Consider the following 119031-nt stretch of genomic DNA (forward strand, 5'->3'; position numbering starts at 1 on the left):
AATTCTGCCCCATGTTACCCTGATTGCAAAAACTTCCTGTTCCCAGGACTTCTTTAAAGCACTGCTCCCAGTACCTCTTTAGGACACTGATCAGTACCTCTTTAGCGCACTGAGCTTGTATCCGCTGCCAGCAGACTCATCCCAGCGTCCCCGTTTGTCTTGTCAATTTCAGTTCCTCTGCTCCAGCAGACCTTCATTCACATCCTCGAGGTCCCTGTGTTCGGATACCACTTGTGGAGCACCCGATTCTGTCACTGTTCAGGGCGCCACTATGTAACCTGCCACGATCCTTGGTGGACTGAATAAAGCGGGGCAAACACAGGCATAAAGGACAGGAGACAAAAGCGTATATTTGGTAGAAGGGGTCAGGGGGCACCTTGCCTCTAGTGGACAAGGGCCCTGAGCTTTACACAGCCCTCCGTATTTATTAGGCAAAAGGGATAGTGAGAAGCGGGGTGGAAGAAGGGGTCAGCTGCTCAGTCCAGAGTGGGCTTGCAAGACTGCATTCCTCGAACAACAGGCTCTAGATGTCACAGTAGATAACCTCGGCACCAGGGAGTGATTGCCTCCAGCAAACCTTCTGTTGGCAGGAGTAGTGGTGAGTTTGCTCACATCCTGCATTCATGATAAACAGTTTGCTGTTTGATCATACAGCCTCTAGTGGAATGCTGAGCTGGTCACACCCCACAGGCCTTCGGCTCCCTGCAGCTTCCAGTGGGCACTTTCCTTTCCTTTTTGGACTGTGAGCCTGGCCTCTAGGAATCATCACTTCAGCCCCTGATTGGTCCTGGGCCAAGGTCCCGGGCTAAGCTGAGTTACACATTCTCCAAGACAGCCACAAACTAAGCACATTCCTTCCCCTCTCCAGTCCATAAGAACCCTGGACCCCAGCCTCACAGGTGGCACCCCATTCAGGCTCCCCTCTCTGCTGGCAAAGAGCTTTCTTCTTTTGCTTATTAAACTTTCGCTCCAGCTGGGTGTGGTGGCTCACTCCTGTAATTCCAGCATTTTGGGAGGCCGAGGTGGGCGGATCACGAGGTCAGGAGTTTGAGACCAGCCTGACCAACATGGTGAAACCCCATCTCTACTAGAAACACAAAAAAATTAGCCAAGCACTGTGGCACGCGCCTGTAATCTCAGCTACTCAGGAGGCTGAGGCAGGAGAATGGCTTGAGCCTGGGAGACAGAGGTTACAGTGAGCCAAGATCACACCATTGATGGGACAGAGTGAGACTGTCTCAAAAACAGAAAAAAAAAAATGTGCATCCAGTCATGTGATCATGCCCTCCCTCCTTCCCCTCCAACCCACTTACCCTCTTTAAATTTAAGAGCCCTCAAAATCACCTTTGGAAAACAGTATGGACCACAGATTGTTCCTGTGGATTTTATGATCCTTTTCTCTGGCCATGTCCTTAACTTTGGCAAAAATAAACTTTTAAATTGAGTGAGACCTGTCTCAGATACTTTTTGGTTTACAGTCATGAATCAATAATAAACAGAAGGAAAAACCCGAATGACCTATAAATGTATAAAATAATACTCAGGCCAGGTGCAGTGGCTCATGCCTATAATCTGGGTACATAGGATGGTGCACCCAGAGAGGCCATGGAACCTTTGCACCCCTTCCCGCATGTCTTACCCCATGCATCTCTTTGTTTGTATCCTTTAAAATAGCCTTTGTAATAAACTGGTAAGTGTAAGTAAGTGTTTCCCTGAGTTCTGTGAGCTGCCCTAGCAAATTAACCAAACCCAATGAGGAGGTCCTGGGAACCCCAGTTTATACACAGCTAATCAGAAACACAAATAAAACAACCTGAAGCTGGCAATTCACATCAGAAGTTGGGGAGAATCTTGTGCAACTGAGCCCTCAACCTGTGGGATCTGACATTATCTCCAGTTAGTGTCAAAATTGAACAGAATGAGAGGACACACAGCTGATGGCTGCTGCAGAACTGATGAATTAGTAGTTGGTGGGGACAAATCTCCATACATCTCTTGGTGAGCAGAGGTCACAGAAGACGTTTTGTTGATTATTGTTGAATGAAAGAATAGAAAAGGCACTTTGTTTTTTATTCCTACAGTCTCAGAGGAATATAGCTTAAAATGTGTTTACAGAGAAATATATAGTATTAGCTTATATTAGAAAAGGCCGGGCGTGGTGGCTCACGCTTGTAATCTCAAAAAAAAAAAAAAAAGAAAAGAAGACATGTCTCAAATCAATGATCTAAGCTTTTACCTCAAGGAGCTAGGGGAGCCAGGTTTTCAGCAATTGGCCAGAAAAGAAAAAAAAAAAGAAGGAGGAGGAAGCATATGAAAACCAAAACAAGCAAAGAAAGAAAATGTAATAAAGATAGAAGAAGTAATAAATAAAGTAGAAAAAGAAAAAATCAATCAATCTAAAGCTGGTTCTTTGAGAAGATCAATAAAATTGATAAACCTCTAGCCCAGGGGGTCAGCAGGGACCCAAGTAATAAATATGTTAGGCCTCGCCTGCCAGGAGGCCACACAATCTGCCACTGCAGCACAAAAGCAGCCATAGACAATACAAAAATAAATGAGAATAGCTGTATTCATGGGTCTTGTAAGACAGGCAGTGGGCCCAATTTGGACTTGTTTGGATCTGTGTCCCATGTTTGGGCCCCAAATTGGGGCTTAGCCCATGAAAGAATTCAAGGGTGAGCCTGTGATGAGAGAAGGCAACTTTTTTGAACCAGTACTCCTCCTTGCAGAGCAGGACTAACCCATAGGCAGCAGGCTGAGTTGGCAACATATGGGCTGTTGGCAGCTGTACTTATACCCACTTTTAATTATATGCTAATTAAGAGATGGGTTATTCAGAACTTTCTGGAAAAGGGTGGAGAGTTTCCAGAACCATCTAAGGTAACTTCCAGGCCATTACCATGGCCTATTGCAATGCTATTTGTAAACTGTCATGGCACTGGTGGGAGTGTCTTATGCTAATGAGCAGTGAGGGCAAATAGAGATCACTTCCATCACCATCTGCTAGTTTCGGCTGGCTTCTTCACTGCATACTGTTCTGACCACATCCTGCTCCGATCAACATGATCAACAGGGCTGCAACCAGAAAGCAAGTCCTGCCAGCCTCCTACCTCGCTACCATAGTAGGTTAGTGGAGGGGGAACATTTCCTTGTCCCAAATTCCAGCCAGAGTCTTTCCCAACATCTAATTACTGAATGCTGCCATGGCTTCAAATAAATTTGCAATGAAAAAATATATTTTTAAATGGCTTTTTATTTTGCTGCAGGAAAGGAAAACAAAATCTCAGGACCCAAACTCACTAAGCCAAAGGGAAAATTCAAGCTAGGAACTGGGTCACCCAAACTTGCCTCCCATTTTGTTCCTAAATAGATAGCTACAGAAATAAAAAGCTATATAACTTGCTCACAATTTGCTCACAAGGGAATTCTTTGTGAGCCCCAAGATCTTCACCCTAAAACAGTTCTGCTGAATGACACCCTGATGATGTAAACTGACAGCTTATCATCACAGGTATGGGACAAAGGACAGAACTATAAGTCATCCCTCCGTTCACCTGAGACAAATGCATATTTGACTGCTTATATAAAAATGCAGATGCACTGAGCACGAAATGAATGCATAATTAACTATTCCTCTACCCTCTCCTTTCACGTGTAAAATGCAGATTCAGTGAATGCTGATCAAAGACTCAAAGGAATGCAACCACTTGCCTCTTTTATCTACCCTCCCTTGTTTTCCCTTTTCTCTTTCCCCTAATGCCCACACTTTTCCCTTTAAATAAGGATGTCCCCAGACGCACTTTGGAAAAACCACGAATCACAGATGTTTCCTATGGTTTTCTGTTCCTTTTTTCCTGGATGTGTCCTTAACCTTAGCTAAATAAATCTCTAAATTTTTGACTGAGAGCTGTCTCAAATACTTTTTGGGTTACAGCAGCTATTGCATCTAGATATACAATATAAATTAATGTAAAATACCATATGCTTGCAATTTCATAAATGCTAGAGGGATCATCCCAATCAGGGAAAGCTGCAAGAAGAAAGTGTTGGTGGTGAAGCACAACTTCCTAGATTTTTGCTGTCAGTGGGCTGGTTGGAATTTAAATTCTTTGAGTATTAAAAACAAATCAGTCTTCATAACTGATTATTTCTGCTATTATTGTTACCTGTTGGAGCCTCTAGGGAAAAAAAGAGGCAATAGAGAAAGACAGACAGTCTCCAGATGGAGATATGCTTCTGGAATTTTTCAAAGAAGGTTTTAGGTTGCTAATGTGCTCTTGTGGGATTAGATGTCTGATCCTTAGGAGAAGATCATCCATCCTGATATGGGTCAGTTTGGACTCCAAGTCTGACAAAGCAGAACAGGCTTCAGAAAGCCTTGCTTGTCACTTGGAATACAGCCGTCACTCCTGCAGCATCTAAGCTTTGGTGCTGCTGAAGAAAGGCCATTGGCTGTTTTGGAATCCTGAATTCACAGACCCCAACTGCCTGGAACTGACTCTAAGCTAAAACCTGACACTATCTACCACAAGCTGTTTCAACCTCAGCACAAGCCGCGATGAACTGGAAGTGTAAGCAGACAGCAAGGGTTTCCAGGGATTATAGGAATTTAATCAACTGAGCAATCAGCCTTTTACAGCCTACCATCCTGCAGCCTGTTTCTTCCTAAACCTTGCATGGAATGCAGTCGTGTGACTGGTTAAAACCAGCTCCTAACAGATCCCAGCAACTTACAGATGAACCTGAGTGAACTTTCCTCATTACCATGCTAAGTAAAGTCTCCACTCCAGAGGAGCTACAGCTTCATTACCATAACATGCAACCTATGTGTTGGCATGATGACTCACTGCATCTATGCAACTGGGACCCCTCCTCTGTATGTGCCGATGCACCCTCTCCCCTCTCCATCACCCATAAAACCCTCCTGTCACTTTCCCTAGGGAAGACTGCTTTGGAGAATCCTCCCACTGTCCTCCTTACTTGTGCCAAGTAATAAAACTCCTATTGATCCACGCCTGTGTTCTCATGAAAAGTTGTTTGTTACTAAGCGAATGATCCCCGGTTTTTTTTGAGTAACAGAAGTGGGCATGTATGGTTTCTTCTGATAGCAACCAAATACATGTCATTTGTCCACATCAATCAATCCTGCAATTCTCCAACACTGACTGCGTGTTCTACAATCTGACTCAATTCCGACGCTAACTATCCAGAGTTAGGCTCAGCCTCCACAGGTAGAGGCTCCAGGCTCAGCAACAAATGGAGTTCCTTGGCTACTCACGTTTCTACCTGGCTGACTACAAATGGTGGAGACCCCCTAAAGCCCCTTTAAATGTGATAATTCCCTAGAACAACTTCCAAAATTTAGAAAACTGCTTTACTTATGATTGTCAGTTTATTATAAAGAACACAACTCAGCAACAGCTACATGGAAGAAACTAATAAGAAACTAATATGGGGGGCAGTGATTGTGCATGGCTTCCTTTGTTAAAGAAAAAATTATCTAATGATACAAGCTTGATATCCACTGCACTGGGATTTTGCAGCAAGAGAGAGGGATGGGGCTCAAACTTGAACACAACACGGGCAAGTGGGAATTCATAGGCAAGGAGAAGCATACAGGTCAGTGGATGCAAAATTACAAAGAGGAAACCTCAGGGGCAAGAGAGATTCTGGTTAAACCACACTAACAGGATTCTTGCTGAAGACAGGCCGGGGTGATCAGACATCACCTGGAGTTCAGTGAGAAGGATGAACCCGGTCAGATATTGAGGGTGGGAAGTTCCTGCTAAACTGGCTTGGCAGGGTCCTTTGCTAAAATTAGATTTTACAAGGAAGTACAGATGTGCCTAGGAAGAGGTTTGGGAACCCGACTAAAATGTGGTCACGCAGAGACTCTTTGCCACCATGCCCTGTCCAGCCAGGCCAGTCTCCCACCACATCTGTGTTCACCCGCCGCAAAGCTCTCCCAACCCCGTCATATAGGGGTTTCTATGGAGGCTTCATAACGTAGACATTACTGATTAAATAATGGTGATCAGTCCCCATCCTGAAGTTATCCAGCTCTCCCTCCGCAACCAAGAGCCACCTCATTAGCATAAACTCAGGTTTGTTTGACACAGACTCCCTCTGAATAACATGACATCGTATCACTCAGGAAATTCCAAGGGTCTTAGGACCTCTGTGTCTGGAACTGGGGTCAAAGACCAAAAATATATATTTTTATCATGCCACATAAGGCATAAATAAAGTTTTATTATGCTACAAGGCATAAATTTATTTAAAAATAAAAACTTTTATTATGCCACAAGGCAAAAACCCAGACTCCAGGATTGTTGAATGCAGACTCTTGTGGGGGCCCCCTTAAAGAGTTTTGTGATCCTAAATATTTCAAAATGGAGTCACTTATGACAAGTGACTCAGCCCACAGTGAAACTGCTGAACCCTCAAAATGATAAACATAGGTATAATGGACTGAGGTAGTGAGATAACATCTGCTGTGGCCAGACACCCCCAAGACGTGACGAGAAACTGAAACCAAAAGGTGGCTGAGATAATGACCGTGGACACTGCTGCAGAGGGCCACAAAAACAGCAAAGAAACTGACCATGGCAAGACACCTACAGAAGCTCTGCCCAAGACAGCTCTGAGGCCTCCTCGTGATATCCACAGAGGTCCCTGGACGCTCTGCCCAAAAACAGCAACATCATTCAACAGTGTTTTGAGGGAAACCCAGAGGCATGCTAACCTAAACAACAGAAATGGGGGTTTTTTGTTTTGTTTTGCTTTGAGACAGGGTCTCACTCCAGTTGCCCAGGCTAGACTGCAGTGGAGCAATCTCAGCTGACTGCAGCCTGACTTCCTGGGCTCAGGCAATCCTCCCATCTCCGCCTCCCAAGTAGCTGAGAGTACAGGCACGTGCCACCATGCCCGGCTAATTTTTTTTTCTGTGTTGTTAGTAGAGACGGGGTCTCGCCATGTTGGCCAGGCTGGTCTTGAACTCCTGGGCTCAAGTGATCCACCTGTCTAGGCCTCTGGTTGGGTGTGAAAATATGGCCCAGTTCTGGCCAATGGGGAAAGGAATAGGTCATCTGGGGGACTGTGGGAAAGACTTTACTCCCTGAAAAAAAGACAAATGATGAGAATCATCTTTCCCTCCATCTTTTGGGCATAGCCAGGTAAAAATGGGCCACTCAAGGCTGCTACAGCCATGGGAGTTCTTGCAGGGCAACAGTGCAGACCCAGGACCAGTGCAATGGAGACAGCCTGCTGAGTCCTTGGTGACCTTGGTGAGCCACTAGACCCAACCTGAGTCACCCTCTTCCTGCCTTTCTGTTACCGAGACAATGGGTGTCCAGGCTGTTGAAGCCCCTTTGAGTTTAGTTCTGCTTCTTGCACCCAAATGCATTTTAATGGGGCCATGAGCTCCTGGGCTCCACATGGTCTAAGGTACTCCTCACCTCCAGGGCATCCCCATGGAATGAAGCACCCCCTCTGGCCTTCCCCCAAGACTTCTGGCCCAATATTTTCTGGGAGTCATTACAAGACAATGTCCTATGGGGTGCACTGGGGATTGACATCTCCCTGCCTCCAAACGCCTCCCCTTCCTGGAGTAGGAAGAGCTGCCCAGGGTTATTTTTAGAAGAGACCTTTATTTTGGCCAGGTGCGGTGGCTCACACCTGTAATCCCAGCACTTTGGGAGACCGATGGGGAGGCAGATCACAAGGTCAAGAGATCAAGACCATCCTGGCCAACGTGGTGAAACCCCGTCTCTACTAAAAATGGAAAAATGAGCCGGGCATGATGGCAGGTGCCTGTAATCCCAGCTACCCGGGAGGCTGAGGCAGGAGAATCGCTTGAACCCGGGAGGCAGAGGTTGCAATGAGCTGAGATCGCACCATTGCACTCCAGTCTGGGCGACAAGAGTGAAACTCTGTCTCAAAAAAACAAAACAAAACAGGAAGAGACCTTTATTTCTCAAGCAAGGGCAGAAATTCAGGGCTCTCCTTTGACTCTGGCTGCTCCCAAGGTGGCTTTAAAGCACCAGTGAGTCCATGGCTTGTGTAAGAAATGATTAGTCCTTCCATCTAGAGAAATAGCTCCTTTTTAAACAGTTGTCTCTCTTAAACAGTGTTTAGTATTTAAGTGAGGTTGAAACAATGTCAAAAGGAAAGTGAAACTGAAATTCTCTCCTTCAGTATAAAAGCTGATCCACAAATAGCAGAGCACCAGACCTCCTCTTGGCTTCGAGATGGCTTCGGTAAGTTTCCCGTGACTTTGCATTACTGACTCTACAGCAGTTAGGCAGCTACCCCTAAGAAAGGCCTCAGTCCGGGCTCCTGGCCTTGGGCACACAGCTCCAGAACTCGTCTTTAGAAGGCTGTCATGGAAAAGTGTATTTGTCTTTTAAAAGTGCATCTGCCCGGCTGGACAGGGAGTCCTCTGGGCAGAGTCCACCTCCTCTGTGTACCTGGCACAGTGCGAGGAGCCCGGGACTCCCGTGTAGTAGAGAGCTGTGGGGTGCCAGGTGTCAAGTCTACCTCAGCCGGAGGAGAAGCCAGAGTGTGGGCAGGTGGGGGACTCTGGGTTGTGGGAAACAAGCAAATCCCAACATCGTCTGCTTCTGCTGTGACTGGGGCTCAGTCCCTTCTCAACCCCAAACGATGCTTTCTCTCTCGTCGTTCCTCTGTGGCATCATCTGGCCTTATAGGGTGCATTCTAATCTCAGCAGCTTTCTGAATACTGAAATTTCTCCTCCTATTAGCCCAGATGTACCGATTGGCAGAAGCTCTAGGGAGAGTAGGCTGAGCTCAGTGGTGTGCGACTGAAAAGGAACAGCGGGGCCAGGCGCGGTGGCTCACACCTGTAATCCCAGCACTTTGGGAGGCCGAGGCGGGTGGATCACGAGGTCAGGAGATCGAGACCACGGTGAAACCCCATCTCTACTAAAAATACAAAAAATTAGCTGGGCGGGGTGGCGGGCGCATGTAGTCCCAGCTACTCGGGAGGCTGAGGCAGGAGAATGGCGTGAACCCGGGAGGCAGAGCTTGCACTGAGCCGAGATCACGCCACTGCACTCCAGCCTGGGCAACAGCAAGACTCCATCTCGAAAAAAAAAAACAAAAAAGAGGAACAGCGGGGATCAGGCTATTACTAGAAACAAAACCATTCCAGGAAGGGGTCCTGCAAATTCTGGAGGGTGGCCCACTACAACAGCACCACCCGATTCTGGGGAAGGACTTTAAAATTTCATATCTCACTGGCCACCAGCTGAGGCTGCCAGTACCTTGACTGTGGTTTTAGACATTCAGCATTGCAGTTAAAAGCCCCTCTCTCTCCCCATATGGAGACCATCTCTGGGTCCTGCGGTGCCCTGACATAACAGAGGAGGAGCTGGGCGGGAGTCCTGGCCCTGTTCCTTTCCCCTCCCTCTTCCTTGTCTATTTCCTTTGCCCCATTCTATGCCAGGCCCTTCACTGGATCCTGGAGGTGCAGGGAGGGAGGAGCATACAGGATCCTGCCTGCCTGGAGCTCACAGCCCAGAGGGGCACAGGCAGGCACAGGGAATTGCAGCTCAACTTGACCCTTGCAGAGAGCAGGAGAGGCCCCCGGGGACCCAGGTCCTGGGAGTGGAGTGGCGGGTCAGCTGAGCCAGGCTGGTGCCATCAGGGCAGCTTCACAGATGAGGGGGTTTGAGGGAGGGGAAGAGGAAGAGAGGCTGCAGGGAAGTGATGGAGGCAGGGAGAACCAGATGTGCAGAGCAGCAGAGGCCAGAGCCAGGGCAGTAGTGAGGGGCTGGGATGTCACTCAGTGGGCCTGTGGGTGCAGAGCCCAGGGAGGCAGAGGAGGGTGAGGAAGGGCCAGTCAGGAAGGGCCTGGGCGCTGCCCACAGGGTGTGTCCTGGGCCCTGAGATCAGAGGAAGTTCATGGCCAGATGTGCCCTTGGGAAGGCCACCATGGGTTCTGAGGGGTTGGATGTGGAGCGGCAGGGACAGGAGGCAGGGGCTGGTCAGGGGGCTGTGGGGGTCACAGAGGCAGGCATGGGGCTGCCTGAACCAAGTCAGTGGATGGGATATTGACAAGCACACCAACCAGGAGAAGCTTCCGGAGTCCACATTGATTGGTTTTAGTGACTGAATATTGGCATGAGGAAGAAGGCAAAGGAGAGCAGACCCCAGGTCTATGATGGGACATCCTGGGATAAGGGAGGAGGAGGCTGTCACCCACTGAGGACAGGTACAGAGAGGGCGAAAATGGAAAAATCCTCCAATCATGAGGCTGCTATGCCCTCGGGCAGGACATGGAGAAGTGGGAAGGAGGTGAGGAAGGGGAAGAAGGTGGCCAAGACAGGAACCAGGGTGAGGGGTGCGCAGGGAAGAACCAGCTCGGCCTCCTTCCAGCTGAGTGTTTCCAGGAAAGCCCTGCCACCTCTCTGATCCTGTTTCCCCATCTGTGCAATGGGATGATCATGCCTTCCCCTGGGGCTGTGGAGATGGTGCAGTTATTGTAGGACGAGTTCCCACAGGGGCCTGTTCTGTGAGTGCAGAGCCCCCTTAGTGCTGAGAGCTGGGGGGCCCCAAAAGACCCCACTCAGGTCCCAGCAGGATGCTGTGAGCTCCTGTCTCCCAGGGCATCATCTCCAAGAGATAGGTGTCCTGAGACTGGATGGGGCAGGGTCTGAGGAGGAGGTGGTTCTTGGGGCCATGGAGAGGCACAGGGCAGGAGGAGTGATGAGGAACTGAGGGTCAGTCTGCAGAGGGTGGAGAGTTCAAGACTCGCCTTCCCAGCCTTGCTCCTGGCCTCAGTAAAGGTGCTGGTTCATGCAGGCTCTTGAGTCAGCCTACTGAGGAGCACATGTACAATGCACCCATGCACACACATCTGCATCCTCAGCATGCACACACACAGCACACACATGTCACACACGCACCCAGACAGTCCTTCTCTCTCCCATCCCACAAGATCATTCTCCAGGCTTCCAGCCCCCAGTGCCCCCACTGAGGAGAGCCTCTGAAAGTGACAGCAGGGCTGAGGATCTCATGGGGGCTAGAAGCTGATGAACATCAGCAAGGCATCTCCAGGATGAGCTGCAGCTCCCCCAGCCAGGGTCTCTGCTCTTGCCTAGAAGGCCGTATACTCCATCTCTGGCTTTTCTGTTGCAGCCACACCAAGAGCCCAAACCTGGAGACCTGATTGAGATTTTCCGCCTTGGCTATGAGCACTGGGCCCTGTATATAGGAGATGGCTACGTGATCCATCTGGCTCCTCCAAGTAAGAACTTATGAATATATAATTTTCAAGATATTTGTTAAAAGGATAATGAGAGGGCCGGGCGCGGTGGCTCACGCCTATAATCCCAGCACTTTGGGAGGCCGAGGCGGGCAGATCACCTGAGGTCAGGAGTTGAAGACCAGACTGACCAACATGGAGAAACCCCGTCTCTACTGAAAATACAAAATTAGCCAGGCGTGGTAGCACATGGCTGTAATCCCAGCTACTCAGGAGGCTGAGGCAGGAGAATCACTTGATCCTGGGAGGCGGAGGTTGCAGTGAGCCGAGATCGTGCCATTGCACTCTAGCCTGGGCAACAAAGCAAAACTTGACCTCAAAAAGTAAAAAAAATAAGATAATGAGAGCCACTGAAAGACAGTTAAGGAAGGGAAACTTGAGTTAGGAGACACATTCTTCTTAGAGGATGCTTGATGAGATTGTACACACATATGTCCCATGAAGTAGACACAGTGCATTCCATAGGTCCTGGCAGAACAGGAGAAGAAACCGTTGCCTCCCGCAGCGAAGCTGGGCTGCTGCAGCATTGGGAGCTCTCTAGCTCAAAGTCAGTTACCTTGGCATGCAGAATCTCATAGGACTTAAACCAGCCAGGTTTCTTAGGTCTTAAAGAAGAAAGTTTCTCAAAAGGAACAGTGTTTCTCCGTGCCAGATCCTTTGCCTCATGTGTTTTTACAGAACGAGGTGTCTTGATATTATATACTCAAGATTCCTTACTGGGAGCAATTCTCACAGGTTTATACATTTTTTTAAAATTCTCATACAAATGCACAGTGAGCAATACCAATTTTTTATTTACCTCATTAATAACAGAAGCAGAAATATGACATACCCAGTTAAAAGCAGAATGAAGGAAACGTATGTATGGATAGCCAATGAAAGGGGAATAAACAAACGCAGAGGCCAGGCACAGTGGCTCACTCCTATAATCCCAGCACTTTGGGAGGCCAAGGCAGGCGGATCACTTGAGGTCAGGAGGTCAAGACCAGCCTGGCCAACATGGTGAAACCCCGTCTCTATTAAAAATACAAAAATTAGCTGGGGGTGGTGGCAGTCATCTGTAATCCCAGCTACTCAGGAGGCTGAGGCAGGAGAATTGCTTGAACCCGGGAGATGGAGGTTGCAGTGAGCCGAGATCCTGAGACAGTGCCACTGAACTCCAGCCTAGGAGACAGAAGAAGACATTGTCTCAAAAAACAACAACAAAAATGCAGAAATGAGACAACAAGACTGCCAAATTAGGCAGGTACAGGCAAGTTCATATCCTCTAGGGCAATGCCACTACATAACTCTTGATGTTCTCTTTTCACCAAGCATTTACATTGTCACTGGACAAAAACCATTCCCATCACTATCAGAGCAAGACATTTGCATCTTATCAGTTTTCTCCAAGCCATCATCTCCCAGGCAGGGTTGTAAAAATGTCTGAATTGATGGAAAATAGTAAATCAAGCCCACTTAATCCAGATGACCCTCAGGGACCTTGTAAGGCAAAGCATGGCAATGAAGACACATGGTCCTTTTTGTGCCTAACTTGCAGGGTGTAAAGAGGCTTTTTTTTTTTTTTTTTAGACAGAGTCTTGCTCTGTCACCGGCATGGAGTACAGTGGCACAATCTCAGCTCACTGCAACCTCCGCCTCCCAAGTTCAAGCGATTCCCCTGCCTCAGCCTCCCGAATAGCTGGGACTACAGGCACAAGCCACCACATGCAGCTAATTATTTATATTTTAGTAGACATGGGGTTTCACCATGTTGGCCAAGATAGTCTCGATCTCCTGACCTTGTGATCTGCCTGCCTCGGCATCCCAAAGTGCTGGGATTATAGGCATGAGCCACCACGCTCAGCTGTAAAGAGGCTTTTTAAGACAATTTTTCTTTCTTTCCTTCTTTTTTTTTTTCCTCTGAGACAGGGTCTTACTCTGTCATCCAGGCTGGTGTGCAGTGATGTGATTAAGGCTCGCTGCAGTCTTTTTTTTTTGTATAAATATTCTGATTTAATAAATGGTATGAATATATATTTTGCATACTTTACAATAAAGAAAATTTTGAAAGAAAATTGATCTAAAACTTTGTTTCCCTCCAATTTACATGGTAAAGTCAACTGCATACAGTTATTTCCATGTATAAGTTTTACATTTGTATTTTCTACAATTAAATAAATCTAAATGTTAAATTTTAGCACATATATTCAATTATGTACACAATTACAATGTCAATTTATAAGTCAAGCTTACTTAAAAATCATAAATTACAAAAAACACATTATGAATAATTTTGTTCTAGAAGTATCATACCAACTCATATGATCTAGGTGAACCCAAAAGTAAAAAACAATGATTATAAATTATGGTAGTGTCTGTAAAACCCTGTTATAAAGGAGGTATTCTTTTAAATATGTACCTTTATATAAAAGCTCCTGACTCCTTTTAAGGACCAAAATTATTTTCAGTTTAACCATTTTCATTAAAATGCTTATTTAAAAAGTATCACCTTATAAAACTGAGTATATAAAATACAATGCAGCCCTTGATAACTAAGAATCTTTATAAATGCCAATTATTTAGTGACCTGTTTATCAAACTATTTCTATGGATGGGGTGATTTTTTTTCTTCCTCTAAATTAAGTGGCCCTAGACTAATATATTTGTATAGTTACTCTGTTTTCTTCCTTACTGTCATTTCACATCTCTATCAGTGAGTTCCTCAGGATTTGCCTTTATTTTACAACTATGAAAGTCTTCAATCCAATTCCCTGCTTCCACACATAGGACACAGAAAGCCTAAACTTTCCTTTTTTCTGGGCTCCAATACGAAGCAGCATTTACGTGTCTGGCTTGGTGGGAGGAAGGTTGTCAACTGGGATATCATGTGTGTTCACCTGCCTATCTTGCCCTATTTATTTAGTTGCTATAAATGTCCTGCTTCTCAAATATCTGGATTTTTGGCTACCTATTTGGCTTCTGTCTTTGTGTTTATATCTGTCTGGTTTTAGCAGGTCTCTCTGATTCCTGACCCACAGCTCCTCTCCTCTAATATTCAAGTGTGCTGCTTGCCTAACTCCTCATTCCTTCTCCTTGAATTTCACTTTACAATTGCACTAGGTTCTATCATCGTTGGCCACAGATTACCACAAAACATAATTTCTTAAATTCTGCAAATTTCTAATCTTGGTTTCCTACAAGATCTAACACTAAGCTTGTGTTATCCTGATTACAGTGTATATAAAACAATGCTTGTGGAAAACTAACCTAGGAGAAAGCTTATAGGGGAAACCTGATAATGAATTTTATTAAATTAATAAGCCTTATAAAAATTTCAAATGTAATAGTATCTGGATTTAAACTTCAATACTTTTCTTAAGTAAAATTCTTTTTTTTTTTCTTTTTTTTTTTTGAGACAGAGTCTCACTCTGTCGCCCAGGCTGGAGTGCAGTGGCGCAATCTCGGCTCACTGCTAGCTCCGCCTCCTGGGTTCACGCCATTCTCCTGCCTCAGCCTCTCTGAGTAGCTGGGACTACAGGCGCCCGCCACCACGCCCGGCTAATTTTTTTGTATTTTTAGTAGAGACGGGGTTTCACCGTGGTCTCGATCTCCTGACCTCGTGATCCGCCCGCCTCGGCCTCCCAAAGTGCTGGGATTACAAGCGTGAGCCACCGCGCCCAGTCAAATAAAATTCTTAACCATGGTAGAAGTTAACGTTTGTTGATGTTCACTCATCTATACCCTCCATATTCTCAGCAAAGTTGGCATAAATCTGACCTGAATAAATAGGGCTATAACATTATCAGGCTTGTAAAATACTTTATCAAATCAATGCATCAGTTAAAGCAGGGGTCCCCAACCCTGGGCTGTGTGTGGCCTATTAGGAATCGGGCCACACAATAGGTGAGCTGAGAGGCAGGTGAGTGGGCATTACTGCCTGAGCTCTGCCTCTTGTCAGATCAGTAGTAGCATTAGATTCTCATAGGAGTGCAAACCCCATTGGGAACTGCACATGCAAGGGATCAGGCTCACTGCAGTCTTGACCTCCCCGAGCTCAGGCCAGGTGATCCTCCCACATCAGCCTTCTGAATAGCTGAGACGACAGGCGTGCGCCACCACGCGCAGCTAATTTTTGTATTCTTTGTAGAGACAGATCTCGCCATGTTGTGCAGGCTGGTCTTGAACTCCTGAGCTCACGTGGTCCACCTGTTCAGGCCTCCCAAAGTGCTGGGATTACAGGCACAAGCCACTGTGCCCAGCCAACAGGATTTTCTTAAGAGGGTTCTAAGTGCAAACATCAGCCTTGAGATTAGAAACGGGGCAAGAGAGGTAACACATAATTATTGTGCGCATTAGGTACTATCCATTTTAATAAAAATAAGATAACACCTGGAGTGACTATATAATGGAATTGGGGCTCCACTGGTTGACAGCTCTTCTGTGTACCTCTCTATGTGCCTAGAACTGTAGCCAGATTGTAGGACAGAAGACACTTTACAAAGGATTCCCTCAGGGTCAGCCCAGTACAGTGGAAGGAGCCTTCCCTTTGGGGCTTAAGAGAAGCAGTTTCACATCCTGATTCTAGGACTTTTCATAGCACAGAAAAGTCTCATGATGTCTCTCTCAGCCCAATATTGGTTTTTAAATTGAGATGATAATATTTTCCTTGAAAGTTAAAAAGGAGATTAAATTAGGAAGTATGTGTAACAGCACAGCATGGTAACTGAAACAGTGGGTACTAAACGAATTGGATCTTTTTCTGAAACACAAGTGTACAAAGCTGAACAGGTAATATATAAGCTTTAACATCATTGTTTATAATGATGAAAATGTTTCCAGTACCTAAATGACTGATAACAGGGGATTGGCCACAGAAGTGATGTACATGCATAGCATGGAATATGGTAGCAGCCACTGGCAATCATGACATTCACTGACTTGGACAAACATTCACACCTTATTTGGTTAAAAAAGGAGAGCAAAATCTATTAACCCGGCCTGGTGGCGGGCGCCTGTAGTCCCAGCTACTCAGGAGGCTGAGGCAGGAGAATGGCGTGAACCCGGGAGACAGAGCTTGCAGTGAGCTGAGATCACACCACTGCACTCCAGCCTGGGCAACAGAGTGAGACTCCGTCAAAATTTAAAAAAGCAAAATCTGTGAATCCTCCAATCACATTTGTGAAAGGATAAACACCAGTAGTTCCCTAGTGGAGATTTCAAGCCCTTCTCTCCCTACTTCACCTTCCCCTGCCAGTGAGAGTGCCTCTGATTGCAGGTGAGTACCCCGGGGCTGGCTCCTCCAGCATCTTCTCAGTCCTGAGCAGCAGTGCAGTGGTAAAACAGGAGCTCCTAGAAGATGTGTTAGGAGGCTGTTGCTATCAGGTCAACAACAGCTTGGACCATAAGTATGAACCACAGCCCGTGGAGGTGATCATCAGTTCTGCGAAGAAGATGGTCGGTCAGAAGATGAAGTACAGTATTGTGAGCGGGAACTGTGAGCACTTTGTCACCCAGCTGAGATATGGCAAGTCCTGCTCTAAACAGGTAAGGACCTCTCTGGATAATCCATCTTCCCCTGCTTGGGGCTGGACTCACTGGGCTGTGCAGCCAGGCGATCACTGTAAATGATGCAAACGCAGCCTCTTAGAGACCCGCTGGCTGAGAGTCAGGACCTCTGAGCTCCAATGCCAGATCTGCTTCTAATCCACAGAGGGTCTTTGGACAGGTCCCTTCCCCTCAAGCCCTCTCCATGTGCAGAGGAGGGGATGGATGGAGGACCTCTGAGGATCCTTCCCCTCTAAAACCTATCCTGAAAATGGCTCCTGAAGTTCTGGGGGTCATCAGGAGAATCTGGGCCAACCCAGGACCATGACAGGTCCCGCAACCCCCCCAAAGAGTACTCAGGCAAGGGACACTCAGGGTCCGTGGACCTGTGTAAGAGCTCAAGGACATTTGTGTGTAAGATCTGGGCACAGCCTCCATCCCTTGTCCCTTCACAGTGTTTCACATTTGTTGCCCCAAAACACAAAATAAGTGGCAGAACCGGGATTCCAACCCCAGTTGTCCCTTTCTAGAGTCTCTGCCTGTGATGCCTACTCTGCAGCAGCTCAGGGCCCCTGGCCTGCGTGACTGAATGGTTGGGGGCCTTTGGTGAGAGGGGGATAATGGCAGGAGTAGAGGCTTTGCGGAGGGAAATCGAGAGTTTGCCGTGGCATGTGATGTCTGAGGTGCCCATTAGAGGCCTTGGTGGAGATAAGGCATGGAGTTGGAGTTTAGGCTGAAGTAGAGCTGGAGATGGAAGTTTCCAGGCTGCAGTTGGGAACAGTACACAGTGACCCCGGGGCACGCATATGGCCATGGCCTCCGTAAGTCTCCCCTCAGCTTCTGCCACAGCCCTCCCTGTGCAAAGGTGTAGCTCAGGGAGGACCCAGACTGCAAAATAGTCCCCAGTCTGGCCCCTGGAGCTCAGACCCTAGGAAGCGAGGCACAAACCTTCTTCCTTGCCCCAAATCAGAACGAATGTCCTCACCTGGAAGCTCTCTCAAAAGGATCTCATGGGCCCATTCTCAGGACAAGCCCAGACAAGTCGAACACCAAGAAGTGGTCACAGCCCAGAAAATGGAGTCCCTGGGGATACAGTCAACGGCTTCTGTCGGAGAGGATTCTGAGCCAGCCAGCTGGGAGAGAAGAAAGGAGATGCCAGGCCATAGGGGAGGCGGGAGAGAGGGGAGAGGGAGAGGAGTTCCAGGCCCTTGGGAGGGAGAAAGTGCCAGCCTGGCTTGCTGTGAACACTCAACAAAAGCTGCTTGCTTTGCAGGTGGAAAAGGCCAAGCTTGAAGTCGGTGTGGCCACGGTGTTTGGAATCCTGAGTATTGTTGGATACTCTTTTGTGACTAGGAGACACCAAAACAAGTGACAGCCTGAAGCAGCCACAAAATCCTGTGTTAGAAGCAGCTGTGGGGGTCCCAGTGGAGATGGGCCGCCCCCATGCCTCCAGCAGCCTGACCCTCGTGCCCTGTCTCAGGCTCTCTCTAGATCCTTTCATCTGTTTTCCTCTCTCGCTGGCAAAAGTATGATCTAATTGAAACAAGACTGAAGAATCAATAAACAGCCATCTGCCCCTTCAGAAAGGACTTCTACCATGTTTTTATAGACTTCTGAATCACAAAGGAGGAAAGTAACATTGAGTGAACACTCACTGGGTAGTTCCAGCAATTTCTAGCTGGGTGACTTTAGAGAAGGCTCTTGATTCTCAGAACCTCAGTTCTTCCATGTCAGGTGATGTCAGGAAGATCACCTAAGATAATGCATACACGACACCCAGCGCTAGGTCTGATACGTAACAGATGTTCAATGAATTGTTATCATCATTCTCCACAGACATAACATCGACATAATTGCATGTCATTAATTTTACTCTCAGGGAGGTGAAAAAAACTAAATTACCTTCCAGTATAGTCTCATGTGGTGCTTAAATCCCCTCACAACACCTACGCATCTACCAGCATCTTCCCAGTTACCTTCCTCAGTTAGCCCTCTTTTTAGAAAGTTTTTTATATTTTTAGCTCAAAGGTCTGAGTTCTCACCCACCTGTGACTACTAGATGGAGTAATATTCTTTCCATGCCCAAATTGCCATGGCTCAAGCTGGTCCTGGGTGGAATGCTGAGAATTAGCTACCTCTAAATCTCCCTCCACTACTTCCAGCATGCCCTGGGTGTGGCTCCAGAAGTGCCCAGGTCCCCATGTTTCTGTGCTTCCTCACTCCAGCCTCTGCCACCAGTAACCCTACTCACTGGCCACTTCCATGGTGGTCACTGCAGCCACCACCACTCTGGCTTCAGGACTGAGGACATCACCCTCCCCTGGGTTGTACTTTTTCATGCGTGAGCAAGCTGGTTGGTACCTTAGTTCCCCAACACAGCGGAGACCAGGCTGTAATGATTAACGAGACTCCGCTGGAAGCTCAGGGCTATTGGAAGGTTGAAGAACAAAGAGAATAACTTATCATTGCTACAACTAGAGGGGGCTCTGCTCAGATTCCTGGCTGAAATACCAGGCTCCATTTGGGGATTGCAGAAGCATCCATGCCTGCCTTGCTCCAGGGCTACCTGCACATCAGAGGGCCCAGCTGCTCTACCCAGAGTGCAGGCCTAAAAAGCAGAAGGCCCAGCAAGAGAAGAAGGCTTTCTCACTTCTTGTGACCTAAGGCTCACCTCCCCAGACTTCATTACCTGTCCAGGATCAGTTGTTCCAGGGTGCTGGACAATGGGAGCATCCAGGCCCTTCCAAGGTGTGCTTTACCTCCATGACTAGGTCAGATCCCAATTAGGAGTCTCAGGTGTCCATGTGTCTGCACTTCATGTGATTCTCACAGTTGCAATGAACACTGATCCATGTGGTTATTTTACTAATGTGCCTTTCCCTGACAGTATTTTGGGGACAGTCCAAGTTTGGTACCATTGGGACTCTAGCATCAAGCACAATGCTTAACTTACTATAACCACTCGATAGATGACGGATTACAAGCATGCACCCGTAATCCCAGCTACTTGGGAGGCTGTGTCAGGAGGATTACTTGAGCCCAAGAGTTTGAGATCAGCTTGGGCAACATAGTGAGACCCCATCTCTCAAAAAGGAAAAAAAGATAGTAGTTTACTTAATTAATAAATGTATTAACTAATAGGTAGAAAAACAGGGCCGGGCACAGGGGCACACACCTGTAATCCCAGTACTTTGGGAGACCAAAGGAGGATCTCTTGAGCCCAGGAGTTTAAGACCAGCCTAGGCAACATAGTAAGACCCTGTCTCTACAAAAAAATAAAAATAAAAAATAAAAAAAGATTAGCCAGGTGTGGTGGTGCATGACAGAGCAGGAGCATCGCCATCTTGGACAAATATCAACATTCTATGTTCCTCTTGATTAAAAACTGCCTAAATCCAGCCCCAGAACATCAGGGCATTTCCCTATGCTGGGAAACCAACGCCCAGCATAACCAGAAACATTCCAACCCTAAGATAAAACCCTTTCCAACCAGAAACATACCAACCCCAAGATAGCCTCCCCTCTGACAAGAGACGTTCTAACCCTACAATAAACCTTCCATCACATAGAAACATTCCAAACCTACAATGATCTTCCCACTTCCTAAACTCTTATATATCCTTAGTCTGTTAGAACACTCCTGACCAAAAATCAACCAGAAGCCCCTCTCAGGTTTATTCTCTAAATAAACCTGTCTTTGACTGTTGAGCCCCTTTTTGTGTTTCTTTCCTCTTTCTTTAATTCTTACAGCGTGTGCCTGTAGTCCCTGCTACTCAGGAGGCTGAGGCAGGAGGATCATTTGAGCCCAGGAGTTCAAGTCTGCAGTGAGCTATGATCAAAAGGAGTACAAGTAAAAAATAAAAATATAAAACATGACCACTCTTCTCAAAAAAATAAAAATAAAAAATAAAAAATATGACCACTCAAAAAAATGTTGTGGCCACCACAGTAAAGGTTAATGCACATCAGAATTATGTTGCTGTGAAGTTGAGAAATACACTGAACCAGTTCCAGACCTCTCTGGACTGACTTCCATGAACTAGATTTCACTAAATGTGGAATATATATATATGTAATATATACACACACACATATAATACATATTTTATATATATTATATATATATGTGTAACAAAAGCATACTTCATTTTTTCATAAGTTCATTAAATGGTTGTACCACCTCTGGACAGTCCTTGGTCTCAGCAAATCTTTTTGCTAAGATTAAAAGTAGCTGAAGCCCAGGCGTGGTGGCTCACACCTGCAATATCAGCACTTTGGGAGGCCCAGGTGGGTGGATCACCTGAGGTCAGGAGTTTGAGACCACCCTGGCCAACATGGCAAAACCCCATCTCTACTAAAAATACAAAAATTAGCCAGACATGGTGGCGGGCGCCTGTAGTCCCAGCTACTCAGGAGGCTGAGATACAAGAATTACTTGCACCTGGTGATGGAGGTTGCAGTGAGCCAAGGTCACGCCACGGCACTCCAGCCTGGACAACAGAGAGAGACGTTGTCTCAAAAAATAAATAAATAAAAGTGGCTGAAGAGAGCATGCACATATTCCTTCCACAGGCTGTTTTTCAGCTCTGGAAATTTTTAAGAAAACTGATTGGTGCTGGAGAAACAGGAATCCTGGGCTGTGTGTGGTAGGACTCGATTGTCCTTTGTCGTTTATGTCACTCTCGAAGACAGCATCCCTTTTCCCACCCAGGAGTGACGGGACAGCTGGCAGGGCACAGAGAAGCCCTAGTGCTGCCCTCCTGCCTCATGGACAACGAAATGTTTTGCTTATGTTCATCCACCAGAAAGTGCTCTGAAGATGGTTGGGAACTGAGACAAGCAGGACACAGGAGGAGCAGGAGCAGGAGAGCTCTCAGTGCCACCTGCCCTATTGTCCTCTTTCCTGGGTGGCTTAAATTCTCCTTTTGGGGTAAGAGAAAATAATTTAAGACATTAGTAGGGAGGGTCTTAGTTCCTGCAAAGATCTACTCAAACCATCAGGAGGTCCCATGGTTGGACTTGGCCCTTCCTGCAGAGCCCTGACCCTTGGCACTCAAGACACAGGAGAAGAAGGAAGCCATCATGAAAGCGCAATGTGGAGGGGCAAGGACCAGGGATAGGGCCCTGGGCTCTGGCTCCAGCTCATCAAAGAAAGGGATGTTAAACACAGCTTCTCCTGCCATCTCTGTTTTGGAAAACATGCCCCAATTGACCACAACAGCTGTTCTGTGTTTACACACTCTGAAGTCAAAATCACTAGCCACATCCTCAGGCCACAGGATCTCCATAGTTCCCGGGAGGTGGGCAGTTTTAATACTGTGTGGACAGAAACTAGACTCAGAGTCTAAGCCACTGACCCAAGGTCGCACAGCCACTAAGTGAAGGCTCTGGATTCCCTTCAAGTCAATTTGACCCAAAAGTCAGTTGTTTGGGCCAGGCCACTGGAATGTTCTCTGATGAGACCTGCATGGGCAGTCTCACTCTCTGCCTTGCTTGATATCCCAGGACAGCTCCTGTCTGCCCGCTGCAGATTTCATAGGCTCAGGCCTTGGAGCAGCAGCACTCAGTGCAAGCTTGAAGCTGTGGGCAGAAAGGTCAGGAGCTGCTCAGCCCCCCATTCTCTCACTTCCTGTGAAGAAATTGGTGTGACCAAAGATGGCGGATGCACCCCAGAAGCATCCTCCAGGGGGAGACCTGTGCTTCCCTGGGGAGGTGGAGGGAGGGAGGGAGTAAGTGCTCAGGGCAGCCACTTGTCAGGGTGACAGCTATGCTGAGAGCACCTGGAGAATCTACCTGGCTTGCAGACAGCCACCTTCTCACTAGGTCCTCATGTGGTGGAGAGAGCGTGAGCTCTGGTCTCTTCCTTTTCTTTTTTTTTTTTTTTCTGAGACAGGGTCTCATTCTGTCGCCCAGGCTGGAGTACAATGGCATGATCTTGGCTCACTGCAACCTCTGCCTCCCGGGTTCAAGCAATTCTCGTGCCTCAGCCTCCCCAGTAGCTGAGATTACAGGCACCTGCCTCCACGCCTGGCCAATTTTTGTATTTTTAGTAGAGATGGAGTTTCACCACATTGGCCAGGCTGGTCTCGAACTACTGACCTCAGGTGATCCTCTCGCCTTGGCCTCCCAAAGTGCTCAGGTTACAGGCATGAGCCACTGTGTCCGGTCTAGTCTCTTCCTTTTCATATAAGAACACTAATTCCATCCTAGAGGCTGTACCCTCACAACCTAATTACCTCCCAGTGACCCCACCTCCGATACCATCCCACAGGTGAGTTAGAGTTCAACATATGAATTTGGGGTGTGAGAGAAACACAAGCATTCAGTCCATAGCAGAGCCCAATTGTGTCTTTAATGGAATTCATACTAAGCTGCATTTCCAAATACATTTTCCTATGCTTTTAACTCCATTAAAATAAAGATTCATGAACACAAAACAGTAAAATCAGTAAACCAAACTCCACTCCTGCTGGCTAAATAATATTCCTCCGTAAGAATTGGTTGTTGTTGGGACAATTTCTTGGATTTATTGCCTTTCCCGCTTGCTTCTGGCCAGCAGGATCCCCACAAGGCCTGCGGCAGCCAGCACGCCTGCTGCCACACCTACTGTCGTGACTGCACCAGTGACCTGCAGCAGAAGAGAAAGGAGAGCACACTCAGCATCAGGGTGGGACCACGATACCTACACCAGGAAACTACAGCTCAGGAAAGACTCATCTGGCCCAGTCCTCTTCATTTGAATCACAGAGGGAACAAATATTGGCTGGGAGAGGGGATGCCAAGAGGTCAGGCCACCCAGGAAAGAGGAGTGGAGATGTCTGGTGGGCACAGAATGAATGGAAGAACGAAGCCATAGGCGTGATATACAGAGTCAAAGGAGGAAAAGCAGATGCAACCTGTGGGTATTAAAAGCATAATAGGTCGGGCGCAGTGGCTCACACCTGCAATCCTCACACCTTGGGAGGCTGAGATGGGCCAATGGCTTGAGCCCAGGAGTTCAAGACCAGCCTAGGCAACATGGTGAGACCCCATCTCTACAAAAAAATACAGAAAAAAAAAAAAATAGCTGAGTCCAGGTGGTGCACACCTGTAGTCCCAGCTACTCAGGAGGCTGAGGCAGGAAGATCACTTGAGCCCAGGAGGCGGAGGTTGCAGTGAACCAAGATTGCACCACTGCATTCCAGCTTGGGTGACAGAGTGGGTCCCTGTCTTAAAAAATAATAATAATAATTTAAGCAAAAAGCATAATAAAACCCCCAGCAAGGACAGAGGGGCAGTGCCCCAATGTTCTAGGTCAGGGCTGGCTGACTGGGGCCCTTGAGGCAGATATAAAGTTGGGAAATCACCCCTGGGAACTCTCACTACACAGGCTTGAGGGCAGGGAGCTCGCCTGGATTGGTCTCAATGTCCCAGGTGCTGATCCCACTGCCAGGCACAGAGTCGGCACTCATAATTCATCTGCGGAACGAATGCTGGCCCGTGAGGAGCATTGAGGGTGTGCTTTAATGAGTAAGATTGTCTCACTTATGTGCTGGCAGGAAATGGTTCTGCGAAAGGAAGAGGATACTCTGAAAAAAAACCACAGAGATGTGAGGCCGACCCCCGAGGGTTGGTGTGCTCGGCACAGCTTTTGGGAGCTAGCGGAGACAGCCTGCTGCGATCCTGTGGGTCTGCCCCTGCCTGGGCCACTGTCTCTGAGAGACCGGCAGTGGAGCGACTAGGGGAAACAACACAGGGTAGGGGGTGGGGGTGAAGACTGTGAGAATGGCTGCTTTCTAGATATCGGCACTGTGCTGGGAACTCTCCAGGCCCAGTATTTTTGTAATCTGCCTGCCAACTCTAGGAGGTAGTGATTCTAATTGCTACTTTCCAGAGGAGAAGACTGAGGATGGACAGTGTAAAGAACTCACGCAAAGGCCGGGTGCAGTGGCTCACGCCTGTAATCCCAGCACTTTGGGAGGCTGTGGTGGGCAGATCATCTGAGGTCAGGAGTTCGAGACCAGCCTGGCCAACATGGTGAGACCCCCGTCTCTACTAAAAAAACAAAAATTAGCCAGGCATGGTGGCGGGTGCCTATAATCCCAGCTACCCGGGAGGCTGAGGCAGGAGAATTGCTTGAACCCTGGAGGCAGAGGTTGCAGTGAGCCAAGATCACGCCACTGCACTCCAGCGTTGGTGACAGAGTGAGACTATGTCTCAAAAAAAAAAAAAAGAAAAAGAAAAGAAAAAAAGAACTCACACAAAGCCACACAGCTGACAAGTGACAAGGCTCAGATCTGCCTGACTTCCCAACAGGGGCACTTAAGCCCTTCACAGACAGGGAAACAAATATTTAAACCAGCGACCAAACAACAGATTTCTGTGGAGTATCAGTGAATTTGAAGCATGTGAGTGACTGGGGAAAAGAAAGGGGAAAAAAGAACCATTTTATTCAAATACACTCAGAATCGTTTCCAAGTGTCAAAGATAAACAAAGCCAGACATAACTTAAAACAGCAAAAACAGATTTGATTCAGTCTCTACTGACAGCAGGGAAAGAGCTGAGCTCCATTCCAATTTGTGCAGAAGTGACTGACATTTTAAAGGGAGACGGGTGAGCGAGGGCTCAGTAGACTCAGGGAGGTGAAATATTACAAAGGGTTAGTCCCTGAATATGCGATGAGGCCAGCTGTGTCTGCTAGCTAGCAATTATCAAAGTTAGGATTCTACCCTCCCACAGAGACTGGGGACAGAGGCTCTATCCTTCCTGATGATTATATTTCAAAGGACTGGCTCTCAGGTCCTTGAGGAAGACACTTCAGAGTGGTAAGAGATATACAGTCAGCCCTCCATATCCATGGATTCCACATCCATGGATCCAATCAATTGTGGATTGAAAACATTTGGAAAAAAAAATTTTTAAAGAACAAAAAAAAAAATACACATTTTAAAAATACAGTGTAACTACTTACATAGCATTTACACTGCATTGAGTATTGTGAGTAATTATGAGTGGCTCATGCCTGTAATCCTAGCAGTTTGGGAGGCCAAGGCAGGTGGATCACTTGAGCCCAGGAGTTTGCAACCCGTCTGGGCAATATGGTGAAACCCCATTGCCACAAAAAAGAAATACAAAAATTAGCTGGGTGTGGTGGCGTGTGCCTGTAGTCCCATCTACTCAGGAAGCTGAGGTGGGAGGATCCCCTGAGCCCAGGAAGGTCGAGGCTGCAATGAGCTGAGATCATATTTCAGTGAAGCACCTCTGCACTCCAGCCTGGGTGACAGAGTGAGATGCCGTCTCTAAAATAAAATAAGTACATGGGAGGATGTGCACAGGTTGTATGCAAATATCACACCATTTTATCCAAGGGACTTGAGCATCCATGGATTTTGGTGTCCTCAGGGGCTCCTGGAATCAATCCCTCCCTCACCCATGGATACCAAGAGATGGCTGTATCTACGTTTCAAAGGGACAGAGGAAGGATTCATAATTATAAGTCCTTTTTAATAAACAGTCTAAGAAAGGGTCAGGGTCTTTGTCAGGTATTGGTTAGAACAAATGGTAAATTCTCCTGGCAGCAGAGAGCTTTCTTAGGCAGGCATTTATCGGGGGGCTGGGGTCATCCTACGGACACAGACTTATTTTGCTAGAAGCAGTGCTAGAGCTTGGTCATCTATTAGAGCAGGGGCTGGATGGCGTTGTTGTGTGCCAAGAGTCCTGCAGCTTTAACAAGTCCGCTTTCTTATAGAGCGAGAGCTAGAGACAGAGAGAGGAGGGTCTTTCCAGACAGACAGTCAGATGAGAAGGAAGGAGGGAGAGGAAGAAAGAAAAGCAAGTTAATGGGAGACCTGCAGGAGATGAAGTTCAACAAGAGAGGCTCCAGGACAAGGGACAAACTAAATAAAAGAAAACTGCCTCCCCTGAGTCTTCCCCGTTGGCTTGAGTTCTGACCCCTCAGAAGCACAGCAGAGGGCCAACCACTTCCTAAAATTGAGGTCTTCCAGATTGATTTTGTGGCTTCTGCACAGCCTATAGAAGAGCTTTTAGATGCATGATAAGGCAGCTCACCCCCAACCCCCTTCCGACACCCCTCCCATCCAGAGATAGGTCTACCCTCCTCAGCTCAACAGAGGGGAGACCCTGTCAACAGGGTCTGAGTACCAGAGCATGTCCCACCATGCCCCAGTGCCCAGCGTGGCCTGGCAGGCTCTCAGTTAATAGTGTGGGCTCTCTCCTGGGGTACTTGTTTCCAGAAGGTGTGGATTTTCCTTGCCCATCTCCCCTTTATATCACCTCTCCTTCTCCTATCATAAAACAGAACAGCTAAATCCTCCCACACCCTGAATCTATGGTGCACAGGCTAAGGTGTAAACACTCCTAGTCACCAGTAAGGGAGGATTTAAGAATGCATTGCTCCTAAACAGACAGGGCTTCAGAAATGAATAGGCAACCACATCGAGGCTCCTGCCTCATCTGTCTGCCACTTTAGAATGAGAATTCTAAAGTGAGATGGTTATCATACAACTGTGCATTAACACACTCATTTGAATTGAAAAATTGTCAGTTTTTTTCTGAACATCAAAATAAGCCTGATTAGGCTGATTGGTTTGGCAATAACACCTGGCTTGGCTATTTAAACTACACGGAAGACATTTTTCCCTAACTGAATGCACTAAATGTGCAACTCCAAGATTGTGAAGAAAAGATGTACACAAATATGTAATATGCAATATACCAAAATCCGTCCTTTCCTTTACAAATTTTTTACATTTATGATTTTTTTAAAGTGTTTGATGTCATCTAAGAATGTATGAGGGGATATGTGGTTTTTTAAGTTATCTTGGACTGGGTGTGGTGGCTCACGCCTGTAATCCCAAGGGAGGCCGAGTCAAGCAGATTGCTTGAGCCCAGGAGTTCGAGACCCGCCTGGACAACATGGCAAAACCTCGTCTCTACAGAAAAATACAAAAATTAGCCAGGCATAGTGGCACATTCCTGTAGTCCCAGCCGCTCAGGAGACTGAGGTGGGAGGATTGCTTGAGCCCAGGAGGTCGACGCTGCAGTGAGCCATGATCAAACTCCACGTGATATACTGCAGTCTGGGTGACAGAGTGAGACTCTGTATCAAAAAAAAAAAAAAAAGTTTATGAGACCCTGTATCCAAAAGTTGGCCAACTATGGCCCATGGGTCAAATCCAACCTGTGAACTATTTTTGTAAAAAATAAATAATACACTTATAGGAAGACAGTCTCACCTGTTCATTTATATATTTTCTGTGGCTGCTTTTGTGCTGCAAAGCTATGGCAGCACGGTAATAAGACAGAGACCACCTGGCTCACAAAATCTAAGATATTTACTATCTGGCCCTTTACAGAAAAAAATTGCCCAACATGACCTCGGCTTTTCCCCTTCCTGGCTCACGCTGTTCCCTCTGCCTACACTCCTTATTGCCCTGGTTCCCTGGTAATCTCCAGCTCATTTTCTTTCAGATTAATCAAAATAATTAAATCAGGCTGGGCTCAGGTGTTACCTCTTCTACAAAGCCTTCCTTGATCAGGGCCCTTGGAGAGAACACATGTAGGTTTAACTCCCCTGCTCTTCACCATGGCTGACATGGACTAGAGACTCAATAACTAGGAGTTTAATGAATTTGGACAAGTTACTTAAGCACAGTGAGCTTCAGTTTCCCCATCTGTAAAGTGGGAATCATAAAGCCTGCCTCTAGGGCTGTGGAGGGCTGTTTCAGGCTGTGACTCCCTTCTGTGGCCACCCCCCAACCCACTGCACTGGTCTACATTGCCGACTTGCCTATCTCCCCACCCTTGTCCCCACCCCAAATGTGACACCCTCAAGGACAAGGGTTTCATATCTGCTACTTTGTCTTGCTCATGTCTATTTCCATCCCACCCTGGCCCCAGCAGGGACCCAGCCTCTGGCAGCTGAGGGAGTGGCCTGGCTCCTGGGAAGGAAACGCAGGCTGAGGACGCACCTGGTCACTGCGGGAGACGCCATAGCGCAGATCGTTCACGAAGTGCTCGCAGTTATCACTGGTCAGCGAATAAGGCAACTCCTGCCCCACCAACTCCTCTGCCCGCTTGACGATTTTGTTGGAAGGCAGTGGTGTGTATCTGCCATCGTGTTTGTTATTGACCCTGTAGTTGTCTCTCCCAGCCACCACAGACAGCAGTTCCTTCTTCACTATGGCTTTGTTGGTCAGGGCAGACAGGACACTGGCCGCACCAGCTCCAGCAATTTCACCTGTGCAAACAGTGAGTTCAGTCCTGGGCAGGGCCTGGGGGGCTCAGAGCTGGAAGCCAAGCAGCCTCACGGCCCCGAGCACCGTCAAGAAGGAGGAGCTGTGGAAGGACTTGTCCATCCTACCTGGCCTCAAACTTGAAAACAGGGAAGACTGGGTGACTTTGGAGAAGGTCCCTAGGCTCTAGTTTCCTCATTTCTAAAGTAAATAACCTGAGCTCTAAAGGACCACGTGAGTTCAGATATACCTGAAAGAGTCAACAGTCAAGGCAGAGTGGTACAGGGCAAAGAGAGGAGGCAGAAGAGCCCCAGGCCATAGTCCCAACTGCCTCTCACTAGCTTGTGGCTTAGAAAAAGTCACTCCAGGCCAGGTGCCTGTAATCTCAGCACTTTGGAAGGCCAAGGCAGGAGGAACACGTGAGGCCAGGAGTTGCAGACCAGCTTGCACAATATGCTAAAACTCCTGTCTCTAAAAATAAAAATTAAAAAATTAGCTGGGCATGGCAGCACATACCTGTAATTCTAGCTACTCCAGGGGCGAGGCTGGAGGATTGCTTTAGCGCAGAAATTACAGGCTGCAGTGAGCTGTGATTGTGCCGCTACGCTCCAGCCTGGGCAGCAGAGTGACACCTTGTCTCCAAAAAGGTAAAGAAAAGAAAATGTCACTCCATTGCCCTGAGCCAGTGCTGTGAGAGCTCCAGTAGGTGAGGGTGGCATTTTGAAACAGTAGGAAAGGAAACAGCTGAACAAGACAGAAGCCTGTCCCGGGAATCCAGGGTCCCCAGGTCCTGGCCGTGGCTCTCTTGCCGTGTGTCTTCAGAAAAAGCCCTTCTCATCTTGGGACCCTGGTTTCATCATTTTCAAATTAGAGGAACTAGGCCAGGGGATGTCCATGCCCTCCAGCTTTAAATTCTCCAATTGGCCTCTAAAGGGGACCCCAGACTCCCGGGAAGCTGAAATGAAACAGTGGCCAAGTGACAGTACCCAGAACCCTCAGGGAGGGCCTGATGGACGCAGGAGTCTACAATGGACCCTGCTAGAAGCAGCCCAGCTTAGAGAAAGCCTGTTGTAATGTCAGTTTCTGAACAGCCAGTTTATCTAATGGCCAGCTTCTAAACTTACGTGTGCATTCACACTTTCCTTTCCTGATTTTTATTTTCTTTTCCAAAGGACATTTAAACAAATGTCTTGGTCCCAGCTCACTCCAGCTACAGGAGCAGGAATGGGGACCAGAGAGACCCTCTGCCAAGGAGAAAAACAGAGGAGTCAGCACCCAGTCTTGCCTGGATGGACTGCAGATCCTAAAAAGAAGGGGAGCTGAGGAAACAAGATTAATACAGGTATAAAAATATGTCACCAATAATTTATTCTTTTTCATGAGAAAAATACACTGTCTCCTCCATCTCCGACCCTTTGTATCCCCTAACCTGATGTCTCCCCTTCTTGGCTTCTAAGATTCTGTTTTCTGCCCCATAGTTTTCCTATCTCTGCCCCTAGTCTTCCAACATCTCACCTCCTATTTCCACCCGTCGGTCTCCCCCATGCCCCTCTCTTTCCCCTTTTCCTCTCACTCTCCTATTCCTGCCCCTCAGTCTCTCAGTTCTGGGATGGGGTTCTTCCTTCTCCCCAATAGATAGCGCCCTTTCCTGTATTGCTGGTGAGGTACTTTGGACAACAATTCACCAGTTTCTTATTAAACTAAATATTCACTTACCGTATGACCCTACAATCCCACTCCTAGGTATATACCCAGAAGAAATAAAAATCTGTGTTCACACATACAAAAAAAAACCCTGCATGGGAATATTTATAGTGGCTCTAATGATTATTGTAAAGAACTGAAAATCACCCAAATGTCATTCAATGAATAAATAAATGGCAGTAAATCCATACAATGGAATACTATTTAGCAATAAAAAGGAACAAAGTACTAACACATGCTACAACACACATCAACCTCAAATGCATTAAGTTAAAGTAACTGGACACAAAAGACTACATTCTGTATGGTTTCAGTTATATGACATTCTGGAAAAGGCAAAACTATAGGGACAGAGAAAAGACCATAGCTTGCCAGGAGCTGGAGGTGTGAGCGTATATATGGGGGTTGACAACAAAGGGGCATGGGAGAATTTTAGGAGGATGAGGTGTAGTGTCCCCCAATTTTCCCCCACTTTCTTTGTTTGTCCTGACTGAGTAATACAGAATGCCTTGACACTCTGTGACCCAGCTAGCTGCGTGTTGCCCTCTGCAAGCTTGAACCCAAGCTGGAGCCTTTAACATTCATTCCCAGGCACTGATAAAGTTGTTGAGGTTGTTGCATGAAACACTGAAAGAGCAAATGTGTTGCTAAGCACATAGAAACTAGCCCCAGCTTTGAACCAAATTCTTTAAACCCTCGTGTAAACCACATAACCCAACCACCTTGTTCCAGACATTCCTGGGAAGAACATCTACTGTGACACTTCAGCCCTCTGCATATAAGTTCCGCTAATAAATGCTTTGGACTGATCAGCCTGGCATTTAGTGCTTCTTTCTTTGGAATCCGAACTGGCCCCATCTCAGGATTTCCGGGGACAGTCCCCTGAAGAAACTCCCCTGACACCACTTTTGGGGCCACTCCAACCATGGGTTCAGCTAAACAGAGAATATTAGGGAGTTATTCTATAACTAGATTATGGTGATTATGGTGATGGTTACATAGTCATGTGCATTTGTCAAAACTCATAGAATTGCATACTAAAAAGGATAAATTTTACTATTTGTAAATTATTCTTAAATAAGTCTAATTTTTTTAAAACTAAACACATGCACACAGTTAAAGAGAAAGTTTCCCCAAAATGCTAGCTGTAACCATAAACAAAACTCAAGCTATGTCAACATTGTGGACTTATGCTCTGCTTTCTTTAGCATCCCAGTAGACAGAGAAAGTCAGTATTTTTTTAATTTTACTTGGAGAAGTCAACAGTGTACTTGGATAGTATTACTGAGGCTCCCATATACTTTTCACAAGTTTTACATAAAAATTTAAAACCCCTGAAATTTCCCAGAAATGGAATATGTAGATGATTTGTTTCCGTGTTCTTCATCTAAAGAGGACTCAGAAATTTACTCAATATATCTCTTATAACAACTAGCTCATAAGGGGTATAAGATCTTTCAAGATAAGCTTCAACTTTCATAAGAGATGGTTCGTTATCTAGGTCATAATTTAGCTAAAAAAGGAATATTTCTGTGCCCAGAAAGAACACAAATAATATCCAAAATTATCCTTGACCTGTAACAGAAAGACAACTTAGAGATTCCTCAGGCTTGCAGGATATTGCGAGTCCTGGAGCCCAAATTATTCTCTATTGGCCTCTCCACTCTCTTTTTTTTGTGTATGCCAGAAGGCTTGTGGAGAGTATTAACAGTAGGCTGTTCAGTAATAGTGACACACTGGGAACACCCCTGATATGGTTTGGCGTGTCCCCACCCAAAATCTTACCTTGAATTGTAATCCCCATATGTTAAGGGCGGGACCAGGTAGAGGTAATAGGATCATGTGGGTGGTTTCCCTCATGCTGTTCTAATGATAGTAAGTGAATCTCATGAGATCTGATGCTTTGTTTTGTTTTGTTTTGTTTTGTTTTGTTTTGTTTTGTTTGAGACAGAGTCTCACTCTGTCACCCAGGCTGGAGTGCAGTGGTTCAATCTTGGCTTACTGCAACCTCTGCCTCCCAGGTTCAAGTGATTCTCATGACTCAGCCTCCCAAGTAGCTGGGACTACAGGCATGCACCACCACACCGAGCTAATTTTTGAATTTTTTTTTTAGTAGAGATGGGGTTTTGCCATGTTGGCCAAGCTGGTCCTGAACTCCTGACCTCAAGTGATCCACCCACCTCAGTCTCCCAAAGTGCTGAGATTATAGGCATGAACCACTCTGCCCAGCCATCTTCACTCTATTAACTAACCAAAAATAGCACTGAGGAACTTCTTCCATGGAAAATAAAACATGAGAAGACCTTTACTGAACTTAAACGGGCTTTACAGAACCCTTTCACACTAGGACTCCCCAACTATTCTAAGCCCTCTACATGTTTGTCTGTGAATGGAACAATCAGGCTTTTCTCACCCAAAAACATAAAGGAAAAAGTAGACCTATAGCCTATTATAGCCTGTAATTGGACCTAGTAACCAGGGCATATCCAAATTGTTTAAAGGCACATGTCGACATGACCTCACAGTTTCACCACTCAGATACAAATAAGTAAGCTTATGCAGCACTGCTACCTTAAAAGTATGTAAGTCTCTAGTCAACTACAACAGAAAACAATGTACTTCTTCATTTATATAACTATAAACTGAGCTATCATTGCTGTGAGCCAAGCTTCTTGTCATTTTAGTTCAAAGTCTCTGGATTCGAGAACTGTCCTTTTGTATATGCAACAAGCCTTTAAAATTTCTCTAGCTTGATTTGATTTCATTTATATACACATCTATACATAGACATATATGTGTATATATACATATATAAGTATCAGTATTTCTACAACTCTTGAAAAGAGTTGCATATATATCGACATAAATAGATGCTCTGAGTTTCACTTCCCCTGCGACTCAGCCCGTCTGTATGTGTACATATACATATCTTCCTATTAGTCATATTGATAATACGTGTTATGCACTGTATTCTCTCAAGAGTCTTAAATGTTTGTCAGCAGCCACTGACTCATCATGACAATCTCTATAAGAATTATATCTGGGCCGGGCGCAGAGGTTCACACCTGTAATCCCAACACTTTGGGAGGCTGAGGTGGGTGGATCACGAGGTCAAGAGATGGAGACCATCCTGGCCAAAATGGTGAAACCCCGTCTCTACTAAAAATACAAAAAATTAGCTGGGAGTGGTGGCGGGCACCTGTAGTCCCAGCTACTCGGGAGGCTGAGGCAGGAGAATCACTTGAACCCAGGAGGCAGAGGTTGCAGTGAGCCGAGATTGCACCACTGCACTCTAGCCTGGCGACAGAGCAAGACTCTGTCTCAAAAAGAAAAAAAAAAAAAAAAGAGTTAAATCTGTATGTGTACATATACACACACAAACTTGGGCTGGGTCACAGGGAAAGTGAAACTCAGAACATCTATATATGTAGATATATATACATCTATACACATGTATATATATACATCTATATATGTAGATAGATATACATCTATGTGTGTATATATAGATGTGTATATATACATCTGCTGTACAACTATTTTAATGGCTGTATAGCATTCCATTATATACAGGTATATCTATTTTACTTGACCAACCCCCTGCTGTCTTGCACTTGAGTAGTTTCCAGTATTTTGGCATTTTCTTTGATGCCATGATGCTTCAGATGGAAAGGGAGGTTGCTTTAGTCCCTGGCCAGGCCTTGCACCAGTGCTTTCCTGTACCTTCCTTCATTTCATCCCTCCATGAGGTAGGATATAGGGATTCTCATCCCCGCTCTGTAGAAGGTACAGCTGAACTTAGTGATGTGAAGCCGCATGCTCAAGGCACACAGTCTGTAAGCAGAGGAGCCACGATTCCAAACTGGTTCTGTTGAGGTGGGAGTCCTACGCGCTCCTTCCATTATACTATGTGCTCAGTTGTACGCTATCTGAAGGAAGCAACTGCTTCTTACTCTTGCTTGTACCTCCAGAATAACAAATACATAGGAGATCCCATGGAGGGATGCTCACCAACTACAATGAGTTGGTTCAGACTGAACCCCACTCTATAATGGAATAAAAGTCAATAGTCTCTCCACCAATCTACTGCAAAAGAAGAATAGCAGTTGCTACATCTAGCAGGAAAAAGCACAATTCATTCAGCATTATGTATTGAGTGCCTACTCTGCTAGACCCTGAAGTGAGGACAAGCACATAATTGTGCATCTCTTCACATTCTTGATCTCAACGCTTGTGCTTAAAAAGAGAACCCATCCTTACTTGGGGGAGCCAGATGGACCACATAGCCATCTCCCACATAGATGGCCCAGTGCTCATAGCCAAAGCGAGAAATCTCAATCAGGTCTCCAAGTCTCAGTCTTGGTCTGGCCTGCAACAGAAAAACCAGAAACAGGCAGAGGTGAGCCATCTGCAGGAAACATTCTAGGGCCTGACCTGCAAGGAGCCCCAGCTCAGCCTGCAGATTCCCTGTGCTCATCACCTGCAGGAAACAGGAAGGAGGGAGCACTCCTCACATGTGTAGGAAGCACTTCCATTTCCTGGGGCTGCAGGACTGAAAAGGTGCTCTTCAGGGGACAAGGAGGAAATGAAGAGAGTATCTTTGAGGGAGATTTTCATGAATGTGCAGCACAGGAGTGTGATGGAGTGATGTGCCCAGGCTGAGTGGGAGTGCATTTTATGCACGGAGTATGTTTTTGTCAGCTAGTGACTGCATGATTCCGAAGGAAGCCTAAAATGCCTCTTTAAGGGCTGCCATGAGCCTGAGCCCAAGTGATTCCTACAAGTTCTAGAGCTCTGACTTGCAACGCCCAACAGGTCAGAGGCAGGCGGACACTTGACCCACATTACACACCACTCCTTTGGGTGAAAACTATCATTACCCCTACTTGACAATGAGCACATGGAGTCTCAGGAAGGTTAGGTAACTTGCCTAATAAGTAGAAGAGCAGGAATGAAGGGTAGGGCTGAATGTTTCCAACATTAATGCCTTTAACCATCCCAGAATGTCCTAGGCAAGCCCAGGGCAGCTGAAGTCTGAGCTCAGGCTAAAATTAAAGCAAGGGATGGCAGGGTGTGGTTGGAGTTGGTGGTAGGGCAGTGCCCCTCTGGAGGGTGCATGGGTGGGAGGAATGTTGCCCTGGCCACACCCAGAATGGGAGACAGCCCTTGCCACATAAGTGCTGTTTCCGGTATGCTCTGGTGCCACCCCTCCTCCCCCTATCTCAGCTGAGCCAGGCCACAAAGGAGTTGAACTGCTGCTGAGGGTGGTGAGAGTGCCAACCAACTCAAAGTCTGGTGGGGAGCTATAGTTAAAAGTAAAGCCTTTCATTTGAAGTAACTTGGATGGAATTGGAGATCATTATTCTAAGTGAAGTAACTCAGGAATGGAAAACCAAACATCCCATGTTCTCACTCGTAAGTGGGAGCTAAGCTATGAGGATTCAAAGGCATAAGAATCATACAACGGACTCTGGGGACTCAGGGAAAAGGGTGGGAGTGGGTGAGGAATAAAAGACTACACACTGGGGCTGGGTATGGTGGCTCACACCTATAATCCCAGCACTTTGGGAGGCCGAGGTGGGTGGATCGCCTGAGGTCAGAAGTTCGAGACCAGCCTGGCCAACATGGGGAAACCCCATCTCTACTAAAAATACTAAAATTAGCTGGGTATAGTGGCAGGCGCCTGTAATCTCACCCACTTGGGAGGCCGAGGCATGAGAATTGCTTGAACCCGGGAGGCAGGTGTTGCAGTGAGCAGAGATTGTGCCACTGCACTCCAGCCTGGGCGATAGAGTGAGACTCCATCTCAAAAAAAAAAAAAAAAAAAAAGAAAAAAGACTACGCATTGGGTACCGAGTACACTGCTGAGATGATAGATGCACCAAAATCTCAGAAATCACCACTAAAAACTCATTTATGTAACCAAATACCACATGTTCCCCCCACCCAGAACCTTGAAATTTAAAAAAAAGTAAAGCCTTTGACTAGAGGGGTCAAGAGTCAACTTGACCAAATAAGGGACAATTTGAGCATCAAAACATAATAATAATAGTAACTGTACACAAACTGAAACACATCAAGTATGTTAAAACCCACGTGTTCATAAGGATATTTTTTAAAAACACTAGGCATCTTTGGAGGACGGAAAATAATTACCATATTATTCCAAAAGCTGGTAAATAAAGGAAAAGATTCAAGCATTTCCTAACTGAATTGTCCTCAGGGAATGCAATTTAAAACTACAACAAACCCCAAAGCTACAAACCTATACTTGTAAGGTAGCCATAATGTATGCAAAAACAGAAAAATATTTGGAAGAATACCCACCAAGCTGTACAGAGGGGAAAGGCTGTACAGATGGGAAGGATGGTCAAAGGGGACATTAGTTTTTATGCTAATAGTTTTGGTTTTTGGCTTTTGGCTCTTTTTGAGACATGATCTCACTTTGTCACCCAGGCTGGTGTGCAGTGGCACTATCACAGCTCACTGCAGGAAGCCTCAACCTCCCCAGCTCAAGTGATCCTCCCACCTCAGCCTCCCGAGAAGCTAGGACTATAAGCACATACCATTATCCCTGGCTAATTTTAATGTTTTTTGTAGAGATGGGATCTCACTATGTTGCCCAGGCTAGAGTTTTGGTTTTTCAAACAAAGTGAATGTGTTCACATATTCCTCATGGAATTAAATACATTCTTTCTTTTTTAAGTTGAAGCTTTAGAGTCAGACCCTCCTAAGTTCGAATTCCCTCTCTGACTTTTGGGTAGCCCCCTCTCTAATACTTACCAGAATATCATTCCTCCTATCTGTGAAGTTGGCAGTAATTATGCCTACTTCATAGGATTGCTTATTAACTACCTGGTGTGGATTAAATAAAAGTATTTAGCATGGTGTCTGGACCACTGAGCACTTGGGAAATGTGGCTGCTATTGGGCCTGAAGGAAGAAGGAACCTAAGAAGGAATTGGAGGCAAGAAGGGAAAGTAGAGGGACTGGCCCTGCCTGGAGGCGAGGGAGACAGAGCCCTTTCTGACAGCCCCCATTGCCACCCACACAGCTGGAGCCCTTTCCCTGGACCCTCCCTCGCCAGCTCATCCCACCCACTGAGGATGATGTGACAGAGGAGGTGGCCTGTGCAGTAAACCAAGTGCTGCTCTCCCTGAACCCACCATTCCTGCCTTCAGGAGGCTTAGCAGAGCCACTGGGAGTGTGGCCAGAGGAGGGCTTGGAAAAGCATAAACCCAAACTTTGGCCGCAGTGGAACCAGACCCCATGCAGCAGCTGAGGCTGGGGAGCCTCCAGGGTCATAACCCAGCGCCATGGTTCCTTCCCACAGTGTCTGAGAGAGCTAGACCCCCAGAACTCAGCATGTGCCCATGTGCCCTCCATGCCAGAGCTATAGACCAGCAAGGAGAACATACATAATCACCACTAACAGGGTGGTTGTTCCTCAAATCAAAGCTTTAAAACGCTTTCTGGGGACTTACCAAAGCCATCCTTCCTTTGAGATGATGTCTTGTGTGTTGCTGACTCTGTGTCCAGCCTTAAATTAGCTCTGAGTTTCACTTTCCCTGTGACCCAGCCCATATACAACTATTTCAGAACGTAGGCCAGGTGCGGTGGCTCACACCTGTAATCCCAGCACTTTGGCAGAGGCGGGAGGATCACAAGGTCAGGAGATCGAGACCATCCTGACTAACACGGTGAAACACCGTCTCTCCTAAAAAATAGAAAAAATTAGCTGGGCGTGGTGGTGGGTGCCTGTAGTCCCAGCTACTCGGGAGGCTGAGGCAGGAGAATGGCATGAACCCGGGAGGCGGACCTTGCAGTGAGCAGAGATCATGCCACTGCACTCTAGCCTGGGCGACAGGGTGAGACTCAGTCAAAAAAATAAAACAAAAAACAAAAAACAACAGAACGTAGATCAAGGTTCATGTAAAATTTTCCCTGTCTTCAAACAGGGGCGGAGCACATATCAAGTAGGCAAGGCGGCATGAAAATCAGCCAGATAGAAGAGGAATCAGAGCTCAGGATATAGATTGAGAAGGACTTAGTGGCAGTGTGGTCAGGGGCACAGCTGACAATCACCAAGTTTCAGGTGGAACAAGCAAGATCCAGTGGTTGTGGGGGCAAGGGAGGATATAGAGATGGAGACCATGGGGGAAAATTTCAAAAAGGAAAGAGGAGCCCCAGAGAGACTGAGATTCCCATCTCCAAATTGGGAATGATGGTTGCCAGGACAGGCAAACATTTCCACCAACCTCAAATCCCATGGCCCTAGACAAATTGTATTATTGGAGGTACATTCCTCTACCTGGAAACATAGTGAGCCTGCTTGGACAGCAGTATAGAAACCACTCTCCCCTTTCTGCCTCTCACCCACAGTTCAGAAACACTCATTCCACACCAAATGGAAACCAAAACCCAGTACTGGGTGTGTAGAGGTTGCTTCTTTGAGGCACCTGCATGCTTATCTCACCCAAGCTCCAAATAAGTATCTCTTCTGTCATCTACATATAGTTGTCCGGTCCTGAGCAAACTGGACAGGAAGGGGTGGGTGGGGCTGGGGGGAGCTGAGCATCCTCACTGTGAGGCATGGGGGCAAGGACCAATAACTTACTCTCTTCAGGCTATAAACAAACAAACAAAGCACTTTAGTGTGGGGATGCAGATGGACTGGAGCCAGAACTGGAAAACTCTTTGGGAGCCACAGCACCTCTGCATGACCAGCTACTCCCTCAGCTCACGTGGTCACGTGGTCTTGCTCCATGGAGACGGCCTCTCTCAGCACCTCCACTCCATTCTCCTCTGGGTTGCAGTGGGACAATCTTCAAAGTATTCCTTCTGGAGGGAGACAGTGGGGTTGGCTTGGCTAATTATCTCCTGCCCCATTGTCCAGAGCCCTCTGGGCCGGTCCCACCCGGGCTTGCTGATCATCTTTTTAGGGGCTGACCTCCAGTCCGGCAATCTCAGTTCATCCTATGCCTGCCCTCCCCTTGCAACCACATCACACCCCTGTCTCCCTGGGCAGGAGGGCTTCCACCTGCTGTCCGCTGAAGGGATCTCAGGTGGGTTGGCACAATGACCAACCAGACCATGCAGGGCGGAGTTGGGGAGGAACATCACTGTACTCATGCTGGGGCTCGTGGCTTTTCACCGAATCCAAGCTGTTCAGAGTGTCAGGAAATTATGTCCAGGAGCTATAGGAAAGGAGAGTCTGCAAATCAAGGGCCGGTGGACTGAGAATTCTCTGTCTCCCTACTGTTCATGCTGAGCAGGAAAGGTGACAAAGTTCTACTGACACAGAACAGGGTAGGGCAGGCCACACCCAACCTGCTGGTGAGCTCTAGGCCTACAGCCTGGAATACTTACATTTTTGTTCGCATATACGCTCTCTATATTTGTTTAATTGTATAAAAGGCTATAAAAGGAAAGATAAGCCTCCATTCTCCCCACCTCCAGCCTCCAGCCTCCAGCAACCCAGTTCTCCTTTCTAGAAGCAGTGTTATCTTTCTATGTATATGCCAGGAATATCTTGGTCTACATATAATTTTAATGGGCTTTGGCCGGGCACAGTGGCTGATGCCTGTAATCCCAGCACTTTTGGAGGCCAAGGTGCGTGAATCACTTGAGGTCAGAAGTTCGAGACCAGCCTAGCCAACATGGCAAAACCCCGTCTCTACTAAAAATACAAAAAATTAGCCGGGCTTGGTGGCACGCACCTGTAGTCCCAGCTGCTCGGGAAGCTGAGGCACGAGAATCACTTGAACCTGGGAGGCAGAGGTTGCAGTGAGCCAAGATCATGCCACTGCCCTCCAGCCTGGGTTACAGAGAGAGACTATGTCTCAGAAATAAATAAATAAATAAATAAATAAATAAATAAATAAATAAATAAATAAATAAATAAAGGATTTTATTAAATCTTATATCCATATAGAAGAATAATTGCAACGTAAGTATAAAACACTAGAAATAATAACAAATCAAGTACCAATAAACCTAGTTGAAGAAATAGAAAATAACCAGTTTCTTAAATAAGCCCTGTGTCCCACAAAAACCTGTCCACAGATGTTCATAGCAGCCATGGTGGTTAATTTGACGTGTCAATCTGACAGGGCCATGGGGTGCCCAGATGCTGTGTGATTTCTGGGCATGTCTGTGAGGTGCTTCCAGATGAGATCAGCATTTGAATTGGTGGAATGGGTAAAGCAGATGACCCTCCCTTATGTGAGTGGGGAGCATCAATCTGTTGAGGGCTTGAATAGAACAAAGCTAGAGGAATGAGGAATTCATCCCCTTTTTGTCTGCCTCACTGCTTGTGTTGAGACAGCTCACCTCATCTTCTGCCCTCATACTGGGATTTGCACTATCGGCTCCCTGGATTCCCAGGTCTTTTGACGCAGACGGAATGATACCACTGCCTTTCCTGAGTCTCCAGGGTCTCTAGCCTGCAAACAGCAGATGGTGGGACTTCTCAGCCTCCGTGATTGCTGCAGGAGCTAATTTTTTGTAAGAAATCTTGATGGGGCCGGGCATGGTGGCTCACGCCTGTAATCCCAGCACTTTGGGAGGCCGAGGCGGGCGGATCACGAGGTCAGGAGATTGAGGCCATCCTGGCTAACTCGGTGAAAACCCGTCTCTACTAAAAAATACAAAAAAAAAAAAAAAATTAGCCAGGCGTGGTGGCGGGCACCTGTAGTTCCACCTACTCCAGAGGCTGAGGCAGGAGAATGGCGTGAACCCAGGAGGCGGGGCTTGAAGTGAGCAAAGATGGCGCCACTGCACTCCAGCCTGGGCAGCAGAGCGAGACTCCGTCTCAAAAAAAAAAAAAAGAAATCTTGATAGATAGATAACCTCCCATTTGTTCTGTTTCTCTGAAGAACCCTGACTAATACTCAGCATTATTCATAATTGCCAAAAGGTGACACACCCAAATGTTCATCAACTGATGAATAAATAACAAAATGTGGTATATTTGTATGATGTAATATTATTCAGCCATAAAAAGGAAGTACTGATACATGCTAAAATATAGAGGAAGCTTGAAAACATGATAAGTGAAAGAAGCTGGTCACAAAAGCCATATAGTATATGATTCCATTTATTTGAACTGTCAAGAATGGGAAAACACACAGAGACATAAAGTAAATTCATGATTGTAATGATTATTTAGGGATGGAAGGGCTAGGGGATTCAGGTTCAGTATTTCTTTTTAGGTGATGAGAAGGTTTTAAAGCTGATTGTGGTAATGGTTTCATAACTGTGAATATGCTAAAGGGCATTGAATTATATACTTTAGTAAGTGAACTATATGGTACTGAGGCAGGATAGATAGTCAAGGAGATGACCACGTCCTTGGGACATGGCAACCACACTGTCAACAGCACAATGAGCCCTGTAACCATGTTCATTGGGACACAGCAACCGCACCAACAACACAACAAACCTCAGCACTCACGTTGTAATCAAGCTCATCCAAGCAGAACTATCTTCACTGGGGACTTTCCCCTGTAGAGAGCATGTGCATTTTCACTTTGCTTGTCCTCAGAATGACCCTTTGCTCATTATAATAGTAAAAAACACACCCCTGGGTAGAGATTTAAGACGGTAATGAGGCATGCAATGTATGAACAAGCATGTACAGCAACTGCTCATGTGCACCCAGAGGACCACCCAGAACATGCTTACTAGGAACACACCTCTTCCCACCCCCTATGAATAATCATGTAAGACTCTCATAAAGAGAGTTCCCTTCAGAGCCAGTCTTTGCTGACTCACTCTTGATTAGCCCACTCTGACTTATCTTTCAGAGTGTACCTTTCAGAGTGTATCTTTCAGAGTTTTATCTTTGCACTACTTTCAGCTGTTTCTTTTTACACTCACCTTTCAGAGTGTTCTTTCTCTTTTGCAATAAATTGCTTTCTGTTGTTCCTCTACAGTTGTGTCTCTTGTTAAAATTATTTTAACCAAGAAGACAAGAACAGAGGTGTCACAATCACCGTCAATAGTCTATAAATTATACCTCAATGAAGCTATTAGCAAAAAAATTAACCCTGTGTTCCTCTTCCTCCTAATGCAGTTGTAGCCACTCTCCTGAATTTTGTCTCTATTGTCCTATTGATTTTTAAATTTTTTATAAACACATCCCTTAATAATATATAAATGTAATCCTTAACAATATACATTTAGTTTATAATTTTTAAAGTTTGTAAGTGTAGAATCAAACATCAAGCATTCCATAACAATTTTTTTGGTTCAATATTAGGTTTCATACCCATGTTGATTGGCCATAGCTATTCATTCATTTGCATGGTATTCCCATGTGGCAAATGGGAATGTGCCACAGTTTACTTATCCTGACTCCTGTCAACAATCACTGGGGGTTGTATATAGTCCATTCTCACACTGCTATGAAGAAATACCCAAGACTGGCTGATTTATAAAGGAAAGAGGTTTAATTGACCCACAGTTCCGCATTGCTCGGGGGCCTCAGGAAACTTACAATCATGGCAGAAGGCAAAGGAGAAGCAGGCACCTTCTTCACAGGGCAGAAGGATGGAGTGAGTGCAAGCAGAGGAAATGCCAGATTCTTATAAAACCACCAGATTGGCCAGGTGCGGTGGCTCATGCCTGTAATCCCAGCACTTTGGGAGGCCGAGGCAGGTGGGTCATGAGGTCAAGAGATCAAGACCATCCTGACCCACACAGTGAAACCCCATCTCTACTAAAAATCCAAAAATTAGCTGGGTTTGGTGGTGCACACCTGTAGTCCCAGCTACTCAGGAGGCTGAGTCATGAGAATCGCTTGAACCCGGGAGGCAGAGGTTGCAGTGAGCCAAGATCGCACCACTGCACTCTGGCCTGGTGACAGGGCAAGACTCCATCTCAAAAATAAATAAATAAAAATAAGATCTCACAAGATTCACGTACCATCATTAGAACAGCATGGGGGAACCACCCCCATGACCCCATTACCTCCACCTGGTCCCGCCTTTGACATGTGGGAATTACAATTCAAGATGAGATTTTGGGTGAGGACACCACCAAACCATATTAGGAGTGTTCCCAGTGTGTCACCATTACTGAACAGGTTACTGTTAATATGCTCCATAGTATGTTTTGATAAACAGATGTTCTTATCTAATGTAATGAAATTTATCTCTTTGTACCTTACTTTTTGTCTTTATTTTTTGTGCTTATGAACTACAGCAAGGTCATAAAGATATTCTCCTGTATTTGCTTCTAAAAATTGACATTTGGCCAGGCACAGTGGCTCACACCTGTAATCCCAGCACTTTGGGAGGCCGAGGTGGGTGGATCACCTGAGGTCAGGAGTTCAAAACCAGCCTGGCCAACATGGTGAAACCCATCTCTACTAAAAATACAAAAATTAGCCAGGCGTGGTGTTGCATGCCTGTAATCCCAGCTACTCAGGGGCTGAGACACAAGAATTGCTTGAACCCAGGGGGCAGAGGTTGCAGTGAGCCAAGATCATGCCACTGCACTCCAGCCTGGGCAACAGAGCAAGACTCTGTCTCAAAAATAAAATAAAAATAAAAATTGACATTTGTCCTTCACATATAAGTCTAAAATTCTCCCCAAACTGACCTTTTCTGTGCAGTGCAAAGTCCATGTGGTTATATGTGAATACCATTTACTAGTTAGGGATCAACAAACTATAGCCCACAAGCAAATGGAGCCCTTCACCTGTTTTTGTTTTGTTTATAATAGACACTGGGTCTCACTATGTTGCCCAGCTCAAATAATCCTCCTGCCTCAGCCTCCCAAAGTGCTGGGATTATAGGTGTGAACCACCATGCCTGGTCTCCTTCACGTGTTTTTGCACAGCCCAGTAGCTAATAATGGTTTCTGCATTTTAAATGGCTGAGAAAAATAAAAAGAAAGCTAATAACTCATGACCCATGAAAATTATATGAAATTTAAATCTCAATGCACATAAAGTTTTATTAGAACATATCCATGATCATTTGTTCACATACAGTATTGTCAATAGCTGCTCTTACACTACCACAGCAGAGGTGACTAATTACAACAGACGCTGTGAACACCACATAAGGCTGTCTAGCCCTTACCAAAAAAGTTTGCCAATCCCTCAATAGTTCATCCTTTCCCCCCATGATCTGCAGTACTGTCTCTGTTGTAAATTAGAGTTTCATTTATTTGTGGGTCTGTTTTGGAAATTTGGCTCAATCCATTGGTCAATTTAACTATCTCTGCACCAAAAATACACTATCTTGATCACAATAATAATTTATAATAAGCCTTAATAATAACACAAGTCTCCCTGCCTGATGTTCCTTCTTTGTTAATGAAATAGCTAACCCTGCGTCTCTACTTTTCCAAATACATTTCAGAATCTGGCTTCCAATTCCAGGAAAGACCTTGTTGGGATTTGGTTTGGAATCACATTGAATCTATAGGTGAATTTTGAAAGAAACTGACATACTTATGCCATTGAGGCTTCCTATCCATGAATGATATATCTCTCTCCGTTTATGAGGTCTTCTTCAATGTCCTTCAATATTTTCTCCATAAAGGTCTCACTCATTTGTTACCATAATCCTTGGTAAAACTCACCTGTACAACCATCCAGGCACACCATTTCTTTGTGGAAAAAGTGTTAACTACTGATTTATCCTTTAATGAGCAAAGGACCGCTTAGATTTTTAAATTTTTTCTTGGTTCAATTTTGATGACATTTTTCTTGGAATGTATCAATTCCATCAAAATTCTCCATTTTTTTGTAATTATTTATCAATATTTGTTTTTGCTGGTTTAATCTCTATAGCATCTATAGTTGTGGTCTCTTTTTTACTCCTAAATCATTTGCTGTGCCTTCTCTCTTTTATATGCTTGTTTTTCTTCATTTATTTTTGCTCATATCTTTGTATTGTCTTCCCCTTTTTCTGTCTTCTTAAATTGGATAATTAACTCCTTAACTTGCACCTCTCCTTCCTTTCTTTCTTTTTCTCTTCTTCTTTTGCTTTCTTTCTCTTTTTCTTTTCTTTTCTCCAGGGTAGTATTGAACGCCTAGCCTCAAGCGATCCTCCCACCTCAGCCTCGCAAAATGCTGGGATTACAGGCATAAGCCACCATACCCAGTCACCTTTTTCTTTCTTAATGTAAGGATTTATGCTATAAAATTTTTTCTAAGCACCCCTTTAGCTGCATGGTCCAAATATTGGTATCTAGTATTTTTATTATCATTCAGCTCTAAATATTATCTAACTCCCATTAGTTTTCTTTTTTTGACTCATAATGTATCTAGCAGTATTTTCTAAAATTCCTGAAAATATAGGGTTTTTCTGGTTATCTCTTGCTATTGATTCCTGAATTAATTGCATTACGGTTAAAGAAGATTATTTCTATGTTACTAATCTAAAATTTGTTGGCTTGCTTTAAGACCCAAGATATGCTCAGCTCTCATCAATATTCCATGTGTGCCGTTGAAAAGAATCTGTATTCCACAATTATATTATATATGGTCATTAAGTAAGCTTGTTGATAAATTTTCTATGTCTTTATAGACTTTTATGTTTCCTTCCTTCATCAGTTCCTTAGAAAGGTGTATTTAGATCTCCCACTATGATGGTGTTTGTCCTCTCCAAAATTCATGTTGAAACTTAATCCCAAATGTGGCAGTATTGAAAGATGGGGATTTTGGCAGGGTGTGGCGGTTCATGCCTGTAATCCCAACCCTTTGGGAGGCCGAGGCGGGCAGATCAGCTGAGGTCAAGAGTTCAAGATTAGCCTGGCCAACTTGGTGAAACCCCATCTCTACTAAAAATAGAAAAATTAGCCAAGCATGGTGGCACATGCCCATAATCCCAGCTACTCAGGAGGCTGAGGCAAGAGAATTGCTTGAACCCAGGAGGCAGAGGTTGCAGTAAGTGGAGATCCCACCACTACACTCCAGCCTGGGTGATAGAGTGAGACTCTAGCTCAAAAAAAAAAAAAAAAAAAAAAGGAAGAAGGGAAAGGAAGGAGAGGAGAGAAGAGGAGAGGGGAGGGGAGGAGAAGGAAGGGGAGGGGAGGGGAGGGGAGGGGAGCGGACGGAGGGGAGGGGAGGGGAGGCGAGGGAAGGGGAGAAGAAAAGAAAAAAAGAGAGAAAAAGAAAGAAAGAGAAAAGAAAAAGAAAGAGGAAGGAAGGAAGGAAAAGAAAGAGGAAGGAAGGAAAGAAGGAAAAGAAAGAAAGGAGGAGGAAGGAAAGGGAGGGAGGGAGGGGGAGGAAGAGAGAGAGAAAGAAAGAGAGAGAGAGAGGAAGGAAGGAAGGAAGAAGGGAGGGAGGGAGAGAAGAAGGGAGGGGAAGGAAGGAAGAGAGAGAGAAAGAGAAAGGAAGGAAAGAAAGGAAGAAAGAGAGAGGAAGGAAGGGAGGGGGGAAGGGAAGGAAGGAAGGAAGGAATGAAGAGAAAGAAAGAAAAAGAGAAAGAGGAAGAAAGAAAGAGAAAGGGAGGAAGGAAGGAAGGGAAAAGAAAGAAGAAAAAGAAAGGAAGAAAGAAAGGAAGGAAAGAAAGAAAGGAAGAACGAAGGAAGAAAAGAAAGAAAGAAAGAACAAAAAAAGAAAGAAGAAAAGAAAGAAAGAAACAGAAAGAGAAAAAAAGAGCCTTTAATTGGTGATTGGATCATAAAGGCTCTGCCCTCATGAATGGATTAACCCATTCGTGGATTAATGAGTTAATGAATCAGTGGTTTATCACAGGAATGGGACTGGTGGTTTTATAAAAAGAGGAAGAGAGAACTGAGCTAGGACACTCCGCCTTCTCACTAGGTGATGCCCTGTGCTGCCTCCAGACTCTGTAGAGAGTCCCTACCAGCAAGAAGACCCTCACCAGACGCACCCCCTTACCCTTGGACTTCTCAGCCTCCAGAACTATAAGAAGTCAAATCATTTCTTATTAATTACCCACTTTCAGGTATTCTGTTATAAACAGCAGATGATGAATTCCTCTTTGCAATCAGTCAAAAGTTTCATTATTTTGAGACTTATTAAATGCAAGCAAGTTATATATTTCTAGTGAATTAAAACTTTTATCAGAATCTTTTTGTCCTCTGAAGCCTATATTTTCTTTTTTTCTTTCTTTTTTTTTTTTTTTTTTTTTGAGACAGAGTCTCGCTCTGTTGCCCAGGCTGGAGTGCAGTGGCGCGATCTCGGCTCACTGCAAGCTCCGCCTCCCAGGTTCACGCCATTCTCCTGCCTCAGCCTCCCGAGTAGCTGGGACTACAGGCGCCCGCCAACACGCCCGGCTAATTTTTTGTATTTTTAGTAGAGATGGGGTTTCACCATGTTAGCCAGGATGGTCTCATCTCCTGACCTCGTGATCCGCCTGCCTCGGCCTCCCAAAGGGCTGGGATTACAGGCGTGAGCCACCACGCCCGGCCTAAAGCCTATATTTTCTTATATCAATATAGCTACACCAGCTTTTAGTTAGTACACCAGTTCCTAGTTTGTATTTACCTAGCATATCGTTTTTATCCTTCTAATTTTTCAATTATATGATTAAAGTCGATTTAGAAGCCTTATTTCAAATCTCAAGTTCAAATTTCAGATTTTTTTTGCTTTGTTTTTTTTAAGACCAGACTTTTGCTGTTGCCCAGGCTGGAGTGCAATGGCACGATCTTGGCTCACTGCAACCTCTGCCTCCCGTGTTCAAGCTATTCTCCTGCCTGAGTCTCTCGAGTAGCTGGGATTGCAGGTGTGCGCCATCATGCCCGGCTAATTTTGCATTTTTAGTAGAGACGGGGTTTCTTGATGTTGGTCAGGCTGGTCTCAAACTCCCGACCTCAGGTGATCTGCCTACCTCGACCTCCCAAAGTGCTAGGATTACAGGCGTGAGCCACAGTGCCCAGCAATTTCAGATATTATTAAAGATGTTTGGTAAGTTTTTTAACACACAGAAAGTACCAGAAAATCTAGTATAGTGCAATAACTACCCACTGCCCCAATTAAAAACTTATTACTTTGCCACATTTGCTTTATCTGCATCTTTTTTTTTAATTAGGGCATGTGCTTGCATAAGCCTAATGCCATTATCACACTTAATAAAGTAAATAATTCCTTCATATTCTTTAATATCCAGTCCCTATTTAAAATTTTCCAATTATCCCAGATAGCTCTTACAGTTTTCACATTTACTTGTTTTGCATGTAACATTTCTATCTAGGGCAGCTTTCACATATCCCCGATTTTTCTCCTGGATAACTTTTTAACACATCAGACCAGTTGTCATGCAAAATGTCTATCATTTCCATTTCAGTCTTAGTGTGTGCGTGTGTGTGTGTGTGTGTGTGTGTGTATGTGTATATATATTTTTTTTTTTTGAGACAGTCTCGCTATGTTGCCGAAGCTGTTCTCTAACTCCTAGACTCAAGGGATCTTCCTGCCTCAGCCTCTCAACTAGCTGGGATTACAGGCAGACACCACCGTACAGATTTTATTTATATTTTATCTATGTTTTTATATTTTGAATGTATCAGCTGTAAACTGTATTCCCTGGATTTGTTTTTTAATCCAGTGTAATGTTTGCCTTTTACTTTGCAAATTTCGTCCACTTAGGATTACTTATATATTTGGAATTAGTTCCTCCATTCTATTTTTTTTATTTCTATACATGTCATCTGCTTTATGTAATTTTTTCTCATTTATTGTGTGGTTTGGTTTTGGGTTTTTTTGTTTTGCTTTGTTGTTGTTTTTCATTGAACCAGGTGTTTTTATTTTGCCTCCTTGTGTTTGTTTTTCTCATTCCTTTTTCCCCCATAATTAGTTTGGAGGTTTACATTCTATGTGTCCTCCTCACCTTATACCATGTGAGAGAGAGAGCTTCCAAAGACCTACTGCTTGTTGACCTGTGTCCCTTAAGTTTGGGGAGCTCGAGAACTGGCATTAAGTGCTACATCTAAAGAGCTTGGACAAAAAAAAAAAGGAAACTGTACTGAAAGAAAATGATTCTTCTATCAACACTAGGACATGAATGGGCAGGTGTTTACCCTACACCACGTGGACCCGGCAGGAAGGAGCTGGCATGGAGCCCTTTGTAAATCCTGCCCAGGCCTCCAAAAGACAGAATTGTCCCCAGACAACCTGGAGATGAAGGAAACATTCACAAGCAAGTAGGGAAGCATCACCCTGTGGAAGGAAGGACCGTCGGCCCCAGGGGAGTACATCTGAGGAATACTCAGAAAAAAACCCTTCAGAAAAATGGTCACTTTGGCCAGGCGCGGTGGCTCAAGCCTGTAATCCCAGCACTTTGGGAGGCCGAGGCGGGCGGATCACGAGATCAGGAGATCGAGACCATCCTGGCTAACACGGTGAAACCCCGTCTCTACTAAAAATACAAAAAATTAGCCGAGCGTGTTGGCGGGCGCCTGTAGTCCCAGCTACTCAGGAGGCTGAGGCAGGAGAATGGCGTGAACCCGGGAGGCAGAGCTTGCAGTGAGCCGAGATTGCGCCACTGCACTCTAGCCTGGGGGACAGAGCAAGACTCCGTCTCAAAAAAAAAAAAAAAAAAAAACAGAAAAATGGTCACTTTGAACACCTGCCAAGCCCAGCAAGCAACAGCTGCAAGACCTCAAATGACCAGCCACACAACATGGCACCTTCTCCCAGCCTGACCTGTAAGGGCTCAGCAGCAGGGACATCAGCCATGAGCCCAGCCACACCCCTAACCCACTAAGCTCTCAGGCAACATTTGCACCATGTGACCCACCGTCAGGCATAGGCGATAGGTCTAGTGGAGATCACCTGACCCGAAGGTAGCCAATGGGAAAGTTGAGTTATCTGGAGAACTGAGCCAATCAGATTCTCTCCTGGACATACCACTGGGAGGGTGGACCCACAGACAGCGGGGAAAGAATCTGAGCCAATGTGGGAGGAGAGAAGCAGACAGGAAGGTGGGTCAGAGACTTGGGGATCATGGCAAGCAGAAGCGGTGAGGAAGCAGGAGTGCCAAGGAGATGGAAGCAACAAGGCAGAGGAAAGACGTGTAGAGCAGAGGAAAATACGGGAAATTTTAGTAAGATTGGCAAGCACCCATACTAAATTTCCTTATAGCCGAGGACTTTTTTTTTTCAACTCGGCTGAACATCTACAGACTCCAGCTGCTGAGTCTCAGAGGCCATCCTAGATCTGGTTCCAGGCCAAGGGTCCCGGCTGTCTGTTGGTTTCTGTTCTTGTGTATTACGTCTTTCTGTCTCCCTTCCGCCCCACATGTATTCTGACGACCAGAAACGCCCTCTACTTGAGATAACTGGAGTTGGACTCTGCTACCTGCAATGCAAAGAACACAGCACGCAAAAAGAAAGTGAAAGAAAATCCCTGACCAGGAAGAGAGCCCGGCTGTTCCCTGAACAGACTTCACACCAGGCAGTTCTTGCTGCATTTCCCCGAATAAAATCCTCCCTCGTTGTGCTTTATTTTATTCTGTGGAAATAAGCCTTATTATAAATCACAATGAAATCCACAAACCAAACCCCAAACTCTCTAGCAAAACAAGACCCCCTTGATGTATAAAGTCATCGCTGACAGGACAGACTTTTTCAGTTATTGCTTTTGTCGCTTGTTTCTTGAGAACATGACTCCAATAAGGCTCATGGCTGCCAAGCCCATTCCTGCAACGCTTGCAGCGACGATGACATCTCTGACCTGCAACAAAGAAGAGGGTGGGTCAGACTCTGTGTCAGGATTCAGAGTACAGGCTGCACATTCAGCAGGAACATTCAGCTCGGGATACCTCACATGCCCCTTGGCCTCCCTGGCCAAACTAAGGAGTCAACAAACATTGGTAGGGAAGAGGGGAGGAGAGGACTGGATGGGGAAAGAATTTATGGCTGGAGCCAGCTGGCCTGAAATTTACATGGAACCAAAGATGGAAAACCGGATTCACCATGTGGGTATTCAAAGCATATAAATCCTCAGAGCATGGCTGTGGAAAGGACAGGGAGCTGATGCCAGGATGGTCAAGATCTTGGCTGGCCAATGGGGAGCTCTAAAAGCAAAGATGGAGTCAGGGAGGAATTGTTATTGAGTAGTCAGTAACCTATGACCTCCATAAAAGCAAGGAACTCGACTGTCTTGTTCATCACTGTATCCCCAGTGCTTGGTCCTGCCAGGCATGGAGGATGGAGGTATTCTTCACGTGTTCTTAAATAAATGACTCAACTATAAATAGTAGTGATGTTATACTTAGAATTATTAGGATATCTGACTTGTTTGTAGTAGGAAAAAAAGTGTTTCAAAAGTAAAATAAATTTCCGGGTAAAAATTGAATATATGTCCAATTTTACTGCCTCCTGAAACTCAACTAAAAGTAAACTAAGGCATTTGTTTAAGGCATAATTTCAAAAGCATACAGAAAACACTAAATCCTAAGGCAGCAGAGGAAAAAGCTGAGGATAAACCCTAATTATACAAAAGAATACTCCAAAAGGATCACATATTAAACCCAGGTACCTCTGGAAGTGGGAAAGAATGGGAGAGAGCTTTAGCTGGTCCCTGAACCTCCTCCCTGACCCCCAAAAGAAGTCTGAAAGTTTATTCTCTGCAGAGAGTACAACAGAAGGCTTAGGGGCCTAGAAACCTAGAAGCACATGTGAGAATGTGGGTATTATACCACAAACAAGGGATTGAGAGACTGTAAACATGCTAAATGTGAGACTCCCAGACCTCCTACTCCTCTCTGTTCCCAGAACTTTACCCTCCACACAAGACTCCAGAAGACTTTTCTGGGGAATCTGGCCAAATGCAAACAACAAAAGATACCAATACTGGGAATTTCCAAACAGCCCACCCAGATCATCCTGCAGTGCAACTCAAATTCAGCAAGCCACTGCCCCGACACCCACCCCCACTCACTCAGAGCTCCATCCAGTAGCAAACCCCCACTTTTTTTTGACAAACTGAAAACTGTTCAGCACAGTATGAAAGAGGTGAGATGCTCGGCTGGGTGTGGTGGCTCAGGCCTGTAATCCCAGCACTTTGGGAGGCCGAGGCAGGTGGATCACTTGAGGCCAGGAGTTCCAGACAAACCCAGCCAACATGGCGAAACCCCATCTCTAAAAAAATACAAAAATTAGCCAGGCCTGGTGGCACATGCCTATAGTCCCAGGTACTCAGGAGGCTGAGGCAGGAAAATCACTTGAACCCAGGAAGTGGAATTTGCAGTGAGCAAAGATTGCACCATTGGGCTCCACCCTCAGCAACACAGCAAGAATGAAGTGAGGTACTCTGTTTATATAAATCATAATTAAGTGATGTCAACAACACAATGATTTTACAGTATACATTAGAGGCCAGTATATATAGAGGGTAAGAGAATAGTAACAAGGAAAACATAGGTAGAAAGAATTAGCATCTCTTTCCTAACCTATGAAGTTGAATAATAAATCTTGGTCAAAATAATTTCCTGATAGTAAGACAGTGAGTATATTAAGTGTATAAAACAGAAAAACCAAAATTATAAAATAAGAAAGATGGCTTTATACAAGTACCACTTGACAGAAGTCTTATTTGTAATTTCTCTTGGAAAAAAAAAGAAATGTTTAAAATGCTTTAAGGATTCTAAAATAAAAAGAAGCAATACATATTTAGCTTAACAAATTTAAGAGCAGAAATTGTATTTAGATGTTGTAATTTAAAAACCTAGGGCACACAACATTTAACAAACAGACCTTGTTTTTAGGATATAATTTGTTAACTATTTTAGTTTACACTAAGTAATATGAGTTAGTTTTCTTTGAATTCAACTGAACATGATGGCTGGCAAGTGCACTTTTTTTTTTTTTGTCTTTGAGATGGAGTTTGCTCTTGTTGCCCAGGCTAGAGTGCAGTGGCGCAATCTTAGCTCACTGCAATCTCCGCCTTCTGGTTTCAAGCGATTCTTCTGCCTCAGCCTCCCAAGTAGCTGGGATTACAGGCGCCTGCCACCACACCTGGCTAATTTTTGTATTTTAGTACAGATGGGGTTTCACCATATTGGCCAGGCTGCTCTCGAACTGCTGACCTCTTGATCCACTAGCCTCGGCCTCCCAAAGTGCTGGGATTACAGGCGTGAGCCACCGCACCCAACCAGGCAAGTGCACTTTTAACCACAAGCATACAACCAACATACCAAACATCTGAAGAAAGCCTCTAAAATTGAAGACAGAGACAAAAAAAAAAAAAAAAAAAGCAATCTGGAGAAACAGAAACCATATCTAGAAAAGAAAACATCCTTTTAAAAACTATTGCTTCTCAGTCTTTTGGCTAAGATTAAGTGTAAAAATTATCATTGGCGAATAAGACAGCATATTGCATCCAAAAGGAAACATCCTTTTAAAAACTATCATTAGATCGCTTCTCGGCCTTTTGGCTAAGATCAAGTGTAAAAATTATCTTTGGAGAACAAGACAGCGTATTGTATCCAATAAATAAGAATGTGGTACTATAAAAAATAATGGAATACTGAGAAAATAAAAACGGTTCATAGAAAATAAAAATATAGTCGAAAAAACAAACTCAATAGAAAGGTTGAAAGATAAAGTTAAGTCAAGGAAATCTCCCAAAAGGAATAGCAAAAAAATAAAGAAATAGAAACCAAAGGGGGAAAGAAAAAAAAAAAAAAAAAACAGAACAATCCAGCAAGGTGCAGTGGCTCATGTCTGTAATCCCAGCACTTTGGGAGGCCAAGACAGGCAGATTGCTTGAGCTCAGGAGTTCGAGACCAGCCTGGCAACATGGTGAAACCCCATCTCTACTAAAAATACAAAAAATTAGCCAGGCATGGTGGCAGGCACCTGTAATCCCAGCTACTCGGGAGACTGAGGCAGGAAAATTGCTTGAACCTGGAAGGCGGAGGTTGCAGTGAGCCGAGATGGTGCCACTGCACTCCAGCCTGGACAACAGAGCAAGACTCAGTCTCAAAAGAAACAAACAAAAAAAAAAAACAAAGAAAAGAAATAGTGCTCTGAGTCCCATCTTAATGGACAAAAGTAGACCTACACAAAGGCACATTACTATGAAATTTTATAACATTGGGTAAAGATATTACAACATTTAGAGCAGGGAGAAAAACAGGAAATGGAGATAAGATCAGGAATCAGGGTGGCTTCAGATTTCTCAAAAGCAATTCTGGAAGCAAGAAGACAATGGAGCAATGCCTCCAAAACTCTGAAGTGAAACCATTTCCAACCTAGAATTCTATACCCAGACAAAGTATCAAATCGAGTGAGAAGGTAAAATGACAAATAATTCAGACATACAGGGTCTCAAAGAATTTACCTCCCATGCATCCTCTTACAGAAAGCTGCTGAAAATGGTTCCCCCAAAATAGAGGAGTAAATGGAGAAGGTAGAAGACATGAGATAGAGAAAATGGGCCTTCTAATACTAGAGAGACTAGAAGGGAATCTCCCCAAATGACAGTGAAGGGAGATTCCAGGATAACAACTTAGTACCAGGTGTAAAGAATAACTGGTAGGCAGAATGATAAGCCCCAAAAGGTGTCCATGTCCTAATTTCAGGAATCTATAAATATATCAGGCTACATGGCAAGTAAGAATTAAGCTTACAGATGGAATTAAGGCTGCTAATCAATTTACCTTAAAATACGGAAATTATCGGCCGGCCGCGGTGGCTCACGCCTACAATCCCAACACTTTGGGAGGCCGAGGAGGGTGGATCACGAGGTCAGGAGTTCGAGACCAGCCTGGCCAACATGGTGAAACCCCATATCTACTAAAAATACAAAAATTAGCCAGGTGTGGTGGCAGGTGCCTGTAATCCCAGCTACTCAGGAGGCTGAGGCAGGAGAATCACTTGAACCCAGGAGACAAAGTTTGCAGTAAGCCAAGATTGCGCCACTGCACTCCAATCTGGGCAACAGAGCAAGACTCTGTCTCGAAAAAAACAAAAACAAAAAAAAGAGGAAATTATCCTAGATTATTCAGGTGGGCCCAATGTAATTACAAAGTTCCTTAAAAGGTAGAAGACAGACAGAAGAGTTAGTGTCACAATGATGCAATATAAGACTCAACCAGCCATTGCTCTAGCTTTGAAAATAGATGGGGACTATAAGCCAAGGAATGCCAGTATGTTGTGAGAAGTCAGGGACCCCGAACAGAGGGACCAGCTGAAGCCGCAGCAGGAGAACATAAATTGTTAAGATTTCATGGACATTTATCAGTTCTCAAAATTAATATTTTCGTAATTTCTTATGCCTGTCTTTACTGCAATCTCTGAACATAAATTGTGAAGATTTCATGGACTTTTATCACTTCCCCAATTAATAATCTTATAATTTCTTTACTTTAATCTCTTAATCACGTTATCTTCGTAAACTGAGAATGTACGTCACCTCAGGCCCACTATTGTATAAATTTATTGTGAAATATGTGTATTTGAACAATATGAAATCAGTACACTCTGAAAAAGAACAGAATAACAGCGATTTTCAGGGAACAAGGAAAGATAACCATAAGGTCTGACTGCCTGCAGGGTCAGGCAGAATAGAGCCATATTTTTCTTCTTGCAGAAAGCCTATAGATGAATGTGCAAGTAGGAGAAATATAGCTGAATTCTTTTCCCAGCAAGGAACAACCCTGGGGAAGGAATGCACTCCTAGGGGTAGATCTATAGACGGCCACTCTGGGAGTGTCTGTCTGATGCGGTTGAGAGAAGGACAGAAATACGCCCTGGTCTCCTGTAGTACCCTCAGGCTTACTAGGACTGGGAAATTCCAGTCTGGTAAATTCTAGTCAGACTGGTTGTCTGCTCTTGAACCCTGTTTCCTGTTAAGATGTTTATCAAGACAATGCATGCACAGCAGGACATAGACCCTCATCAGTAATCTAATTTTGCCTTTACCTTGTGATCTTTATAGCCCTTTGAAGCATGTGATCCTTGTGACCTACTCCCTGTTCGTACACCCTCTCCCCTTTTAAAATCCCTAATAAAAACTTGCTGGTTTTATGGCTGGGAGTTGTCATCATAGTCCTACCAATATGTGATGGCACCCCTCGAGGCCCAGTTGAAAAATTTCTCTCTTTGTATTCTTTCTCTTTATTTCTCAGACCAGCCAATACTTAGGGAAAATAGAAAAGAACCTACGTTGAAATACTGGGGGCTGGTTCCCCCAATACCAGTAACCTCTAGAAGTTGGAAAAGGCAAGAAAATTGATTCTCTCCTACAGACGCTATAAAAGAATGTCAATGCTTTGATTTTAGCCCAGTGAAACTCATTTTAGACTTCTGGCCCACAGAACTGTTGATAATAAATTGTGGAGTCTTAAGCCACTAACTTTGTACCAATTTGTTACAGCAGCAATAGGAAAATAATGCACTTATCAATCCAGATTGGAGCATTGTGACTCCAGAGCCAAGCATGTTGAGGACTGCCATAACGATTATCCTCTCCCATTGTACTGTGTTTCTAACCTAAAGCAACTTCTGGAGGATGTGATCTACCTAAATAAGAGAAAGAGCAAAGAAACAGAAAACTAAGAGATCACAGAATCAGAGAACGCAATCCAAGAGAATGAAAGGAAATTCAAAGGATGACAGCAAAGAGGAGTCGAGGATGCCAGCCATGCAATTGGCCAAGGAGCAACCAGCACAGAAGGAAGAAGGGCCATCTCTGGGATAGATGTGTCCAAGCAAAATAAACAAGAACTGGTAGGTTACTTGATGTGGTTTCTCTTGTGGAGAACAGTACTGAGAGCTAATTGGATCATGTGGGAAGAATTGACAACAGGTACAAAGAAAACTCAGCAATGAAAGGAAGTAATAATTATCATCAAGAAAAAAGAACTCCCTCCACTTCCCTCCCAAAACAGAAAGGAAACTATCACAATTCACCACAACACTCAGCTGTGAGTTTTGTCATCATGAGTTCTGGCTGCTGAGAGATCAGTTCTGGGCACTTTGTGTTAATTACACTGCTGTTTCCTGAGGTTAAACACAGCTATGTGTTTCCTGACATTAAACACATTTACGGCCCAGATAAGCCGTGGTAGCATCAAGATACATATACATTTTTAACCACTGAAGATCTCCAAACTCTTCTCAACATTGGTCACAAAGAAGTTTTAACAGATGGCCAGGTACAGTAGCTCATGCCTATAATCCCAGCACTTTGAGAGGCCGAGGCAGGCAGATAATGAGGTCAGGAGTTCGAGACCAGCCTGACCAACATGGTGAAACCTCGTTTCTACTAAACATAGAAAAATTAGCCGGGCATGGTGGCACGCACCTGTAATCCCAGCTACTCAGGAGGCTGAGGTAGGAGAATTGCTTGAACCCGGGAGGCGGAGGTTGCAGTGAGCTGAGATCGCACCACTGCACTTCAGCCTGGGTGACAGAGTGAGACACCATCTCAAAAAAAAAAAAATGTAGTTTTAACAGACAGAATTCATGATGACCAAAGTTTGGATGGAGCTACCAACCTGAGGTTTGACTGCTGCTAAGTCTTTAAATGCTCCTCTGAAAGGCAGTTAGGCATGGTTTTGTGGCAGCCATGATTCTGTTGGGTTCACTTGCTAGGGAACCTGCATAAAATCACTTGTATCCAGCATTTTCCTTGCTAAGCTCTGTGTCAGGGTAGGAGAAATAGTCTGCAGATAATGGAGGAGGAACAATATGTCCTAGTTCTTTATAGAACCTCATGGTGTGAAAACAAAAGCTGATGCAACTGGTTCATACAAAAGATATTTTGTCAAGGAAAACAACAATAACCTCATTGTTTGTGGCCATGCTTTGTACATAGTCAAAGAGTATGATTAAACACAAGACTGTTGGAAGCTAGTTAGTCCTAATAGAGCAAACTTGATGGGAAAAACTCTCTCTCCAGGAGTCAGTGCTACCTTCAGATGCCATTGATCATTTTCATGTTGCAAGACTGAAAGGTCCAGTCCAGCTGCTGTGTTGTTATTACAGGATTTCTGATCATGAAAATGGACTACCTGGTGTGTGTCACAGGTCTTAAATCAGGATATTGTGAAAGAGAAAAGCTGTCTCTCATTAGAAATATTAAGAAGACTGTTTTTTTTTAAGTGGGCAAACAAATTCTACCAGACTACAGACATTTAGACATTTATACTACAAAGCTCTTCTGAGTTAAGCCCTGATTTAGGGAAATCTGAATCATTTCTGGAAAAAAGAAAGTGCTAATATGCTGCCTTCACTTTCAACAATGTTATAGGTGGATTAAAGAAGAAGTGGAGAGAGTAGTGTTATTCTGAAAGCAATCAAATTTAGACTGTTAGAGGTTACAATATAAGAATGGTTATGAAATAGTTGTATATTTTCCAACAGTGATCAAGTATACAAAAAAATAAATAAATCATTTAAAAAGAAATAAAATATTTGTATAGAAATTTGGTTTCATTTACAGTAATTTCAAAATAATACCCCACAATTTATCCAGATTTATGTAATATATGTATTGCCACCAGACACATCTTCCATTTCTATTTACCTTAATATTTTCTCTCACTCAGACTAGACTTCATTGTGAGTACAGCTTCCGGTTGCTTTTTTTTTTAAGTACTATTCAGTATGAAAGTTTCTTTACAAAACCCTACTAAAATATATCTTTTTTGAAACCTAAATATTTTTAGGTAGGTGGAAAGTAGGAGAATCTTTTTTTTAGAATATTCTTAGGCATGTAAACCACAAATTACATTTTAGTTTAAATTCATTGTTTCCCTTTCTTCTCAGGAAATTTGATTAATCATAATTTTTTTTTTTTTTTTTTTTTTTTGAGACAGAGTCTTGCTCTGTCACCCAGGCTGGAGTGCAGTGGCACAATCTCGGCTCACTGCAAGCTCCACCTCCTGGGTTCACGCCATTCTCCTGCCTCAGCCTCCCAAGTAGCTGGGACTACAGGCCACCATGCCCAGCTAATTTTGTTTTGTAGTTTTAGTAGAGACGGGGTTTCACCAAGTTAGCCAAGATGGTCTCACTCTCCTGACCCTGTGATCCACCTGCCTCGGCCTCCCAAAGTGTTGGGATTACAGGCATGAGCCACCACGCCCGGCCATAAACATTCTTTTGAAGGAAAATCTAGTCTGCTTCAACGAGCTCAGCACAAATAAACATAAAGACTGATCAGATTCCTAAACAAACAAAAATATCCTCATGAGTTAAATGAAAAGGAGAGTCACTGCACTGACAGTGCTTACAAAGAAAAATACTGGTGGACATTTTCCAATTTGTACTAAATCTATCATCTCCAGCAAGATGGGGCATGCATCGAAGTTCTTTTTTGTTTGTTTGTTTTTGAGATGGAGTTTTGCTCTTGCTGCCCAGCCTGGAGTGCAATGGCACAATCTCAGCTCACTGCAACCTCCACCTCCCGGGTTCAGGCGATTCTCCTGCCTCAGCCTCCTGAGTAGCTGGGACTACAGGTGCGCACCACCACGCTCAGCTAATTTTTGTATTTTTAGTAGAAACGGGGTTTCACCATGTTGGCCAGTATGGTCTCGATCTCTTGACCTCGTGATCCGCCCGCCTCGGCCTCTCAAAGTGCTGGGATTACAGGCATGAGCCACTGTGCCCGGCCAGAAGTTCTATGTTAATTTGACACACAGCATGTGTCAGTGATCATTACTTACCTAAGTCACTAGTTCTCAACTGGAGACAGTTTTTCCCTTTGGGGGAAATTGTCTACAGACATTTTTGGTTCTTACATCTGATGGTGGGACGCTACTGGTATCTAGTGTGTAGAGGCCAGGGATGCTGCTAAACATCCTACAGTGCACAGGACAGGACACGACAATGAAGAATTATCTGGCCCATAATGTCAATAGTGCTGAGGCTGAGAAACCCCTATCCTAGACCAAGAAATGGAAGATGAAATCTTTAGAAGCAGTAGAGATGGCACCTCTGTTTTTGTTGTAGAATATTCTGGCTTCATTTTCTGTGATGGGATCAAGTAGAATTGTTCATGCTGTTTCATTGTTGTGTTATCATTGTTTTGCCTCTTTCAAGTGAATGGGTAGATGGGTAGGGCCAAAGTCACAGGAAGAAAAGTGTTATGTGTTCAATTTGCATTGTTTCATTTTGCAAGTGTTAAATTATTGTTTACACAAAGAATAATGGTATAAGACATTTCTTAGTTATTTTACTATCTCAAGATTTGGAATTTTATTTAATTACTCTAAATAGCATTTGTGGCCAGGCGCAGTGGCTCACATCTATAATTCCAGCACTTTGGGAGGCTGAGGCAGGAGGGTTGCTAGAGCCCAGGAGTTTAAGAACAGCCCAGACAACAAAGTGAGACCCTGTCTCTACAAAAAACACAAAAATCAGCCAGGCATGGTGATGTGCACCCGTAGTCCCAGCTACTTGGGGTGTGTGTGTGTGTGTGCGTGTGTGTGTGTGTGTGTGTGTGTGTTTTGAGAAGCAGTTTCGCTCTGTTGCCCAGGCTGGAGTACAGTGGTGCAATCTTGGCTCACTGCAACCTCCACCTCCAGGGTTCAAGCGATTCTTGAACCCTGGAGGTGAAGGTTGCAGTGAGCCAAGATTGCAGCCTCCTGAGTAGTTGGGACTGCAGGTGCCCGCCATCACGCCCAGCTAATTTTTGTATTTTTAGTAGAGACGGGGTTTCACCATGTTGCCCAGGCTGGTCTCGAACTCCTGGCCTCAAGTGATCCACCTCAGGCTCACAAAGTGCTGGGATTACAGGCATGAGCCACTGCACCTGGCCTAGTCCTAGCTACTTGGGAAGCCGAGGTGGGAGGATCACTTGAGCCTGGGAGGTTGAGGCAGTAGTGAGCTGAGGTTGTGCCACTGCACTCCAGCCTGGGCAACAGAGGAAGAACCTTTCTTTAAAAAAATTAAAATTAAAAATAGCATCTGTTCCTAATGACAATGTATTTTGCTAATTATGTAACAATTTTGTGTTGACACAAAATTCTCTACTTATATAAACTTATGGACCTCTTCTTTTTTTGTTTTTTTTTTTTGAGATGGAATCTCTCTCTGTTGTGCAATAGCACAATCTCAGTTCTCTACAACCTCTGCCTCCTGAGTTCAAGTGATTCTCCTACCTCAGCCTCCCGAGTAGCTGGGATTACAGGTGCCCACCATCACACCCAGCTAATTTTTGTATTTTTAGTAGAGACAGGGTTTCACCATGTTGGCCAGGGTGATCTCGAACTCCTGACCTTAGGTGATCCACCCATCTCGGCCTCCCAAAGTGCTGGGATTACAGGCGTGAGCCACCACACCCGGCCAGACCCATGCTTTATTCTATTAATAACTGCTGAAAGAATAACTGAATGAGATGATTAGGATATATTTTGTAAACCTACCAAATATTCTTAATGTAGAACTCTGGATTTCAAAAAGTATCTTATTGCTTCCCAAGGTTGTCTTGTACTCTGTATTTGGAGTTTATTGCTGCATAGGGGCATGAGTTTTACCATGAGTAAGTAAACACCTTGATTGTGACGCAAGATCACCAATGATGAAACTCAATTTTTTATCATGTTTGTCTTTCTTACGCTAATATTGTCACTGCTAATTCAAAAAAAACACTTCTATTATACCTAAATCTGTCAATAAATGTTCATTTTCAAATTTAAAAAGATACATAAATGGGCCAGGCACAGTAGCTCACGCCTGTAATCTCAGCACTTTGGGAGGCAGAAACAGGCAGATCACTTGGGGTCAGGAGTTCCAGACCAGCCTGGCCAATGTGGGGAAACCACATCTCTAATAAAAATACAAAAATTACCCAGGTGTGGTGGCACATGCCTTTAGTCCCAGCCACTCTGGAGGCTGAGGCAGAAGAATTACTTGAACCCAGGAGGCAGACGTTACAGTGAGCCAACATCACACCACTGTGCTCTAGCTTGGGTGACAAAACAAGACTCTGTCTTAATAAATAAATAAAAAGATACATAAATAGAAAACAAGAGAGATTAGATAAGAAAATCAGCAGAGCAGTCTAGGGGTCCGACAGCCTAATAATAGGAGTGCCAGAGAATACAAAATGGAAAATTTCCAAGAACTAAAGAAAGTGAGTTTCCAAACTGACAGGAGTCACCAAGTACCTGCCATTATACATGAAAATAGACCCGTGCAAGGTAATAAAATTTCAGAACACTGAGGATGAAGAGAAGATTCTATACAGTTCTGAAAAGAAAAAATAGATCACATACAAACAATAAAAAATCAGAACAGCTTCAGACTTCTCTACCGCAATAGCAAAAGCTAGGTGATAATAAACCAATGCCTTCAAAACTCTGAAAAAAAAATACTGTTTCCAACCTTGAATTCTATACCCAGCCAAATGATTAATCAAATGTGAGGATAAAATGAAGATATTTTCAGGCATGCAAGATCTTTTTTTGTTTGTTTTTTGTTTCTTAGGTTTTTTTTGTTTTTTTTTGTTTTTTTTTTTTTTTTGACCAAGTCTCACTCTGTCGCCCAGGCTGGAGTACAGTGGCATGATCTTGGCTCACTGCAACCTCTGCCTCCTGGGTCCAAGCAATTCTCGTGCCTCAGCCTCACCAGTAGCTGGGATTACAGGCGCATGGCACCATGCCTGCCTAGGGATCTTTTTAAAATGTACCATTTCTCAGTAAACTATTAGGGGAAGTAGTCTACCAAAACAAGGGCATAAACCAAAAAAGAGAAGGATGTGAACTACAGAGGATAAAACCATTAATACAGCAGGGAACTGAAAGAAATTTCTAGGATGCTAGTAAAGAGAGATACCAAGATGACAGCCATGCCTCATCAAGTGTGACTCAAGAGACAAATGTGGCCGGGCACAGTGGCTTATGCCTGTAATCCTAGCACTTTGGGAGGCTGAGGCATTAGTATCATTTGAGCTCAGGAGTTCAAGACAAGCCTTGGCAACATAGTGAGACTTCATCTCTATTAAAATAAAAAACAATAAAATAAAAAAAATTTTTTTTTGAGACTGGGTCTCACTCTGTCGCCTAGGCTGGAGTGCAGTGATGTGATCTTGGCTCACTGCAACCTCTGCCTCCCGGGTTCAAGTGATTCTCTTGCCTCAGCCTCCTGAGTAGCTGAGATTACAGATGCCCACCACCATGCCCAACTAATTTTTGTATTTTTAGTAGAGATAGGGTTTCACCATGTTGGCCAGGCTGGTCTCGAACTCCTGACCGCAAGTGGTCCGCCTGCCTCAGCCTCCCAAAGTGCTGGGATTACAGGCATAAGCCACTGTGCCCAGCCACATTTGTCTCTTGAGTCACACTTGATGAGGCGTGGCTGTCATCTTGGTATCTCTCTTTACTAGCATCCTAGAAATTCCTTTTAGTTCCCTGATGTATTAATGCTGTGCCCGGCCTAAAATAAAATTGTTTTAAGAAAAGAAAAACAAGAGACAAATGTTTTGAAGGCTGTTATCCCCAAGAGATAGATGTGGTAAGTGCCAACATCCCCTGGTCTCCTGCTTTCACCACATCACCTTTTTAACCTGACAATATTCAGGCACTAACAAAGTTTTTCTCATGGCCCTGCCCACTGATTCCCCAGCAGAAAGCTCTTATCAACTCTCGGGGAAGCTGAAGCCAGAACATGACCAACAGACTACAATCTTCACAAACATTGGCAATACTGCCCTTTCTTTACCTAGTTAGCTGTGTACCACCTACTCAATTTCTAAGTTGATCACCTTTAACATTCATATATAAATAGTTGTTGAACATTAATAACCAACTGATTGAAGAAAAAAATAAGAGGATACCCATTCAAAGGTAACAAATATCCCACTGTAGACAGGTATAGGAACTGCCTAACAAACATGAGGATCGGTGTAGTAAGCACAGCTGGTTATCAGCAGTGTGAAGAGAGTAAGAGTGATTCCTATAGGTGGTGTTAGTCAATGTCTTCCCATTCAAGTCGCTATGGCCCACAGAGGCCAGTGGACCTGGCACTGGATGAGTCAAGCAAAAAAAAAAAAAAAAATGAGGATAATTATGACTATTTTTACTACTACAATGTATTCAGTGTGCTAAGAATAAACATGCTCTTATTTAATTCACATGATAATCCTCCAAGATGAGTATTATCATTCGTACTTTACCAAAGCGTAGGGAGCTGGACTAACTCTCCTGAGGTCAGACGGTGGGCAAAAGGCAGAGACCAGGTCCAGCCCACGTTGGCCTGACTCCAGGAGCCCAGGCTCTTAACCACCACACTGACCAGGGAAGAAGAAATTGGATCTCAAAAATAATAATAACAAAAGTGAACAGCCTGATGGATCTTAACCTAATCATTCATTGAAAAAAATATGTATTCTTTTGCATCAACAGCCATGTAAGAACCTTCCCAATGTTGTTTTCACCTATGCAAAAAAAAAAAAAAAAAAAAGATGGAAGTGGCTGAAAGGGAGGGGGAAGAAGTACAAGAAAATGGGAGGAGAAAAAGAGAGTGAAAGGAGAGGAAAGACAAAAATAAAATCAAGTAGGCCAAGTGCGGTGGCTCAAGCCTGTAATCCCAGCACTTTGGGAGGCCGAGGCGAGCGGATCACGAGGTCAGGAGATCGAGACCATCCTGGCTAACATGGTGAAACCCCATCTCTACTAAAAATACAAAAAATTAGCCGGGCGTGTTGGTGGGCGCCTGTAGTCCCAGCTACTCGGGAGGCTGAGGCAGGAGAATGGCGTGAACCCGGGAGGCGGAGCTTGCAGTGAGCCGAGATCGCGCCACTGCATTCCAGCCTGGGGAATAGAGAAAGACTCCGTCTCAAAAAAAAAAAAAAAAAAAAATCAAGTAAATGAACAAAACTGCATCCCCTAGGGTCTCCCAGATTCACCCTTAGGGTTCAGCCAGGCTGAAGACAGCGTTGTTTATAAGCATGACTGGGCTATGCCACACAGACCTGGTCTTCAAATCCCAACTCTGCTAATTATCTGCACAAGAGAAGACAGGTACCAGGTCTGGAGACTCAACAAAGATTTTTTTGATGAAATGAATCGCTGTAGACAAGTTACTTAAGCTCAGTTTCCCAATCTGTAAGGTAGTGGGTCCTAAAACCTGCCTTTAGGGCTGGGGAGGGCCATCTCAGGGACAGGTGGCCAGGGAGGGCTTGGCAATGGGAATGATTACCATGTCTGTGACTCCTTTCCTTGGCCACCCACCGCCGCCCCCAACTACACTGATCTGCATTGCCAACTTGCCTCTCTCCCTACCCTTGTCCCCACCCCAACTGTGACATCCTCAGGGGCAGTAATTCTGTCTCTGCTATTTTGTCTTGTTCATGCCTCCGTAGCCATGCCCAGCCTCCGTCAGCAGAGGGAATGGTCTGGTTCCTGGGGAAGGTGACACGGGCAGAGGACGCACCTGGTCACTGCGGGCGACTCCATAGCGCAGCTCGTTCACAAAGTGCTCGCAGTTCTCACTGGTCAGCTTGTAGAGCACCTCCTGCCCCACCAGCTCCTCTGCCCGCTGGATGATTTTGCTGCAGGGCAGCGGCGAGTACTTGTCATCGTGTTTGTTGTTGACTTGGTACTTGTCACTCCCGGCCACATCATACAGCAATTCCTTCTTCACGATGGCCTTGTCAGTCAGGGCGGACATGACACTGGCTGCACCAGCTCCTGCAACCTCACCTGCAGATCCACAAAGAGGAAACAGAGGGATTGGTCCTGGGAAGGGCCACGGAGGCTCTGAGCTGGGCCCCAGCCGGGTATCTGCCCTTGGCTCCATCCACAAAGGATAAGCAACATGTGGAAGACTCAGACGCATGGCTGTGGGCCTTGGGGGAAGGTGTGTGTGGTCTCTGGGCCCTGGTTTCCTTATCTAAAATGAAAGGGAGTGAAGTTCCATGATTTACTGTGATTTTTTGTCTTACTCTAGAGAAGCTGGTCTTCTATACCTCATGACACTTAAGTGGCCCCCTTGGTTATGCAAATATGAGCCAAGAGCATACTCGTCTACCTGGGAAGATAAGGTGGGAGCCTTTTATGATGGCATCAGGGCTACACCTACTTGACCACACAAAGCTGCTTACTGCAGAAAACATGGCTGGGTTTTCCAGAGTCCCAGCCCTTCTGGAAACAAAACGACCAAAACACACAGCTGTCCCCCTAGCTGTGATGCTAAGGAGGCTTAGTGGGTACATGGGCACAGCCCAGGCCAAAGCTCAGGGCAAGGAAGGACCACAAGGCTCCAGAAATGAAATGATCTTGAAGACAAGGAGTCCGGGTTCAACATGAAGACCAGGATGGTGGACAGGGAAAGCTGATGCCGACACAGACTGGGCATTCCTCCCAACCCAAACAACCTGTACGGCGCAGGGAGAGGCATGCACTGAGTATGACGATTGAAAAAGTGGGTATGGGCTGGGCACAGTGGCTCACACCTGTAATCCCAGCACTTTAGGAGGCCAAGGCAGGCAGATCGCTTAAGCCCAGGAGTTTCAGACAAGCCTGGGCAACATGGCAAAACTCCATCTCTACAAAAAATACAAAAACTAGCCATGTATGGTGGTGTGCACCTGTGGTCCCAGCTACTGAGGAGGCTGAGGCAGGAGGATCACTTGAGCCCTGGAGGTTGAGGTTGCAGTCAGCTGAGATTGCGCCGCTGCACTCTGACCTTGACAATAGAGTGAGATCTTGCCTTAGCAAAAAAAGAAAAAGAAAAAGTAGGTATGCACTCAAGGGATGGGCCTACGCACCCAGGGAGCACGTCAAAAGAGGTTCACTCTCACTCTCCTCAAAGAGCCACTGTGACCCTGTCAGGGTTAAGGCCCCCGGGGTGCCACAGCAGCACCCTGTTAAACTGGATAGGACCAGTCTTCAACAATGACATCTCTGTGACAGCAACAGCAGGAGAGGCCGATTAGATTTCAGGTCCTGCTCTTCTCAGCTTTCCAAAGACCAATAAACCTTTTCAGCCTGCGTGCAATGCCTGCGTGCAATGCCAAGATATTAGAAATTTAGGGAATTCAGACTTTATAGGAAAAGGGCACATGATGCTTGGAAGATTCATTGAAGTAAATAAAAGAGAGGGTGCCTTATTGGAGCCCTGAGTTTGTGGGGAGGATGAGCTCCTGGGGCCCACCCCGCCTCAGCTCCCAGGCAAAGTGGGTGACAGCACTGGGACTTGGAGGAGGCAAGCAAATTGCCTAGAGCCCAAAATTTAAGAAGGCACCAAATCTCAGGGCCATGCAAGTGCAGAGTCAACAACCAAGAGTGAGGACTTCCTTAAACTTATATCTAGATGCCACCCAGGACAGGGGTACCCTGTGCTCAAGCTGGCAGTGAGAAGCTCTGGGTTCGACCCCAGCACATCACCGACCAGCTGAGTGGTCTGGACCTGTCACTTCACTTTGCTCCAGAAATCCCCAAATACACACTAAAATTGATGCACAAATACATATCAATACAGTAATTTAAAGTTCCTTCTTTTTTTCTCATTTTGAGACAGAGTCTCACTCCATCACCCAGGCTGAAATGCAGTGGTGTGATCTTGGCTTGCTGCAACCTCCTCCTCCTGGGTTCAAGTGATTCTCATGCCTCAACCTCCTGAGTAGCTGGGACTACAGGTACACACCACCACGCCCAGCTAATTTTTGTATTTTTAGTAGAGATGGGGTTTCACCATGTTGGCCAGGCTGGTCTCGAACTCAAGCCTGGTCTGAGCTCAAGCAATCCACCCACCTCGGCCTCCCAAAGTTCTGGGATTACAGGTGTGAGCCACCACACCCGATCTAAAGTTCCTTCTTTTAAAAAGTGAGTCTACTGGCCGGGCGCGGTGGCTCACGCTTGTAATCCCAGCACTTTGGGAGGCCAAGGCGGGCGGATCACGAGGTCAGGAGATCGAGACCACAGTGAAACCCTGTCTCTACTAAAAATACAAAAAAATTAGCCGGGCGTTGTGGCGGGCGCCTGTAGTCCCAGCTACTCGGAGAAGCTGAGGCAGGAGAATGGCTTGAACCCAGGAGGCGGAGCTTGCAGTGAGCTGAGATTGCACCACTGCACTCCAGCCTGGGTGACAGAGCAAGACTCCGTCTCAAAAAAAAAAAAAAAAAAAGGGAATCTACTGAAGAAAATACGAAGTGAACAATCACAGAAAGAGCATGTGGATATGGCAATCCATCAGTGACTGAATTTTGGGATAGCTTGGACTGGGCAGTGCAGCATTGTGGCTAAGGGCACAGAATCAAGTCAGACTGCCTGGGTTTGGGTCCTGCCTGCACCCCTTACCATTATGCAACCTTGGGTAAGCTTCTTAACTTCTCTGAGTCCCCCATTCCTTGTAGGATAGAAACAAAAATAGTCCCTACTGCACAGGCAGCTGTGAGGATTAAAGGGATTGGCCACAAAACATGCTTTCACCAGTGTCTGGCACAGGGCAGGCACTTCAGCAAGTTCATAAGCTTCCTTCTAGCTCTAATTTCTACAGTTTTCTCAGCAGCAGAAGGTCAGTCCTCCTTGCCTCATCTATCCCACATGACTCCTGTGAAACTCGAGTGAGATGCAGGCAGAAGCATCTTTTCCTTTGAAGGAGCATCACTGACCCGATGGTCTGTGACACACTTGTCCACCTGTCCACCGGGGTGTTTGTCATGCCTTCCCCCACCCTCTGTCTACCACACACACCTGCTCAGTGCAGCCAATCAATACTGAGGCCCCACTAGGTACCGGGCCTTGTCCAAGGTGCTGAAGGCAGTGACATGCTCTGGGCAGCAGGCCTGTCCTCAAGCAATTCCCATGCTACTGAGAAGATGCTGACAATGAACAAATACACAAAATAAGATACTTTCAGGTACCAACAGACACTATGGAAAGACAGAGTGGAGTGACATGGCAAGGATGACCAGGAGAGGCTGCCATAGATCAGGTTGGGGAGGCCACCCCAAGGAAAAGGCGTCTGAGCTGAGGCTTGAATGATGAAGCATCTAGAGCAGAAGGAACAGCAGGAACGAAGTCTGCAGGGAGAACAGAGCTTGGCATGCCAAGAGGCAGCAAGGAGGCCAACATTGCTGGAGTCTAGAGACCAAGCAGGGGAGAGGAGAAAGACGAGGCCCAAAGACACAGACCAGGCCAGACCAGGCCGGGTCCTACAGGCCACAGCATAGACTTTAATGTTTTGTTTTGGTTTGGTTTTGGTTTGGTTTTGGTTTGTTTTTTTGAGACGGGGTTTCACTCTGTCACCCAGGCTGGAGTGCAGTGGTGCAGTCTTGGCTCACTGCAGCCCCTGCCTCCTGCTCGTGCATCAGCCTCCAAGTAGATAGGACTACAGTGGCGCGTCACCATGCCCGACTAATTTTTGTATTTTTAATAGAGACGGGGTTTCTCCACGTTGGCCAGGCTGGTCTCAAACTCCTGATCTCAGGTGATTCACCCACCTCGGCCTCCCAAAATACTGGGATTACAGGCATGAGCCACCGCACCTGGCCCTTGATTTACACTTTCAAACAATCACACCACCTGCCCATGAATGAGGAACTAGCCGTGAGTGGCAAGAGGCAGAGAGACCAGCCAGAAGTGGCAGTACCACCAGGCGAGGGAGGGTGGTCGCTCATACCAGGGTGCTGCAGTGGGAATGGTAAGAAGTGGTCAGAGCTGGGGTCTGTTTCAGAGAGAAAGCCAACAGGATTCCCTGATAGATTAGACATGGGTTGGAAGGAATAGAGAATGACTCCTAGGCTTTAGGCCTGAGCAGCTGAATGGTGTCTTCCACTGGAGCCTCCCATTTGGGGCAGATCAAGTTCAAGATGCCAGGTAGACACTCAAGTGGAGTTACCAAGTAGTCAAGAGGTTATGCAAGTCTGAAGCTGAAGGGGGATCTAAATTGAGAGTTTGAGCTTAGGAGACATTGACAAATAGAAGGTATTGGAAGCTACGGAAGCCAATGAGGTCACCTGAGCTTGATTTAGGGAAATGGGAGAGGAGGAGGAGGAGTCCACACAAGAGACCAAAAAAGAAGGGCCCAGCAGGAGAGGAAGAAAGTCAGGTGCCAGGTGTGGAGCAGGAAGGTCACTCACGTCAAACGCTGCTGAGAAGCCAAGTCAGCTGTGATGGGACTTGGCTTTGAGCTTTGGCAAGATGTGGAAGCTTTTTCCTACCCTTGAGAACTGCTCCGGCAGGGGGGCAAAAAAAGGGAGTCTGAGAGCAAAACTCCGTCTCAAAAAAAGAAAAAGAAAAAAGAAAGTGTGGGTATAGGGGATGGAAGGCAGAATGGGAAGCGAGGAACCGGAGGTGGCCAGGCAGACAAAGCTGTAATGAGATCTGCTCTGTGGGGCGTTAAGCAGAGAAGGATGTGAGGTCGGGCGTTTGTTTGATCAATGGGAGATATTACAGCTGTCTCTATGTCAATACGAATGATCCAACTGAAAGGGAGAAGATGACAATACAGAAGGCGGTGGTGAATTTGAGGAGCAAAGTGCTTATGAAAGGAAGAGGAGGAGGTAGGGGTACATAGGTAAGGGGCGCAGGGTGAGGAAGATGACATCTACTCTGGTTATTTCTGATAGGGTGAGGCCACTGGTTAGAATTAAAGGGATATGCAAAAGACATGTTCAAGGGCCAGGTGCGGTGGCTTACACCTGTAATCCCAGCACTTTGGGAGGCCGAGGCAGGCAGATCACTTGAGGTCAGGAGTTGGAGACCAGCCTGGCCAACATGGTGAAATCCCGTCTCTACTAAAAATACAAAAATTAGCTGGGCATGGTGGGGCGTGCCTGTAATACCAGCTACTCCGGAGGCTGAGGCAGGAGACTCGCTTAAACCTGGGAGGTGGAGGTTGCAGTGAGCCGAGATCATGCTACTGCACTCCAGTCTGGGCCACAGAGCAAGACTCCGTCTCGAAAAAAAAAAAAAAAAAAAAAAAGAGTGTCTATAACAGCTCTATTCATAGCAGTCAAAACCTGCAATGAGTCTGATGTCAGAAAAATGGATGCTAAATTGTGGCACATTCACATAACAGAAAATACACAGCAGTCAAAAAGAACTCCTGCCATTCACAGCAGCATGGATGACTCACATGGGCATGATGTTGGCTAAAAGAAGCCAGACACAAAAGAGCACGGGCCGTGTGATACCTCTTCCACGAAGTTCTAGAACAGGCAAAACTCATCTATGGCAGGAAAAGCTAGAATGATGGTTGCCTGAGCGAGGGGTGGGGAGGGGATATTGTAGAAGCACGAGAGAGCCTTTCAGGGTAAGTGGCACAGTGGGAATGTTCTAGATGTGGATCTGGGGCACTGTTACATGGATGGATTTTTTTTAATTCACTGACTGTATACTTTACTATGCTTGTACATTTTACAATATTTATGTTATACCCCAGTTTAAGTTAAAGCCTTAAGAGAAGGGTGAGGATTTCTCACAAGAGTTCTCCAAGTTAAGTATTCACATCCTCAGTTTTCGAAAAAGGAAATCAAGGCTGAAGAATGGAAACTGGATTCATAACCAACTCTCTCTGCCCAAACACCTGCACTCTTCCCAGGAGCTTTATGCTTAAGAGTTGAGTGTGTTGCGGCCGGCTGCGGTGGCTCATGCCTGTAATCCCAGCACTTTGGGAGGCCGAGGCAGGCGGATCACGAGGTCAGGAGATCAAGACCATCCTGGCTAACACAGTGAAACCCCGTCTCTGCTAAAAATACAAAAAAATTAGCTGGGCGTGGTGCCAGGTGCCTATACTCCCAGCTACTCTGGAGGCTGAGGCAGGAGAATGGCGTGAACCCGGGAGGCAGAGCTTGCAGTGAGCCAAGATCGCGCCACTGCACTCCAGCCTGGGTGACAGAGCGAGACTCTGTCAAAAAAAAAAAAAAAAAAAAAGAGTTGAGTGTGTTGCATACAAACTCACAGCATAAAAAACACATCAAAACAGAGCTTCCTCCTCAGACGCCACCTTGATCCCTCTAAAGCAGCGGTCCCCAACCTTTTTAGCACCAGGGACTGGTTTTGTGGAAGACAATTTTTCCATGGACTCAGCAGGGGGGAGGGATGGTTTGGGATGATTCAAGCACAGGATATTTATTGTGCACTTTATTTCTATTATTATTACATTGTAATATATAATGAAATAATCATACAACTGACCATAATGCAGAATCAGTAGGAGCCCTGAGCTTGTTTTCCTGCAACTAGATGGTCCCTTCTGGGGTGATGGGTGACAGTGACAGATCATCAGGCATTAGCTTCTCATAAGGAGTGATATGGTTTGGCTCTGTATCCCCACCCAAATCTCATGTCTAACTGTAATCCCCACGTGTCAGAGGAGGAACTATATGGGAGGTGATTGAATCATGAGCGAGATTTCCCTCATGTTGTTCTCCTGATAATGAGTGTGTTCTCACAAGATCTGATGGTTTAAAAGTGTGGCACTCCAGACGCGGTGGTTCATGCCTGTAATCCCAGCACTTTGGGAGGCTGAGGCAGGTGGATCTCCTGAGGTCCAGAGTTCAAAACCAGCCTGACCAATATGATGAAAATCCATCTCTACTAAAAATAGCAAAATTAGCTGGGTGTGGTGACAGGTGCCTGTAATCCCAGCTACTCGGGAGGCTGAGATAGGAGAATCACTTGAACCTGGAAGGTGGAGTTTCTAGTGAGCTGAGATTGTGCCATGGCACTCCAGCCTGGGCAACAACAGCGAAACTCCATCTAAAAAATAAAAAAAAAGTGTGGCACTCCCCTGCCTCCTGCCACCATATAAGACCTGCCTTGCTTCCCCTTCACCTTCTGCCACAATGGTAAATTTCCTGAGGCCTCCCCAGCCATGCAGAACTGTGAGTCAATTAAACCTCTTTCTGAAGGGCCAGGCGCGGTGGCTCATGCCTGCAATCGCAGCACTTTGGGAGGCCGAGGCAGGTGGATCACGAGGTCAGGAGATCAAGACCATCCTGGCTAACATGGTGAAACCCCGTCTCTACTAAAAATACAAAAAATTAGCCAGGCGTGGTGGCATGTGCCTGTAGTCCCAGCTACTCGGGAGGCTGAGGCAGGAGAATGGCATAAACCCGGGAGGCGGAGCTTGCAGTGAGCCGAGATCGCGCCACTGCACTCCAGCCTGAGCGACAGAGCAAGACTCTGTCTCAAAAAAAAAAAAAAAAAAAAAATTTCTTTATAAATTACCCAGTCTTGGGTAGTTCTTTATAACAGTGTGAAAACAGACTAATACAAGGAGTGTGCAACCTAGATCCCTTGCATGTGCAGTTCACAGTAGGGTTCATGCTCCTATGAGAATCTAATGCCGCTGCTGATCTGACAGGAGGTGGAGCTCAGGCAGTAATACAAGCGATGGGGAGCAGCTGTAAATACAGATGAAGTTTCGCTTGCTTGCCCACCACTCACCTCCTGCTCTGGAGCCCAGTTTCTAACCAGTACCAGTCCATGGCCTGGAGGTTGGGGACCCCTGCTCTAAAGAACCCCCTGAGGTTCCCGGGAGCAGACCTTGAAAACCAGTGCCCCACACCAAACTGCCCCACATCAAACTTCTTATAACACTCAGAGACAACTGCCAGTTGGGAAGCAAGAAGAATGTTGGGATCACCTGTTACCCACAGTTCCTCATCCCCTCTCTTCCCAGCCCCTGGGTCCCATCACAGCAGAGGTCCTACGTGTTCTTACTTGGAGGGGCCAGGTGAACCACATATCCATCGCCAACATAGATGGCCCAGTGTCTGTAGAAAGGGCGAAAAATCTCAATCAGGTCTCCAGGCTTAGGCTCTGGCTGCAAAACCAAGAACAGGGCTATTAGAGGCAGCATGAGATCATGGAAATGGGGCAGGGCTTAGTGAGGAAGGTGCAGCTGAGTGATCCCCAGCTATCAGTTCAGCAGAACATATGTCCTGAGCCCTGCTCTGCCAGGTCCAATGCCAGTCCAACTTCACAAGCTTGTGACCCAGACCTGCAGGCACCATGGGCCTGCCCTTCTATCAATACAAATTGCCAGGTGCAAACCTAAAAGCTTTCTTCATGAGCTGGAGTCTCTGCCTTATTATTTCTAGGAATATTATTTATTGAACTCTCACTCTGAGCCAAGCACTCCACTCCGTGTTTTACAAGATGGCTCAATAAATCCACACAATCATCCAATGATGAACCCCATTTTATGGATGAGGAAATCAAGGCCTAGAAATGCAAAAGAATTTGTGCAAAGACATATAGCTCATGAGTGACTTGGCTAGGACTGAACGTCCAGCTGGCTGATTCCCAGCCCAGTCTGACCATCGGGAAACACCACCAGTTATATGACTAGAGCTGCCCACCATGCCAGAGGCTGCCAGATCTGGAGGGCATCCCATAGACACTCCCCAGCACCTGGCCTGGGCCTAATGGAGAATTGGCATCAGTCTCCAGCAGTAATGTCCCCCGGCTGCTCAGCCTGATGCTAAGGTGTGCGTGTTCACAACGAGCGAGTATGTGTGTGAGGGTGGATGCGTGAGTGTGAGACTACGTGTGAGTGTCAGTGTGCGTATATGAGAAGGTGAAGGTAGGGAGGGTGCAGCAAATGCTCTCACCCTGTTAGGGGAGCACAGAGCAGAGTTTGAGAAAACTTCAGAGAGGTTCAAGATCGCGTCCATTCAAAATTATCCACGTCCATTCAACATTATCCACATCCCAGCATCAGACCCTGCACTAAGTGCTGGGGGAGGGGGAGTTCCGATTCTCACCAGAATCAGGGTAATGACCTTCTCTGGTCCAGGCCAACCTTTAAACCCCTTTAATGAGCAAAGAAATTAACCTTTTAGAACACCTAGAGAAAGACATCAGAGGCTGGTTCTGGCCCCTCATCTTTTGCTGGAGTCTTCGGCTACAGTCAGGGATAAACTGCCCTCAGCACAGTGAAGATATGGGGTAGGGGCTCTGGCTTGCTTGCATATAGGGGCAGATCCATAGGGCTCTGCCCACATCTCACCACCAAGCTTGGTGGGCCTACCAGAGACATTCCATCAAGGATAAGGGATGGGGAGGACTCATCCTTGGATGACCTCTCCTGGGCACAAATGATGGGCAGTGGGTAACAGCCAATCACAACTCTACAATGTCTATGAAGGAGGGTCAAGGGCCAGTTTGCTTGTTATTTCACAGAAACATTAAAACTACAAACAGGTAGCATATGTGGCAGGGAATTTTACAGATAAATCATATTATTTTGTTGCAGTAAATATAATTTCTTTTCCAAAATAGAGGGCACCCAGTTCTTACTGAGAACCTATTTCAGAACAATGGACAATGGTCACGATTTATGAATCCCATTGTTTTCCAGGGGAAAAAAAAGAGTATTAATTGTTTGGTCAGACTTTAGGGATTCAAGAATCTGCAAAAACGAATTTAAACAGGGATCTCCTCAAACAGAAAAGGACATAAAGACTAGGCGGTTTCCCATCCTTGAGGGAGGCTGCAGGTTGGAAAAGGAGATAGTGTGGACGTCAGTAAGACCATGTTGAATAATAAGCAGCCGGCGGTGCGCAGAGCCAAAGAGCTCACCTGCTCCACATAAATACCAATGAGAGGAGCCCTAGCATAGAACATGCTGCCTTTTGTTTTTCTTTCTTTTTGAGACAGGATCTCACTCTGTTGCCCAGGCTGGAGTGCAGTGGCATAATCGCAGCTCAGTGCAGCCTCAACCTCCCCAGGCTCAGATCATCTTCTCACCTCAGCATCCCAAATAGTTGGGAGCACAGGTGCACACCAGGTTAATTTTTACATATTTTTAGTAGAGATAGGGCTTTGCCTTGTTGCCCAGGCTGGTCTCAAACTCCTGGGCTCGAGGGATCCTCCCACCTCGGCCTCCCAAAGTGCTGGGATTACAGGCGTGTGCCATCGCACCTGGCCCCATGCTGCATTTTTTAAAACAGAAGTTATTACAATGACAAAAAATAATTTAAAATATTATAATGGCTCAGGCAGAAAAAGTATTCCGTTATCTACAAAGGAAGAGTGAAAAAGTCATACCCAAAAAGCCACATACTGTATGATTCCATCTATGTCATTCCAGAGCAGGCATAACTATACCACAGAAAAGTGATCCATGATTGTCACAGGGGTTGAGGAGAGGGACTGACTAGCAAGAGGCATGAGGGAATTTGAGGAGTAAAATTTCTATACTCTTCTACATCTTTGCTGTTTTTGTTTTGTTGAAACAGAGTCTCACTCTGTTGCCCAGGCTGGAGTGCAATGGCACGATCTCAGCTCACTGCAACCTCCGCCTCCCGGGTTCAAGCGATTCTCCTGCCTCAGCCTCCCAAGTAACTGGGGCTACGGGCATGTGCCACCATGCCTGGCTAATTTTTTGTATTTTTAGTAGAGACGGGGTTTTGCCACGTTGGCCAGGCTGGTCTTGAACTCCCAACCTCAGGTAATCCACCCGCCTCAGTCTCCCAAAATTCTGGGATTACAGGCATGAGCCACCATACCCGGCCTACTCTTCTACATCCTAATTGTGGCAACCATCCTGCAATTACATGTGTTTGTTAAGACACACAGAAGTAAACACTGAAAGGGTAAATTATAACTTAATTTTTTTAAGAAACTAAATTTTAAAAATAAATAAAAATTAAACAAAACAAAAAAAAATTTTTTTTTTTTGAGACAGAGTCTCACTCTGTTGCCCAGGCTGGAATGCAGTGGTGCAATCTCAGCTCACTGCAAGCTCTGCCTCCCAGGTTCATGCCATTCTCCCACCTCAGCCTCCCGAGTAGGTGGGACTACAGGCACCCGCCACCACGCCCGGCTAATTTTTTCTATTTTTAGTAGAGATGGGGTTTCACCGTGTTAGCCAGGATGCTCCCGATCTCCTGACCTCGTGATCCGCCAGCCTGGGTGAAAGAGCAAGACTCCGTCTCAAAAAATAATAATAATAAATAAATTTTAAATATTTATTTACAGTTTAGAAGGAAAAAAGCTGTAATTTTTTTTTTTTGACACTCAGCCAAGCTGCCTATTCTTTGTAAGGGCAAGAGATACATGTTCCCAAGCTCAACACATAATTATGCTCAAGCTCAACACATAATCTCACTCAAGACAACTTCTTTTTGAAAATGAAGTAAGACAGTGGGCTCACCTATGGAGCCCTACACACTGGTTAGGAGCAAGGGCTCAATGTTCACTTGGCAACTTGGATATCTTTAAAAGACACTGATAAGTGAAAAAATGGGGATGAGCTCTGTAACAAAACACCACTTATATAAATTAAAGATACACGGCCAGATGCAGTGGCTCACGCCTGTAATCCCAACACTTTGGAAGGCCAAGGTGGGTGGATCACCTGAGGTCAGGAGTTCAAGACCAGGCTGGCCAACATGGTGAAGCCCTGCCTCTACCAAAAATAAAAAAAATTAGCCAGATGTGGTGGCGTACGCCAGTAATCCCAGCTACTCAAGAGGCTGAGACTGGAGAATTGCTTGAACCCAGGAGGTGGTGGGGGTTGCAGTGAGCAGAGATTGCACCATTGCATTCCAGCCTGGGTGACAAGAGCGAAACTCTGTCTCAAAAAAAAAAAAGGAGGCCAGGCACAGTGGCTCATGCCTGTAATCTCAGCACTTTGGGAGGCCGAGGAAGGCAGATCACGTGAAGTCAGAAGTTTGAGACCAGCCTGGCCAATATGGTGAAACCTCCCGGTCTCTACTAAAAATACAAAAATTAGCCAGGCATGGTGGTGCACACCTGTAATACCAGCTACTTGGGAGGCTGAGGCAGGAGAATCATTTGAACCCAGGAGGTGGAGGTTGCAGTGAGCCAAGATCGCACCACTGCCCTCCAGCCTGGGTGACAGTGAAACTCTGTCTCAAAAAAAAAAAAAAAAGATGATTAAAGGGAACAAATAAACCCACAAGAGAGGGGGGTCTTGTAGGGACCAGCAAGGACAGGGTGCTATGAACTGAGGATATGAATAATTCACCTCTACCACTAAGATCCACCTAGAAAAACAAGTACTTAACATTATACACATCACCCATCTCAGCTGAATCAAAACTAAGAATCCAAAAACTCATGTTCTAAATTTAGAAGTATGAAAACTGCAGTTCATGGGCCAAATTTGGACCCCTGCCTGTTTTCATACGGCCTGCCTGCAAGCTAAGAATGGTTTGTGAAAGAGTAAAGGCAGACCCAGAGCACGCCAAACGCAGTCAAGAGATCTTTACTAGCAGAGTCAGGTCAGGTCGGGCAGAGAGAGAGAGTGCTATTGGGATGGGATATTTATATCCCTTAGGGCTACGTGGGTATCGATGATTGGGTCTGGGGGGCGGGCTTGGGGATGAGCGAGGGGAGCGGGAGGTGTTATTTTCTTATTGGGTCTTTCTTGGCGGGTTTAACATTGCGTCAGGTGTGGAGAGGGAGGAAGAACCCGGAACTGTCGCCATCTTGTGGTACCTTACGTGTCTGCGCCACCCAACAGTTTATACATTTTTTTTTTTTTTTAATGCTTGGGGGAAAAGTCAAAGGAGGAATAGTATTTTGTGACACATGAAAATTATATGAAATTCAAATTTCAGTGTCCATAATGCTTGGGTGGAACATCGCCAGGCTCATACATTTACATTGTGCCTACCCTGGTTCCTCTACAACAGCAGGGTTGAATAGTTGTGACAGAGACCATATAGCCTGCAAGATCTAAAATGTTTACTATGATGGCCGGGCGCAGTGGCTCATGCCTGTAATCCCAGCACTTTGGGAGGCCAAGGCAGGCAGATCACTTGAGGTCAGGAGTTCGAGATCAGCCTGGCCAACTTGGTGAAACACTGTCTCTACTAAAAATACAAAAATTAGCCACGCGTGGTGGCCGGCACCCGTAGTCCCAGCTACTCAGGAGGCTGAAGCAGGCAGAATCGCTTGAACCCAGAGGCGGAGGTTGCAGTGAGCTGAGATTACACCATTGCACACCAGCCTGGGCGACAGAGCAAGACTCTATCTAAAAAAATAAATAAAATAATAAAATGTTTACTATCTGCCCATTTACAGCAAAAGTTTGCCAACCCCTATTGTAAAAGAACCTACATTGATTCCAGGAATGCTACTGCACTGCCTTGTCAGGTAGTTCTCTGTTCCAGGATCAAGGTCACGGCCAGCAGAGTGCCTGAGAAGAGAACTGCCTCCTCCAAGGCAAAGTTCAGGGGAACCCCAGCCCACACAGTGACCAAGGCTCTCCCACACAGCTCACACAACAACAGTGGCAGAGTTGAGACTCTGCACCCACGGGATTTCAGAACAAAAAGCCTTTATCTCTCCACAAAAGCAGTGTTACCAAGAGCTGCATAGCAACCATTTTCCTTAGCAAGCAAACTGCGGAGCAATTTCTGGTCTCTGAAATTCACATCGAAAAAAACAACCTGGATGCCGGGCTTAATACCCAGGTAACGGGGTTGATCTGTGTGCAGCAAACCACCATGGCACACTTTTACGTTTGTAACAAACCTGCACATCCTGAAACTTACAATAAAAGTTGAAGGAAAAAAAAGAAAAGAAAAATAACCCTAACAACCATCAATAAGGACTAGTTAAGTAAATTATCCTACACACACACACACACACACACACACACACTAGACAGAGCAAGGTGAATTTACATGAGCGGGCATGGAAATATTGAGAAAAGCAAGTTGAAAGACGTCATTATTCCATTGTTGCTTAAAGTAATTTTTAGGCCAGGCACAGTGGCTCACGCCTGTAATCCCAGCACTTTGGGAGGCCAAGGTGGGTGGATCACTTGGGGTTAGGAGTTTGAAACCAGCCTGGCCAACATGGCAAAACCCTGTCTCTACTGCAAATACAAAAATTAGCTGGGCATAGTGGCACATGCCTGTAGTCCCATCCACTCGAGAAGCTGAGGCAAGAGAATCACTTGAACCTGGGAGGTGGAGGTTGCAGTGAGCTGAGATCACGCCACTGCACCCCAGCCTTTTTCAATATAATATATATATATAAAATAGACTTTTTTATACATTTATACATAAAACGTATTATACACTACATATGAGCTAAGGAAAATAACCAAGCTGTTATATATTACATACACAACAGTGGGTGGTTGGGATTCAGGAACTTTGATATTTCATGCTATATTATTTTATTGTTTGAATTTTCATTAATATGAATTAGTTTGACAATAAAAATGTTAAAAAGTACTTAAAGGGGAAAAAATACTCATGTCGATGGACTTGCAGTTTTTAAGTTGGGAAATGTAGATATTGTCTGTTGCCAAACCTCATGAAACTGTCTCTCAATTGAAAGTATTAATTTTCTTTTTAATTATATTCTAGGCTGGGCGCAGTGGCTCACACCTGTAATCCCAGCACTTTGGGAGGCCAAGGAAGGTGGATCACTTGAAGTCAGGAGTTTGAGACCAGCCTGGCCAACATGGTGAAACCCCGTCTCTACAAAAAATACAAAAATTAGCCAGGTGTGGTGGTGCATGCCTGTAGTCCCAGCTACTTAGGAGGCTGAGGCTGGAGAATCGCTTGAACCTGAGAAGTGGAGCTTGCAGTGAGCCCACATGGTGCCATTGCAACTCCAATGTAGGCAACAGAGCGAGACTGTCTCAAAAAAAAAAAAAGTATTTTCTAATTTTCCAAAATGTTTAAATAAGCATGTGTTCATTTTAGAAGCAGAAATCGAGCTAAGACTTGACAGAATCAGTGGTAATCCATACCATCACTATCATGTAAAAATAGCAAAACAGACACAAGCAAAAAGACTAGAAAGCTCTATAGCGATATCCTAATGGACATTCCCTCTGGGTTCTGGGTGCTGGCGCTAAGCGTGGTTTTGTGATAATTTTTGCTTCCTTCTATTTTTCTATATATTCCAGGTCTTCTGCAGTGAGCATGTTTAAGTTTACAGCATGCTTCTCAACATTTTATCATGAAAAATTTTCAAACGTTCAAAATCGAGGCCGGGCGCAGTGGCTCACGCCTTATAATCCTAGCACTTTGGGAAGCCAAGGTGGGTGGATCACCTGAGGTCAGGAGTGCAAGACGAGCCTGGCCAACATGGTAAAACCCCATCTCTATTAAAAATACAAAAAAAATTAGCTGGGCATGGTGGAGGGCACCTGTAATCTCAGCTACTCGGGAGGCTGAGGCAGGAGAATCGCTTAAACTCGGGAGGCAGAGGTTGCAGTGAGCCAAGATCACGCCATTGCACTCCAGCCTGGGCGACAAGAGCGAGACTCTGTCTCAAAAAACAAAACAAAACAAAGTTAAAGTAAGTTTTTAAATGAACGTCTGTATACCTGCCACACAGATTGTGCAATTATGTGACTGTATTTGCTTCATCACAAACATGTCCATCTATTCATTCCCTCTGTCCAGTGTCTTTTTTTTGTTTTTTGTTTTTGTTTTTGTTGTTGGTTTTTTGTTGTTTTGTTTTGTTTTTGAGACGGAGTCTTGCTCTGTCGCCCAGGCTGGAGTGCAGTGGCACCATCTCAGCTCCCTGCAAGCTCCGCCTCCCAGGTTCACGCCGTTCACCTGCCTCACCCTCCCAAGTAGCTGGGACTACAGGGGCCCGCCACCACGCCCGGCTAATTTTTTGTATTTTTAGTAGAGACGGCATTTCACCGTGTTAGCCAGGATGGTCTTGATCTCCTGACCTCATGATCCACCCGCCTCAGACTCCCAAGGTGCTGGGATTACAGACGTGAGCCACCGCTCCCGGCCCTTTGTTTGTTTGTTTAATTTAAGAACTAATGCACTGAGGGAGTCCCAGGCGATGTCAGGGCAATGACAACACAGCCGACCCGCGCTCAGTGCTCAAGTTCACGGGGTTCCTGACTCCAAGCCTGCAGCCTTGATCCGCAGCTGTGGTTCTCAGACCTGAGCCTGCACCAATTACAGAAGACGGGGTTGCTAACATGCAGGATCACTATAGCTTTTTGGCAATTCCCCTCCTCCACTATCAAGGGCGCAGTGTAAGCGCAGTGTAAGCACCCCTGGAGAATCCCTTCACCTTGGGAGGAAGCCCACCTCTGCTTTCCAGAGCCTAGAAACCCATACACTGGCTGAGCTCTGCGCCCGGCACCAATCTAGGCACCTAGGCTCTGTGACCAGGGCGTGGAGCTTTTGTTCAGTAGCAGGAGACAAAAGGTTTAAAAAAAAAATACCTTAGTAGGCCGGCGCGGTGGCTCACGCCTGTAATCCCAGCACGTTGGGAGGCCGAGGCGGGTGGATCACCTGAGGTCAGGAGTTCAAGACCAGCCTGGCCAACATGGCAAAACCCTGTCTCTACTAAAAAAAAAAAAAAAAAAACCTTAGTAAATAAGTAAATAATCTGGAATATGAGAAGAGATCCCAAACCAACAGAAAGAAAGAAAAAGCAGAGCGGAGCAGGGTCGGAGCTGAGCGCTGGTGGGGTGGGGGCAGGGGGTGCAATAGGAATTAGAGGGTCAGGGAGACTCCTGCTGGAGGCGGCCCCGCCCAGAGGAGGCCGGAGATGAGCCCTGCAGATGGCTAACACCTCCGGCAGAGGGAGCAGCCGAGCAAAAGCCCCAGAGGGGCGCGTGTCTGAGCAACAGCCAGGAGGCCAGCGAGGCCGGAGTAGGCGTGCAGGGAGGGCAGAGGATGGGAAGCGGGGGTGGAACAGAGGGTCCAAGAAGAGCAGCCAGGCCGGCAGGCAACGCAGCACCTGACAGCGCTACGCCTTTGCCTCTGTCACTGGCAGGGGCCACTGCCAAGTTTAGAACCCAGGAGACTCAGGATCCAACTTGGGTTTTAAAAGTGTCCCTCTGGCTGCTGTGTTGAGAAGAGATGAGATGTAGGATGTAAGGAGGAGGTGGGAGCCTGCTAGGAGGCAACTGCAGGGAGGGGGGATCCGGGCATGAGTAGTAATGGATGCTGGATCTCCTTTGAACCTGCAGCTCACCGACTGTGCTGATGGAATGAGGTGGGGTGTGAAGAAAAGAGGAGTCAGATGACTCCAAGGTGTCTGGACAGAGCAACTGGGAGGCGGGATGGGGCTGTTTAGAGATAGAGTAGGCTGGGGGAGAACCGGGCACTCACGCTGAGCAGCGGGTATCCCAACCAGAGGCGGGGACACGGCGCACACATCAGTATGGAGCTCGGGATCATGGTTTAGAATGAGGATCATCTGTGATCCTTATGAGATCAGCTCCTACTGAGAGTTGGAGGCAAAAGCCTGGCTGAAATGTGTTTGAGAGAATGGGGACACAGTGGCATGTGCCTGTAGTCCCAGCTACTCAGGAGGCTGAGGCTGGAGGATCACTTGAGCCAGGAGTTCAAGGCCAGCCTGGGAAACATGTGAGACCCCATCTCTAAAATTTAAAAATAATAATAATAATAAAGAAAAGAAAGAGAGAGAATGGGAGAAGATGAGCTGGAGGTGATGTCAAAGAGAGCACCTGAGCACCTGAGATTTTTGTCTCGGTCCTGAAAGATGAGGGAAACTTGTATGTGGTAGAGGCATAATTTAAACCCAGATCTAAGGACATTCAAATCCTACACACCGTGCTGCAATCATAGAAGCTGGTGGGGAGGAAGTGGCCTTTAAGGCGATGTATGGAGACAGGCAAGCAGGAGATAAGAAGGAGGCGGGAGGAGAGGGCAGGCAGGGCAGGGGCTTCCACTGTAGTGAGTGGGAATCTCAAGGTGCTTTTGGGGTTTGGTCAGAAGCAGGGTCACTGGGGTGGAGCCCAAGCCTGGTATTTTTTTTTGAAGTTCCCAGTTGGGCCGGGTGTGGTGGCTCACGCGTGTAATCTCAGCACTTTGGGAGGCCGAGGCAGGCGGATCACAAGGTCAGGAGATAGAGACCATCTTGGCTAACACGGTGAAACCCCATCTCTACTAAAAATACAAACAATTAGTCAGGCGTAGTGGCACGTGCCTGTAGTCCCAGCTACTCAGGAGGCTGAGGCAGGAGAATCGCTTGAACCTGGGAGGCAGAGGTCACAGTGAGCCGAGATCGTGCCACTGCACTCCAGCCTGGGCGACAGAACAAGACTCTGTCTCAAATAAATAAATTAATTAAATAAAATAAAGTTCCCAGGTGATTCTACTGTGTAGCCTGGAGCCAGACCACAGGAGAAGGGTTGTCTAAAAGGGAGGGGGCGGAGACTGAAGAGTTGGGTTGAGATGGGCAGTCATGCCTCATTTCACAGGTGGGGAAACTGGAGCTAAGGGAGGTGACGTCACCTGCCCAGATCAGCCTAAAAGTGGCAACCAGCCTCTTCCTCGCCCCCGCAAAAGAGAAAGAAGACAGCCCCACCCTACAGTGGACTTTACCTCTCTCCAATCAAGGTCCCTCCAGATGCGCCCATGCAACTCTCACTCAGTCCAAGACCCCCGGCTCTGGCACTGTGCGGGACCAGGGAGGACAGTGAGGATGCTTTCAGAATACTTTTTAACCCAAAGGTTGAAACAACAAAAAGAATGTTTTTCTTTCACTCAAGGCTATGCAGGAAGCATTCCAATCCACCTACGTGCCATTTGTCTCATCAGAGTTTGAGGGTTTGGGGTTGTTTATGACATATTTCAGGACTACAAAAAATACAGAAAGTGGGATAAAGAGTATGAGTGCTCTGTTTTTAAATCAAGATGGATTTAATTTTCAGAAACAGCATAGCGATTACACACTTGGGGGCTCTGTGTTCAAATCTAAGCTCTGCTACTTACTAACTATAGAGTCTGGCCAAGTTACCTAATTACTCCTAGCCTCAGTTTCCTCAGCTGTAAAATGGGGATAGGTACAGCACCTGATTTGTGGGATTATCCTGAGGATCAACGGAGTTAATACCTAAAAATCACTCAGTAAATAGGGCTTGATAACATAGGAGCCATTCACTAACCGGCAGCTTTTACTGCCACCATTCCCCAAGATGTTGTCATTATTTTTTATTTGGAAAGGTCACAGACAGCTCTGGGACCAGGTGGAGACACTGTGGAGGCTGTGAAACCCAGAATGAAATGAATTCTCCATGTTCCCAAAACTACATTCTGTGGTGAGTGTGGAAACCCCTAAACTCACCCCCTTCACTTCTGACGCCCTGGGGGAAAAGCCTGTGATAAATGGAAAGGCTGAAGTCCAAAGTGGGTACTGAGAAAAGACTTCCCAGTTGGGAGTTTTGGCGCCAAGGTTTTAGGAAAAGAAAAATCCCATGAGGAGCTAGGTTTCTATTTTCTGAGGCTGCATTCCCAGAAACAGGGCCCAGCCCACCCCTGGGGGCCTCAACTGAGCCCCTCTGTACTCTATTGCTGTGTGATCTCCAAGGATCACTTCACCTCTTTGAGCTTCTCTGGTAAACAGGGCTAAGACCCATCTGGCAGGGTTTGTGTAAAGAATCATTGAAATAATGAAAGTGAAAACTGTAAAAGCACTTATGCCTACGAGGGTGTTGAGACTCCATGCCGCAGGCTGGGTGAGGACAGGGAGGAGAAGGAGGAGGCCTGGCTGCCCAGATTCCCAGCCTCGGGCACAGAGAGAAGGAGGCGGAGGGATGAACAGCAGCTGGACTGACACATTACACTTTCCCTTATTGCCACCCTGTGCCCAGGCCTCTTAGCAAGTGGGGGAAAGATACTGGCAGCTCTGGCAGGCAGCAGGCCCAGCCTCAGCAGCCCAAAGGTTATAAACATCCTGGAAAAGGAAGCAAAACTCATCCACCCTCCCAGGCTTTGACCACCAGGCCCAGGCCTATTCTCCTACAGGGCAAACCTCACCTTCTGGTGAGTCAGCACTGCCCCTCTACTCACCCCCACCGCTACCACCCAAGCACTACTGGGGGTTTTCACCTGTTACCTGGAATCCTTATAAGAGCCCCATGTTACCAATCGGGAAACTGAGCTCAGAGATGGGAATTAACTTCCCTAAGGTCTCGGAGCTTCCCAAAAAGCAGCACCAGGATTCCGCAGCAGATCTGCCTGAGCTTAAAGGTGAGGTTCTTCCCACCACGCCAAGTAATTCACTCCAAGGTACTGACATTCAACAACTGTGCTCCCATGGCAAAACTGGCCTCTGCCTCACCGCACTTTCGGCCTGAAATGCCCTTTTGCCGTTCACCTGGAAGATTCCTACTCATCCCTCGAGATGGGCTCAACATGTCCACTCCTCAATGCATCCCCTGATGCCTCAGCAAAGCGAGTTGCTGCTGCCTCCACAGCCAAGACATAGCCCTATTATTGGATGACTCATTGTTAAGCCTAGCCTGTGGGAATAAGCGATCAATTTCCTTGCCCAGCCTGCCAGCATTCCAAGGACCAGAATTCCGTCTAATTCACCATTATCCAGCCTGGCACTGACAATGTTCTCAGCAGAGGTGTATGGCGGAGGGATGCACGGCTTCCTCCTCCAGCCCCTCTCAGCCTGTGGCTGAATAGGGATGAAACCCTGGAAGGCCTGAAGCCCCAACTGCTATTTAAGAAGGGTCATCTTCTCTTCTTCTCTCCTCTCCCCTTTGCACCTTAACTAGTTCCACAGAGATCCATCAGAACATCAAGCAAACTCAGATCACAGAGCAGTCAGTGATGGAGTCTAGACTCAGAGAACAGGGAAGGCCTATCAATTTCCTCATATTATGGAGCCTCAGTTTCACTTTGGGGTTTCATTTCCTTGGCAGCAGCTGCTCAACAAGCCACAGATTCAAGGATGGCGCAGGTGGAGGAGGGAAGGGAAAGGCTCCCCGCCCACTCATTCTAGCAAATTTGGAACACAGAGAGGAGAGAAATAATCACAGCAGGAGGCATCACAGGCTGAACTAAAGGACTCAGGAAACTGTGGACACAGCCTCTTCCAACCCCCAGGAGGCTCCTGGGGGCTGCTGCAACAACAACTAACATAAAAGCCGTAAAAGCCCACAGTGGGGAGCCAGGATGTCCTTCCCCACTGAAGACAAATAGGAGCAAGATTTCTGTAGAGGATAGTTTTGTTTAGAGTGTTTTCTTGTTTTGTTTTGTTTTGTTTTGTTTTTGTTTTGTTTTGTTTTGTTTTGTTTCTGCAGGGTCTCGCTCTGTCACCCAGGCCGGAGCGCAGTGGTGCAATCTCGGCTCACTGCAGCCTTGACCTCCCGGGCTCAAGTGATCTACCCACCTTGGCCTCTCAAAGTGCTGCAATTACAGACAAGAACCACCACATCTGGCCCAAAGGGAATTTTAAAACAATAATAAAACCTATCAAAAGTCGGTCTGCCTTTTATTACTACCATGTGCTGGCCATTTTAAACAATGTCAGTGATAAAATACCACTCCCCCAAAAAATGTCTTATTCGCCTAAATTCTAATTGCTGCAGTTACCATTGAGATTTAATCATATACATGTGAGCCTCCAATTAGTACATTTTTATTTCTTATCCTTCTAAAACTTTTGTCTTCTACAAGTTAAATCAGAGAACACGCAGTTATCAGTTCCTGAAACACACAGACTCAGCCATAAGTTCTGTTTCAGCAATCAGTTCCTAAAGGCTCAGAATAATTTGAACTCCATTTATACAGTTCATGTAGCCAATCTCTGTGGTCCTGCGTTTTCCTGTGTTTAAACATAAAACAGCCTGTCTCCCAGTGCCAAAAGAAACTAAAAGAATGATGTTTGAAAGCTTGGGTGATTTTCATAATTTCTAAAGCAATGGATTAAATAAATGTCAAGGTTCACTATCACTCAGCCATTTTCTCTGATTTTTGCAGAAGAAAAACTTGGGGAATTTTGCCAAATATAACTGAAATGTATGATGGGCCAGGCGCGGTGGCTCATGCCTGTAATCCCAGCACTTTGGGAGGCCGAGGCGGGCAGATCACCTGAGGTCAGGGGTTCGAGACCAGCTTGACCAACATGGAGAAACCCCGTCTCTACTAAAAATACAAAATTAGCCGGGCGCGGTGGCGCATGCCTGTAATCCCAGCTACTTGGGCAGCTGAAGCAGAAGAATCGCTTGAACCCAGGAGGCGGAGGTTGCAGTGAGCCGAGATCACGCCATTGCACTCCAGCCTGGACAACAAGAGTGCAACTCCATCTCAAAAAAAAAAAGAAAGTATGATGAACTGTCTGGTGAAGATTTTGTTGTTGTTTTGTTTTTAGAGATGGGGTCTTGCTATATTACCCAGGGTGGCCTCCTTGGCCTCCCCAAGTGCTGGAATTACAGTAATGAACCATTGCACCCAGCCTATCTTAGTGAAAATGTCTAAAAAGGAGATATTTAAGCTGCTAGAACTGATTAAAGAAAAAAAGACTTAGGCAGTACTGCAATGTCTGGAATTTACTATGAAATGGGATTTTTATAAATCTCTGCCAAACTAATCCTAATGGTTAAGGCTTTTTTCCTTTGTCTCTCTAGTTTTATATGAAAGCAGCTTTTGAAATTAAAATTAATAAAAAGTGTTCTTCAATCAACTGGGAGCAAAGATGGAATAGTAGATATAGCTCCCCTGAATACTGACCATGAATATGCAAAGATTGATTTTGACAATGTCATGGACAACTTTTCAGAAGTTTCAAAAACAGAAATTGTAGTGTTACTATTATTCATCTCTGATACCATCCTACATCTAAGAATAAGTTTTTCCTTTTTTCAAAAATACATTAATGTGATTAAAACCTACTAATCCACTTCTTTTTCCTGCTTTTGTACTATCATATTTACTTTATTTTTCATTTTTCATTTTTTTACTCTCATGATTACATATATAAGGTTTTTACTGTCATGATTACATATACGAGGTTCCATAAAAGAAAATGTTCACTGTGTTTCTTTCTGGACATTATTACTATTCATCGAATGATTATTGCTAAAAAATTATGTAATCAGGGAATGATATTAAAAAGTGACCACTCCAGGTGTCAAACAAACATGCCAGATACATCCTGACACCAGGAAAACTCTTTAATATGGACTGAGATAATAACAACAGTGAATTATGGTTGAGCACTCAAAATGTGCGCTGGGCATTGTTCTGGGCACTTCCTGAGTATTAAGTGATATAATCTTCACTCTGCGGCCGGGTGCGGTGGCTCACGCCTGTAATCCCAGCACTTTGCGAGACCGAGGCGGGCGGATCACGAGGTCAGGAAGTCGAGACCATCCTGGCTAACACGGTGAAACCCCGTCTCCGCTAAAAATACAAAAAATTAGCCAGGCGTGGTGGCATGTGCCTGTACTCCCAGCTACTCGGTAGGCTGAGGTAGGAGAATCGCTTGAACCCGAGAGGCGGAGGTCGCAGTGAGCCGAGATCACTGCAGCCAGGCTGCACTCCAGCCTGGGTGACAGAGCGAGACTCCATCTCAAAAATAAATAAATAAATAAAAATTAAAAATATAAATAAATAAAACACAACCTTCACTCTGGGAAACAGTGGATTTGAACTTGATCAGGGTCTCACAGCCAGATGCTCAACACTAGGAGGGTCCACCTCCAAATCCCATCCTCTGATTCCCTCTGCTGCGGTCCTGCCAGGCGGAAGGGGGGCAGTCGCCAAGCACAGTTACGCTGAGAGTCCGCTGGCAGGACTGGTCATGGGATGAGTCAGCTGACATAGCCCCCAAGGCCTGTCCCGCTGTCCGGGTGTGGCTCTGGAGGGCAGCGCCAGACTTCTGCGGACAGACCTGCCCCCTGGCCACCTCTCTCCTGAGGGTCCCTCCTTCCGCTGGGCGCGTTTCAGGCAGGGCGCCCCCACACCGGCCCCGGAAGGACGCGCCGCGACAACTCTAACAGGTGCGCGCCGACCCGCCCCTGACACCGATGCCTCGCAGCTGACAGAGGGGTGGGCCCCACATCCTCTAGGCTTCTCTCTCGGAAGCAGTAATTCAGGCTCCGAGACGAGTCCCCACTAACGGAGGTTCCCAGCCCCACCCACCCCAGCCCCGCCCCGCACTTACAATGGGCGCACGCATCTTCCCTCGCGGTGTGGACCCTCAAGGCCAGGCTTGATTTCGCTGCGTAGATGTCTGAGGAGGGGTAGCAGGGATTTATTGTCATTAACAGGAAACTGCGTCTCCAGACCCCAGGGGACTGCGGCCTCTGTTGGGCAGGGCGTGCGAGGCGCGCCTCGGACCCCGGGAACAACCACCTAGCTCCCTTTAACAACTTTCTCGCCGGGGCCCAGCGGGCGCCCAGGAGGCTGCAGCTGCCAGCCGGCGGCTCTGCAGGCTAATCTCCACCCGCCCCACCCAATTTCATCTCTTCCTCGCGGACGGGGAGAAGCATCCCAGGCACCTCGCCCGGCCTTATCGCACCCTTCCGGGAAGACCCGCTCCACCCACCTGGCGGTCTCGGAGGCAGCGCTGCAGCCCCAGCAATTGGACCGGGTCTAATGGCCGCGGTGGCCAGGCCAGCGTGAGGTCACCCGGCCCCTCCCCGCGCCGCCGGCTAATGAGAGCCTCGCAGAACGCCCGGCCCCGGCCCCGGCGACTGCAGGACGCCCGCGCCCCCGGCACCGCCTCTTTCCGCCTCACCCATGCCCTGCGCGCCCAGCATCCAGGAGTCGCACACACTCGACCTCTGCACACACATGACACTGCAGGGCCATGATCGGTTTACTTTCGCCTTCACTCAAGAATGGGCTTATAGTTTAAAAACTGAAGGAGTTAAAAATATATCACCATGGGCGGGGTGCGGTGGCTCACGCCTGTAATCTGAGCACTTTGGGAGGCCGAGGCGGGCAGATCACGAGGTCAAGAGCTCGAGACCATGCTGGCTAACACGATGAAACCCCGTCTCTACTAAAAATGCAAAAATTAGCCGGGCGTGGAGGCGTGCGCCTGTAGTCCCAGCTACTCGGGAGGCGAGGCAGGAGAATCACTTGAGCCCGGGAGGCGGGGGTTGCAGTGAGCCGAGATCGCGCCACCGCACTCCAGCCTGGGCAACAAAGCGAAACTCAGTATCAAAAAAAAAAAAAAATGTGTATATATAGATATACTACCATGGCATATTGGCTATTTTCAGTTAAAGGCATTTAAAAATCAGCAGGTGCAAGAAGCCTCCTTTTCTTTTTTTTTTTTTGATTGTGTTTTGAGGGGTGGTCCCCCCTCTCCCGCGGGGTCGCGAGCTCGCGGTCTCGCTCACTGCAACCTCCGCCTCCTGGGTTCAAGCGATTCTCCTGCCCCAGCCTCCCAAGTAGCTGGGATTACAGGCGTGCGCCTCCATGCCCAGCTAATTTTTGCATTTTTAGTAGAGACGGGGTTTCACCATGTTGGTCAGTCTGGTCTCGAACTTCTGACCTCGTGATCCGCCCGCCTCGGCCACCCAAAGTGCTGGGATTACGGGCATGAGCCACCACGCCCAGCTTTGTTTCTTAAAAGCAGATGAAATTTCCATGTTGAAGGACACCTTCCTTATACTAGAAGAAAAAGCAACATCCTTATCCTCAAAGAGGAGATGTTGAGACGGGAAGAATTCTGTACAGACCTTGTTGAAATAACTTTTTTCATTTTTTACTTTTTGGGGTGTTTTCTTCTGTTGTTTTTTGTTTTTTGTTTTTGTTTTGTTTTGTTTTGTTTTTGAGACGGTCTCACTCTGTCACCCAGGCTGGCTGGAGTGCAGTGGCTCGATCTCAGCTCACTGCAACCTCTGCCTTCCCGGCAAGCGATTCTCCTGCCTCAGCCTCCAGGGTAGTTGGGATTACAGGCGTGCACCACCACGCCCAGCTAATTTTTGTATTTTTAGCAGAGACAGGGTTTCAGCATGTTGACTATGCTGGTCACGAACTCCTGGCCCCAAGTGACCCACCTGCCTCAGCCTCCGAAAGGGCCGGGATTACAGGCGTGAGCCACCACTCGGCCCATTTTTTACTTTTTAATTGACAAAAATTGCCACGTATTTGTCATGTACAACATGTTTTGAAATATGTATACATTGTGGAATAACTAAATCGAGCTAATTAACGTATGCATTACCTCATATACTTCTTTTGTGGTGAGAACACAAAACCTCTCCGTAATTTTCAAGAACATAGTACATTTTTACTATAATCACCGTGTTGTGCAATAGATCTGGTGAACTTATTCCTCTATTCCTCCTAACAGAAATTTTGTACCCTTTGACCAACATCTCCCCAACACCCCCTTGTTCCCCCCCACCCCCGTAACTACCATTCTACTCTCTACTCGTGGGTTCCATTTTTTTAGATTCCATATATAAGTGAGATCACGAAGTATTTGTCTTTCTGTGCCTGGCTTATTTCACTGAACATAATGTTCTCCAGGAAAATAACTCTTATCTGGTAAGCCTCCTCACATAATTTAGTTGCGTCTTTTTAATTTTCATTTTTATTTAAATAGAGACAAGGTCTCAAACTCCTGGACTCAAGTGATCCTCCCTTCTTGGCCTCCCAAAGTGCTGAGATGACAGGCGTGAGCTACCGGGCCCTGCTCTTAGTTGCTTCATTACAACTTACTATTCTTTGTCCAATTCGGTATAGAAGTAACTGACACCAACTGCTTCTTTGGGTCTTCATTTCCTTATGAGGGCTCCTGTGTTGCAGGACGCAAAGGAGTAGAAAGACCAGTATGGGTGAATACAGGAGGATATTTATTTTAAGGTGCACACCAGCTCAGTGGGTTCACATCCAAAAAACTGAGCCTTGAACAAAGACCAAGCGGGATTTTTATAAGCAAACTTACAGAAGCAAAACAAAGGCAGTTAATCATATAATGACAGATCACGTAATCTATAGCATAACTGATGACATGGCATAACTTGTGGCCTTGCATAGCTGGTGGCCTTGTAGCTGCATTGAAAGAAAAAACAAGAACTGGCTAAATACAGACATTTGTCCTTTTTTTTTTTTTTCTTTCACCTTTGCTCCGGAGGTGGGGCATCTGGAGCCTATTCCTTTGGTTTTGACTTCTCAAACAGCATTATCTTATAACTGTCCTTGCAGTGAGCTTGCTAGGCAGAGGAAAACTTGCTCTTCTTTTCTTTTTAACCATTGCCTTGCCACATTCTGGGCTTTGGCTTTTACTTTTCTTGGAGTGAATGAATGCAGTACTTATTATTATTATTAAATTTCTGTCTCACTTGTGCCAGTAAAACTTGTACTAAAGAAATGTGTATGCTTTTCTCCTGTTAATCTTTTTTATTTTTTTTGAGACAGGGTGATATGGTTTGGATCTGTGTCCCCACCCAAATCTGTTGTCGAATTGTAATCCCCAGTGTTGGAGGTGGGGCCTAGTGGGAGGTGACTGGATCACAGGGGCGAATTTCCCCCTCGGTGCTGCTCTCTGATAGTGAGTGAATGCTTGGGAGATCTGGTTGTTTAAAAGTGTGTAGCACCTCTCCTCTTTCTCCCTTTCTCTTGCTCCAGGCCATGTGAGGTGCTCACTCCCCCTTTTCCTTCTGCCATGATTGAAATTTCCTGAAGCCCCCCATGCTTCTTGTATAGCCTGCAGAACCATGAGCCAATTAAACCTCTTTTTTTTTTTTTCTTTTTTGAGAGGGAGTTTCCCTCTGTCACCCAGGCTGGAGTGCAGTGGCGCAATCTCAGCTCATTGCAACCTCTGCCTCCCGGGTTCAAGCAATTCTCCTGCCTCAGCTTCCCGAGTAGCTGGGACTACAGGCATATGCCACCATGCCCAGCTAATTTTTCTATTTTTAGTAGAGACGGGGTTTTGCCATGTTGGCCAGGCTGATCTCAAACTCCTGACCTCAGGTGATCCGCCCACTTCGGCCCCCTAAAGTGCTGGGATTACAGGCGTGAGCCACTGCAACCGACTAAACCTCTTTTCATTATAAATTACCGAGTCTCAGGTATTTATTTATAGCAGTGCAATAACACAGTGTCTCGCTCTGTCACCCAGGGTGAAGTCAGTGTTGAGATCATAGCTCACCACTACGGCCTTGACCTCCTGCACTCAAGTGATTCTCCCACCTTAGCCTCCCGAGTAAGCTGGGATGACAGGTGCCCGCTGCACAACTGGCTACTTTCTTTTTTTATTTAAGCAACAGTGTTTTACTATGTCACCCAGCCTGGTCTGCAACTCTGGGGTCAAGTAATCATCCCACCTCAGCCTCCCAAAATGCTGGGATTCCAGGTGTGAGCCACCACACCTGGCCCTGTTGATCTATCTTATGTCAATTTAGTTCTTAGGCCCAGCTGAGACCCTAAAAGGATGGAGGTGGGGCTCAGCTGAGACCCTAAGAGGACCCTAAGAGGATGGAGGTGTATTAAATTTAAAGCCATTCAAAGGCAAGGATTTAGCAGAAAGTGCTTTTAACTATTGGGTCTTAATGCCATCACATATCCCCAAATCCTTGCACAAAACCTAGCACATCAGCTGGGCATGGTGGCTCACACCTGGAATCCCAGCACTTTGGGAAGCCAAGGCAGGCAGATCACTTGAGCTCAGGAGTTCGAGACCAGCCTGGCCAACATAGTGAAACCATGTCTCTACTAAAAATATAAAAATTAGCCACTCGTGGTGCTGGGTGCCTGTAATCCCATCCCCACTACTCAGGAAGCTGAGGCAGGAGAATCATTTGAACCTGGGAGCAGAGGTCGCGGTGAGCTGAGATTGCACCAATGCACTCCAGCCTGGGCCACACAGCGAGACTCCATCTCAAAAAAAAAAAAAAAAAAAAAAAAAACCCTAGCACACCATAGGCATTCCATGAATGAATGCATGAATGAAGAATGAATGACCAACACAGGCTCTTTCTCTGCACTGAGATATGACTTCACATGAGTAGAACTAGCTCTTGTTCATCTCTGTATTCCTACCACTCCATTGCCAGTACTGAGCCTTGCAGTCAGGATGCCTGGACCGAATCCTGACCCTGCCACTTACTATAATAGTTGTAGGGCCCAGGCCATGTTTCCTTCTCTGAACCTGTTTGTCTGTAAAATAGGGCCTTAGTGATATTGTGTAATGTATAAGAATACATTCCCAGGCAGGGCGGGGTGGCTCATGCCTGTAATCCCAGCACTTTGGGAGGCTGAGGTGGGCAGATCACGAGGTCAAGAGATTGAGACTATCCTGGCCAACATGGTGAAACTTCATCTCTACTAAAAATAAGAAATTAGCCGGGTGTGGTGGCACACACCTGTAGTCCAAGCTACTTGGGAGGCTGAGGCAGGAGAATCGCTTGAACCCAGGAGATGGAGGTTGCAGTGAGCCGAGATCACACCACTGCACTCCAGCCTGGGCAACAGAGTGAGACTCCATCTCAAAATAAAAAAATGTAAAAAAAAATACATTCCCCAAAGACAGAGCAACAAATGAAGTGATGCTTATAAAGTGCTGAGCCCTCAGATCACGAGGTCAGGAGATTGAGACCATCCTGGCTAACATGGTGAAACCCCGTCTCTACTAAAAATACAAAATATTAGCCTGGCGTGGTGGCAGCGCTTGTAGTCCCAGCTACTTGGGAGGCTGAGGCAGGAGAATGGCGGCGTGAACCTGGAAGGCGGAGCTTGCAGTGAGCTGAGATCGCACCACTGCACTCCAGCCTGGGTGACAGAGGGAGACTCCGTCTCAAAAAATAAAATAGGCCGGGCGCGGTGGCTCACGCTTGTAATCCCAGCACTTTGGGAGGCCGAGGCGGGCGGATCACGAGGTCAGGAGATCGAGACCACGGTGAAACCCCGTCTCTACTACAAATACAAAAAAATTAGCCGGGCGTGGTGGCGGGCACCTGTAGTCCCAGCTACTCGGAGAGGCTGAGGCAGGAGAATGGCGTGAACCCGGGAGGCGGAGCTTGCAGTGAGCCGAGACTGCGCCACTACACTCCAGCCTGGGCGACAGAGCGAGACTCAGTCTCAAAAAATAAATAAATAAAATAAAATAAAATAAAAATAAAGTGCTGAGCCCGACGTCTGGCACGTGGTAAATCCTCACACAACACACAGTGGCTGTTATTAACATGAGAATAGGTATGTGCCCATCAACATCACATGATCTTCACCAGCTTTCTGACAAGGAGTCTCAGAGGCAATATAAATACCATAGCTTTATATGCCTTATCACTCATCAAACAAATTACGGAGCACGCTGAGCCAGGGACTGACTAGAAGGTCATCCAAACCCAGGATGGACAGGTTCGGTTTTGAGGCAGCCGGGCTGACTTGTGCCTTTCCTCACCCTCTGCTTCCAGAAGCACCCAGATGTCACCTCCCTTATCTTTTTCTGTTGCCGTGCCAGAAAAAAAGCAAAACAACAACAAAAAAATCATACTGGGAAGGGGGAACAGTACTGAGGGCTACGTATTTTCACTTCTCACACAGTTCTCAAAAGAGGAGCTCTCTAAGAAAGGCCCCGGGACTTACTGAGAAACTGCCCCATGATGCCACACCATCACCAACAAGACGGTCCTTACCCCCCACACAGAGCAGGCGGACAGGTGGACTGTGATGCCAGGATCCAACTAGTGTCCAACTCCAAAGCTTCCAGGCTTTTCTGCATAGCACGGCTATGAAGCCCCATTCCTCTTGTGATAAGGAGGAAACTATTAATTTTTTTTTTTTTGAGACAGAGTCTTGCTCTGTCTCCCAGGCTAGAGTGTTGGAGTGCAGTGGCATGATCTCAGCTCACTGCAACCTGTGCCTCCCAGGTTCAACCGATTCTCCTGCCTCAGTCTCCCAAGTAGCTGGGATTACAGGCCCACACTACCACGCCTAATTTTTGTATTTTTAGTACAGACAGAGTTTTATCATGTTGGCCAAGCTGGTCTCGAACTCCTGACCTCAGGTGATCTGCCCGCCTCAGCCTCCCAAAGTGCTGGGATTACAGGCATGAGCCACCACGCCTGGCCAGTTTTTAAGTATTTGTAATCTCTCCATTCTCTGCCTTCTAAGGAGGATAGATGGATCCTCCAGAATCCATTGTTTTGCTGACTCTGAGGAGGAATAGCTGAGCAGGTGGGAGAAAATTGCACAGGCTAATTTGCTGTGCAGGCCTAATAGGCCCAGTGGGGAATCTGAGCAAGCGGTGTGACACACAGGAAGGCCAGGGCAAGAGAAAGAAAGAGTGCAAGGGTGACAAGAGAAAGTGAACAGGGAAACTGCATTTTTTTTTTTTTTTTTTTTTTTTTAGGGAAACTGCATTTAAAGGGAAGCTGTTTGCAATGCTTCTTTGCACACAGGAACAGAATCCACAAATTTCACAACAAGGAACAGAAACCACAAATTTCACAGCATGACAACATTCAAAATGGGAGTATGTCTCAAGTGCTCCACCAGCCAGCTGAATGCAGGGTTTTCACAGGTGTAAAACATGTGATTATGCCAATTTTGATAATTTCCTCTAACCAGAAAAATCAGGCTTTTATGAAAGAAACCAAAAGTGAAGTATAACTTCCTTCTGAATCCCCTTTGAAACCCAAGTCCTACTGAAGAGGAAAGAGAACAAATCCCTATTGAAATGCCCTGAAGAGCTTCCACTCCCTAAATGTGCAGCATAACCATCTCTACCTTCTCTTTAAAAAACATTCCAGAGGCTGGGCGCAGTGGCTTATGCCTGTAATCCCAGCACTTTGGGAGGCTGAGGCGGGCGGATCACAAGGTCAGGAGTTCGAGACCAGCCTGACCAACACAGTGAAACCCCATCTTTATTAAAAATACAAAAATTAGCGGACGGGTGCAGTGGCTCACACCTGTAATCCCAGCACTTTGGGAGGCCGAGATGGGCAGATCACGAGGTAAGGAGATCGAGACCATCCTGGCTAACACGGTGAAACCCCGTCTCTACTAAAAATACAAAAAAATTAGCCAGGCATAGTGGCGGGCGCCTGTAGTCCTAGCTATTCGGGAGGCTGAGGCAGAAGAATGGTGTGAACCCTGGAGGCGGAGCTTGCAGTGAGCCGAGATCGCGCCACTGCACTCCAGCCTGGGCGACAGAGCGAGACTCCGTCTCAAAAAAAAAAAAAATTAGCATGGTGGCGCATGCCTGTAATCCCAGCTACTCAGGAGGCTGAGGCAAGAGAATCGCTTGAACCCGGAAGGTGTAGGTTGCAGTGAGCCGAGATCGCGCCACTGCACTCCAGCCTAGGCAACAGAGCAAGACTCTGTCCCAAAAAAATAAAGATAAAAATAAAAATAAAACATTCCAGAAGGCCAGGCGCTGTGGCTCATACCTGTAATCCCAGCACTTTGGGAGGCCGAGGTGGGTGGATCACATGAGGTCAGGAGTTCGAGACCAGCCTGGCCAACATGGCAAAATCCCACCTCTACCAAAAATACAAAAATTAACTGGGCGTGGCAGCAGGCGCCTGTAATCCCAGCTACTCAGGAGGCTGAGGCAGGAGAATCACTTGAACCTGGGAGGCGGAGGTTGCAATGAGCCGAGATTGCACCACTGCACTCCAGCCTTGGCGACAGAGCAAGACTCCGTCTCAGAAAAAAAAAGAAAAAAAAAATTCCAGAACCTTTAACCTGGGAAATATCCAGGTTTTGTGTCTCTCGTTGTTCAATGGCCATTGTTAACTGGACTTGGTTATCTGTAGTGGATTATTTGTTTTGGTCTGCCCAGCAGTCTTTCATTTGGTGACTCCGTGTGGTTATGGTGGGGCTGTCAGTCATAGTACGTGGTCATCACTCTGACTACAGACACGTGCACCCCAGGTCTGGCTGGTTATGATGCCTCAGCCGCCAGGCTACAGTGTTGACCATGGAAGGAGCGTGACTCAAGCCAAACAAATCAGAAGCCTTCTCTGGGATGGAGATATACACACATCTTTTTTCATAGGTAGCTCAAAAAAAAAAAAAAAAAAAAAAAAAAAAGCCTGTTTCCTCAGGGCACATTAAAGTGGGATGACATAAGCCTGGAACCACTGGTGCCTGCCCTCCCCTGGGGCATGGAGGAAACCTATCTGCAATAGCAGATAAATAGGTCACTGAACACTGAAATAAGAGCCCTGTTAACATTTGAGTTCCTCCAGTGCCTGATGTCAGTTTTACCATATGATATACCTGATGTCAGTTTTACCATATGCCCAATTACAAGAAACTTTTTCCCAGTTAACAATTTTTCCTTCTTTGATTAAGCTAATTAGAGTTGGACTTGTCTTTTGCAAAGTGATATATGATAATCAAAAGCAAGAATGTCAATGCGTCAAAGACAAGCCAGCTTGCTTGACTGCTCCCCATCCATACAGGACAGCATTCCTCACCCTGGTCTTTCCTTCTCCCCAGTTTATGCTGATGAAAGCGTCTACACTGATGGTGGCACCCAAGTCCTGAATCTTTGTTTTCACCATACTCTTCACATCATCAGCCTCTGAGTTTGCCCCTTCCCTGCTAAACTGTGATGAACTCAAGGGCAGCACCTGGCATAGCACCTGACACATGGTAACAACCAGGGATGGATGGTTGGAAGGAGAAAGGATGCTGATCCCACCCAGTGTTTCCAACTAGGGAAGAAATCTTTTTACTGTAGGGCTAAATGGGGTATGTCTAGCTATTTGTCATATTTGAGAAGTTCGATTCAATCTCCTGTGTCCATCAGTGAAAGAGAAAGCTTTAAGTGGAGATTTACGTTCCCTGCCCCCACTCCTGAAGAGAAACTATTTAATCAGCTGGCTCCAGATAGGGCAACTAAATCAAAGTGCTACAAATTCAGAGGTCTTCACAAGTCCATGTTACTGTAAATGAAATTTGCGCTTATTTTTTTTGAGAGACAGGGTCTTGCTGTTGCCCAGGCTGCAGTACAGTGATGTGACCATAATTCACTGCTGCCTCGAACTCCTGGGCTCAAGCGATTATCCTGCCTCAGCCTCCAGAGTAGCTAGGACTACAGGTGCGCACCATCATGCCCGGGTTTTTTTTTTTTTTTTTTTTTTTTTGAGACGGAGTCTTGCTCTGTCGCCCAGGCTGGAGTGCAGTGGCGCAATCTCGGCTCACTGCAAGCTCCGCCTCCCGGGTCCACGCCATTCTCCTGCCTCAGCCTCTCCGAGTACCTGGGACAACAGGCGCCCGCCACCACGCCCGGCTAATTTTTTTTTTTTGTCTTTTTAGTAGAGACAGGGTTTCACCGTGGTCTCGATCTCCTGACCTCGTGATCCGCCCGCCTCGGCCTCCCAAAGTGCTGGGATTACAAGCGTGAGCCACCGCGCCCGGCTTTTTTTTTTTTTTTTTTCCAGAGACGGGGTGGAAGGTGTCTCCATATGTTGCCCAAGCTGGTCTCAAACTCTTGGGCTCAAGTGATCATCCTGCCTCAGCCTCCAGAGTAGCTAGGACTACAGGTGGGCACCACTATGCCTGGCTAATCTTTTATTTTGTAGAGACAGAGGTGGAAAGTGTCTCCATATGTTGCCCAAGCTGGTCTCAAATTCCTGGGCTCAAGCGTTTCTCCCACCTCAGCCTCCCAAAGTGCTGATTAGAGGAGTGAGCCACAACACCTGGCCCTTGTGCTCACTTTTAAGCAACCCTGCCAACAATAGAGCCTTCTCCAGGACTATGCTAGTAAGATACTTGTTCAGTATCGTTTTCTAGGACAGAGAAAGCTAACTCAAACCACATTGCCACTATCCCGTCAGAAGTCTTATTCAATTTGCCAAGCCAAACTCTATTTCACAGAACCTCCCATATTAAAAACACAGAGAAAGAAAACACAGATAACATGGTGTTGTGATCTTTATTCCATTAAATGATCTTACAAATTGGAGTAAAGCAGAAACATGCTTTTAATATACTAATAGCATAATCTCATCCCATTGCACTTTTTAAAAACTATATTAAATTTCAAAGAAACTCGAAGGCAAGGGTCTAGCAGAAAGTACTTTTAACAAATCATTTTTTAAAGTAAAAAAGAAACCTGAGGAAAATTTGTGTATGTACAAGATTAGTATTAACTCCTTTAAGGCTTACATCCATGACAGCATGTATCTAATTAGAAAGCTTTGGGAATCAATGCTACCTTCCCTTGCTCATAAAAACACTACATTTAAACTGTAGTTCTAGCACACGAAATTCCTCCCCCAAGAAAAATGTCTTTCAAAACCCTTCTGTCCCTAGATCTGTTTTGCAAAGTTTCTGATATGGGGTACTTAGGTCACTAATGACAGAAATTAGGATCTTGTCTTCCTTCTTGTTCATTACTTTTATTTGTGGCTTAATGTTTCACCTGTATGTGAAAGATTTGGGGGTTCAAGTCACAGTGCTGAATTTTACTTTTTAAAAGAAAAACTATCAAAAATTGCTTTTAAAAAATCCTAATTACATGTTAGAAAATAGGATACTTGTACATTCGTTTTTCAGAGAAGGCACTATGACAATGGAGAAAAATAGCTTTAAGGAGCTTAGATAATCCTCTGAATTAAAAGCATTCTTACTACTTCTGAACACAGAAAACGCCTGGGGATTGTACTGGCAAGAGACCACCTATTCTAAACCTCAGGTACAAAGTGTCCACTTGCCTCCAGACAATACAGAATTGTACTTTCTCCTTGGTACTTCCCATTCGATGAAGCAGTCTCTCTGTGGTCTCTGAACCACTATTTATAAAAGTGATGGATGACTCCAGGACCACAGCCAATACCACCTAAGGCAATCCCTGGGTACAAAGCTGGGAATCTGAACTTTTTAAACAAGCCTACTAGGTAAGTCTTATGCACTCCAAGGTAGATGAGAACCACTACCCAAAACATAGCTACAACAAGACTTACAACAAGAAAAATCATTTGACTGCAAATATTCTTTTACAATGGGCTTAATGTCATTTTTTAAAATTAATCACACAAATAGTTTGTACTTTCATAACTGAAGCTTGTCTTCATTATGCCCTTATCCCTTGACTAGAATTTTGTTAGATAAAACATGTGTAAGCCATAATGACACAGCCATGTTGACAACTTTGAGATGGAACATCAAATCATCCTAAATTACATTTCAATAGTTCCAGGAAAGAAAAAAGTTCTATGAAGACTTCCACATAAGTTACATCATTTTTTAAAAGAACCTAGCAAAAAATTAAAACTACCTGTTTTATTGCTTTTGCATGGACTTGATTCAATCTACTTAATTTTGCTATAACTCATACATACATACTTATCCAAACTCACCCTATCCAAGGCACCATTTTATACAAGTAGAACACTGTGTGTGATCCACTAATGAAACCAACCACCAGTACAAGGCAGTATTTTTGTGTCTGTTTGACCAAAGCGCTTTACTTCATGTAAGAGAAAAAAATAAAGCAAAACAAGGCCAGGTTCCAGTGGCTCATGCCCGTAATCCCAGCACTCTGGAAGGCCAAGGCAGGCGGATTCCCCGAGCAGTTGAGACCAGCCTGGTCAACATGGCGAAGCCATGTATTTTATTTCTACTAAAAATACAAAAATAAGCCGGGTGTGGTGGCACATGCCTGTAATCCCTGCTACTTGGGAGGCTGAGGCAGAAGAATCACTTGAACCCAGGAGGCGGAGGTTGTTGTGAGCCAAGATCTCGCCACTGCACTTCAGCCTGGGCGACAGTACAAGAGTCCGCCTCAAAAAAAAAAAAAAAAAGAATAAAGCGAAACACAGGCAATTTTACCAAGTATAAAAGAGGTGTTAAAACGTAAACTTCCATAGAACATTTATTGGTATACTACGAAAATAAGGCATGACTCAGCTGGGCGGGGTGGCTCACGCCTGAAATCCCAGCACTTTGGGAGGTTGGGGGGAGTGGATCACCTGACGTCAGGAGTTTGAGACCAGCCTGGCAAACATGGCAAAACCCCACCTCTAGTAAAAAAACAAAAATTAGCCGGGCGTGATGGTGTACACCTGTAGTCCCAGCTACTAAGGAAGCTGAGACAGGAGAATCACTTCGACCTGGGAGGTGGAGGCTGCAGTGAGCGAGATTGCACCACTGCACTCCAACCTGGGCGACAGAGCGAGACCTCTGTCTCAAAAAACAAAAATAAAAATAAAATAAAACAAAACAAGGCATGACTCTGAAGGTGTCTTATCATACATAGTAGTTTGTCTCATTTTATCTATAAGCCAATCTTACAGAAAGATTTCTTAGTGAAAGAATGAAAACTGATTCTACCATTTTTACTATAAGCAGCTCATTGAAATTATTTTTTCAAATTATCAACACTTAATTTATCCTGAAATATTTTAATAGAAAATTTTGGAAGCCTCCTTTTATATATTCATAGGAATGAGTTCCATATATTGTTAGGATTGTGCAAAATTAAAAATGCCTGCATGGAAAGCAGCAGAGCAACAGACACGACACAAACATGCACAGTCTGAGCGTCTGAACCACAAGTAAAAGGTGAGAGAAGTAAAAGACATTATTTTTAACCTGGTTATAAATCTCCCCAGGATGATTTATAGCCAGTAATGATAATGTATCTTTTATTGAAAAAGTTGATATAAAATCATCAATTTATTGTTGAGAGAAAAGAGGCCAAAGAAAACTCTTAAGAACCCTCACTGAGAAAACTTTATAAAACACTTTCCAGAAGCAGAACTAAGAAAAAAAAAAGGTGAGGGGGACTTCCTCTGGGTAATTAAACCAAGGTCTCTTTATAAGACCAAAACAGAGGCCAGGCACGGTGGTTCACGCCTGTAACCCCAGCACTTTGGGAGGCCAAGGCGGGCGGATCATGAGGTCAGGAGATCGAGACCATCCTGGCTAACATGTTGAAACCCCGCCTCTACTAAAAATACAACAAAAAAAAATTAGCCGGGCGTTGTGGCGGGCGCCTGTAGTCCCAGCTACTCGGGAGGCTGAGGCAGGAGAATGGTGTGAACCCAGGAGGCGGAGCTTGCAGTGAGCCGAGATTGCGCCACTGCACTCCAGCCTGGGTGACAGAGCAAGACTCCGTCTCAAAAAAAAAAAAGACCAAAACAGAAATGGTGAATTTAAATAGTAACTGAATCTTAAGATTTCATTAAATCATACATTAGCACTTTTTTTAAAGTGACCTAATACTTTAGTATGAGTTTTCGACACATCACCCCTTCTTACCATTAAATTTTTTGACAGTTATTCTGAAATCTATAAATTTACTTATAGAATGTATTAAAAGCTAAGTATGTCAATATTTACAGAGCCTGCTAATAGGTATGAACTTTCAGAGAGATAAGAGGTCACCTGAAAATGCACCAACATTTCAGAAGCAAGCTTTCAAGTTAACAGTCAAAGTTTGGCATCACTGATAAATCCAAGTAAACAAGTTGGAATTTTTCTAAAGTGTAACAGCAAGTGAATAAAATAGCAAGAACTATTTGCAAGATGGCATATAAATATGAAACACAATATGCTGGGAATTTAGGACTTATAAAAATACTTCAGCGGTAAAGTGTCAAAAGAAAATTCTTTGATAGAGATTACATGCGAAAAGGGACTTTCTTTTCTTCTACCTTCCATTCATACTTCACGTATATAAAGTTTACACTCAGATCTTACCTTCATGTATATAAAATTTACACTCTTACCTCCCTCCCATAACAAAAGTTAAATTATCTCAGAAAGTAAGGCTTATATACCTGAATGTTTATATAAATACTTGCAGGCAAGTTTTCAGTTTTAAAATCCACAATAATTCCAAATGGAAAAGCAACTAACAGATAAAACTTTTTTATCTTCTAATCAAGGTAAATAGAAAAAAAGAACTCTTAGATACTTCTAGATATTGTTTATATTTGGGTAGGACTTTGCTCCTTGCTAAGCCAAAGCTATCTTAAAGCTACCAGACTAGCCAAAGTAAAATTAAATAGATAATTCACTAAATAAAATGGGTTAATTTTAGCTTCATTATTAAGAACATTAGACAGGGCAGAGAATGCAAATTAACATTCTGAATAAAGACCTTAAATCAGGTTATTAATTGTTGCTAAGCCACATGAAATTAGACATCAATTAAATGCAGTAATATTTGGTAGTATCCTCCCTCTAATCCTTAATAAAGTTTTGTTCTTATGCAGAACTCTCAAAAACAAAACCCCTCAAATGACAATTACAAGAGTTGTGTAAAACGCACATACATATGTAAACCTACAGTGAACCTGACCAAGGCACAAGTTCAAGTGACTTATCAGAGGTCACATGGTTCATTTAAACTTAGCTTTTTTCTTAAAGTATCTAGCTCATTCCTTTTATTATGAGCCACTCTGGCTTTTCAAGGCACGTTTGCCTCTTTTTCTAGAAAGAAGCTATAGGGACCAAAAAAAAATAGAGCAAGTTGCAACAAAACTGTCAGCCTACTGGGTAAAAACCTCACATTTCAGAGTATGGTATATTTAAATATGACATGATTTTTCCACACTATATGGCAACAGGATTCCCTATTTTAAATTATTTTTAAGTGTAATGACATCATTTTCAGTTAGTCTTTAGTTCTGAAGTTTCTCCAAGTTTTGTAAACTTTTAAAAAAGGAATCCTTCTTGGCCGGGCACGGTGGCTCACGTCTGTAATCCCAGCATTTTGGGAGGCCAAGGCGGGTGGATCACAAGGTCAAGAGACCAAGACCATCCTGGCCAACATGGTGAAACCCCAACTCTACTAAAAATACAAGAAAATTAGCTGGGCATGATGGTGTACACCAGTAGTCCCAGCTACTCGGGAGGCTGAGGCAGGAGAATTGCTTGAACCCGGCAGGTGGAGGTTGCAGTGAGCCAAGATCGCACCACTGCACTCAAGCCTGGCGACAGAGCGAGACTCCAACTCAAAAAAAAAAAAAAAAAAAAATCCTTCTCAAAAGAGTAAAGTATAAAAGAAATGACAAGTTTCACCCCAAAATGGCAACTTTCATGAGGTTATCCTCCATCCCCCCCATCGTGTCTGCAAAACCATGGAATCAATCTTAAAAGGCACTAAGTGGCACATAAAGAACTTAAAAGCTGCATTTCCATTTTTCCTCTAGCTTCCTCCTCCATAAAGTGCACAAAGCAGAGTAATATGAAAACAGACACAGGCTTGCATCTATAACAGCAAGGAAAAGAAATGCTTCCAACAGAAATGGAAGTGTGTTTAATAATTTGAAACCACAGGAAAGGTCTGCTCATTTATTACAGGGCCATGTTTTAGCTCTTCCTGGATCGTCTCAGATCTGCCATTCCTCTGGATATGAACCTGTGGCCGTGGCAGAAACCCAGAAATCAGTAGGGGCTCGTTGTGTTCTTGTTTGATCTTCATATTAAGATGCTATTGAGCTTTTTTATCTATGGGTGGTCTTCCAACAACTGCATCCCTCACAGTGGCCTGAGTGGAATTACCGATATGAGAAGAAGCCTGCAAAAGTCCATTTATTCAACATATAAGTTAATAAAATACAACACAGCAACAAGAAAGTAAGTCCTTAAACTTTCAAACACCTGTCTCCATCATCAGCATGTTACAGAAAGCAGTGGAATGAAAATGCAGGGATACAGAGAGGCTGTGGCAGTAGCTAACTCCCAAGAGAGCCAGGGGAACATCTGCTCTGTGGCTGGGGTAGGATAGGCAGCTCCTGTGGCTTCACAAGCTGCTAACCCAACTCATCTGTTCATGTTACTCAGAAAAACAAATGTATCATCTCAAAGATCTACAAAACTTGTGACCATGTCAATGTCCAAGAGCTACTGGGTTAGTCAGGTGTGGTGGCACTCGCCTGTAACACCAGCTGCTTGGGAGGCTGAGGTGGGAGGATCACTTGAGCCCAGGAGTTTTAAGTTACAGTGAGCTAAGATACCAGCCTGGGTGACAGAGCAAGACCTCGTCTCCAAAAAAACATTTTATAAATAAATAAGCAACCCAATAAATAAATAAATAAATAACCAAGCCACTGGCTTTTGGAAGATTTTTAAATAAAAAAGATACCATCCCTTTCCTAATCCAGTAGGACTCAAAACTGAACATTTTTCGTTAAGTTCATAATTTTTTCAAAGTTCTTGCTTTTCAGTGAAGTAAATTAATCTGGGGGGGTGAGAAGTGAGAATCACATAAAAATTATGTCTGAAGAGCATGTAATTAGAAGTTGCCAGCCAGGCGCAATAGCTCATGCCTATAATCCTAGCACTTTGGGAGGCCGAGGCGGGTGCATCATCTGAGGTCAGGAGTTCAAGACCAGCATAGCTAACATGGCAAAACACTGTCTCTACTAAAAAAAAAAATACAGAAATTAACTGGGCATGGTGTCGGGCACTTCTAATCCTAGCTACTCTTGGGAGGCTGAGGCAAGAAAATCACTTGAACCCAGTGGGCAGAGGTTGCAGTGAGCCAAGACCACACCACTTCACTCCAGCCTGGGCAAAAGCGTAAAACTGTCTCAAAAAAAAAAAAAGTTGCCAAAGGGGAACACAATCAGTATGTCTAAGTTGGAATGTTTTTGCATTAAAGGGCTATTTTTGGGCTGGGCGCAGTGGCTCACGCCTGTAATCCCAGCACTTTGGGAGGCCGAGGCAGGCGGACCATGAGGTCAGGAGTTCGAGACCAGCCTGGTCAACATGGTGAAACCCTGTCTCTATTAAAAATACAAAAACTAGCGGGCCGTGGTGGCACACACCTGTAGTCTCAGCTACTCGGGAGGCTGACGCAAGAGAATTGCTTGAACCTGGGAGGCGGAGGTTGCAGTGAGCCGAGATCATGCCACTGGACTCCAGCCTGGGCAAGAGAGCAGAGTGAGACTTTGTCTCCAAAAAAAAGCAGGAGGGGTGGCCTTTGTAGGCATGGAAACAAAATATTAAGAATAAATATTAATATCCTAAAGGATAATAAAACATACAGTCTATCAGAAAACAATGGCTAAAGGAGTGGCCATTGTCTCATGTCTTCACTATGAAATTCTTCCAAACTGAGATATTTTACAACAGAAGCACAAATATCTGCCCATTATCAACCCTCAGGCTCTTCAGCAGCACCACTTACCTGCTCCAACACATATGCGGCACCAAAATCAATAGCTCCGCCCAGCTCACGATATTGACCAGAATACCTGATGTAGCCCCAGGTGAGGAGTGCTATTAACAGTAGTCCAACCATACAGTTGAACAATTGGGCTACAACCTCAAGACCTATGAAGCCAGTGAGGCCTGAGGCTATGTACAAAGCTACAATGCCTGTGAACAGCACTGCAGGGGTTCGGAAGGTGCTGAAGACGTTCTTGCTACCATTGTGCTTGCAGAAGTTCTCATATAATTCCTTGATTTCCTCCTCCAGCTCCTGCTGGTAACGAAAGCTGAAATCCTTCCCACCCATCTTCTTGGTCTTCTTAAAATGGTCCAGAGCAAGTTGTTTGAATTCACAGTGCTTCTCCTCTAGAATGTCTGGAGACAAATAAGGTTTCTCTCCCCCACACACCTAAAAAGAACAAAGAAACAATATGTTAAAAGATCTCTTCAAAAACAAGTGCCAAATAAAACATGAAAAGATAATGAAAGGATTAGAATGTTTTAAGAAACTAGACCAATAAAGTCTAGTTTCACTTCCTCTGAAAAGCACACTTAAAAAACCAGGTAGATAAACCAGATAATATTAATTGGAAAGAGCAGTGACACTGGGATGGGCGCAGTGGCTCACACCTGTAATCCCAGCACTTTGGGAGGCCAGAGCGGGCGGATCACTTAAGGTCAGGAGTTTGAAATCAGCCTGGTCAACATGGTGAAACTCTGTCTCTACTAATACAAAAAAAATTAGCAGGGCATGATGACAGGCACGTGTAATCCCAGCTACTCAGAAGGCTGAGGCAGGAGAACCGCTTGAACCCGGGAGGCGGAGGTTGCAGTGAGCCGAGATCTCACCACTGCACTCCAGCCTGGGTGACAGAGTGAGACTCCATCTCAAAAAAACAAAAGCAAACGGTCAACTTCTGTGGGGCCCAGGTGAGAAAGGCCCACCTGTGTCCTGGTTGAGGGTCTTCAGGGTTCTTTGGGACCCAAGGATTCCTGAAATCATGGATCACCCACATACGCTTTGAGACATGCTTTAATTTTTTTTTTTTTCTGGAAGCCCTGCGACTTCCCTAAAAATTGGATGAATTATAGAACAGACCTATGACCAATGGTGGCAGAGTCTACACAGAACTATGCTTCATGGTGTTCTGGGGAAACCTTTTGACTTGTTGGCTATGCTATTCAGTATGACTGTATAGCTCACTGTGCTTTTGAATACGTTGGTGGTGGTGTCATGTGTTCTGGACCATCAATGGAGCCTACAATTCAAAATTCAGATATTGTCTTTGCAGAAAATCTTAGTCGACATTTTTATAGTATCCAAAGAGGTGACACTGTAATTGCAAAAAGCCCAAGTGATCCAACAACAAATATTTGTAAAAGAGTAACTGGTTTGGAAGGAGACAAAATCCTCACCACTAGTCCATCAGATTTCTTTAAAAGCTACAGTTATGTCCCAGTGGGTCATGTTTGGTTAGAAGGTGATAAATCTACAGAATTCTACAGATTCCAGGTACTATGGACCTATTCCATATGAACTAATAAGAGGACAAATCTTCTTTAAGATTCGGCCTCTGAGTGATTTTGGATTTTTATGTGCCAGCCTTAATGGCCACAGATTTTCTGATGATTAGTAAGCATTTATTATTTTGACTTGATTATTGTCTCCTGTTCATGTGAATTTATTATTCCCATTGAAACTATGTACTTACCAATAAACTATTTGCTATTCAAAACAAAACAAAAACAAACAAAAAAATAAATGGTTAATAATTATAAGGCCCCCGTTACCAGGACAACCTGAATATGGGTTTATTGCCTCATCACTTAAAGATACATTAAGAAGGATCAAGTTGGGCTTTTGAGGTCAGCAACAATGCCCAGGTTATAGATATTTCAGAAGAAGGCGTATGTCCCATGTACCTCTTCCATGTTGTTATAATAAATGTCCTTGGCTGAGGCTGCAGCTGCTAAGTTGTTGGCTTCAGCAGTGGCCTTTTAAAAGAGAAAAACGTGAACTGTAAATCCTTCCTCTTTAAACATTCCTCCACAAATAACCTAATAAAAATCTTCTCTATTCCCCATTCTTCCTTTTTTATTAACCTTCTATTTTTCTAGATTTCCATATAGTTCAACTGATGAAATAAAATACACTTTTTCTGCCAAATTTTCTACCAGAAAAAAGGTAGAAGTTCATATACATAGAAATATGTATTCTCATACATAAGAATCTTTAGCAAAAATTAAATCTCCAGAATTCAAGGAAAATATTTCCATTGCGTCAATTTATTTTTTAATTGTTTAAATTTTTTTTTTTTTGAGACAGAGTCTCACTCTGTCACCCAGGCTGGAGTTCAGTGGTAATCTCAGCACACTGCAACCTTCGCCTCCTGAATGCAAGCCATCCTCCTGCCAGTGCATGCCACCACACTTGGCTAACTTTGTAAGTTTTTGTTTTGCAGAGCTAGAGTCTCCCTTATATTGCCCAAGCTGATGTTGAACTCCCAGGCTAAAGCGATCTGCCCACCTGAGCCTCCCAAAGTGCTGGGATTACAGGAGTAAGCCACCACACCTGGCTCCATTGCTTCAACTTTAACAGATGTGAATCAAAACAAAAAAAAAAGAAGGAAAGGTTGGGAGAGGTGGCTCAGGCCTGTAATCCCAGCACTTTGGCACTTTGGGAAGCCAAGGCTGGTGGATCATGAGGTCAGGAGTTCAAGACCAGCCTGGCCAACATGGTGAAACCCAGGCTTTACCAAAAATACAAAAAAATCAGCTGGGCGTGGTGGTGCGCACCTGTAGTCCCAGCTACTCAGGAGGCTGAGACAGGAGAACCGCTTGAACCCAGGAGGTAGAGGTTGCAGTGAGTCGAGATCACACCACTGCACTCCAGCCTGAGCAATAGAGCAAGACTCTGTCTCAAAAAAAAAAAAAAGAAAAGAAAAAAAAGCTGGATGTGGTGGCTTATACCTGTAATCCCAGCACTTTGAGAGGCTGAGGTGGGAGGATCACTTGAGCCCAAGAATTCAACACCAGCCTGCTCAACACAGCTAGATCCTGTTTCTATTTAAAAAACAGAAAAAAGAAAAAAAAAGCGGGGGCTGGGCGCAGTGACTCACGCCTGTAATCCCAGAACTTTGAGAGGCCGAGGTGGGCGGATCATGAGGTCAGGAGATCAAGATCATCCTGGCTAACACGGTGAAACCCCGTCTCTACTAAAAATACAAAAAATTAGCCGGGCGTGGTGGCGGGCGCCTGTAGTCCCAGCTACTTGGGAGGCTGAGGCAGGAGAATGGTGTTAACCCCAGGAGGCGGAGCTTGCAGTGAGCCGAGATCATGCCACTGCACTCCAGCCTGGGCGACATAGTGAGACTCCGCCTCAAAAAAAAAAAAAAGGAAAAAATTATTTGCAATGTCAATCCCAGGCTCTAGCTCCCTTTATGAAAATTTTCTGCTACAAAATAAATCAACACTTGGCAATAAATCCCCTTATGTTCAACATATGAAAGTCAAAAATTATGTTTTAACCAAATGACATTCTAGTTGCAAATTAAAAACCTGATTAGTGAATAGTAAACAGGTGTGTCAGGACATGTTCCACTAAAGTAAATAACAGGTCAGGCATGGTGGCTTACACCTGTAATCTTAGCACTTCGGGAAGCTGAGGCAGGCACATCACTTGAGCCAAGTTTGAGACTAGCCTGGGCAACACAGCAAGACCACATCCCTATTTTTTTTTTTTTTAATTAAAAAAATTATAGCCAGGCACGATGGCTCACTCCTATAATCCCAGCACTTTGGGAGGCCAAGACGGTCGGATTGCTTGAGTCCAGGAGTTGGAGACCAGCCTGAGCAACATGGCTAAACCAATCTCTATTAAAAATACAAAAATTAGCCAAGCGTGGTGGTACATGCCTATAATACCAGCTACTCGGGAGGCTGAGGCATAAGAATCACTTGAGGCCGGGTGCGGTGGCTCACGCTTGTAATCTCAGCACTTTGGGAGGCCGAGGCGGGCGGATCACGAGGTCAGGAGATCGAGACCACAGTGAAACCCCATCTCTACTAAAAATACAAAAAATTAGCCGGGCGTGGTGGCGGGCGCCTGTAGTCCCAGCTACTCGGAGAGGCTGAGGCAGGAGAATGGCGTGAACCCAGGAGGCGGAGCTTGCAGTGAGCCGAGATTGCGCCACTGCATTCCAGCCTGGGTGACAGAGCGAGACTCCGTCTCAAAAAAAAAAACAAAGAATCACTTGAACCCAGGAGGTGGAGGTTGTGGTGAGCTGAGATCGTGCCACTGCACTCCAGCCTTGGCAAGAGTGAGACTCTGTCTCAAAAAAAATAATAAATTATAAATTATATAAAAATAAAAAAAATAAACAACAATGACAGGAACTTGCTTGTCTAACATGGTGGGTATGTTTCAACCACGTATAATTAACTGTGCTTCCCAAAGTGTGTTTGGTGAAAAGACTAGGCCCAGCGAGGAGAGGCCATTTCATTTTAACTGTACCACCATGAATACAAACAAGTGAACTAGAAGGTTGCCACACTACTGCAAAATGTGCTACAAAAAATTAACAGACCTCAGCATAATGAAAAAGGAGAAAAAGTGCATTCTCTTCCTAAAGAACTCTGCTTATTGTATACAGGTCAACTCAAGTAATTTAAGGGTAGTGTTTAGGATGTCAAATCATTGTTTACCTGAAGCATTGACTTTGGGTGAGGCAAATCTTCTCCTTGATAAATTTTAATATATGCCTTAAAAGATAAACATAAAAACTGCTATAAAATGTTATTCAGTCATATCTTACTCATATTTGATTTTTAGAAAGTGACCATACAACTGCATTTTCCTAAAGACTTAGATCAACAACCAGGAATTAGCAAAAACACACCACACACCTTTGAGTGCATGTTAGCATTTTTAGTTAACTAAAAATGTTCTCAAGCAGCACAAGCCTACAAAGGCTAGGATTCCCATCCAGCTCCCCATGCACGCTGGCCTCACCACTACCTGTGGGCAGAGTGACCATCCGCCTTGAGGTAGTCGTGTCACATCTAGGTGCCGTCTCCTCCTACTCACAGCAACTTCCTAACCACCTCCTGTCCACACCATCTTCCTTGAGGAACAATCTTCCTTTAGTCACAGCTAATTGCTCCTCTAAGAGAGTGCAAAGAACATCCATTTGGTTCTTAGACCAATACTGCCACCCAATGGCCCACTCCTGGAAGGACACCGAGGTCTCTGAAAATGCCTCTCACCATCTCCCCCAGAAAATTTTCCTTTAAGTTTCAAAATATTTAAATTCAAGTTGATTTACGAGTTAGATCAGCTTTACCAAAAGTCAAACATTTTAATAACTAAAACCCATATTTACCTTAAAATACTCCAGTAGTCCCCGACAGGTGACCTTTGAGCCATTGATCTCCTTTTCCATTAACTTAGACGGGTTTAATACATACGGTATCAGTGCCTGTAACTGCTCTTTGAATTCACCAGCAATATCTGTTCACAGGACCACAAAGAAGGGAAAAATAAGCCAAACAGCCTTATTCAACCAAGCTGAACACACAGTGCAATGTTCCCAGTCTAGTGCTTTTAACATTGGTTGCTGAAAGTGAGAGAGAAGCCGGGCGCGGTGGCTCACACCTATAATCCCAGCACTTTGGGAGGCTGAGGCGGGTGAATCACCTAAGGTCAGGAGTTCGAGACCAGCCTGACCAACATGGTGAAACCCTGTCTCTACTAAAAATAGAAAAACTAGCCAGGTGTGGTGGCAGGTGCCTGTAATCCTAGCTACTCAGGAGGCTGAGGCAGGAGAATCACTTGAACCCAGGAGGAGGAGGTTGCAGTGAGCCAAGACTGCACCATTGCACTCCAGCCTAGGCAACAAGAGTGAAACTCCATCTCAAGAAAAAAAAAAAAGGCCGGGCGCGGTGGCTCACGGTTGTAATCCCAGCACTTTGGGAGGCCGAGGCGGGCGGATCACGAGGTCAGGAGATTGAGGCCATCCTGGCTAACATGGTAAAACCCCGTCTCTACTAAAAAAAAATACAAAAAATTAGCCGGGCGTGGTGATGGGCGCCTGTAGTCCCAGCTACTCGGGCGGTTGAGGCAGGAGAATGGCGTGAACCCGGGAGGCGGAGCTTGCAGTGAGCCGAGATTGCGCCACTGCACTCCACCCTGGGTGACAGAGTGAGACTCCGTCTCAAAAAAAAAAAAAAAAAAAAAGTGGGAGAGAAGAAGGGGTCTGAGACTATGTTTTGACACTTTCTGGCTATGACCAAGTTGCTGATAGATCTCTTTCCCAATGTACTTTCATTTTTCTCCTTCCCCACTGTAGTAGAAAGTCTTCTCTAGTTCAAAATAGAATACGATATATGCAGAATATCTTTACCTTGGTTTTCATTCTGGGATATCTGGTCTACTCCCTAGCCTATCAAGAAATTTCACTTTTTAAAGAATTTGATGGCCGTGCGTGGTGGCTCATGCCTATAATCCCAGCACTTTGGGAGGTCAAGGCGGGTGGATCACGAGGTCAGGAGTTCAAGAACAGTCTGGCCAAGATGGTGAAACCCCGTCTCTACTAAAAATACAAAAATTAGCTGGGGGTGGTGGCGGGTACCTGTAATCCCAGCTACTTGGGAGGCTGAGGCAGAGAATAGCTTGAAGCCAGGAGGCGGAGGTTGCAGTGAGCCAAGATCACACCACTGCACTCCAGCCTGGGCAACAGAGTGAGACTCTATCTCAGAAAAAAAAAAGAATTTCATTAACAAGGTCTTCAACAAGTCAATTTTTAACCTCTCAAGCTGTCTCAGGCCTTTACCATGCTCTCACACTACTCCTTTAAATCAATTAGAAATCACTGGTCATCCATCTGATTTATTCTTGTTAATTTTTTTAATGTTAAAAGAAGTAGAAGTACCTGTGCCTCATTATATTTATTTTCTATTATCTCCTCAGAGACCCTCGGAACCACTCCAAAATGAAAAGACCACTAACCCAAGAAAGGTGACAGATTCTCTGCAGCTTCTACAAGGTTCCCACAGAGGGATCAGGAGAGCCATTAAATAGAGCTCTTTCCTCAAAGTAAGAATTATTAGCTGGTCCAACTATGAAGACACAGGAGAATTAAAATACAGAAAAGCTGATTTACATAATCTTCTAACATCTTCTTGGGTTACCAGCTATACACTGAAAAAAAAGCAGGTAGGAGCCCACATCAAATAAGAACTCTTCAATACTCCACCAACCAGACTATAATATGAAAAATGAAACTAAAATTTCAAGAAAAGCATGGGAAAAATACTTTGCAACCTTGCAGTGAAAAACTATAAAAGTGTACATAATAGGCCATTCTGTACACATTCACATTTGCTTTCATATATTAAAGAAACTCTGAAAGCCTACAAAAATGGAAGACTTTTCACTGAGTACTTTTTAATCCTTTTTAAAATTTTAAACATGTGAATGTATTATATATCCAAAAAACCTTTTTGTATGGTTTCAATTTCCATCACACTGAAAGATGGGGTGTTTCAAAAATACCTCACACAAGTAGCAGCAGGATCCACATGCTACACCTGCCACTTTAACAAGCTGTACAGACCCTATATGCTACTCACGTTTCTATGAAGGCTACGCCAAAATAATAGTTTTAAAATTAGAATAGACAAGAACTGTCTCATAACAGAAACAAACTCAATCTTTAGTGGTGTCAAAGAAGACTGTGCCCTACAAAGCCTCCTGTGTTAATTTCTAACTAAACAACTCAGTAGTTACTGTATTGTCTCCCTGTGACAGTAAGTAGGAAGATAACAATTTTCTTTATGCTGACAACACAGTCAGCCTGCATCTGATGAAAAGTATCCTTAAAAAGCAGCTATTCTAGGCCTAGCGTGGTGGCCCACATCTGTAATCCCAGCACCTTGGGAGGCCAAGGTGGGCAGACTGCTTGAGGCCAGGAGTTCATGACTACCCTGGCCAACACGGTGAAACCCTGTTTCTACCAAAAACACAAAAATTACCCAGGCATGGTAGTGCACTCCTGTAATCCCAGCTACTTGGGAGGACGTGGCACAAGAATCGCTTGAGCCCAGGAGGCGGAGGTGGCAGTGAACTGAGATCGCACCACTGCACTCCAGCCTGGGCAACAGAGTGCAGACAAGACTTCGTCTCAAAAGACAAAACAAAACGAAAAAAACTCAGAAGCTATTCTAGCTAATTACTGCAAGAAACAGCAGCTTAGCATCAGTTATACCAAAAGTAAGATCATATTTGGCAGACATCTACCTCTAAATAAGTGGTTGATCTTTAAAAATAAAATAAAACCACTAAAATAATTCCTAAAGTATCTGGGGGAACATTTGCAGAAATAGTTTCAGAATGTAGTTCTTATGAAATTTAAATGTTCTACAAAAATTACATTTTAAGTTCCTTTTATGGATTAGCCCTAACAACCTCAGGCTAATGTTGTCTTTTCCAAGTTACATGGAACAGGACTGCAGAATCTTTTTTATAATGATTTTTTTTTTTTTTTTTTTTTTTGAGACGGAGTCTCGCTCTGTCACCCAGGCTGGAGTGCAGTGGCGCAATCTTGGCTCACTGCAAGCTCCGCCTCCCGGGTTCACGCCATTCTCCTGCCTCAGCCTCTCCGAGTAGCTGGGACTACAGGCGCCCACCACCACGCCCGGCTAATTTTTTGTATTTTTAGTAGAGACGGGGTTTCACCGTGGTCTCGATCTCCTGACCTCATGATCCGCCCGCCTCAGCCTCCCAAAGTGCTGGGATTACAAGCGTGAGCCACCGCGCCCGGCAGGACTGCAGAATCTTAACCATGGAACTGCACAAGTATATACTTGAGAAAATATAATGCCTACCTTTTTTTTTTTTAATTTTGAAAACTACATTAGTTCTACTAACAGGTCTCCTACAATAAAGTGTGTGTGGTTCTCGAGCTAGCACTTGCCAAATACAAATCACCCGCTATTTGCAATTTAGCATCCGATTTACTCTTCACTCAAAACTTCAAAATCTTGGTTAAGAGGTTCCCTAAAATTACAAAATATCCATCTCCAAATCTAAAATGTACATAAACCTTTGCAGAGCTACTAAGAATTCTTCATGAACAATCCTCATAATAATTGTAGTTCCTTAAATAAACACAGAGGGCAGGCTTTTAACATATTTTTAAAGTTAGGCAAAAAAGCAAATTTTTATTTTTCAAATCTTTCCATTTAAAAAAGTACTGGCTGGGTGTGGTGGCTCATGCCAGTAATCCCAACACTTTGAGAAGCTGAAGTGGGAGGTGGGAGGATCACTTGAGGTCAGGAGTTCGAGACCAGCCTGGGCAACATAGTGAGACCCTGTCTCTACAAAAAATAAAAAGATTAGCCAGGCATAGTGGTGCATGCCTGTAGTCCCAGCTACTGAGGAGGCTAAGGTAGGAGGATTGCTTGAGACTGGGAGTTAGAGGCTACAGTGAGCTACAATCATGCCACTGCACTCCAACCTGGGCAACGGAGGAAGACCCTGTCTCTAAAATAAATAAATATATACATACATACATACATGCATACAAATTTTAAAGTACCTTTTTTTTAAATAAATAGGATCATACCACATATGCTACTCCACAATCTTTCTACATTTAATAATATATCACAGACATCTTTCTATATAAAGACACATAGATTCATCTATCTACCTTATCTTTTTGGGGGGGTACAGTTTCGCTCTTGTTGCCCAGGCTGGAGTGCAATGGCGCGATCTCAGCTCACTGCAACCTCCACCTCCCGGGTTCAGGTGATTCTCCTGCCTCAGTCACCCAAGTAGCTGGGATTACAGGCATGTGTCACCACGCCCAGCTAATTTTGTATTTTTAGTAGCGATAGGGTTTCTCCATGTTGGTCAGGCTGGTCTGGAACTCCTGACCTCAGGTGATCCGCCTGCCTCGGCCTCCCAAAATGCTGGGATTCAGGCGTGAGCCACCGCGCCCAGCCCAAAAATAGCCCTTTAATGCAAAAACATTCCAACTTAGACATACTGATTGTGTTCCCCTTTGGCAACTTTTTTTTTTTTTTTTTTTTTTTTTTTTTTTTTGAGACAGTTTTACGCTTTTGCCCAGGCTGGAGTGAAGTGGTGTGATCTTGGCTCACTGCAACCTCTGCCCACTGGGTTCAAGTGATTCTCTTGCCTCAGCCTCCCAAACTGGGATTACAAGCGTGCGCCACCGTGCCCGGTCTCTACCTAATCTTTTTAATGACTGCATTTTACTCCTTTCTGCAAATGTACCTTAATTTTTGTTTGTTTTTTTGAGACAGGGTCTCACTCTGTCACCCAGGCTAGAGTGCAGTGGTGCAATCACAGCTCACTGTAGCCTTGACCTCTGGGGCTCAAGCAATCCTCCTTCCTCAGCCTTCTGAGTAGCTGGGACCACAGGGGTGTGCCACCACGTCCAGCTAGTATTTTTTTTTTTTTTTTAGAGATGGGGGTAATCTCCCTATGTTGCCGAGGCTGAGATGTACCATAATCTAACCAACTCCTCATAAAGACACATTTGTGTTGTTTTCAGTTACTCTCTATGATAATAATGCTACCATAGTATTTTTTTTTTTTTTTTTTTTTTTTG

At 45.3% G+C, this 119031-nt stretch overlaps 4 protein-coding genes and 1 pseudogene across 7 annotated transcripts in view; 2 read left to right on the forward strand and 3 right to left on the reverse strand.

The window, feature by feature from the left end:
- Nucleotides 1-7998: 7998 nt before the first annotated feature.
- PLAAT4 (phospholipase A and acyltransferase 4) lies at nucleotides 7999-19333 on the forward strand. Its single transcript, XM_032153155.2, has 4 exons — nucleotides 7999-8258; nucleotides 11161-11269; nucleotides 16545-16813; nucleotides 18087-19333. The coding sequence occupies exons 1-4, from the start codon at nucleotides 8250-8252 to the stop codon at nucleotides 18183-18185; spliced, it is 486 nt and encodes a 161-aa protein (XP_032009046.1). The 5' UTR covers nucleotides 7999-8249; the 3' UTR covers nucleotides 18186-19333.
- A 3812-nt stretch (nucleotides 19334-23145) lies between these two features.
- PLAAT2 (phospholipase A and acyltransferase 2) lies at nucleotides 23146-45370 on the reverse strand. The gene is made up of 5 exons (XM_058439706.1): nucleotides 45346-45370; nucleotides 39495-39619; nucleotides 35012-35120; nucleotides 28784-29052; nucleotides 23146-23441 (listed from the first exon to the last, which is right to left on the reverse strand). The coding sequence occupies exons 1-5, from the start codon at nucleotides 45368-45370 to the stop codon at nucleotides 23340-23342; spliced, it is 630 nt and encodes a 209-aa protein (XP_058295689.1). The 3' UTR covers nucleotides 23146-23339.
- Nucleotides 45371-51164: 5794 nt separating this feature from the next.
- PLAAT3 (phospholipase A and acyltransferase 3) lies at nucleotides 51165-90977 on the reverse strand. Its single transcript, XM_032153156.2, has 5 exons — nucleotides 90864-90977; nucleotides 90480-90548; nucleotides 74298-74400; nucleotides 66058-66326; nucleotides 51165-51406 (listed from the first exon to the last, which is right to left on the reverse strand). The coding sequence occupies exons 2-5, from the start codon at nucleotides 90492-90494 to the stop codon at nucleotides 51305-51307; spliced, it is 489 nt and encodes a 162-aa protein (XP_032009047.1). The 5' UTR covers nucleotides 90495-90548; nucleotides 90864-90977; the 3' UTR covers nucleotides 51165-51304.
- Nucleotides 90978-101151: 10174 nt separating this feature from the next.
- Nucleotides 101152-119031, reverse strand: part of ATL3 (atlastin GTPase 3) — a 52022-nt gene continuing 34142 nt past the window's right edge. For all 4 annotated transcript variants that reach the window (XM_058438837.1, XM_032153158.2, XM_032153159.2 and 1 more), the window contains 5 exons: nucleotides 113779-113906; nucleotides 113102-113158; nucleotides 110321-110392; nucleotides 108375-108806; nucleotides 101152-106760 (listed from right to left, as the gene is read on the reverse strand). In XM_058438837.1, the coding sequence (XP_058294820.1) occupies nucleotides 106674-106760; nucleotides 108375-108806; nucleotides 110321-110392; nucleotides 113102-113158; nucleotides 113779-113906 (776 nt within the window). In that variant the 3' untranslated portion in view covers nucleotides 101152-106673. The remainder of the gene's footprint in view (nucleotides 106761-108374; nucleotides 108807-110320; nucleotides 110393-113101; nucleotides 113159-113778; nucleotides 113907-119031) is intronic.
- Nucleotides 109531-110274, forward strand: LOC116468922 (mitochondrial inner membrane protease subunit 1-like; annotated as a pseudogene).

This window comes from Hylobates moloch, unplaced genomic scaffold (genome assembly GCF_009828535.3).
Source record: "Hylobates moloch isolate HMO894 unplaced genomic scaffold, HMol_V3 SCAFFOLD_5, whole genome shotgun sequence".
In the NCBI taxonomy this organism is placed as follows: domain Eukaryota; kingdom Metazoa; phylum Chordata; class Mammalia; order Primates; family Hylobatidae; genus Hylobates; species Hylobates moloch.

Bases quoted from the DNA above. Each gene is read 5' to 3' on its own strand.
- PLAAT4 (XM_032153155.2), top strand. The intron at 11,270-16,544 runs GTAAGAACTTAT...CTCTGATTGCAG, and splicing joins GATCCATCTGGCTCCTCCAA to GTGAGTACCCCGGGGCTGGC. The intron at 16,814-18,086 runs GTAAGGACCTCT...CTTGCTTTGCAG, and splicing joins GCAAGTCCTGCTCTAAACAG to GTGGAAAAGGCCAAGCTTGA.
- PLAAT3 (XM_032153156.2), bottom strand. The intron at 66,327-74,297 runs GTAAGAACACGT...GTGGATCTGCAG, and splicing joins GGTTCACCTGGCCCCTCCAA to GTGAGGTTGCAGGAGCTGGT. The intron at 51,407-66,057 runs GTGCGTCCTCTG...TCTTTGTTGCAG, and splicing joins GAGTCGCCCGCAGTGACCAG to GTCAGAGATGTCATCGTCGC.
- PLAAT2 (XM_058439706.1), bottom strand. From the start codon at position 45,370: ATGGTGTGCCTGGATGGTTGTACAG. The intron at 35,121-39,494 runs GTGAGCTGAGGG...TTTCTGTTGCAG, and splicing joins GAGCAAGACCACGTGACCAC to GCCAGACCAAGACTGAGACT. The intron at 29,053-35,011 runs GTAAGGATGGGT...CTGTTTGCACAG, and splicing joins GGTCCATCTGGCTCCCCCAA to GTGAAATTGCTGGAGCTGGT.